The sequence below is a fragment of the Pinus tabuliformis genome, chromosome 2_2, assembly GCF_031772625.1.
Source record: "Pinus tabuliformis cultivar Carrire ecotype Pingquan chromosome 2_2, CPIR1, whole genome shotgun sequence".
In the NCBI taxonomy this organism is placed as follows: domain Eukaryota; kingdom Viridiplantae; phylum Streptophyta; class Pinopsida; order Pinales; family Pinaceae; genus Pinus; species Pinus tabuliformis.
In genome coordinates, this window is record NC_142300.1 from 1,009,836,262 (window position 1) to 1,009,980,440 (window position 144,179).

Sequence of the window (144,179 nt, forward strand, 5' to 3'; positions counted from 1 at the left end):
TTAAGTCTACAACAGAGGTGTTACGCTTAGAGATTGTCGTTGTGTTTCTTTAATAAAAAAGGTTATCGCCACTTCCAACTTTGAATTCCTCATTTCCTGAATGATTTTTCTTGCATGTTGTCCAATTTATTCATACCAGTTGAAGAAAATACTTGTATGACCTTGAAAAACTCAATCTCTTAGCTCGATGCATTTTCTTTGTTGTATCTGAAAAATATCTTGTGCTTTCACAAAGACGTTGTATTTTCTGTTTTTCTTGTGTCAAATATTCAAAACTTTCATTTCCACCTATATCATGGAGTCTTACAATTACATATTAATGGTATGGAGTTTCAACAACCTTGTGTTGGAGTTCTAAAGCATCAAGAAATTATTTTTCCTCATGCCCTTCTCTTTCTCACCGCAGCTGTGTATTTGAATTTCCACTACAGGTGAAAATAATTAGTTGTTGCATGTGGGTTTAAAAGTTTATTTTTGTTTTTTGAGTTTGTCAAAATAAGGATTTTGATTCTAAATTTGCCCTAAAACTCTTATCTAAAGCCCTATTTTCATAATTGCTACCCTATTGTTGTGCTCAATTGAAAAACATTGAAATTGCATTGAAAAATCCTAGAATTCGTCTATGTTGTGAAGTCATGATAGATCTAGATAGAAAGATGCACAAAGGAAGACATAGTTAGATTTGAGCCTCAATACCTTGCTTTGATAAACTTAGACTCAACAATTAGATTTTCATTAGTAGAATTCAGGCTTCTGTGATCCATATCAAGTTTACAAAAGCTTTTTTGGCGAAGATCACATGAGACATCATTTGTCGACGCGTTTCGAACCAACCAGTGTGGTTCATCGTAAGGACAAGTTGAAGAAACAGATCCAGCTTAGCAAGTTAAATAGACAGAGCAAAGCCTCCAATGGCTAAAAAGACCAACAACTACTTTGGACTAGGTGCCGGGATCAAAATCCTTTTTTTAATAATTTAAGGAAAAAGTTACCCTCGGGGGACCAATCCCTTAAAATAAAATAAATAAAAATAATATTATGATAATAGTTAAAAATATTAATAAATAATTAAAATAATATGTAAAAATTAATTCATGATAATAGTTAGTTAAAATAACTAATTAAAAATTATATTTAAGGGAGAAAATTACCCTAGGGGGACCAATCCCTAAAATGTTGAATGCATCAAGTTTTATTAGAAGATCCAGGGTTATCGTATGCAACTCACCAAAGAGTTTACCTTGAATTTCACCAGGGTAGATGTTAATATTGGAGAATTGAGTTTTCCAGTGTTATATGTCACCATTTCACCTACTATGGAGATTCCTCTACAAGGAGAACAATGGTTCAATGTCATGCCTCTAGACATAATCAACTGCAAAGATTTCTTAAAACCAAAGTACAGAAAAAAGGGATATCGAGTTATTGTACCAAGAGAATACCTACTTGAACCCTATAGCCAACTTCTGAAGGTAATTTTGAGATACTTCACTTGTGAAGGCAGATTTGGGAGAATATACTAGTATCATTTTAGGCTATTGATGCATTTCACAAGAAAAAGCCCTTTGAATACGCCTTTCTATTTGTTTAGAAGATTTAGTAAGATGGAAAATAAGGTTCAAGGTAAGAAAATTCAAGTGTAATCCATCCTCTTTAATTTTTCTTTAACTAAATTTTTAGTGGTGGAACAATTGAACAAGGAAAATCAGACATGGAAGGCATTCTTAGATTCATGAAAGTTAACAATTGAGTTAGAAACTGAATTAGCAGCAAGCCCTTGGAGTAAAAAAGATACACCTTTATCTATGGTAACAGATGTTAAATTACTAGTTGAAATTTTGATAAAAATGCCACCAACTTTTGTTGATTCATTAGAAAATAAGAAGGGTGAAAAGTTGCACGTTTCTCTTGAGGTAGTGGAGGTTCCCAAAAATCCACTCACTAGATCTACTACAAATATATTGCCTTTCGAACAAAAACTTGAGCAGTCAAATGAAGTTTTAGATACCATACCAAAGAATATTATTCCAAATGATAAAGATAAGGAGATTTTAGAACTACAAGAATAACTAAAGAAGACACACTTGCTTATTCCCAGCTACAACATGACAATAGGGAGTTGAAAAGGACAAATTTAGAAAGGACACCTAATATTGGTGAAATAGAACCAGTGATGAAGAAAAATCCATCATTTACTAAGTCCAAAGGTAAAAATAAGGTAGTGACAAAGAGCATTAAAGAGTTAGAGGGTTAATCAGCAAGAGTTCCTATGACTAGGTCTTCAACAAGAAAGTTGCAGCTACAAAAGGAAGATTCAGTGCAAGAAGAGAAGAAAGTTAAGTTGGATAAAGGGAAACATACTGTTATCGGGAAAAGTGTCCATTCAGATCTACTCTATCCCACTAAGGTGTGATAGCTACCTTAGAAACAAACAGAGAAAAACTACTTTTGTATTCTTCTTTATGAACTATAAACAAAGAGGAATAGGATGAACCAACCTGTGTCTTGCGCTAGTCCTTTGATCCAATCTCTCTCCTCTTTGACAGCTCCTAGCTACCTGCTCTCTCACTTGCCCAGCTTCACCAAGTACCTGCAAGATCACAGAAGAAGGAAACTATACAAAGACATGGGTTTATATTCATAAATAACTTAGGATCAGATTTAAGTTAACCATACAAATGTAACAAGCATCAATGAAACACAAGCATGGAGAAGAAACTCAAATAGTTTTATTAATATACGAGAAGATCCAGGAGGAGTTACAACCGATGATTCCTGACCCAGCATCAACCTCCCAGCAAAGAAATCCCTTCTTCAACCCCAACAAAGCATAGATCACCCAATTCTCTGATATGTATCTCAAAACCAACAACAATTCCTTACAATGTGCAAAATTCAAGCCCCTTGGATCTCTGGGATGAGGGATCCATATATAGATGTATGCAAGGAGGATGAGTCAGCTCATGAATTGATTAGTGGCTTCTCTCTATCAGTTCTTGCTTCCACTTGGAGACTGAGAGCCTCTTACTCATCCTTGGTCAAATTCAGTGAGGCAAGTGTCATTGGAGAAGATTCTGGAAACTTCCATTGTCTCTCCACCTTGTGGAATGACTCTGCCACTTGTCTTTTCCCGCTCAATGCACCCTGGTAGTGCATTTAGGTGCGTTGCAATGCACCTAGCTAGTGGACTTAGGTGCTATGCAACGCACTTGGCTAGTGGAGTAGCTGAAATGATCTTGATTTGACTTATTCTAAGCAGTTTCTGTTTTTCTTGTGTCAAATATTCAAAACTTTCATTTCCACCTATATCATGGAGTCTTACAATTACATATTAATGGTATGGAGTTTCAACAACCTTGTGTTGGAGTTCTAAAGCATCAAGAAAGTATTTTTCCTCATGCCCTTCTCTTTCTCACCGCAGCTGTGTATTTGAATTTCCACTACAGGTGAAAATAATTAGTTGTTGCATGTGGGTTTAAAAGTTTATTTTTGTTTTTTGAGTCTGTCAAAATAAGGATTTTGATTCTAAATTTGCCCTAAAACTCTTATCTAAAGCCCTATTTTCATAATTGCTACCCTATTGCTGTGCTCAATTGAAAAACATTGAAATTGCATTGAAAAATCCTAGAATTCGTCTATGTTGTGAAGTCATGATAGCTCTAGATAGAAAGATGCACAAAGGAAGACATAGTTAGATTTGAGCCTCAATACCTTGCTTTGATAAACTTAGACTCAACAATTAGATTTTCATTAGTAGAATTCAGGCTTCTGTGATCCATATCAAGTTTACAAAAGCTTTTTTGGCGAAGATCACATGAGACATCATTTGTCGACGCGTTTCGAACCAACCAGTGTGGTTCATCGTAAGGACAAGTTGAAGAAACAGATCCAGCTTAGCAAGTTAAATAGACAGAGCAAAGCCTCCAATGGCTAAAAAGACCAACAACTACTTTGGACTAGGTGCCGGGATCAAAATCCTTTTTTTAATAATTTAAGGAAAAAGTTACCCTCGGGGGACCAATCCCTTAAAATAAAATAAATAAAAATAATATTATGATAATAGTTAAAAATATTAATAAATAATTAAAATAATATGTAAAAATTAATTCATGATAATAGTTAGTTAAAATAACTAATTAAAAATTATATTTAAGGGAGAAAATTACCCTAGGGGGACCAATCCCTAAAATGTTGAATGCATCAAGTTTTATTAGAAGATCCAGGGTTATCGTATGCAACTCACCAAAGAGTTTACCTTGAATTTCACCAGGGTAGATGTTAATATTGGAGAATTGAGTTTTCCAGTGTTATATGTCACCATTTCACCTACTATGGAGATTCCTCTACAAGGAGAACAATGGTTCAATGTCATGCCTCTAGACATAATCAACTGCAAAGATTTCTTAAAACCAAAGTACAGAAAAAAGGGATATCGAGTTATTGTACCAAGAGAATACCTACTTCAACCCTATAGCCAACTTCTGAAGGTAATTTTGAGATACTTCACTTGTGAAGGCAGATTTGGGAGAATATACTAGTATCATTTTAGGCTATTGATGCATTTCACAAGAAAAAGCCCTTTGAATACACCTTTCTATTTGTTTAGAAGATTTAGTAAGATGGAAAATAAGGTTCAAGGTAAGAAAATTCAAGTGTAATCCATCCTCTTTAATTTTTCTTTAACTAAATTTTTAGTGGTGGAACAATTGAACAAGGAAAATCAGACATGGAAGGCATTCTTAGATTCATGAAAGTTAACAATTGAGTTAGAAACTGAATTAGCAGCAAGCCCTTGGAGTAAAAAAGATACACCTTTATCTATGGTAACAGATGTTAAATTACTAGTTGAAATTTTGATAAAAATGCCACCAACTTTTGTTGATTCATTAGAAAATAAAAAGGGTGAAAAGTTGCACTTTTCTCTTGAGGTAGTGGAGGTTCCCAAAAATCCACTCACTAGATCTACTACAAATATATTGCCTTTCGAACAAAAACTTGAGCAGTCAAATGAAGTTTTAGATACCATACCAAAGAATATTATTCCAAATGATAAAGATAAGGAGAATTTAGAACTACAAGAATAACTAAAGAAGACACACTTGCTTATTCCCAGCTACAACATGACAATAGGGAGTTGAAAAGGACAAATTTCGAAAGGACACCTAATATTGGTGAAATAGAACCAGTGATGAAGAAAAATCCATCATTTACTAAGTCCAAAGGTAAAAATAAGGTAGTCACAAAGAGCATTAAAGAGTTAGAGCGTTAATCAACAAGAGTTCCTATGACTAGGTCTTCAACAAGAAAGTTGCAGCTACAAAAGGAAGATTCAGTGCAAGAAGAGAAGAAAGTTAAGTTGGATAAAGGGAAACATACTGTTATCGGGAAAAGTGTCCATTTAGATCTACTCTATCCCACTAAGGTGTGACAGCTACCTTAGAAATAAACAGAGAAAAACTACTTTTGTATTCTTCTTTATGAACTATAAACAAAGAGGAATAGGATGAACCAACCTGTGTCTTGCGCTAGTCCTTTGATCCAATCTCTCTTCTCTTTGACAGCTCCCAGCTACCTGCTCTCTCACTTGCCTAGCTTCACCAAGTACATGCAAGATCACAGAAGAAGGAAACTATACAAAGACATGGGTTTATATTCATAAATAACTTAGGATCAGATTTAAGTTAACCATACAAATGTAACAAGCATCAATGAAACACAAGCATGGAGAAGAAACTCAAATAGTTTTATTGATATACGAGAAGATCCAGGAGGAGTTACAACCGATGATTCCTGACCCAACATCAACCTCCCAGCAAAGAAATCCCTTCTTCAACCCCAACAAAGCATAGATCACCCAATTCTCTGATATGTATCTCAAAACCAACAACAATTCCTTACAATGTGCAAAATTCCAGCCCCCTGGATCTCCAGGATGAGGGATCCATATATTGATGTATGCAAGGAGGATGAGTCAGCTCATGAATTGATTAGTGGCTTCTCTCTGTTAGTTCTTGCTTCCACTTGGAGACTGAGAGCCTCTTACTCATCCTTGGTCAAATTCAGTGAGGCAAGTGTCATTGGAGAAGATTCTGGAAGCTTCCATTGTCTCTCCACCTCGTGGAATGACTCTGCCACTTGTCTTTTCCCGCTCAACGCACCCTGGTAGTGCATTTAGGTGCATTACAATGCACCTAGCTAGTGGACTTAGGTGCTATGCAACGCACTTGGCTAGTGGAGTAGCTGAAATGATCCTGATTTGACTTATTCTAAGCAGTTTCTGTTTTTCTTGTGTCAAATATTCAAAACTTTCATTTCCACCTATATCATGAAGTCTTACAATTACATATTAATGGTATGGAGTTTCAACAACCTTTTGTTGGAGTTCTAAAGCATCAAGAAAGTATTTTTCCTCATGCCCTTCTCTTTCTCACCGCAGCTGTGTATTTGAATTTCCACTACAGGTGAAAATAATTAGTTGTTGCATGTGGGTTTAAAAGTTTATTTTTGTTTTTTGAGTCTGTCAAAATAAGGATTTTGATTCTAAATTTGCCCTAAAACTCTTATCTAAAGCCCTATTTTCATAATTGCTACCCTATTGCTGTGCTCAATTGAAAAACATTGAAATTGCATTGAAAAATCCTAGAATTCGTCTATGTTGTGAAGTCATGATAGCTCTAGATAGAAAGATGCACAAAGGAAGACATAGTTAGATTTGAGCCTCAATACCTTGCCTTGATAAACTTAGACTCAACAATTAGATTTTCATTAGTAGAGTTCAGGCTTCTGTGATCCATATCAAGTTTACAAAAGCTTTTTTGGCGAAGATCACATGAGACATCATTTGTCAACGCGTTTCGAACCAACCAGTGTGGTTCATCGTAAGGACAAGTTGAAGAAACAGATCCAGCTTAGCAAGTTAAATAGACAGAGCAAAGCCTCCAATGGCTAAAAAGACCAACAACTACTTTGGACTAGGTGCCGGGATCAAAACCCTTTTTTTAATAATTTAAGGAAAAAGTTACCCTCGGGGGACCAATCCCTTAAAATAAAATAAATAAAAATAATATTATGATAATAGTTAAAAATATTAATAAATAATTAAAATAATATGTAAAAATTAATTCTTGATAATAGTTAATTAAAATAACTAATTAAAAATTATATTTAAGGGAGAAAATTACCCTAGGGGGACCAATCCCTAAAATGTTGGATGCATCAAGTTTTATGAGAAGATCCAGGGTTATCGTATGTAACTCACCAAAGAGTTTACCTTGAATTTCACCAGGGTAGATGTTAATATTGGAGAATTGAGTTTTCCAGTGTTATATGTCACCATTTCACCTACTATGGAGATTCCTCTACAAGGAGAACAATGGTTCAATGTCATGCCTCTAGACATAATCAACTGCAAAGATTTCTTAAAACCAAAGTACAAAAAAAGGGATATCGAGTTATTGTACCAAGAGAATACCTACTTGAACCCTATAGCCAACTTCTGAAGGTAATTTTGAGATACTTCACTTGTGAAGGCAGATTTGGGAGAATATACTAGTATCATTTTAGGCTATTGATGCATTTCACAAGAAAAAGCCCTTTGAATATGCCTTTCTATTTGTTTAGAAGATTTAGTAAGATGGAAAATAAGGTTCAAGGTAAGAAAATTCAAGTGTAATCCATCCTCTTTAATTTTTCTTTAACTAAATTTTTAGTGGTGGAACAATTGAACAAGAAAAATCAGACATGGAAGGCATTCTTAGATTCATGAAAGTTAACAATTGAGTTAGAAACTGAATTAGCAACAAGCCCTTGTAGTAAAAAAGATACACCTTTATCTATGGTAACAGATGTTAAATTACTAGTTGAAATTTTGATAAAAATGCCACCAACTTTTGTTGATTCATTAGAAAATAAAAAGGGTGAAAAGTTGCACTTTTCTCTTGAGGTAGTGGAGGTTCCCAAAAATCCACTCACTAGATCTACTACAAATATATTGCCTTTCGAACAAAAACTTGAGCAGTCAAATGAAGTTTTAGATACCATACCAAATAATATTATTCCAAATGATAAAGATAAGGAGATTTTAGAACTACAAGAATAACTAAAGAAGACACACTTGCTTATTCCCAGCTACAACATGACAATAGGGAGTTGAAAAGGACAAATTTCGAAAGGACACCTAATATTGGTGAAATAGAACCAGTGATGAAGAAAAATCCATCATTTACTAAGTCCAAAGGTGAAAATAAGGTAGTGACAAAGAGCATTAAAGAGTTAGAGGGTTAATCAGCAAGAGTTCCTATGACTAGGTCTTCAACAAGAAAGTTGCAGCTACAGAAGGAAGATTTAGTGCAAGAAGAGAAGAAAGTTAAGTTGGATAAAGGGAAACATATTGTTATCGGGAAAAGTGTCCATTCAGATCTACTCTATCCCACTAAGGTGTGACAGCTACCTTAGAAACAAACAGAGAAAAACTACTTTTGTATTCTTCTTTATGAACTATAAACAAAGAGGAATAGGATGAACCAACCTGTGTCTTGCGCTAGTCCTTTGATCCAATCTCTCTCCTCTTTGATAGCTCCCAGCTACCTGCTCTCTCACTTGCCCAGCTTCACCAAGTACCTGCAAGATCACAGAAGAAGGAAACTATACAAAGACATGGGTTTATATTCATAAATAACTTAGGATCAGATTTAAGTTAACCATACAAATGTAACAAGCATCAATGAAACACAAGCATGGAGAAGAAACTCAAATAGTTTTATTGATATACGAGAAGATCTAGGAGGAGTTACAACCGATGATTCCTGACCCAACATCAACCTCCCAGCAAAGAAATCCCTTCTTCAACCCCAACAAAGCATAGATCACCCAATTCTCTGATATGTATCTCAAAACCAACAACAATTCCTTAAAATGTGCAAAATTCCAGCCCTCTAGATCTCTGGGATGAGGGATCAATATATTGATGTACGCAAGGAGGATGAGTCGGGTCATGAATTGATTAGTGGCTTCTCTCTGTCAGTTCTTGCTTCCACTTGGAGACTGAGAGCCTCTTACTCATCCTTGGTCAAATTCAGTGAGGCAAGTGTCATTGGAGAAGATTCTGGAAGTTTCCATTGTCTCTCCACCTCCTGGAATGACTCTGCCACTTGTATTTTCCCGCTCAATGCACCCTGGTAGTGCATTTAGGTGCATTACAACGCACCTAGATAGTGGACTTAGGTGCTATGCAACGCACTTGGCTAGTGGAGCAGCTGAAATGATCCTGATTTGACTTATTCTAAGCAGTTTCTGGTGGAGAACTTCTGGGAGAAGCTGTATTTTGTTGACCTTGTTCCTTTAGGAGTTAGAACAACACTTTTAGGGACTTAGGAGCCCTTGTTTTATGGACATTTCATGCTTAGAGCTGTAAGGCACAAAAATGTCTATAACAGTTGCCCCCTAAAGTATGAGGCCATTTATCGGGTGAAATGATTTATTAGGAGGATCCGAAGTTCTTTCAATGATGGGAGGAGACCTGTAATAAGAAACAATACAATAAATTATCTTCATACTGTTTTCATGATCTAGCTGAGGGAGGCATTCCCATGCTCAGCTTTATAGATTCACTTTCATGTGCATAGGACAGACAATCGTCTGATGGTAGACTGATGATTCTGATAAAGCCATCATCCTTTTGGTAGGATGATTATCTGTGCTGCAATGCTGTACATTTCAATGTCTTTATTTTCCTGAATATATATCGCAGCCCAGATGGATGAAACTAGATCCGGGGTCTTCAATCTCGTCTGATCTTCACTCGAAGTACAAGTCGATCCATGTGAGAAATGTTTTGAAGTCGAACATGGAAAGACATCGCTTGATTACCAGTCAATGATGTAAATTGTTAACAAGCGCGAGAGGAATCACCGATAATGATAATGACCCTCAAGGTACTGCAATACAATTCACGTGGTGTGAATAAAGGACTTGGCATCGAACACCACGCAAAATCTTTCGGTCGAAGGTCATTGATGTATACCTGTCACCGGAAGTGAGAAACTTGCCATTGAGGCATGCAAGCTTCAAAGTACTGAATGGGGTGTTCCTAGACCAACTTCTTGGATAATGAGCTAATGTCGATAAGAAGTGATCCGTCATAGGAGGGCCTTAATGAATCCCACATCAATGACACAGAACGGAGCAAATGATTTTGATGGAGGTGAAAACGATCTGATGATATATGGTTCAGGGTGGCGGTCATGAAAGAATGGAGTATAATGTATGGTAGTGGGCAGGACACAGGTGGCCTTTCTGGATGACTTCTCTTGAACATGTCGGCGACACTTATGTGATGGATTGGTAGCATTAACCCCAAATGTGGATGGTATGGCGAGACCATGGCGATGTGACCGGTGAATGGAACAACCCAACCCGACTCGGGCACGTAGTGGAAGTGTCATGTTCAAGAGCGACTTGCTACCAATAAAGTTTCTTTGAGTTTTCTTCCCAATTTTTCCCCAGTCATTGCTGACCAGTACCTCTTTATTTTTGTCAAGCTTGAGGAGGATAACATATGCTTGTTCTATAATTTTCCCTTCGGGCAAACCCATCGCTATGTTTTAACGAGCCTAGCGATAGTGAAACTCGTTCTCGTCTAAAGACAACTTTGTCGCTATTAATCTTTTTAACGAGTCTAACGACAAAGATAACTCGGTCCTTTTCATTTTTAGAGAGTCTGAAAAGGTACGTAAAGGTAACTCCAAAATTCCTTTTTCGTCATCTAATCCCTTAAGTCCGAAAAAGTATAAAAAAATACAGAAGGGATGAATTTTTGATTAGCTTTAATGAGCCGAACAAAACAAGCGCTCGATCTTTTTGTGCAATAATCCCTCAGGTCCAAAAGATTAAAATCTAGAGGAGGGATAGCACTTTCGGTTGCTTTAATGAGCTGGAAGGCCAAAACTCGGCAATCTTTTCATATTTTACGAGTCAGTTGAAAAGAGCTTAAAGAAGACTCATCTTTTGAGGAACGAGTGATAAAATGGATAGCAGCTGATTCCAGGTAAGGTTTGGAATTTTCCAATCACGGCAGTGTTACAAGGATGGCTAGTGAAATCACTCTTCGCAGCTGTTCCTCAAAATGGGTAAACAATCAAATGGAGGTGAATGATCGGCCAATGGAAAAGTGGAGGTGACGGTGCAAACACGACCAAGGCTTTAATGGCTGAAATGCTTCATTCACAGTGGTTATTTACCGGGGAATAGTTCATTTTTTAATGAGCTTAAACCCGGGTGGAAACATTTGCTCATGTCTTATGTTTATTTTTTAACGAGCTTGAACTATGTGCTAAAACTGCTCGATAATCTAGTCATATGATAAGAAAGTCTCATATAGAAATGGCAATTTTTAGAGTTTTTCCCCACATCCTTTCTTTATGCAAGTTAGGTGACGACTAATCCTACGAGTTTAAAGGGTTAGCCTACGGGTTTAAAGGGAGGACCTAAAAATTTAAAAAATAAATAGTCGCCCTTCGCTTGCACGCCAAAAGGTTTGCATGCCCCCAGGTATAAAATAGAGTTTCAAAGTTACCTCTACTTCACTTCCGCCAAAACATTTGTTTTACCGAGAGAGGCCTACCTCTTACAGGTTACCCAAAGATTGTTCTATTCACACAGCAAACAAAACACTTCTTCGGCAATGTCTACCGAGATAAACAAAGGTGAGCGACGATGCCCGCCAACTCACATAACTTTGACAAGAGAATCTTATTCTAGAATAACCCCTCTTCCACCGCCGGATGGGGTACAGACTAGTCATATTCTCCTGCGGAAACCTACCCTATACCCGAAGTTTTCCTGCCGAAGCAGACCAAGACGCATGCCCCTTGGGTTTCAGTCATATCCCTCCGAATTACTCGCGCTCATCGGGAGGACGGACTGGGGATGGAGACATTTCTTGCGTGAAGAGACCATTTAGGGACGATATATGACTATTTGCTATGCGTGATCCGGGAAATGAAAGCTGGTCCACGAGCTTGACCACTCTTCCTTCGTGCGGAAAACACATTACTCTAAAGAGTGAGGAGACAATGGCTCCCATGCAATAAATATAGTCTCGTCCAAGGAGTAGGTTATAATCCAAGGGTCCTTGAACTACCATGACGTTCATGCGAACTGTCTTCCCTCTCAATGTTATGGGCACATCGGGAAGGATCCCTAAAGGTCAACTGGTTCCTTTATCAAAGCCTGTCAGATTTCTCATCTCAGGCAAAAGCGATGGCGAACCAAGTGCTTTCCAAGCAGTAGAGGAAAGGATACTCACAGAAGCCCCCTCATCTATGATGGTACCAACCATGACCATTCTATATATTTGAACGACAATTCGGAATGGTACACTTGCTGGTAGGTGGGGTCTGCCTAGTTGATTCCAGTCAAAGGAGACAACTAGGTTGCTTAGAGGTCGGACCGAGTAGATGGCCGGGTATGGCTCTGACGAACTTCCTTCCTGCGGTAAAGGAACGGGTGGATTGCCCCCATGTTCGTCAGAGTCTGTGTTGATGAAGAGAATTTGGACGGTGTCATCCTTGTTCTCTTCAGTGACTGTATCATCCGAAGATAAAACCTCTGAAGGCAAGACCGGGTCAACTGCCGCCTTGACCTTTTGACTTTCTTCTGGTATGGATTCAGTTGGTTTATCTTCAACGATAGGCGCTTCAGCCGACCACCTGAGCGGGCCAGCTGGATTCTCAATTAGTGACGGACTCGGCAAGATTTTTTTATATCCAGGAGGGAGTCGTAATGGTGAAACCGGATGATCATCCAAAACTCTTTTAGCTTCGTCTAAGAAGGGACAACGGTGGAGGGCATGATTCCCTTCGCACTGTTTACAAGGAAATCTAGCTTTCCCTTTTTGTCCTGGGGCTTCACTTTCACTAGTTGACGGTGTGCTTTCAACATGATCACCAGAGGTTGATGACACTGGATTGTGCAAACGAGGAGACCAGTCCCTTAGTATCCGGGGATGCAAGGAATATCTCTATGAAAGTGGTCTCCTTTTGCAAATGACACATGGTGATTTAGGCCTGGTCGGTGCAGTGTGTGAATTTTCGTTAGACGACACTCATTTTCCCCCATTCGCCTTCGGCTCCTTCTTCTTCTTCTCTTTCTTCTTCTTTTCCTTTTTCTCCTTAGGAACATGGCTTTTAGCTTTACTAGTTCCGTCAAGCGAAGAGGAAGGAGGAGAGGAAGAATTATAGGAAGTAGAAGGCTGGTGGGCAACTCTGGACTCGTCTAATTGCTGATTCGATTGTTCAGGAATGGTGGTGTTCTGAACGACATTGGTTGAGAAGAGCCATACTGGCAAGCCAATTGTCAGTCCTGGAAGCGACAATGTGGCCATATGGGGCGCACCAACATCTCCCCAAGAGGAGAAGGGACTAGGATTTCCACCAAGGGGAATTCCTTGGTTGGTGGACTCCATTTTCTCAACCCAAGATCAACGTAGGAAAAGGGTATGAATATTCCGTTTAAAATAAATTTTAACACGCTTTGACACAACTTGTTTTTTCATTTTTTAAGAGTCGAGAAAAAACAAAAGATGACTCTAGTCTCCTTCGATTTTTAATGAGCCTGAAGTGACAAGTGCTCAGATGGACCTTTTCCGTTAAGGAGTATGAAAAGGAACGAAAGGGACTGCTCTGGAGGTCTAGGTATAGGGAGTACCAAACCAATCGCAAAACTGCAAAATACTTTTTATGGTACGGCAGTCAATCTTCTCGAATGTTGTGTTCGGTGCATTGCGATCAGTAGGGCGGCTGACACGGCTTCCTATGGATAAAGGTTTTAAGCCTATAGGGGTCTCCCAATATATACTCGACGGTACGTGGGAGCACAAGTCCATACTGGCACTTATCATCTCAAAGTGGAGGAATCACCCAACCATCAGTGAGGACAACAGTTACCAGGCTTTACGACGCCGGAATACGTCTCTAGCCTAGACCTCTAAATGTTGTGCGTTAAGTTCCAAAGCGTTGTTAATTTCATTGAATTTATTTTAAGTTGATCTTTCTTATGAAGTTTGCCTTTTGGGATCACCACGAGATGTAGATGTAATTCCTAAAATGCAATCTAAATATGATAAACAAACTTTTATCTCTTTTCAGCAATGAAAATCCTAGCTACTAAGGGAAAAGAAAGACACAATATTTTCACAAAGAGCAAAGAGCACACTGTAAATGCACTTTTCCTAAATCAAGCCAAACAGACTGCCAATATGCAAATGCACATGCATGTGTTTTGTTTTTCACTTTCTTAATATTGATGCCTAAAAAGAAAGTTGTTGTACAAATCTGAATTTGCTTTCAAGTGACAAACACAAACAAGCTTCTTTTCGAAATCAAAAGGTAGAGATGATTACGACACTTTATGATTTTGAAATAAATACTCGTTTCGACACTAGAAAATCACAAATTCAAGCGAAAGGCAAAAGTAAAAGCATAATCAACTATCAACAGCAAATAAACTTTCTCCTATGATCAAAATCGACACTTGCGACAGATCTAAATCAAAGAACGACAATACGACTATTATACTTTTGCAATGGAAAACTGTAAATGACGTAACAAACACACAAAAAACGTCTACAGTTTCTTTTGTACAACTGAGGTGGAATATCAGTAAGGAAAAGGGGTTTGAAACAGTGAAATACTGATCACAAGCTGCAAAAATCAGAGACAAAACTGGAAAAAATGAAGCAAAGAACCTCAGCTGCACAAGGCTAGGCTGATCAACGCACCTATAACACGGAGGAACTGCGTTGCAGCGCAGGTAGCCCTCTCGGGAAGTGCGTTGAAATGCAGAACCTCTTCACAGAGCCTGCGCTGGGGCAGAAACGAGAGTTCTATCCGGGTTCTAGGTCACGGTTTGCAGTTTAATCTATGGTTTTTGGCTGAGCAAAAGCAATCAGTAATACACTATTAGAGTTAGATCTAAGGGGGGTTCTAAGAGCTATCACAAGGGCAATCAGTTGGTCTATGAATCAGCTATTCAAGTCATAAACAGATCCAATGAATGGACTGAAGCAGCAGATGTCTACTTTGCATTTGTTAATGGCAAATGCAGTTCGATTGCTGCTTCTAAGTTTATGAAACAAACAACAAGAGAAACACAAACAAACTAACTAGACACGATCCCCAGTGGAGTCGCCATTTTGTTATCGGGAAAAGTGTCCATTCAGATCTACTCTATCCCACTAAGGTGTGACAGCTACCTTAGAAACAAATAGAGAAAAACTACTTTTGTATTCTTCTTTATGAACTATAAACAAAGAGGAATAGGATGAACCAACCTGTGTCTTGCGCTAATCCTTTGATCCAATCTCTCTCCTCTTTGACAGCTCCCAGCTACCTGCTCTCTCACTTGCCCAGCTTCACCAAGTACCTGCAAGATCACAGAAGAAGGAAACTATACAAAGACATGGGTTTATATTCATAAATAACTTAGGATCAGATTTAAGTTAACCATACAAATGTAACAAGCATCAATGGAACACAAGCATGGAGAAGAAACTCAAATAGTTTTATTGATATACGAGAAGATCCAGGAGGAGTTACAACCGATGATTCCTGACCCAGCATCAACCTCCCAGCAAAGAAATCCCTTCTTCAACCCCAACAAATCATAGATCACCCAATTCTCTGATATGTATCTCAAAACCAACAACAATTCCTTACAATGTGCAAAATTCCAGCCCCCTAGATCTCTGGGATGAGGGATCCATATATAGATGTATGCAAGGAGGATGAGTCAGCTCATGAATTGATTAGTGGCTTCTCTCTGTCAGTTCTTGCTTCCACTTGGAGACTGAGAGCCTCTTACTCATCCTTGGTCGAATTCAGTGAGGCAAGTATCAATGGAGAAGATTCTGGAAGCTTCCATTGTCTCTCCACCTCGTGGAATGACTCTGCCACTTGTCATTTCCCGCTCAACGCACCCTGGTAATGCATTTAGGTGCGTTGCAACGCACCTAGCTAGTGGACTTAGGTGCTATGCAACGCACTTGGCTAGTGGAGCAGCTGAAATGATCCCGATTTGACTTATTCTGAGCAGTTTCTGGTGGAGAACTTTTGGGAGAAGCTGTATTTTGTTGACCTTGTTCCTTTAGGAGTTAGAACAACACTTTTAGGGACTTAGGAGCCCTTGGTTTATGGACATTTCATGCTTAGAGCTGTAAGGCACAAAAATGTCTATAACACATACTTTTCATAGGTTGAGAAAGTAGTTGAAGAAATCCTAAAATGAGATCACTAGACTTAAGAAACAAGATGAAAGGGCTAAGAAAAAGATACATGACAATTTGAACATGTGTGAGCCAACATTGTCAAATGTTAAGTATATGTCGAAAAGAAATTTGCCTTTGCATAAGCATCTCAATAACATCTATAGATAAAACCTCACCTTGAGGAAGGAGTTAAGGGATTCTAAACAACATTTGAAGGAAATACAAAAGAAGGAAAAAGGAAAGCTTGATTTGTTGGGTGAGGTAGCCAAAGTCTGAGTCTTGAAACAGGTAATTGAAAATTTTTTGTTTTTTCCATTTTGCCCTAGTATACTAGTTGAATGAAGTTGGATAAGGAGGTTGAGAGTTTTATATTTTGTATGAATTCCTTTTGGAACCGCAGTCAGTCAAATTTTCAAGCTTATGAAACTTTTTTCAAAGGGAACAGTTGAGAGAGTAATGTTATATTTTTGACAAGCCATTAGGGTTTGATGGAAATGTGAAGTTTTGACATATTTTTTGTGAGTGGGAACTTGAAAATGGCTTTCAGGATTTTCAACATCATAAATAGGTTGTTGATTTTATTCAGAGACCTCAAGACTAGTCAGAATTGTGAAGGAAAAATTTTGTTTCACTTTCACATAGGCATTGCTCTCTTACTATAGGTGGAGTTTTGGAAAGATGGAAGATTTGAAAAATTAAAGGATGTTTCTAAAGGGGAATTTGATGATGTTTGTGTTATTTTCTATATGCACGGCTCATTCAGAAGCTCACAAAGTGGTCATAACAAGTCAAACCATTGATTAATTGTACTTCTATGTTGCGTTTCTACTGGAGTAGTAAGTAGCATAGCGGCAGTGTTGGGCTTCCACACAGTCATCCTTTTGACCGTAAAATTTTTGTCTAAATAATATGTAATTATTTTTTTATGGTCATTGTTAATGTTATGAGGTTTCTAAAGAGCTTCAAGACTTGTTTTAGGCATTGCATTCAATGTAACTTTTTTGAGAAATTTTCTGGTCAAAACAGTTTCCTAGTTTTTAGAGAAGTAGTTTTATATTCGCTATAGTAGGGAGAAACATAAATATTTTTGGGAAATATAGTTCCTAAAGGAAGAAACAACTTGTTTTTGATCTATTTATGATTTAATTTTGATGAAGAAAAGGGTTGGTAAAGGTTAGAAGAAGAAGAATTATGCATTATACCTTTTTGATATTTTTCAGTGAATGAAGAAGATTAATATTTGATTTTGCAAGGACTCATGTGCTAGTTCCTAATGGTGATGTGCTTTCTTGTGATGTAATTTTTCTCTCTTGTCATTATCATGCTTCAATGTATGTCTTCATGTTTTTTTAAGCAAGGATTTATCTTAGAACTCACTATAAAAGTGATTTGTTATAGATTTTTGAACAATTAATGTTTCTCTTCTTTAATGACATTTAGAACTCATCCTTGAGTTAGATGATTTATATGTCATTTTTACACCATTCCTATGCTCATCCTTCTACAATGAATTTAATTGGAAATTCCAGAAGGACTATCTACCTTGCCCATGTCAAAATATACCTCATTTCTTCATCCTCTCACTCGAAAATCAATCAACTTTATATGACTGTATACCCAATGGATTTTCCCTCTTCCCTATGAGCAAATTGTTAAATCTTATTCCCATATGATCTTAAAACCTAGCCTAAAAACCTAAGGAAATCAATCATCTAGGCGAGTGAAGATTCACACAGAGAGAGCCCTCTCTGAACCTAGAAGGGATAGATTCCAGTTTCAAAGTGGTTTTTGGTTACCTTTGGGTTCCTCTCCTCAGCTTGGAGGAATTACGAAGTGTTAACATAGTGGCATTGTTTTAGGGGAACGCAAAGCTTGAAAACTTCCCTTGAAAAATCTGTTATTAGAGGAAACTTTGGTTCCTGAGGGTGACATTGACCTAGAAACTAATAGGATGAATATTTACCAAATTGTTAGTGATACTAAAACTAGCTACAATAATTTTCTGTATGAAAATTTGGTCTCAACAAGAGTACATACTAGACATCATCCATATCCTAATCCACCTGACATCTTGACTAGTCCAGAGAAGTTATTTATGAAAAACAGGACTACAAAGGGAATAATTACGAGTTTTTCCAGAAGATCTGTGTCTCTAACTGAAAGAGTCAAATCAATGGACTGCACTTAATTTGATTTGAAGTTTGAATTGATTTTATTCATATCTAAATAACAAAATAATCTAACAAAAATAGTTTTTGATCAAGCTAAGTTAGAATCCTCTATTCCTTTTCAGAAAGAGTGTATTAGAAATAGACAAAGATATTTGGACACTGTTTCATAAGTTAGAACATCTTGTCTATCAGTTGCAAGAAGTTTATTCTAAGTCCTCCAAATTTCAGCACTTCATTCCAATTGTTTTTTGCCCCAACATTTTCTGCTCCACTGATTATTCCATTGTGTTCTTCTCCTACTATTTCCATTGTTTTTCCCCTACTTCTTCACTAGTTGGTCAAACAACAATCTCCTTATCTCCCTCATCCTTATTTTAGATCCCAAAATTTAGTACAATTCCATTTCATATAGTCATGGCTGCCCATTATGCTCCATTATATCTACAAGATACACTACATGAGTTTCCACAAAAGTATGGTCAGATATTGCTTCTGTTAGATGGAACGGGAGTTCTTACAGCACATCAACACCTTAGTATTTTGAATGATTTCATAGACCTAGAAGAGGTAGACCATGCAGATGTTAAATTGAGATTTTTTGCTCAGATGTTTTAGGAGAGGTTGAGCAACGTTTTAGAAGTCTACTAGTTGTGAGTATTGGAAATTTCTAGCAGTTTGAACAAATTTTCCTTGCTAGATGGGAAGTCAGGAAGAACCCTCTGCAGATAGTAGTTGATATGACAACTTGAAGAGAGATCCAATAGAATCAGTTGATAATTTTTTAGCAAGATTTAATAAAGTGTATAATTCAATATTGGCTTAAATGAAACCCCCTCTAGGGCTGGATTTACTTCATTACCCATATGATTTTGATGCCAATCTTGTCTATCATCTCAAAGAAAGGAATCCATCCACCTTGGAGGATATGAAAAAGAATGTTGTTGGAGTGGAAGTAAACCTGTTGAACAAAAATTCCAAGATGAAAGTTGAAAAAATAGGAGTTAAAGAGGAGGCTTCATCTTCATCAGATAGCATGTTGGATGTCATGGTGAAAACAATAGAAAATTTGGTGGAAATATTGACTTTAGAGAACAAAGTTGTTGGTAAAGAACAAAAAGCCCATCCCCAAGTGAGAAATCCAAATTTTTGGAGGCCTCAATTTTAAATAAAGCAAACAAAACAAAGAAATCAAGGAGATCAGCAGCAAATCAGACCTCCTTTCCAATAGAATTTTGTAGAAGATGAAGAGACAACAAAATATCAAGATCAGATTTAATATTTTGGTGAAGAAGAGGACAATATCTTTTTGATGAAAGAAAAGAAAGACTTGTTCCTTTAGCAACAAGAATATATCATGCATATGGAATTAGAATATTACAAGAAGGAGTACAAAAATGCAATCATGGAGGCACAAACACAATATAAATTGAGAAACATAAAGGTTCCAGTAAATCCTCCAAAGAAAGACCAAATCGATGCACCTACTTCTAACCATAAGAATGTTGATCCTCTAAAAGAGATTCCTAAAAATAAATACACAACCATCAAAGAGGTAGAGGAAGGTCAATATTCTTTTAGCTTATAAAATGAAATATCTAAAATCAAAATATCTATTCCATTTAATGAACTGGTCATGAATGAGACATACAAGAGTCAAATTGTCAAAGAACTAAATGTAGAATATGTTTCAGATACTATTAACTTGATTGATGATCATCCTGAACTTCAGTTTGGTCCAAAAGTTGATGGAGATTCTCAAGATGGAGATGTCCCACCTTTCTATGTCAGCTTCAATGTGCATGATTTGATTCTACATAATGTAATGCTAGACTCAGGTGCATCATATAATTTAATGCCAAAGGTTATTTTGGATAAGCTTGGTTTGGACATAACAATTCCATATAAGGATGTTTTTTCCTTTGATTCAATTAAGGTGAAATGTTTAGGTTTAATCAAGGGTTTTGTTGTCTCTCTCACTTAAATTCCAACAAAATTCCTTGTGATGGATATAGTTGTTGTTGATATTCCTCCAAAGTTTGGTATGATTTTATCAAGGTCATGGTCTACAAAATTGAAAGGTACTTTACAAATGGATATGTTATATCCCACGATTCCTATTTTTGGACTACCAAGGAGATTGTGTAGAGAAACCTTGATGAAATTCATGGTAAGTGGCAAGGAAAGCCCTAGTAACCAATGTACTTGTTTAGTTCATTCCAATATGGATTCATTGATATTGTATAATTATTTTTGTTTGAAGGAAAACAGATAAAACATGGAAAGCATATCAGAGGAGGAATAAGGTGAATTATAGGGAACAAATTCGAACTTAAAAAAGATGATGATGGCCTTGGGAACATGGGTTTTGATGGAGAAATCAGTAAAGAAGGGATTGGAGCCAATGTGTGGATAATGAGACCAAAGGTGGAAATTTCAAGGTTAAGTTCTTACAAGCTATCCTTTGAATGTACAAATTATGTGCCCAAGTATGAAGCACTAATTTTTGGATTGCATACTTCGAAATACTTGAGGGAAAAAAGGATTTCAATCCATGGAAATTCAGAGTTGATTTTCAATCATATTAAAGGTGTGCATCAAACTAAACACCATAGGATGATAGCCTATAGGAATTTTGTCCTAGAAAAGTTGCAATTGTTTTCAGAATATGATTTATCTTTGATTCCTAGAGAGCATAATATGATAGTTGATGCATTGGCCACATTACACAGTTTTTTTAATATTCCTATCTATCACAATAGGAAGTATGAAATAGAAGTCAAACATAGATTAGCAGTCCCATACATTGTAAAGTATTACAAAGTGTTCAACGGTGACAAACAACTTGATAATTTTTGCAAACAACTGAGGAAATTTCTAGTTTGTGCATAGATGAGAAAAATGTTTTGATGAGGATGAACAATAGGTTTTGGTTTCAAATTTAGATGATTTTAAAAATCAAACAATAGATATGGAGGTTATAGAACTGAAAAATAATACAATTTTGAAAGGGTTGGTTCCTCTTCGGAAGTTATTTGATCAGAATGATGTAGTAAAGAATCACAAAGTAGTTCCCACTAAAATTGAAGTAGAAGACTACAATATAGAGACAAACCAACAACCTAAGAGTGTCAAGATTTCAATATCTTTAACTCATGAAGATAGAAAGAAATACCTCAATCTGATGAAGGAATACTAAGATATTTTTGCTTGGGGATATGAGGACCTCAAAGTGTATGATAAGAACATCATTCAACATATAATTCAAATCAAATAAGATCAAAATACTTTCAAACAAAATTTGAAAAGAACCAATACCGTGTTGCTTGATGTTATTGAAAAAGAAGTGAGAAAATTGTTTGGTGCAAAAATTATTTTTCATTTAAGGTTTTCAAAATGGCTTTCTAATTCGGTGCATGTAAGAAAGAAGACAGGTGAGATAAGGTGTTGTATTGATTTCAGAAACATCAACAAGGTGTCTCTAAAATATAATTATCCCTTACCTAAGATGGACCATATTCTACAAAATGTAGTTGGCTCTAAGAGGATATCTATGCTTGATGGTTTCTCAGGTTACAATTAGATTTTGGTGCACCCTGATGACCAGGAAAAGATAGGTTTCTTCACACCATGGGGAATATTTATGTATGCCAAAATGCCCTTTGGGCTAATAAATTCAAGGGCCATATTTCAAAGGGACATGGATATTGAATTCGTTGATGAAAAGGATAAGTTCATTGTATTTTATCTTGATGATATCATTGTATTTTCAAAATCCGATTTTGATCATTTTGCAGCATTTAAGAAAGGTTTTTGAGAAGTGAAGAGGGTTTATCATATCCCTAAATCCAAAGAAGTCACATTTTTCAATGGAGGAAGGAAAATTGTTGGGGCATATAATCTCAAAGGACGGCAATAAAATTGATCCAAATAAGGTTGTTGTAATTTAAAAAATTGACATTCCAAGAAATAAGGAGGAGGTTCATTAATTTTTTGAGAAGGTTTATTCCTAACTTAGTAGAAACTATAATTTTTTTGACTAACATGCTGAGAAAGGAAAGTGAAATTAGATGGACTATTAAAAAAATATGTCTTTTGATGAGGTAAAATAGGCCTTGGCTAGTGCTCCAATTTTAGCTAGTCTAGATTATCCAAGATATTTTATCATTTTCTCTTTCGCATCAAAACACACAATTCTAACAGTCCTTATGCAGAAAAATCAACAACATATTGTAGATCCAATAGCCTTATTTAGCAAAGTTTTTGAGAGATTCTTCTCTTAAATACAATATTATGGAGGAACGGGATTATGCATTGGTTAAAGATTTTAAAGATTTTAAATTTTATGTGCTTCATTTACATGTGATTTCTTATGTCCCAAATGTTGTTGTGAAGGACATTCTAACCCAACCTAACACTGAAGGTAGAAGAGTTAGACGGATAGAAGTTATTCTCGAGTATGATGTGGAGATAAAGCCTACCAAGCTAATAAAGGGTCAAGGATTGGAAAAACTAATGGTTGATTCAATCTGAGTGTATTGGGCATAAAATTCATAGCTTGTTTGTGAGATGGAAATGATTCAAAACCCTATCAATAGGTATTGTTGACGTGGTTAAAACCCTCAAAGAAGGAAACAGTCCATGGCCTCAGCCAACACAGCCACTTCAGGCAATTTATTAATAAAATAATCAAAATTTACATAAGCTTCTCTCATGAACGTTTACCCTACCAATGACCCTCCATGCTCTTTAACTAGAGATCATGGACCAATCAGGTGTTAAGACATGGATCAAGTGTCGGTAATACTGAGGAGAGAATGAACCATCATATCACTACATATTGTGACCGTCAGATTGTAAGTTACAAAAATACATAGTAAAGAAACACACTTTACCTAACTCTACACTAAACCAAGTTATACTTAACTATTTCTTATGTGTCGGAATATCCTAACATCCCCCCTTAAGAACAACTTGGGATAGGATTGAAGGATGTACAAATATGACACAATAGGAGAAGGAAGGAGGCACTAGAGCCTATCCCCCCATAGTGACAACTTCCTAAACTCCAACCATAAATCGAAGTTTAGTAAACTTCGCCTTTGTGAGAGCCTTTGTAAAGATGTCTGCAACTTGATCATCTATTAAACAATATTGCACTTCAAGAACATGGTCATGAATGAGGTTTTCGATGAAGTGCATGTGCAGTTCAATGTGTTTGTTGCGCTAATGTTGGATTGGATCTTTGCATAGTTGAATGGCACTTTGATTATCACACCAAAGTGTAGTCGAATGCTGCTGCTGAAAGCCAAACTCTGACAGGATCTGACGAAGCCACAAGGCCTGCTTACTAGCTTCTACAGCACCACGATATTTTGTTTTTGTTGAAGAAAGAGAAATGGAAATTTGTTTCTTGAAAGCCCATGTAATAGGTCCTGAACCAAGAGTGAACACAAAATCTGCAGTAGACTTCCAATCATCAGGGTCACCAGCCCAATCGGAATCAGTGAAACTAACCAATAGAGGAGATGCTTCTGCACTGTAATGAATCCCGAACTGAATTGTACCTCGAACATAATGAAGTATTCTTTTAGCTACTTTCCAATGACTTTCATGTGGGTTTTGCATAAACTAAGCAATAAGGCCAACAATAAAGGAAAGGTTAGGATGAGTATGGGTCAGATACAAAAGTTTCCCTACAAGTTGATGATATAAGGTAGCATCAACTTCAAGGGGAGTAGAAGTGACTGAAAGTTTGGCTCCAGACTGAAAGGGAGAAGGGGCTGGCTTACAATCTTCCATGTGAAAATGGCGTAGAAGATCACATGCATACTTGGACTAGGAAAGGGAAATACCTTCCTTGTATTGCAAGACTTGAAGACTAAGAAAATAATGCAAGTGTCCTAAGTATGTCATTTCAAACTTCTTTTTAAGGCTGTATTTCACATGGTTTATAAGGTTGGGATCACTACCAATAAGGATAAGATCATCAACATAAAGAACAAGAATCATAAGAGACTTGCCCACTTTCTTGGTGTAGATAGTATTGTCAGAATGACACCTAGAAAAGCTAGTTTCTAAAAGAAAGCTATCCATTTTGGCATACCAAGCTCGAGGGGCTTGCTTGAGACCATAAATGGATTTCTTAAGCCGACATACAAGGTTGGAGTCTGTTTGTGTAGGTTGTTCCATATAGATTTCTTCATGCAAGTCTCCATGCAAGAAGGCAAATTTAACATCCATTTGATGGACTTCCCATTTGAAAGAGCTAGCAAGGGAAAAAACAAGGCGGATAGAGTTCATTTTGGCAACAGGGGAGAAGGTTTCAGTATAGTCAATGCCTTCAACTTGTGAAAACCCCTTAGCAACAAGATGAGCTTTATGTTTATCAACTTTTACATCTGGGCCATACTTGGTTCTGTAAACCCATTTGCATCTAACAAGTTTTCATCCCTTTGGAAGACGAACAAGATCCCATTTATCATTTGCCAATAATGAATGATGTTCTTCATTCATAGCTATGTCCCAATCTGTATGGCCTGAAACTTCTGCAAAGGTGACAGGATCATAATTTGTTGAAGCTTGAGCCAGTAAAGAAGAGGCTCTATCGAACTGAGAACATGTACGACACTGATCTATAGGATCACTGGCAAGAACACCTACTGCATCCCAGTAGCACAAACCCATTTTCGAAGTTGAGGAGCTGAAGGAGGATCCTAAGAAGGTGGGGGAGGATTGTCATCCTCGTTGTCATCATTTAAAGAAGAAATATTTTCAGAAGTAGAAGGGATAGAGAGAGGTGGCACATCCGTCGAACTAGGCTCATAGGCCGATATATTTTCAGCAAAGTTTACATCTCTTCTAATAATAACATTTTTGGACTTAAGTGGAATAAGTTTGTATCCTTTGACATCTTCAAAATATCCAACAAAATTCCATTTTTCACTCTTAAGTTCTAAAGCTTTATGTTTCTCATCCAGAATATGGGCCCATGCTTCACTTCCAAAAACACAAAAGTGACTTACATCTGGTTTAATTGAGCTCCATGATTATTCTGGATTGATATGCTTTAAAACCTTAGTAGGAGTGTGATTTATTATGTTATTTTCACTGTTAATTACTTCTTCCCAAAAATTAAGACTAAGTCCTTTAGATTGAAGCATACAATTATCCATTTCCTTTAAGGTGCGATTCTTCCTTTCAGCTACACCATTTTGTTGTGGATTATATGGAAGAGTATGTTGCATTTGAATTCCATTCTCAATGCAAAAGTTGATAAATTTGTTGTTAACATATTCTCCAACATTATTAGATCTTAGCTTAAGAATTTGATGTCCATATTGTTTTTCAACAGAGGCCTTAAAGGAAAAGAACATGTTAAATACTTCACTCTTGAGTTTTAAGAAGTATACCCAAGTGTGTCTCGAGAAATCATCAATGAAAGTTAAGAAATACTTGTAGCCAGAGAATGAAAAAAATGGAACTGGACCTCATAAATCACTATGCGCAAGCTATAAAGGGGCTGAGATGTGCCAAGAGGCACGTTTTTCAAAACTATCCCGATGATATTTTCCGAGTACACATCCAGAACAAACACCATCTCTGCAAGATACAATTGGAAGACTTGTCGCCATATTTTCTTTACATAGATTCTAAAGGGAGTGATAATTTAAGTGACCAAATCACTCATGCCAAAGTTTGCTCACTTCATCGTTATGAGCAACAAATACTGAGGGAAGATTTGATGACCCAAAGTTCTTAAAATTATACAACCTTGTAGAATCATCAGCAATGCCAGTAGCTAACATCTATATAGGATCTCTTAGGTCCTTAATTACAACATCGTGAGGTGAAAATGCAACGATTTTACCTTCACCTAAATGAGTTATCTGATATGCAGATAGAAGGTTGTAGGATAAGGTTGGAACACATAATACATCATTAAATTGACCATTTTCTATATGAACAGTTCCAATCCCTACAACATTAAGAGATCTATCATCACCAACATATATATTTTTGGTGTTACAATCATTTAAAGAAGAAAACATGGCTTTGTTTTTGGCCATGTGATAAGAAGCTCCAAAATCAATGAGCCACTCATGAGAACGAGAAGAAGAAGATACATTTAGTGTGTAGCTAGACTGAGATGCTTGACAACCACATGTAGAAAGTGTTATTCTTGAAGATGAAGTTGAAGTTGAAGACTGCTCCAAATGGATATTAAGCTTCTTCATTGCTGCTTCCAAGGCTTCCATCTTCTAAAAGCATTTGGATTCTAAGTGGTCATCTCGATTACAAAAGTGGCAATTTCTATCAGTCTTCTTCCCTTTGTTTTTATTTTCCTTATCATTTTTTTGAAATGATTTTTCATTTTGAGATTGTAATTGCTTAGGACCCTTGTTTGGTTTAGGACCATTCCTTTTAGGATACAGATTCTTAGGATTCTTTGAATTTGGTTGTTGTTGAGCAGCTAAGGCTTTCTTAGAAGGGTTTCCAAGATCAAGAAGACCAAGATGTAAGAGTTTTTCTTATCCTCTTATTAAAGAATCACAAAAGGCATATAAGGAAAGGGACTTGTAGTCTTGTCCTTGAGAAATGAAGGCTTCTCTTGTAGAATGGAAGGTGGAAACGAACAGAGAGTAGGCTAGTCCCAACTTAGTAGGAATGGAATAGATAAGGTTACCATATTCTTTCTTAACCTTAACACCTTCCAAGAGAAGTCTAAGGGTATTGAACTTGGACAAAAAATCTTCAATGGAAGAAAAATTATTGGGGTCCAATGTAAGCAACTCATTTTCGAGTTGATGTGCTCTAATTTCATTTTTAATTCCAAAAACTTTAGAGATCTATTTCATTGCTTCATTAGGAGTATCAATTTCTATGATATGGAATCTAAGGTCTGGAGAAATAGACATCCCTATCAACCCACGTGCTTGATCTTTCCTATTTTCCCATTTGGCTGCCTTATCTTCATCTTTTGGTTTGGTTTCTTGGCCTGAGGCTATTCTATAAAAACCTTTACTTCTAAGTAAATCCACAATGTAGGACCACCATTGGAAGTAGTTGGTGCTATCAAGAATAACTTGGCATGGACCTTCCAATTTAATAGAAGCTGAAGCTAGATATGTTGAAAATAAGTGTTCCAATGGAAATATCTTGAAAAATTTGGCCGAAAAAAAAATGGCTTTGAAAATGGCTTCCGGATGAAGAAGTTATGGATTTCTGAAGAAAAGTTGTTGAAGATTCCGACGAAGTGCGAGAATGTGAGGAAATGAATGATAATGTTATACTTAAAAAAAAAAAACCGTCCCCTCTCCAAACTTAATCTAGTTAGCTCAATAAAGAGAAAGACTTGAACTCAAGACCTCTACTCTCATAAAGTAACTTTGGACCAAGTGAACTAGATTAAAAGGTTAGTAATTTTTGGAAAAGAGGAAGGGTTTTTTTTTTTTAAGTCATTGAAGCTTTGGGGTGTGTGCTTACTTGAGAAAGATCTTTTTTGCCTAAAAAGAAAAACACAAAACCCAACACTGACATACAAAAAAACAAACCTTACGGCTTGAAGTTAGCTTTAGCCGAAAACTAAATATTTTCCTCAATGTTTCTGATTTTCTGAGATCACACTAAGGCGCGGCGGAAAAGAGCATACGCATGAGAAAAATCCTTCCTTTCTGTTTCTGGTTTGCCCAGATTGCACAGAGTCACGGGACAAAGAGCATACACAAAAATGAAAGGTATAGATCCGATAATAATAAAAAAAGAGATAAACAAACCGAAATAAACAGAGAGAAAATAACTAAAAGCTGCAAATAAACATTGTATACCTCTAGACCTTAAAAATGATGTAGCTAGGGCTACCGGAAACCTTTTCGCGCCAAACGAAAGGGGTTCCTCACTGGAACAGATTCTCCTAACACAATAGAGTAGTCCTCTCGACCTGAAAGTAGCCAGTAACAGTAGATCTAGGAAACGACAGTTGGATGCAGTTCTACCGGTTTCAGATTTCGATCACCAATAGATGCGGCCCTCAAATAGCTCTGATACCATGTAGGAATTTATAGGGTAAGTTCCTCAGAAAAAACATCAAAGGACACTGCTCACAAATAGATCAAAGATCAATACACCAGTATTGTTGACGTGGTTAAAACCCTCAAAGAGGGAAATAGTCCACGGCCTAAGCCAACGCGGCCACTTCAAGCAATTTATTAATAAAAGAATGAAAATTTACATAATATTCTCTCATGAATGGTAATCCTACAAATCACCCTCCATGCTATTTAAATAGAGATCATGGAGCAATCATGTGTTAACCCACAGATCAAGTGTCGGTAATACCGAGGAGAGAATGAACCATCAAATCAGTACAGATCATGACTGTTGGATTATAAGTTACAAAAGTACATAGTAAAGAAACACACTTTACCTAACTCTACATTAGACCAAGTTATACTTAACGATTTCCTATGTATCGGAATATCCTAACATCCCCCCTTAAGAACAACTTGGGATAGGATTCAAGGATGTACAAATATGACACAATAGGAGAAGGAAGGAGGCACTAAAGCCTTTGGAAAACACTGAAATTGCATTAAAAACCCTAGAATTCATCTATGTTGTGAAGTCATGACAACTCCAAACAGAAGGAAGCACAAAGGAGGAGACATAGTTCTATTTTAGCCTCAAGACCATGCCTTGATCAACTCAGACCTAACAATTAGAGTTGCATTTGAAGAGATTGGCTACTTCAGGTTTTGTGAGAAGATCCAGGGTTATAGTGTGTAGCTCACCAATGAGGTTTCCTTGAATTTAACCAGGGTAGATGTTAATATTGGAGAGTTGAGTTTTCCAGTGTCAGATGTCACCATTTCAATTGCTACGGAGATTCCTCTAGAAGGGTAACAATGGTTCAAGGGCATGCCTCTAAACATAATCAACTACAAATATTTCTTAAAACCAAACTATAGAAGAAAGCGATATGGAGCTATTGTACCAAGATAATACATGCTTGAACCCTAAAACAAAATTATGAAGGTAATTCAAAGATACTTCACTTTTGAAGGTAGATTTCAGAGAATCTTTTAGTATCATTTTAGGTTATTGATGCATTTCACAGGAAAAATCCCTTTGAATATACATTTATATTTGTTCAGAAGCATTAGTAATATGGAAGATAAGGTTCAAGGTAAAAAAATTCAAGTGGAGCCCATCCTGTTTCATTTTTCTTTAACTAATGTTTTAGTGGTGGAAGAATTGAACAAGAAAAATCAGACATGGCAGGCATTCTTAGATTCATCAAAGTTGGAAAATGTGTTACGAACTAGCCCTTGGAGTAAAAAAATATACACCTTCATCTGTAGAAAGAGATGTGCAATCACCAATTGAGAGTTTAGTAAAAGGCCCATAAGCTTCAGTTGATCCATAAGAAAAGAAAAGGGTAAAAAGCTGCACTTTTCTCCTAGCATAGTGGAGATTCCCAAAAATCCACTCACTAGAGCTACTATAAAGAAATTTCCTTTAAAAAAACACTTTAGTAGTCAACTGAAGTTTTAGATACCATACCAAATGATATTGTTCCAAATGATAAAGATAAGGATATTTTAGAACTACAAGAATAGTTGAAGAAGACACACTTGGTTCTTTCCCAACTAAAACATGAAAATAGGGAGTTGAAGAGGACTGCCTTAAAAAGGACATCTAATATTGGTGAAATTGAACCAATGATGAAGACAAATCCATCGATCACTAAGTCCAAAGGTAAAAGGAAGGTAGTGAAAGGTAGCATTCAAGAGTTAGAGGTTTCATCAACAACATTTCCTATGACCGAGTCCTCAGCAAGAAAGTGGTAGCTACAAAACGAAGAGTCAGTGCAAGAAGAGAAGAAAGTTGAGTTGGATGAAGGGAAACATACTTTTCATAGGTTGTTGAATAAATCCCAAAATGAGATCACTACACTTAAGAAACAATATTAACGGGTCATCAAAAAGATATATGACCTTTTGAACATGTGTGAGCCATCATTGTCAAATGCTAAGTATATGCCAAAAACAACTCTGCCTTTGCATAGGAAACTCAATAACATCTACAGACAAAAAATCACCTTGAGGAAGGAGTTAAGGGCTGCTAAAAAATAGTTGCAAGAAATACAAGAAAAGAACAAAGGAGAGCTTGATTTGTTGGCCAAGGCAGCCAAAGTTTGAGTCTTCAGGAAATTGAAACAATTTTATTTTTTCCCTTTTCCCCAAGCATACTAGTTGAATGAAGTTGCATAAGGAGGCTAAGAGGTTTATATTTTTCGTGAAGTCCTTTTGGGAGCACAGTTAGTTATATTTTTTAAGCTTATGAAACTTTTTCCAAAAGGATTAGTTCACATAGTAATACTGTATTTTTGATCAGGCATTAGGGTTTGATGGAAATGTGAAGTTTTGACATCTTTTTTGTGAGTGGGAACTTGAAAAAGGATTTCAATATTGTCAACATCGTAATCAAGTTGTTTATTTTATTCAGAGACCTCAACACTAGTCAAAGTATCGAAGGAAAAATTCCATTGTGCTTTCCCACATGCGTTGCACTTTTACTGTAGGTGGAGTTTCAGAAAGATGAAAATTTTCCAAAATAAAAGGAGGTTTCTTAAGGGGAAGTTGATGATTTCCATGTTCTTTTCTATATACGTGACCCATTCAGAGGCTCAAAAAGTGGTTAGATCAAGTCAAACCATCGACTCAATGTGCTTTTGTAATGTGTTTCTGCTGGAGTATGAAGTAGTGCAGCGTTGACATTGTGCTGCCACCTAGTCAACCCTTTGACTGTAAAATTTGTGTCTAAATATTATGTTATTGTTTTTTTTGTCATGTTTAATGTTTTGAGGTGTCTAAAGAGATTCGAGACTTCTTGTAGGCATTTCATTCAATGTAATTTGTTTGAGAAATTGTTTGGTCAAAACAGTTTCCTAGTTTTTAGAGAATTAGTTATATATTCAATGTAGTAGGTAGATGTTGGCTTCAGGGGTCTTAGACCCATGTTTAGAGTTAGCTACACTAACCAAAAAAAACCTAAACTATTAGCCCTTTCAGAAATATTTTTCTTAGTGTAGACCGGAATCTCAGCCAAGGTAGTATTAGGGGATGTTAGAACGAGGTTCTGCATCTAAAAGGCTATGTGATGTAGCAGCAAGGAATTTATTTAATTCAGGGCCTGATCTAACATTCACAAACCCTTATCTTAAGAATAAAAAACTTAAAGTGATTTCTACTTAAATAGATCTATAAGATTCACCTAATTGTTCTAAAATGCATAAGTTATCATACAAAAGTAGATCTGGACCTTCACGATTAAATTAAAACAATATTACAGAGAATCAAATCATAATTGCTCATAAACATAGAAACATTTAATTATATAGAAAACGAATGAATTTGCTTCAAATAGGCTTTATTACTTCAGATATTCAATGAATACACTTATTCTAACCCTGCACACAAAACTACAGGGGAACGCACACTCAGCTGCAGACTTGCCAAGGTTTCTATGCACTTAGCTGCAGGAGCCTTCCCCTTCATTGGAATATAGAATTAGAGAAAAAATAGACTCAAAATCCCATTCATGAATTATTTAATGACTCCTAGATGATTTCCTTTTATATCTTTGACATTACATTACCATGGTCTGTGAACCATGGGAAAAGCTCATTATTAATCAAAATAGCCCATCCCTTTAGAAAATAAGGGGCTGTGACTGACCTAAAATCCCCTTTGACTCTTAACATTCTGCATTATTCGTGCTCCGCTCCTTTAAATGGTGAGACTTTACAATATTAGATCAAAATTGATTCAAAATTTAGACAAAACTTAGACCTAGGGAACCCCATCCCAATGCGACTCCAACACAAAGACATGAATCATCCTGAGTCACTCTGCTGGTACATCCTTGATGCATACTTTAGGGCTGCTGAACTCTATCTTCATTGCTCGAAGCTCTATTTTTCACTGTGAAGTGGCCCATTGAACCTCCTCGGCCAATTTATCGGTAGTTGGTCCCTCTACTACTAAGCCAATGGTCCTCTACGTCTATTGCATACCTTTCATTTTACTCTCTAAAAACTAAGAGATTCGACTAGCTTCATCAACCCAAGCCTACATTCTTACTTAAATGATTGATTCTTTATGTTGCAGCACATCTCTCTGAGTCTGAATAGCCTTCCCTTCCTGGAGTCTGGTGAACCGTTGCATAGGTGCTAAGGTCTATGTTTTTGCCCTGATTTCATCAAACTGCAACGGTTTTTCTCTTATGCCAGCTTCAATCTTTTGTACATGTGGGTCCTCTTGCATGGAGGCCCACATCTCCATGGTGTTATAAAAAATATGGCTGTGGTCTTGAACTGTAGCTGCTAGTACATCCATGTCTTCTCTAATAGTAGCCTCGCGCTGATCTCGAACTTCTAGAGGTGTTTTTGGATGTAGCTTCATCTGCAGCTCTACGACCTACATATGCATCTCAAACTTTACTTGTTTCACCTCCTCTTTATACTTTTTCACCGCAGTTTCCAGCGTGTGGATCCTCTCTTCGAAAGGTGCTTCAGTTTGTATGAGGATCTTTGGAAACTGCTTCCTGTTCATAACAACTACATCCCTATCCTAGATCATCTTAGAAACATCCTCAATTAGCTTTTCATTATGGCTCTTGATGACTTTGATCATGAAGAGTGCCCACTCTTCCTAGATTTTCAATTCGCTAGATACTCCCTGGTGGAGTTCATGCAATGCTTGAATGGGTAGTGTCACTAATTTTAGCGTTGAATTCCTCCCATATGGCATTGTTTCCTAATCTGCATTAGTAGTAAAAAGCAATGACCCTCATGGAATGGGCACTACATGGACCTTTGTGGTTACCACCAACATCGAAGGTAATGTGGGTTTTTCAGTTGATGTTCCCACACTTTCTTGATTCTCGCTCCTTTGAATCACACTCATTGATTCTCGCTCACCTGAGTCAGGCTCGCTTGAATTGCAATCACTTGTACCTGTAGCTATTTGAGGCCCTACTGGACTTGTATTGGTCCTCTATATTTACCCACATGTTAGTTATGACTAATCACACATTGTCATTGATCTCATCGATGTCCCCCTCAGTGAGGACCATCAGGTCAATTTTGGAGGTCTTGTTAGACTTCTGCTTCTTTCGCACACCTTCAATGGTGGGTTTCCTCCTCTTATTTATGATGAAAGGAAACTCAATATATTTTGTCTCCTTAAAAGGCTCTACTCCACCCTGCTCTAGTTCCTTTGTTTCTGGCTCATATTCTTCTACACACTTTGGCTCCTGCGTAGTATTCTTCTCAAGGTCCACAGTGACCTTTTGAGGCACCTTGTTTGTGTCTTCTTTTAGCTTAACTCGTGTGGCCTTCGTTTTTTTACTGGTATCTGCCTAGTATCCTTCGACTTCCTTACTTGGATCTAGCCACACGCTTGACCAGTTAGATATTATCGAAAAATATCCTACTCTGTGACAAAATAGGGAAACTCATACCATATGCCCTTTTTATATTTCTTCACATGTATGTATATGTTGTGGAAGTCTACTTTGAAGTTCACAACTCTGCGATATTCGTTAAGCAACACCATTGAGAGTCATGGCTTCTAGCTGATTAGGGTGCGTAGATCTATATCAAATAACACCCAAAATTATTTATTCTCTACCACCAGACTTGAATCCTTTGAAGCCCATAGCGAAGCATACCCCGCAACTTCACACAAGTCTGGGTCGACAGTAGGGAACTGCGACTTGTTAGGGGTTTTCTAAGTTATCAAAGATATCAAAAGTAACATCCATGCATAGCGGAAGGGTTTCCCATCTTCTTGGGCCTCATGACAATCATCCAAAAACTCTCAGCAGATGTATCCTACCCAATTAAAATGCACCCCTTAGCTACACTGTGTAGCTAACTGAATTATTGGGTCTGGAATCTAATCTACACTGCACCTCCGCATAATCTTACTAGCTAAAATGGACGCAGAAAAGGTCATCGCATTATCAGAAATCGAGCTTACAGTGTAGCCTTGTGACTTCTTGATGACATTGAAATATTTCTTTACTTGGTCTATGAGCTTCTTTTCTGGAGACTTCCCAACAAAAGTGTTGGCAGGGTCTTCCCCTGCACATGGCAGCGCAGTGATCCTCCTGATCAACATATCATCAATTGGTATCCTCTCCCCAAACCATAAGGCTCTGTCATGCACCAAAGCCAACAACTGGTGCACACATATTTTATTGATGTTCTTACACCCAAAATGAGGCACATACAACATATTCAATAAATTGGTGTGTTGAATCCCAGCCACCCACTTCATTTGTTCTACTCTCCTTACACCGAACTCCTCATAGTATACCATCTTTAGATATTTATTGAGCACAAAATGACGGAATTGGGCCCTATTTGCCAAATCCCAATCCTCCATGTGTAATTGCAACACCATTGCCAACAATGCTCCCTCAAAGGGCACATCTTCTAGCAACAAAGGTGTAAAACTAGTAAATTTTATTGCATCAGGGTCCTTTGTCACCTTAGCATACAACTTTCATAGTGGCATATCTGAAGGTAACCATGAAATTGGCTCGGCCTCATCGACACTTATGTACTCAATTCTTGCCTCAAATTCTTCTTCCTATAATTCGACCAAGTCCATTGGTTGCTTCTTTTTCCCTTTTTCCATCTTTTCCTTGCTCCTCTGCTCAGCAGGCACCTTTTAAGTGATTTTCTTAGTTATCGCTTCTGCGATTTCTTCTACTTCTTGACTATTGTTGTTTCTACTGGTTCTACTATTATTGCTTCCACTGCTACAATTGTGGGCTTCAGCCATGGCAATCTAATAGTTTTGGTGTATGTAGGAGGTGTATTATTCATGATGTTTGTTAATCCTCATTCTAGAAATTCCCAATAGACACCCTACCTATCCTCACCAGACATGCAACACTTCTCTTGGCTCAGACTTAGGTGCAAAAGCTCACAATATTTCTTCAAGAGGCAAATTTTTTGAATGTAGAGCGGGATGCCATATTTATAGATAAATTCAAATTTTAATACCTTGAATGCTTTCAGATCCTCTTCATAAATGTGAATTTGGTGGCATATTTCTAGAGATATCTTCCTTAAATGCACTTCCCTTGCTCCCTTTAATGAAACAATCATTGGCAAATAAATTGTAGCTTTTCCAACGCTCACATTTTGGGTAGGCTTCTCTGGATCCTCTCTTATGGTGCAACTAAATTGTCACATCTTTCTCCACCTATGCCTCTCCCTAAACATCGCGCAGTCTTACTTCTTCGACAGAATCCTTCCTCGACAGAGTAGTTTATAGTCCTGTGCTTCCTTCCAACTGCCTAAAGCACTAAGTCTTTCCTGATGTCATATATTTATTTCATCCTTGCAGGACCAAGTTAGTCCCTTTAAACCTTCAATCTACTCCCATTAATCCTTCTAGGAAACAAATCCCCATTCAACTTTGTGAGCTGAACTATGCCACCATATGAAATATCCTTGATCACATAGGGTCCCAGCCAATGCATCTAAAACTTCCTAGGAAACTTTGTGAATTTTCTATCGTACATCAAGACCAAATCTCCATTCTTAAAATTTTGCTTCTTAATTTGGTGATCATGCCACGCCTTTTACCTAGCTTTCTACACCTGTTGATGAAAACCAGCTAGAAAACAATCCTCCTCCAACACAAGCAGCTGTGCTAAACGTTCCTCCATGAATTCATGATCTGCCATCTCAGTTACTGTTGTGGTCCTTAGGATGGGCACTATATACTCCATTGGCATAATTTCTTCTTGTCCATATACCAGCCTTAACGTGTTTTCCCTGTCAATTTCTTACAAGTCGTCCTATATTCCCATAGAACCACTAGTATGTGCACATCTAGTCATTCCTATTAACATTGCATATCTTCATTAAGGCATTCTCCAATATTTTGTTAAAATATTTGAGAGTTCCATTCACATCGAGAAGATATGGGGTACTCTTCTGGTGGTGCATTTGGAACTCTTCTATCAATGCCTCAATTGTTTCATTCAAGAAGTGTGAACCTCGGTGACTTGTCAGGGTCTTTGGGCATCCAAACCATGATAGAATAGACTCGAATTTAAACTTCATAGCAGTTTACATGTTGCAATCCTTCACGAGTTGTGCCTCAAGCCATCTGGTCAATGAATCTATCGTAGTGATAATATAACATGGACTTGTCTTCATCCCCGGTGGATTAATTGGTCCAATGAATTCAATTTCCCATTTATCAAATTCTTTCAACATGACCTATGGATTTAAGGGAAATTCATCCGTTCATGATGGTCTTCTAGTCCTCTTCCACACATTGCATGCACTGCAGTACTCCTTAGAATCTTTATGTACCGTAGGCCACAATAATCCTGCTCGCAAAATCTTCTGTGTAGTTTCATTACCTACATAATGTCCTATTTCAAAACCACCATGCGATTTAGCCAATATACTTGTTGTTCATACTCAGAAAAATATCGGTGCAAAACTTCATCCGATCCCATCTTATATAAGTGTCCTACAATCACTAAAAAATTTGCAGCCCTAACTAATAGTTCCTTCTTTTGCTACATTGTGTATCCTTTAGGAGATATGCTAGTAGAAAGAAAATAAATAAAGTCCACAAAATGTTCATCAGAAACTCTAACAACAAATTTTTGTGCATCAGGTAACCCTTCATCAATATTAGTGGGTTCTTCACCGTTCTCAATCCTAGAGAGGTGATCTGGTCCAACATTCAATCTCCATGGCTTAACTATCACTTCAATATCATACTCCTGAAAGAGAAACAACCATCTATAGATCTTCCCTCCCTACACAGGCTTATTGACCAGGTATTTCAATGTAGAATGATACATGTACATTTTAAAGTGTACACCTGGTAGATAATGCCTAAATTTTTGTAGTGTATATACTATGGTGAATCCTTCTCGTTCTGTGGTTGAATAGTTTCTCTCCACCTTAGATAGTTTCTTACTGTTATAGCACCATTTACCAATCTTGGTAGATTTGACGCTCTGATTATGGCCTAGGGCAATGCTTCCTTCCAAACATGGTCCAAAATCTAAAAAATAGTGTTTTATTCCATATAAACTACTTTTCCCTATGATAAAAGCATGTACACGCGGGTCAGTATATACCCAACCTATGTATGTATGTCAAAACACTTTAAAATAATAAATTTCCTTGATTTCGAGTGGATTTCACGAGTTTTACCTGCTACTCACCTCCTATAGCTTGTGGCCCAACTATTTCCCAAATGAAAACACTAATTTGGAGAAGTATAAATAAACCTCCATGGGAAGGCCTTAAAGGAAAAGATATGAGATATTGATACTATAGTGAGATTATCCCTGATCGAGACTAATGAAATCCCTGTACCTCCTACACTCCCCAAAGCTTTAGGAAACCCTTGTTTCCTTGTTGGATATATCCTTCATCTTTCTTGAGATATCCTTCTATTGGTGATGGAGGAAGATTTCCGAGGCCGGGAAAGGACGGATCCAGAGGATGGTTCTGCTTGGAGCCGAAGAAAGACTCGTGTCGTATTTCTCCACTTGTAGCTTACTTCAATAAAGAAATGTTTTTTTGTTCTAGATATTAAACGTGTTTATGCATTGATTTATATTGTAATTTGTTTATGAATCTTATATTGATGCGTAATTGTTCATTCATTTATATGATCTAAAGTTAATATCATGAACATGCTTTATGTTTCTACTGCTATATATGTTTCATGTGAATAATTTTCAGGTTTCAAAGACATCACGAGAAGTTGAGGGTTTGCTGTTGGCATTATGATGCATGTGTTGTACTGGATGGAAACCCACTTGTAGCAGAACAACTCACACAGATGACAGATCATAGTGCAGCAGGTCAGTAGCAAAGAATTGATTATCAGAGTACAAAGAATGAAGAAAGAAAAGTGTATACGCAGGTTCACTATATACCAAGTCACGTACATACGCAGGTTCACTATATACCAAGTCGTGTACACACTTAGGTTCACTATATACCAAGTCACATATATACGCAGGTTCACTATATACCAAGTAGTGTATACATGCAGTTTCACTATAGACAAAGGCGCGTATATTGTACATAGCACTTTCACGCAAGGAAATGCACATACATGTCAGAAAACTAAGTTTTGGGTCTGTGGTATTAGGACCTATGGTTTTTGACCTTGGTATTACATCCGAAGTATTGAACCTAGGTATTGGGTCCCTAGTATTGGTTCTAAATGGTTTTGGACCATGGTATTAAGTAAGGCCCGATACTATAAAAGGGGAAGGAGATCATTGGGCAAAGGTATTGACTCAAGCATTGAATATCTGATGAAGAGAAAGATCTAGAATTGGGTTATGGTGCCTTGCTGCGTCTGAACCAAGGAGGAACCTAAGCACTAAAAGATGGATAAGTTCTATTGATGGGTCAAGATCTTAAGGCTTGAATAATAGTATCTTTGTGTTATTTTGATCTGTTATATTTGGTGCATGACTTGATCTATAAATATGATAATCTGGGTTTAACTGATGTCTAAATAAGTAAAAAGGGTAAATTGTCTTTTATAGATATGTACGCAGGTTCGGCACAGTAGAGACGCGTATACACATAGGTTCATTAATTCAAAATAGCGTATACACAGGTTGGCCTTAATACATCAATGTATACATGCAGGTTTTGCATATTGAAGTAGCGTACATCTCATGAAATATGTTTTAGCTACTTCTATTTATTGTTACAGTGTTCTGGGTTCAAGATTGGTTCTGGTTGCTGTATTCTGGTTACAGCTTTCTGAGAAGTGATTGGTTGATTTAGTATTGGTTTGTACAAAATGGATTCGTTGATGCAGATATACTTGATGTTTGATTGATTTTATTCATGGATCCAGTCTGAAAATTTATGAAACGTGGTCCCTGGAAGAAAAGAGAAGGTTGTAGCCTTCTGTAGGTCAGCACCTACATACTAGTACCTCAGCTAGTACAAGAGCTAAGGGGTTTGTAGCTCCCTTCCAAGAGAAGCTAGAGAATGAGAGAAGGTTGTAGCCCTCTGCAGGTAGCAACCTGCATACTGGTATAAGACTGAACCAATATAGAAACATTGTAAAAAGAAGTTTCTAATTAAAAAAAGATGGAGACGAATTGCAGCAGGTGGTTTTCACCCACATTGGGTCTCCACCTTATATCTTGTGTCCTTATGTGTGACTGCTTGTTCTATTTTACTGTTCCTAGTTACTGTTTATATGCTTTGATGCACAGATTAATGATCAACATCTGAAGAATAATTTAAATTACAAATCTGCTGGTTATATGTTGATTTCATTATCTGTAGTTGTGTACATACATGGTTTCACTAACTGAAGTAGCATATACAAATCTGATTATGAAATGAAAAATAATTGACCTGATAATATTGATTCACCCCCCCTCTCAGTATTATTTCCAACAATTGGTATCAGATAAGGTCCTTCAAAAGAAGCTTGATTGCTTGAAGGAAGATCTATCATCATGAGAAACTACGAAAAGGAGGCATCTATCAGGCCACCAATTTTTGATGGGAGCAACTTCATTTATTGGAAGGTAAGAATCACAGCCTATCTTCAATCTCTTGGTACAGAAGTTTGGGATATCGTGGAAACAGGATACACATTTCCATCACCAACTCCTACAGATATTGCTGGTAAGACGCAGTATGAAACAAATGCAAAGGCTGTCAATACTCTATTAGGGAGTTTATCTCAATCAAAATTCGTCAATGTTATGCAACTCAAAACTGCAAAATAAATATGGGACAAGATTGTTCTGAGCTATGAAGGAGATGATCAGGTAAAACGGGAAAAACTACAAACTCTCATAATTCAGTATGAAAATCTCAGAATGCACAATTATGAAAGTGTGTCTAACTATTTCTTACGTATAGATGAGATTGTTAATTGTGTAAAAAACTTGGGTGAAGAAATAAAATAAGTTACTTTGGTTGAAAAGGTTCTAAGATCTTTGTCTTCTAAGTTTGAATCAAAAGTTTCTGCCATAGAAGAAAAGCAGAATCTACAGAGCATTACCATGTCACAGCTGCATGGAATCTTAACTGCTTTCCAAATGAGAAAAGGGGGACCATCAGACAAGAGAGAAGCGACATTCAAAGCCTCAGGAAAAGGAGATTACAATGTGTCAGGACATATGTCAGAAGGAGAGGAAGAATCAAACTTTTTCAAGAACCTTCAATGGGGTTTTGGAAGATTCATAGGTAAGCTACCTTTCAAATGTTTTTCTTGTGGAAGAGTCAGTCACTATGCTGCCAGGTGTCCTCATAAAGATAAGCTTGACAAAGGTAAGGAACCAGTTAGATGGAACAAAAAACAGAATGTAAGTAAGAAGAGCTATTATACTTATGAAGACAGTGATGGATTTTCAAATAGTGATGAAGATGAAAACTGTAATGATTATAGACTTTTGATCGCTTTTGAAGATGATGATTTCTTGGATGCTATAGATGAAGAAGGTCTTTATGAAGAAATTTCTAAACTTAAAATTTGTTTAGAAGAAAAGAATATGATTATAGATACTCTGAAATTCCAACTTGCTGAAAGGGAAAAACACAATGAAAATATAGAATGTGAAATTGTGGGACTTAGAAAAGATATTGGGAAATCAAAAGCTCTTAGTATTAGATTTGCTAAAGGATATGAAACTTTAGATGAGATTATCAAAGTGCAGTGTTCTCCTCTAATCAAGATAGGTCTTGGATATACTGAAGAAGCGTCTCAAGCACAGAAGCTATCCACCTCCAAAAGTTATCTTGATGCAGCAAGGAGAAGTGAATAGGTTGACAATCGACAGTAAAGGCATAATGCAGATCACCGGGTAAATCAGGGAAAACTTACTTCAAGAATGAACAGAGATCACCAAGTAAATCAGAGGCAATCTACTTCAAGGATGAACAAAAGCTACAACCAACTGCAGCTAAATCATTCTCAATTTGCCTCAAGAATGGATGTCAATGGAGACTATAATCATTTGGTCGGTAGGTTTGATAATCGCAGGAATTTCTTCAATGGCAAATGTTTCTCTTGTCATAACATTGGACACAAAGCTGCTCTATGTGTTGCCTACAAGACCATCGTGACTAGAGAAGCTCAAAAACAAAGGAGTATGACTGGGATCATGAAAAGGACCTACAATAACTTTTCAGCTCTTAAGAATGAAATAGAATGTTCTATTTGTAACAACTTCAGTCATGAAGATTCTGAATGCAGGAGTAGGTTTCACAAAACAACTCAGAAGGAGCAAGCTTCATTGAGTCCCAAAACATGGAGAAAGAAAGAACCGCAACCAGAAAGATGTGGTATAGCCTTATATGCAGAAGGACAAGAAAATCAGTGGTACATCGATAGTGGATGGTCGAAACATATGACAAGTGATAAAGAAAAACTTCAGTCATATAGTGCCTTAGAAAAGGAAAGGAAGGTCTCATTTGCAAATGACACCCCTGCACTCATAAAAGGTAAAGGTTCTGTTCTTTCGAAAGAAAAGGTCAAAGCTGGAAATGTTATGTATGTCGATGGCTTAAAGCATAATCTATTGAGTTTCAGTCAAATGTGTGATCAAGGAAATGAGGTAATATTTCGATCAAATGGATGTATTGTTCGTGTGCTTGATACAGGAGAAACAGTGATCAAAGGCATAAGAACTCCAAATAATTTATACATACTTAAGGGAGGACAACAACAATGCTATCTAAGCAAGAATGATGAACATTGGCTATGGCACAGAAGATTGGGGCATCTATGCTTCTCTCAGATAAGGAAAGCATGCAAATATCAGGCGATTCGTGATCTCCCTGACATCAGAATTCCAGACAATACAATATGTAAATCATGTCAATTTGGTAAGCAAACCAGAACTAATTTCCCTAAGAGGGAAGGATCAGCTAGTAGGCCACTTAAACTTGTCCATACTGATGTATGTGGTCCATCTAGGAAAAGTTCACCTCGAGGAGAATAATACTTTATATTATTCATTGATGACTTTTCCAAGATGTGTTGGATAGGACTTCTGAAGCATAAAGACGAAGCTTTCAAAAAGTTCAAAGCATTCAAAGCCTTGGTTGAAAACAAACCAGATCACAAAATCAAATGCCTCAGGTCTGATCGAGGAGGGGAATTTACCTCGGATGAATTTTTTGATTTTTGTGGAGAACATGGAATAAGAAGGGAATTCTCTACTGCAAGGACTCCCCAGCAAAATGGAGTAGTGGAAAGGATGAACAGAATGGTTCAACAAATGGCTCGTGCTATGCTTGATGAGTTTGGAACTCCCGCAACCTTCTAGGGTGAAGTTTCATTTGCTGCAGTTACTATTCTCAACAAAAAAGACATCCAAGTGAATAGCACTCAAACTCCTCACAAACTTTGGTATGGTAAGACTCCCACAGTAAAATACTTCAAAATTTTTGGGAGCAAATGTTACATCAAAAGGACTGATGAAAACCTTGGCAAGTTTGAACCTAGAGCAGATGAAGGCATTATCCTTGGTTACTCTCCCCATAGCAAAGCATATAAGTGTTACAATAAAAGACTTGGAAAATTTGTTGAAAGGATTGATGTAGTGGTTGATGAAGAAGGAAACATTCCTAGGTAGGTAAAATTCGAAGATTTCAAAGATGATGAGGACTATCCTTCAACATCAAATCAGACTTATGATGAAGAAGAAACCCATGAGGCTCCAAAAGAACAGATAAGGTTAGAAGAAAAGACTCCTTCCAAGTACATTCAAAAGAATCATCCAGAAACTTAAATTTTGGGGCAGAAAGAGGTAGGTGTACAAACAAGAAGAACTATTTTAGAAGCTTCAAGCTATCTAGCATTGCTCTCATCGACTGAACCACAAAATGTAAGTGAAGCATGCAAAGATGAATGTTGGGTCAAGGACATGAATGAAGAACTTGAGCAGATTGAAAATAATAACACTTGGGAGTTGGTTCCTAGACCAAATGATAAGAATGTCATAGGGACAAAATGGATATTCAAAAACAAGCTGAATGTAAATGGAGATGTTATTAGAAACAAGGCTAGACTTGTTTGTAAAGGGTATGCTCAACAAAAGGTATAGACTTTGAAGAAACTTTTGCACCGGTTGCTAGACTTGAAGCCATAAGAATGTTTCTTTCTCTTTCTATCTTTCAGAAGTTCAAAGTATTTCAAATGGATGTGAAATCAGCCTTTTTAAAGGGAGACTTTGAAGAAGAAGTGTATATTGAGCAACCAGATGGATTCATCCTTGGAAATGATCCAAAACTTGTATGCAAACTTAAGAAGGAACTTTATGGTCTTAAACAGGCTCCAAGGACTTGGTATTATCGTCTGGACAAATACCTCCATCAACAAGGTTTTTCAAAAGGATCAGCAGATAACAATCTATATATAAAAATTGATAACGATAAATTGCTAATACTTGTTGTGTATGTTGATGATATCATCTTTGGTAGAAACGAAGAAGCCATGAGTCAAAACTTTGCCTTGGTGATGCAAAAAGAATTCGAAATGTCCTTGCTTGGTGAGTTGACATATTTTCTTGGCTTACAAGTCCAAAAAAATAAAGACGGTATCTTTTTATCTCAAACCAAGTACATCAAGCAGATCTTGAAGAAATATGGCATGGAAGATTTGAAACCAGTATGTACCCCTATGGTAACAAGATGCAGCCTCAGCGCAAATGATGAATCAACAGCAGTACATCAACCAACCTACAAATCCATGATTGGTAGTCTGCTCTATCTGACAGGTACCCGACCAGACATCATGTATGCAGTGGGAATAGTTGGAAGATTCCAGGAAAATCCAAAAGAAGCACATCTTCAGGCAGTTAAAAGGATTTTCAAATATCTTCAAGGAACACAAAACTATGGCTTATGGTATCTTAGAGATACATATCTCACACTTCATGCATATACAGATGCATATTGGGTAGGAAGCGTGGATGATTTTAGAGTCGGTCTGGTCAACCCTCCGTTAGAGATCAAAACTCTTTGTGCATTTCAATTTTAGGTGTCCCGCTCCATTCACTCAACTGCATTTCGCTAGGGGCATGCCATGATTTCACGGAGAAAGTTATGCTAATCATTTTCCCTCATGTCTGGCTCCTGCTGGCTCAGGTCTTTTGTCAACAATCACCAAAGTCCATGACAGTCAAGGTCTGGTCCGTTACAGGACAGAGTCATTTTCTATGTTTAGGTCTAGGAATTCATCAATTTGGTCTTTGAAACATGTCCAGTAAAGCCATGCAGGCCAGAGGGAGGCCTTACACAGCTATGGTTCAGAAAGCTTCATCGTCACCTGGATAGAATTTGACTCTTCTTAAAAACCCTATTTTGAAGAAAAGTCAAACAATGTCATTTATGAAAAAATTTCCAAAAAAAAAAAATCACCAGTTGACTTTTCAGATGCAGTTATGATTTCCGTAGCCAGATGCTCTGTCATACAGTCCCTACAAAGATGTGCCGAAAATTTCATCTTTTGAGCCAAAATGTCAAAGGGAAAGTGAAAATCAATGTGTTCTAAAGTCAATGAAAAAGTGCAAAACACAACATTAGAAAAAAGGGTTTTCAAGGAAGAAAAAATTAAACCCATCTCTTCCAAGCCTATATATACTTGTTTTTGCCCAAATCAAAGGCATTGTGTTGTTGCAAGACTTGGAGAAGGCATTGCAAAGGTGTGAGTGTGAGGTTGGAGAGTTTGAGTGAGCGGAAGCAGGTTTTGGAGGGCGCGGCGCATATACCCAGGGGTGCGGCGCACCCACCGGGCGCGACACACACGCAGCCAACCCGCCATTGAAGGATTACACAGGCATGGTGCATATAAACCGCATGGTGCACTGGGAATTGTGTGCGGCGCACACAGTCCAGCGTCCAAGAAACAGTGCCAAACCACTTCAAACTTTGATGAACGCTATCAATTTGAGAGGTAAGCCTTATGACATCACCTGCTCATCAAATTTTGTCAAGGATATGGTGTTTGTGAAGAGGTTTGAATGTCACCCAAAATGCATAATGTCAACCATGAGAAAATCACTAAGAAAATGATGGTTGGGATTGTAAATTTGTGTTGATATAGCCAAGGCTGCATTCCACTCACTTATTCCCCTCACCTATCATTTTTCCCATCCTCCCTTATCATATTTCCTAAACCCCTGCCCTAAGTCACTACCAAACCCTCTCCCTATTCCTCCACTATTTGGTTAACTCAAAGTCACCACAAAATTAGCTCATTGTGTAAGCCAAGCTGTGGGAGAGGGGTGCATGGTCAAAGAGTCGAAGAGTCAAAAGATTAGGAGAAAATTTGGGTGATTTCATAGCACGCACACACCAAAGAGCGCGGTGCACACATGGCCCATCCACTGTGTAAATCCGCCACTGGCGCGGCGCATACCCAACACGCGGTGCACTAGGCAGTGCGCGCGGCGCAGAGAGATGTAAAGCCCAAAAACTATTCAAATGGCCTAAAACTTTTTGGATGCTCACCAATTTTGAAAGGTAGGCCACCTACTTCCATTCTTGCATCAAAATTGAAAGGGATAACATGGTTTTATGAGTATAAATCTAATGCAAAATTTTTTATAAAGCCAACAAAAGAAGACACAAAGAAGACATAATCTTAGGGTTTATACTACAGTGACAATGCTGCCAATATGTTTCAAACCCTACCCCATCAACCCTATACCCAAACTACTTTAAAATCCCTGATAAATCTCTACCTTTAAACCCCTATTCCTATTTCATCATTCCCCTCCTAATACTCCCTGTTTTATTGTCCCCTTGGTGGCAGATTTTCAGAGCAGCTACCAGTTTCATTGGAATTCAAGGGCAGCATAAAACTCAGGGTACAAACAACAGTAATGGCATCCGAAGTTTCATCAGAATATGAGGAGGATACCCACAGTGACATAGCTTGAGGAGAAAGGGCCCAAAGGAGACATCACTGGAGTGGCAGACATCTTAGAGACGAGCCAAACACCCTCACCGAGTTGCAGGCATGCCCTCTTCCTATGTCTTGTTTCCAGCACTTAGCATGTTTCGAATTTTGTCAGAGGGTGGCCAATGTGAGAGTTCATCATGAGTTGGCCCATCTTTTTTCACTTCACCTACATGGAGGATAGTCTATCTTGGCTGGGGTCACTTTCACATTGACACTCGAGACCATAGTGGCAACAGGCATACCAAACATTGGAGAGCAGTGGCATAAGAAAAAGAAGGTAGAGATGCATCATTATGAGCCTTACATCAAAGACAGCTATTTGAGCCACCTCACAAGAGTTTTTCCATTCAGATTTCTAAAAGATGAGTATGCCTCGCTCATGAAATTGATCATGAAGTACTTCAGTTGTGAGGGGAGGTTTTCTCACCTTTATGCCTATCACATCAGGTTTCTCATGCACTTTACCAGGGTGCGGATGATGAACTTCCCATTTTTCATTTGTGGGAACATAGAGAGGATGAGAAATTTCATGCAGCACAAGACTTCCCGACAACAGCTCAATAGTGTGTATCACTTTGCCCTTATCCGGATTTTGGTAGACCATCAGTTGGGATTGTAGGGTATTTCTTGGGAGGACTTCATCTCCCGTGACTTCTTTAGCACTCCACAGGTGTTTTTAGAGGTAGAGCATGAGGTAGGGGGCCTATCTCATCAGTATGAGCGACATGAGACTGCCAATATACATCACCTATCAGAAAGGTAGTAGACCCTTATTTGCAACAGCAAAGTGAGTGTTATCTCCACCCGGGGTGGAAGCGGCCTCACTTCCCACATCAGCATCACAGGAGCAGGGTAAGGCTAAGGAGCTAGTGCAGGAGGAAGGGCCATCAGGTGAGCGAGAGATCGAGTTTGTTCTCCTCTAAGATGATGAGACAGATGTAGAACCAACAAACGAGGAGCTCACAGAGATCATCCAGGAGCAGCAGTCAGTGATTGACTCCTTGTCCCTTGACTTGGAGAGGGCCAAATGGAACATGAACTACCTGGAGCAGAGAAACAAACAGCTGGAGGACCAAGAGACGATCATGGAGCTGCAAAACATCCGTGAGCATCGCCAAGCTGCTCAAAGAAGAAGGGTTGCGCTCACATCTTTGGAGCAAGCAATCAATGAGGATCGGGAGGCCAACCTTGAGAGGGTCAACATGCATTTGGAGAGGCTGCTGGAAAAATCTGACCAGGACCTTGCTCTATTGAGACATATGGCTTTCCGTTACAGGGTGCGAAACATGAGTGCACAGGCCCAGATAAGGAACTTGAGAGCAAAATTTAGGAAAGCAACAAGAAGGGAAAAATGGGCAACAGAACAAGATCAGCTTCGAATCTTCACTGAGGCTTCCTTGGCCCATCATAGCACCCCATAGAGATCCTCCAGCCCAAATTTCAAAAAATTTGGGGAAATTTTGGTCACTTGGTAATTTTTTGGGTAAAAAACAGGGATTTTCTCCCTGTGCGCCACGCCACTGGTGCGACGCTAAAATTCTAGGGCTCCAATTGAGAAATGGATTGAAGATTTGGATACAGCATGGAAAATTATGACTACTGGTGTCCGGGCAAGAGATTTTTCAAGATCTGGGTCTCCTAAAGGTCAAAAAACACCCAAAAATGGCCTCTCTACCACTTTTTTGACACACAGAAAGCAGTCTTGGGAGAATGGAGATTTGGAGGGGAAAATGAGCACCAAATTTGAAAATTCTAGTTGGGTTAGAAAGTAGCTAGGACAAGCTTTCTAGCAAGCCCACTTGGGCACATTTTGGACACCTTCAAGTGCCCCAAAACAGGTCCCAAAGTAGCACAACGCACAAAAAAAATGGCGCGGCGCACAGAGGAAAAAATTTCCAATTTGCTTCTGTTTCGCGAAATTTCGGTTCGTGACTTCTCCAACTGGGCCTGCTCATCTACACTTCGGTTTTTTGGCACCAAAGTTGGAATTTAAAGAGTTTTTTCTCCATATTGGCTTCTATCCAAGTGGCGAAGGAAGGCAAACGGTCACCCCAAGCCAAATGTCATGTTTGCAACGCCGCTCCTGTAGCTGATGGTTGGCTCTCCATCTCCATTTTGTAATGATTCGAGTAACTCCCCAACCCTTGGGCATTCTATCTCTTCCTCAAACATTCTATATATTGTATGCAAGTTATTTGCAAATGTTTGGTTGGCTTGTAACTTCTAGGAGACTGTGGGAAAGAAACTTTGTTTCTTCACTGTGTATTTTTTACAGAGAATTAATGAAAGGCAGTAGCTATGTTTCATGAGATTCTTGTAGTTGTGAGTGTAGCAAATGTGTCTCTTATTTTTTCATATGTATTTCCTTATGTTTCATAACTCTATTCATGTTCATTTCCAGTGAAATTTTCTAAGTGAGATTAGGTAGAATTCAATTTTATTGCTCTGCATGTGGGAAAATTTCATGTTCAGCGTTATTCTTCTATTAAAAAGGATTCATGTCACTATGCCCTTTTCACTTTCTTCAGCAATCTATTCATGCCGCGGTACCTCAAACTAAATTGTTGCATTTTCTGCCTACCTTGCCTCATGGAATAATCTGTGCCTTTGTATTAAATTCTCTGTTCTTTGTTTGAGCGTCAGTCCCATAACATCCCAGAAGCTCGGTCATTCACGAAAATTGTTTCTCGAATCCCTATTCACTTACTAGCCTAAGGTAAATATTTCATTGTAAGTCATCTCAGACCATTTTAGATTATCTATTCACTGAGCATGACTCGGAGAGAGCCCTCTCCTGCTCTGGTAGGGCTAGCTACCAGACTGAGCGTGGTTTGTGGTTACCCTAATTTTTGCCTTCCTTCAGCCTAAGGCAGATTTAGGTGCTAACATAGTGGCGACCATACTAGGGACTAAGTTGAAATCAAATCCCCTTGTTTCATAATAATTCTAAGCTTCTGGATGATGAGCTTAGGATTGGAAAGGCTGAGTAAGTTTGTTGTGTCCTGTGATTTTTCTCAATAGCACGCTGGCTTCGAGACGATATACCAAAGCCAATCCAAACCCGAATCCTCCTCATATTTACGAAAACCCCAATTTGATCCCAAGACTACTTCGTCAAGAAATCACCCTAAATCCCGTGTTCAAATCCCATTCATGTCCCGACATTTTTGAGTATCTTGAAGAGCTTGAGTTTGACAAATGGTTTGAAATATCATTGTTTGAGTCTAATTCCAAAAGGGCTGTTGATTATACTGTCCCCCATCCACAATTTCTTGTAGACCTCGAAACCAAAAGAGCTAATATATTAATTGATAATTACATTGCAACGCAGCCCCAAACTCCAATTGCAAGCCCCTTGCAAACCGTGCACACTCCTCCAACACCTCCAAGGCCAAATCCACCGAGAATGATGGCTGCCCATTTTGCACCCCTTGTTCTACCCCAATTTCTAGATGATATGCCAATGGATTATCAAAGTAAAATCTCGTTTTTTGATGGCGCTCCTAACAGCATTACTGCTCAGCAACATGTAGACAAAATGGCAGACTTCTATGAACTTCATGAGATTGATGCAGAGAACGTGGCAATGAGGCTCTTTGTACAGACATTTGCAGGTGATGTGAGGAAATGGTTCATAGGTTTTCCAGCAGCAAGTATCACTACCTTGGCTGAACTACAAAGACAATTTTTGAACCGGTGGGAAGTGAAAAAGAATCCCCTTCAAATCCTGGCCGAATATGAACAAATCAAATGGAACACTGGTGAGTCGGTCCAAGACTATTGTGTTAGATTTAATGCAGTCTATAACGAAATTCCAGATCATCTAAAGCCGCCTGTGGGACTGGCAATGATGAAGTTTCCAGATGGTTTTGATGCTGACATGGTGTACCAACTAAGAGAAAGAGAACCAACCACAATGGAAGACATGCAGAAAATTGCGGTCAGCGTCGAGGCAAATCTGCTGTTCAAAAGAGCTAGAGCGAAAGCAGAGAAGAAAACCACGGTGAAAGAAGAATCTTCTTCAATGGATCAACTTCTCAAAAAGGTAGAGCAAATGCTTGAAAGGGTAAAACTTGACAAGCTAGAGCCACAAGTTAGGAATCCTAACTTTCGTGGCCAGCAGCAACCACAATATAGAATACGACAGAGAGATCAGCGAACTCAAAAGCAGACAGCACAACAGCCAGTACAAACACCTTTGCACTAGAATTTTGTGCATGGACCGGAGTTAGATGAGGATGGGAATGTAATAGTCAAAGAAAACCATCTCTTTACTCCAGATGAGCTACCTACTTACATTACCAAAGAGGAAGAATGTGCAGTGAATTCAGCTGCACACCAAGACACTAATTTTATTCTAGCTAGCGACACTGTGTTGGAAGAAGAATCAGAAGAATATCAAAGGGGATATATGAATGCTCTATCCACACAACAGCAGCGATATTCACTTAGAAACAGAGATGTGCCGGCCAAACCAATTTAGAAAAAGAAGGAGGGTGAAACAACAAAAAATGATTCATCAGCTACATAAAGAAAAGGAAAGGAGGCGGTTGGTCCAGAGAGCAGCAAATCAAAATCAGCAGAACAATCACAGCAACCAGCCACATCAAAAGAAAAGGAAAGGAAAGAGATCCTAGTTAAAGAGGTAGAAAAAACTCCCGCTTTTAGCCTAGAGAATGAGATTTCTAAGTTAAAGGTATCCATCCCCTTGACTAAAATAATGAAGAACAGCAGTTATAGAGGACAGATTTCTAAAATGTTGAATTTGGACCTAATGTCCGACATGGTAAATGTAGAAGATGATTAGCCTGAAATGATTTTTGGACCAGCATCGAATGGTGAGTCTCCTAATAGCGATGTGCCACCCTTCTATATCCATTTACGATTGCATGATTTTCTGTTACACAATTCCATGTTTGATTCTAGAGCTTCTCACAATCTCATGCCCACGGCTGTCATGGATAAGCTTGGTCTGGACATCACTTGGCAATATCATGATCTCTATTCATTCGATTCCAGCAGAGTAAGGTGTATAGGACTCATCAAAGACTTAGTTGTGAGTTTGGATCAGCTTCCTATGAAAAATGTTTTGATGGATGTGGTGGTAGCAGATATTCCTCCAAGGTTTGGCATGCTTCTTTCCAGGTCTTGGGTAGCGAAATTGAAAGGGACACTACAACTGGATTTCTCCTATGCAACAATCCCGGTGTTTGGACAAATGAGGAAGTTATATCGGGAACAAAAAATGAAATATATGATCACAAGCAAGGAGAAACCTATAAATCATCCTATTAATTATGTACATACAAATTTAGAGTCTTTTGTTTTATTTTCAGATAGTTTAAATGAGATAGATAGTCAGATAGTAGAAGCAGATGACATTCCGGAAATAACAGAAAATTTCAGAGAAATTTTAAAGAAAGAAAGACAAGAAAAGCATGAAAATGTTGGGCAATCAGCTGAAAGAGATGTACAGCAAGCAGACAAGGCACGACAAACAGATTTCCAGCACTTACAAGAGGAGGAAGAAGGCTTGTGGACCATGGATTTCGATGGAGTAGTAGGAAATGATGGTGCTGGAATTGGAATTTGGGTACGCAATCCTTTCTCCACCCCAAACAAAGTGCCTGGCAGCGTGAGGGTTTGCTCTTACAAGCTGCCCTTTGAATGTTCAAACAACGAAGCTGAGTATGAAGCTCTGATTGCTGGCCTGAAGATTCTTAGAAAGCTGAATGCAAAAAGGATTTCGGTATATGGCGACTCCGAGTTGGTAATAAAATAGGTCATAGGTGAGTATCAAGCAAAACATCCTAGGATGCAGGCCTATCGTAATGCAGTTTTAGACATCTTGAAATTATTTTCAGAATACACCTTGACATGTGTGCCTCATATACAAAATAGTATTGTTGATTCTCTTGCCAAGGCAGTGAGCAGCTTGAAGATCCCCATGAACTCCAGCAATAAATTCGAAATCCATGTCAAGCATCGTCCAACCATTCTAGAAAATTAGTGATATTGGAAAGTGTTTCAAGATGATGAGGAGATTAAGGATTTTCTACTAAACAAAGGCAAGTTCAAAGAAACCTCAATTGATGTAGAAAACGATGAGGGCAAAGGGAATGGTACAGATGAAGTGCAGATCAATCAAATGGACGTATTGCAGCTAAAGAATAACATCATTCCTAAAGGCTTGATACCTCTAGAGGAACCTTTTTGATCAGGATGATGTAGCCCGCAAGCCAACATTGCAGCTGACAGAGAAGGGTGTAGAAGAAGTCAACATCGGTATAGCTGCTAATCCAAAGTTGGTGAAATTGTCCAAGGCATTACCGCCAAAGATCAAGGACAAATACAATAGTTTGATGGCTTCATTTGTAGATGTGTTTGCTTGGGATTATTCTGATTTAAAGACCTATGATACAAATATTATTCAGCACACAATACCCATCAAGCCCAACCAAAAACCATTTAGACAGAAGCTGAGAAGGATAAATCCAAAGTTGTTGCCATCTATTGAAAAGGAGTTAAATAGGTTGTACAAGTCAGGTATCATTGTGCCCATCAGATTTTTAGATTGGATATCTAACTTAGTGCCTGTACGCAAGAAGACCAATGAGATCTGCCTATGCATTGATTTCAGAAATCTAAATAAGGTCTCATTGAAGGACAACTATCCACTGCCCAAGATGGACCATATACTTTAGCGAGTAGTGGGGGCATCTCGTATGTCACTGCTTGATGGTTATTCCGAATATAACCAAATTTCTCTCCATGAAGATGATAGAGACAAGACAGCATTCACCACTCCATGGGGAACCTTTAACTATGCCAAAATGCCCTTCGGTTTAAAGAATGCAGGTGCCACATTTCAATGGGCAATGGAATTGGCTTTTGCAAATGAGAAGGATGTGTTTTTGGTGGTGTACTTGGATGATTTGATGGTATTTTCCAAATCTGATGAAGACCACATGCATCACCTAAAAATTGTCTTTCAAAAGTGCAAGAAATATGGTCTATCGCTGAATCCTAAGAAGAGCTTGTTCGCCATGGAGGAAGGCAAATTACTTGGGCACATCATTTCAAAGGATGGCATTCATATAGACCCAGCACGTGTGCAAGCAATTCAGCAAATCAATCTGCCTAGGAACAAAAAGGAGATACAATCATTCAATGGTAAGATGAATTTTTTGCGTCGCTTTGTGCCTAATCTTGCAGAACACTTAAGAGAAATGACCAACATGCTTAAGAAGGACAGCCAGGTGAAATGGACAGAGGAGGCTGTAAAATCTTTCAACTTGGTCAAATTGGCCCTTTCTTCAGCTCCAGTTCTAGTCAGCCCGGACTACACTCAGGATTTCATATTGTTTTCATTTGCTTCTGAGCACACTATGGCAACGGTATTATTACAGAAGAGAGATAATCATGAAATACCCATTGCATTCTTCAACAGGGCTATAAGGGATGCAGCTTTAAAGTACAACATCATTGAGAAGCAAGCCCTGGCATTGGTGAAGGCATTGAAGGATTTCCAGGTATATATCCTACATTCTCACATTCTGGCCTATGTTCCTAATACTGCTGTAAAGGATGTTTTAGTGCAGACCGATCCAGAAGGGAGAAGAGGCAAATGGATTGCAGCCTTGCTGGAATATGATGTGGAAATAAAGCCTACAAAGCTGGTCAAAGGACAGGGGTTGGCGAAGCTAATGGCCGAATCAAACTTGCATGCCTTGGACATAAATCTGATCGTTGCCATGTCCGATGAGAATGAGGAAGGAACGTCAATTCAGGTATCCGAAATGTTTGCTTTGTCCCCATGGTATTCAGATATAATATATGTGCTGAAAAATCTATCACCACCACCCAACATGACTAGAAACAAAGCGAGAACACTCAAGTTGAAGGCTGCCAGGTTTTGTATCTTGAATTCTGCACTGAATTGGAAAGATCTTGGTGGCATTTTGTTAAATTGTTTGGTGGAAGAGGAGGCAAAGAAGGTCATGGAGGATTTCCACGGACGAGAGTGTGGTGGTCACCTTTTTTGGAAGTCAACAGCGAACAAAATTTTGAGAGCAGGCTACTACTGGCCTACTTTGTTTGCTGATGTGTATAAGATGGTCAAGCACTATCATAAATGTCAGATTTTTGAAGGAAAACAGAAATTACAGCCTTTGCCACTTAAGCCTATTGAGGTGAGCGCTCCCTTCCAGCAGTGGGGGTTGGATTTCATTGGGGAAATTCATCCCGCCTCTTCCGGAGAGCATAGATGGATCCTTACAGCGACGGACTATTTCACAAAATGGATCGAGGTAGTTCCCACTAGACAAGCCACAGACATGGTAATCATTTCATTTCTCAAAAATAACATCTTGTCTCGCTTTGGTTGTCCAAACAAATTAATCACTGATAATGCAAAATCTTTCAAATAAAAAAGGATGGTAGAATTTTGTCATAAGTATCACATAATTTTTGGTCATTCAACTGCCTATCATCCGCAAGGCAATGGATTGGTGGAATATTCAAATAAATCATTGGTCAACATCATCAAGAAGCTGCTGGAAATAAATAAAAAGGGCTGGAATAAGAGGTTGGTCCATGCACTTTGGGCAGATCAGATCAGTCAGAAAAAGTCTATTCGTATGTCACCATTTGAGCTTGTTTATGGAGTTGACACAGTATTCCCTGCCTCTCTTGCTGCCCCGGTGGTTAGAATTCTTTAGGAGGCCGGCAGTGAAGAAGATCCCATGCAAAGAAGGCAGAATCAAATGATCCACTTGCAACAAACAAGAGAAGAATTTTTCAAGAACACATCCAAGTTGCAGGAGAAGATAAAGAAAATCTATGACAGAAAAGAAAAAGCAGATAAATTTCAGTTGGATGATGTGGTGCTAAAGTGGGATGCAAGGAATGAGGAGAAAGGCAAGCACGGAAAGTTCGAAAATCTTTGGAAAGGTCCTTTCAAGATTGCATCATATAGGGGTCAGAATTCCTTTCTTCTGAAGGAAATGAATGGGGAAGATTGTCCTGGAGGGCCGATCAATGGTCGGCTACTCAAGCGGTATCACTGCTGATCTATTAACGCTTCTTCCACTGTCATTTTAAATACCATTTTTATTTCATTTTGGTTTCAGTCTGTAAAGTTAGTTTTTGAGTTATTTCAATGTCAAGTAGAGCCAATTTCTTGGTCATTTCAGTTTCATAAATAAGTCAGAGTCCTGTGCTGTTTATCGAAATGATGACTCCATAGCCCAATGGACAAAAGGCATTGTCTAGCTCCTGCAGAGATCTGTTGTTCTTGGCACCTCCAAAGAGCTACCATCCCCCATTGGAGCCAATGTTAGAGTCGATCTGGTCAGCCCTCTGTCAGAGATCAAAACTCTTTGTGCATTTCAATTTTAGGTGTCCCGCTCCATTCACTCATCTGCATTTCACTAGGGGCATGCCATGATCTGATGGAGAAAGTTATGCTAACAATTTTTCCTCATGTCTGGCTCCTGCTGGCTCAGGTATTTTGTCAACAATCACCAAATTCCATGACAGTCAAGGTCTGGTCCTTTACAGGACAGAGTCATTTTCTATGTTTGGGTCTAGGAATTCATCAATTTGGTCTTTGAAACATGTCCATTAAATCCATGCAGGCTAGAGGGAGGCCTTGCACAGCTATGGTTTAGAAAGCTTCATTGTCACCTGGATAGACTTCGACTCTTCTTCAAAACCATGTTTTGAAGATAAGTCAAACAAGGTCATTTATGACAAAATTTTCCAAAAAAAAAAAATCACCAGTTGACTTTTCAGATGCAGTTATGATTTCCGTGGCCAAATGCTCTGTCATACAGTCCCTACAAATATGTGCTGAGAATTTCATCTTTTGAGTCAAAATGTCAAAGGGAAAGTGAAAATCAGTGTGTTCTAAAGTCAATGAAAAAGTGCAAAACACAACATTAGAAAAATGGGTTTTCAAGGAAGAAAAAATTAAACCCATCTCTTCCAAGCCTATATATACTTGTTTTTGCCCAAATCAAAGGCATTGTGCTCTTGCAAGACTTGGAGAAGGCATTACAAAGGTGTGAGTGTGAGGTTGGAGAGTTTGAGTGAGCGGAAGCAGGTTTTGGAGGGTGCGACACATATACCCAGGGGCGCGGCGCACTCAACAGGCGTGATGCACACACAGCCAGCCCGCCGTTGAAGGATTACACAGGCGCGACGCATACAAAGTGCGCGGCGCACTGGATCCAGCGGCCAAGAAATAGTGCCAAACCACTTCAAACTTTGGTGAAGGCTATCAATTTGAGAGGCAAGCCTTATGACATCACCTGCTCATCAAATTTTGTCAAGGATATGGTGTTTGTGAAGAGGTTTGAATGTCACCCAAAATGCATAATGTCAACCATGAGAAAATTACCAAGAAAATGATGGTTGGGGTTGTAAATTTGTGTTGATATTGGCAAGGCTGCACTCCACTCACCTATTCCCCTCACCTATCATTTTTCCCATCCTCCCTTATCATTTTTCCTAAACCCCTGCCCTAAGTCACTACCAAACCCTCTCCCTATTCCTCCACTATTTGGTTAACTCAAAGTCACCACGAAATCAGCTCATTGTGCAAGCCAAGCTGTGGGAGAGGGGTGCATGGTCAAAGAGTCGAAGAGTCAAAAGATTAGGAGAAAATTTGGGTGATTTCATAGCGCGCGGCGCACACACCAAGGAGTGCGGTGCACTCATTGGGCGTGATGCACACAGGGCCCATCCACTGTGTAAATCCGCCACTGGCGCGGCGCATACCCGGCAGGTGACGCACTGGGTAGTGCGCGTGGCACACATAGATATAAAGCCTAGAAACTATTCAATCTGCCTAAAAATTTTTGGATGCTCACCAATTTTGAAAGGTAGGCCACCGACCTCCATTCTTGCATCAAAATTGAAAGGGATAGCATGGTTGTAGGGGTATAAATCTAATGCAAAATTTTTTATAAAGCCAACAAAAGAAGACACAAAGAAGACATAATCCTAGGGTTTATGCTACAGTGACAGTGCTGCCAATATGTTTCAAACCCTACCCCATCAACCCTATACCCAAACTACTCCCAAATCCCTGATAAATCTCTCCCTTTAAACCCCTATTCCTATTTCATCATTCCCCTCCTAATACTCCCTGTTTTATTGTCCCCTTGGCAGCAGATTTTCAGAGCAGCTACCAGCTTCATTGGAATTCAAGGGCAGAATAAAACTCAGGGTACAAACAACAGTAATGGCATCCAAAGTTTCATCAGAATATGAGGAGGAGACCCACAGTGACACAGCTTGAGGAGAAATGGCCCAAAGGAGACATCACCGGAGTGGCAGACATCTTAGAGACGAGCCAAACACCCTCACCGAGTTGCAGGCATGCCCTCTTGCTATGTCTTGTTTCCAGCACTTAGCATGTTTCGAATTTTGTCATAGGGTGGCCAATGTCAGATTTCATCATAAGTTGACCCGTCTTTTTGCACTTCACTTACGTGGAGGTCAGTCTATCTTGGTTGGGGTCACTTTCACATTGACACCTGAGACCATATCGATGGAAACAGGCATACCAAACATTGGAGATTAGTGGCATAAGAAAAAGAAGGTAGAGAGGCATCATTATGAGCCTTACATCAAAGACAGCTATTTGAGCCACCTCACGAGAGTTTTTCCATTCAGATTTCTGAAAGATGAGTATGCCCCACTCATGAAATTGATCATGAAGTACTTCAGTTGCGAGGGGAGGTTTTCTCGCCTTTATGCCTATCACATCAGGTTGCTCATGCACTTTACCAGGGTGCGGACGATGAACCTCCCATTTTTCATCTGCGGGAACATAGAGAGGATGAGAAATTTCATGCAGCACAAGACCCCCTGACAGTAGCTCAACAGTGTGTATCACTTTGCCCTTATCAGGATTTTGGTAGACCATCAGTTGGGATTGCAGGGTATTTCTTGAGAGGACTTCATCTCCCGTGACTTCTTCAGCACTCCACAGGTGGTTTCAGTGGCAGAGCATGAGGTAGGGGGCCCATCTCATCAGTATGAGTGACATAAGACTGCCATTATGCCAGTATACATCACCTATCAGAAAGGAATAGACCCTTATTTGCAGCAGCAAAGTGAGTGTTATCTCCACCCGGGGTGGAAGGGACCTCGCTTCTGAAATTAGCATCATAGGAGTAGGGTAAGGGTAAGGAGCTAGTGTAGGAGGAAGGTCCATCAGGTGAGCGAGAGACCGAGTTTCTTCTCCTCCAGGATGATGAGATAGATGCAGAACCAACAAACGAGGAGCTCACAAAGATCATCCAGGAGTAGCAGTCATTGATTGACTCCTTGTCCCTTGACTTGGAGAGGGCCAAATGGAACATGAACTACCTGGAGCGAAGAAAAAAATAGCTTAAGGACCAATAGACGATCATGGAGCTGCAGAACATCCGTGAGCATCGCCAAGCTGCTCAAAGAAGAAGGGTTGCGCTCACATATTTGGAGCAAGCAATCAATGAGGATCGGGAGGCCAACCTTGAGAGGGTCAACATGAATTTGGAGAGGTACTGCATAAAGTTTACTAGGACCTTGCTCTATTGATACATATGGCTTTCCGTTACAGGGTGCGAAACATGAGTGCACAGGCCCGGATAAGGAACTTGAAAGCAAAATTGAGGAAAGCAACAAGAAGGGCAAAACGGGCAAAAGAGCAAGATCGGCTTTGAATCTTAGCTGAGGCTTCCTTGGCCCATCATAGCACCCCATAGAGATCCTCCAGCCCAAATTTCAAAAAATTTGGGGAAATTTTGGTCACTTGGTAATTTTATGGGTAAAAAACATTGATTTTCTCCCTATGCGCCGCGCCACTGGCGCGACGCTAAAATTCGAGGGCTCCAATTGAGAAATGGCTCACAGATTTGGATTCAACATGGAAAATTACGACTACTGGTGTTCGGGCAAGAGATTTGGGCAAGATCTGGGTCTCCTAAAGGTCAAAAAACATCCAAAAATGGCCTCTCTACCACTTTTTTGACACACAGAAAGCCGTCTTGGGAGAATGGAGATTTGGAGGGGAAAATGAGCACCAAATTTGAAAATTTCAGTTGGGTTAGAAAGTAGACAGGACAGGGTTTCCGGCAAGCCGACTTGGGCACATTTTGGAAACCTGAAAGTGCCCCAAAACAGGTCCCAAATTAGCGAGATGCACAAAAAAATGGCACGGCGCACAAAGGAAAAAATTTCCAATTTGCTTCCGTTTCGCGAAATTTCGGTTCACGACTTCTCCAAGTGGGCCTGCTCATCTACACTTCAGTTTTTTGGCACCAAAGGTGGCATTTAAAGATTTTTTTCTCCAGATTGACTTCTATCCAAGTGGCGAAGGAAGGCAAACGGTCACCCCAAGCCAAATGTCATGTTTGCAGCGCTGCACCTGTAGCTGATGGTTGGCTCTCCATCTCCATTTTGTAATGATTCAAGTAACTCCCCAACCAATGGGCGTTCTATATCTTCCTCAAACATTCTATATATTGTATGCAAGTTATTTGCAAAGGGTTGGTTGGCTTGTAACTTCTGGGAGACTGTGGGAAAGAAACTTTGTTTCTTCACTGTGTATTTTTGACAGAGAATTAATGAAAGGCAGCGGCTCTGTTTCATGAGATTCTTGTGGTTGTGAGTGTAAAAAATGTGTCTCTTATGTTTTCATACGTATTTCGTTATGTTTCATAATTCAATTCATGTCCATTTCCAGTGAAATTTTCTGAGTGAGATTAGGTAGAATTCAATTTTATTGCTCTGCCTGTGGGAAAACTTCATGTTCAACGTTATTCTTCTATTGAAAAGGATTCATGTCACTATGCCCTTTTCACTTTTATTCAGCAATCTATTCATGCCGCAGTACCTCAAACTAAATTGTTATATTTTCCGCCTACCTTGCCTCACGGAATAATTTGTGCCTTTGTATGAAATTCTTTGTTCTTTGTTTGAGCGTTGTTCCCATAACATCCCAGAAGCTTGGTCATTCATGAAAATTGTTTCCCGAATCCCTATTCACTTACTAGCCTAAGGTAAATATTTCATTGTAAGTCATCTCAGACCATTTTCGATTATCTATTCAATGGGCGTGACTCGGAGAGAGCCCTCTCATGATCTGGTAGGGCTAGTGTCACACGGAATGAGTCGATCTTGCAGACAAGATAGACCTTCCTAGAATCTAAAGAAGACCTAATGACAAGCAAACCAATCACAAAATATCTTTCTCTAAATATGCATTTACAAAAAAAGGCAAACATGTGTTTTAGGCCTACCTTGGGTCCAATGCAAGTTTGTGGAAGCCTCGTTCCTTCGATCCAAATGAGCTCCCTTGTTGCGAATCTGCAAACAAAAACAAGCAAACAAATTAAATAGCACCTGAAAAACCAATATCATAAAACATATTTAACATGAAGATCAAGGAATTCATGAAACAAATGACATAAGACAATTTGTTGAGAAAAATGAATCTGATTGTATTAATTCAAATCAAAAGAAGAACTTTACAACCTATGCCTTGACGCTGTACAAGCTCCTCCCAGGGTCCAGCAAGAAGTATCCTCTACTTTGACAAGTTTCACTCTCTTCCCAATGAAGCCAAAAAGATATGTGATCTCTCCTCTCAAGCTTAACTAGGAAATCTTAATTCCACCAGCATTTACCCTCAAAAATGTTTAGCTTCTAACCTCTCTAGCAACCAGCCCAATGCCTTAATTTATAGTGCAATGGAGGGAAGTTACTAGGTCCTCCTTCAAAGGGATAAAGCCCTCCTTCAAAGGGATAGCTCCTCTCATCAAGGGATTAGCTCCTTCTCTTTTGGGATGCATGAACCACCTAAGAGCGACCAATCCACGTCAAAACTCCTTCTAGAATCATCTAGAATTAACCCAAAGTGAATTTTTTTAGAATAAACTTGCGCCTTTTTGACTTTCACAGGGGTCCGCACCCACTCCTTTAGGGACAGAGCGGGAAGGTCCGCAGTTTTTGTGAACAGGAGGTGCGGGACCGCAGGAAACAGTGAGAGAAAGTGCGGAACCAGAGCTTTGTTGATTTTTAATGTCTTTCTCCCATTTTCAAAGCTTGACTTGAAGAGCTGAGGTCTAGGACCTGCTTAGGAGGACAGTACAAGTGATGATAGACACATACTGACTGCAAATAATCATGGTGACGATATTTTTGTGTAACATATTGCCCCCTAAAGTGCGAAGTCTATAGTAGATGAGGATTTCATTTATCATTTAGGAAGAGTGAAGTACTTTATCATTTCGAGGATCATCTTGTGGAGAGCCCGGTTGGAACCTGTAAAAACATTCAATGCAAGATATATATATGAGATCATATCATCACTGAGGTAGGCATTCCCATACTCAGATCAAAACTGACTTAGAAAACTAACTACTGCTCTGATATAGGAATGATCTTGTAAGACATCACAAGTATAGACTCATGTGGACATAGTATGGACGCAGCCATCTGTTTATGAATAGTCCATTATTTAATGAATACAAAATTCCTCACAGCCTGGATTGTGGAAACTAGATCCAGGGTCTTCATTTCTACTTCCCGAAACAGTACGATTCTATCCATGCAAATGAATGTGTTGAAGTCGAACATGGTAGAAACCACTTGATTACCAGTCAATGATGTAAATTGTTAACAAGTGTGAGAGAAACCACCAGTGATGTAAATGGCTCTCAAAGTACCCAGTACAATCCATGAGATGTGAATAAATGTGTTGATGTCGAACGTGTCACGGAATCCTTTGATCGAAGGTCAATGATGCAACCTGTCATCAAAGGCGAGAAACCTGCCATTGAGGCATGCAGATCCCAAGGTACTGATGATTTCTAGATCATCTTTCTAGATAATGAGCTGAAGTCGATAGAAAGCGATCTGTCGCAGGCAGGCCCACAACGCGAAATCATAGATCAAGTTGAAGAAATTTAGTTGCAAGGACTGACTCAGGGATGGTCAAGATAGATGACAGATATTTTGCAGATGAATGGCTTATTGGCAGTGACCTCTTGAACACATAATGACACAACAGATGGCTTGGTGACAATTGACCCAAAGTTAATACCCAGAAACCGGCTGAAGACTTTCAATGTGGTTTGATCAACTGTTAGGCAAAGGATTTCCCAACCCAAGTGAATAAAAGTGTCGTGTTCAAGAGCGGTTACAAAGTATGACAAACAGACTCATTTTTCTCTCTTTTCCCCCACCATTTCTGGCAAGTACCTCTTTATTTTTGACAAGATTGAGGAGGATAACATTTGCTTGATTATAAGCTCATCCTTCGGATGAGTCCAACTTAGTTTAAATTCGAACCCTAAGAAGGAGTGGTTCGTTCATGTTTGTAATTGAACAGGTCCTTTACTGTGAAATTTTAACGAGTCCAGTATAGGAGAAACTTGACATTTTTCAATTTTAGAGAGTCTGAAAAAGCTTAAGAAGACTCCAGGGTTGACCTTTTTCGTAAATTTGTGTCTCCCAAGCCCGAAAAAGTATAAAATAATACTTGAGAGAACCGCTTGATCTTTACGACCAAGGAGTACTTTTTGTAATTAGTGCCCCTGATCCGAAAAAGTAAAAAAGCGATCAAGGACACGTCCTTTTATAACCAATATCGAATTTGAAACAACAAAAATCGGCAATATTTTCATGTTTTTACGGTCAGAAAAAGAGTTGTAAGTGGACCGTCTTTTTAGTTCCGTTTTAACGAGTTTAAAAAGAAAAACTCGACGATCTTTTCATGTTTTAGGAGTCAGAAAAGAGCTTAAAGGTGACTCTAAGGTTTCACTTTTTCATAAGTTTTAATGAGTTCGAAAAAGTGATAAAAATGTACTCATGCTTTTCATTTTTTCGTAATTTTTAATGAGTTCGAAAAAATGATAAAAGTGTACTCATATGGCCGACTATCAATTTAATTTACGAGCAGGAAAAGACGGAAAGAACTCGGCATTTTCATTTGTTTTACGAGAATGAAAGATAGAAAAATAATCTCGAGATTTTCATGAGTTTAACGAGTCTTAAAAATAACTAAAATTGACTCAAGATAGGCTTCATTTTTACAAAAGCTTGAAACAGAGAAAAACTATGCTTCAAAGTAGTTTCATTTTTACACAAGCTTGAAACAGAGAGAAAACTGTGCTTGATGCCCCCTAAGCATAACTGCTAGAGCGCATGCCCCCCCAGCTTCATTTCATTCAACTAAGTACACTGCTGGTAATTAATATCTGGATGGAATGAAGGTTAATTTACGAGATCATTTGAAAGACTCGACCTAAAACTGTAAGAAAATTATGCAAAAAACTGAAATAACTAACCTAAATATACAACTTAACATTTATGAGATCTAGTCAAACTCTCGACTCAATTAGAGGAGGATTTGTTTCATTTTTTAACGAGCTTGACACAGGAAAAGAACTATGCTCGGATTCAGTTTCATGTTTGCACAAGCTTGAAACGAAAAACAAAGCTTGTTGCATGCCCCCAGCATAATGATGCAAATCGAGGTACATGCCCCCCAAGCTTCATTGCATTCAACTAGGTGGATGAAATGAAGGTTTACTTTCGAAATCTTGGAAAGACTCGTGGGAGTTGTTTCATTTTTTAAGGAGGTTGACACAAGAAAAGAACTATCCTCATACCTGATTCATTTTTTAACGAGGTTGACACAGGGAAAGAACTGTCCTCAGACCTGATTCGTTTTTTAATGAGGTTGACTCAGTAACAAGAACTATCCTCGCGACAGCCTGTTTCATTTTTTAACAAGGTTGATACAAGAAAAAACTATCCTCGTGACAGCCTGTTTCATTTTTTAACGAGGTTGATACAGGAAAAAACTATCCTCGCACTTGATTCATTTTTTAACGAGGTTGACTCAGTAAAAGGAACTTTCCTCGAACCATCTGATTATGGCTTCCAACTGGAAGAAAGACATGTCAATGGACACACCTTGATCATGGCTTCCAAAAGGTCTTCATCAGAAGGAAGAATAGTTCTTTGGAAGGAACACATGTCAAGGGACTCAAAAGGGATAAGAACATCGTGTTCAAGTAATCCCATAGAGTTTTCCATGTCAATTACTGGATCTAAATCAAAGGAAGATGAGCAAATAGTGAGAGGCTCACTTATGAAAACAGGGGACCAGTTGCCACATAATTAACCTGTGGTGGGGTAGATACCACTTGAGAATTAGGAACATTTAGGGTTGTCATATTATTGGTAGTTGAAACAAGACTAGGGAACAAAAGCTGGTCTACAGTCACAATATTTCCATTTTGAGGGAAAGACATCACGCGAAAGAGTGTCGATACGACAGCTTTCATTGCATAAACATAGTCTCGCCCAAGGAGTAAATTGAAATCCAAGGGACCTTGAACTACCATAAGATCAATACAGACAGTTTTACCTTCCAAAGTAATGGAAAAATTAGGAAGGATCCCTAAAGGTTCACTAATGGTTCTGTTAAAAGCTTTCAGATTCTGCGTAATAGGCGCAAGCTGAGGGGAACCCAAATCTTTCCAAGAAATTGAGGATAAAATACTAATAGAAGCACCTTCATCTACCTGCGTGCGATGCATGTCCCTACCACCAACCTTGACAATGATTTGGAAAGGGATGGAGGAAGGAAGACGAGGTTTTGTCAATCTATTCCAATCAAAGGAAAAGACCTCAGTACTTGGAGGGGGTTCTGTAGAAACAGGTGAAATGCCCCTCGGCGTAGAAGAATCTGATGTAACAAAAAGAACCTGAGCGGTATGAAGTCCACTCTCTAAAGGGAAAGTGGGATCGACCGAACGTGAAATTGAATCGACCACTTGATCAACTAATGGATCATCAACCTGAGTGACATGAATTTCACTCTCCAATGGAAGAGTGTGATTGACTGTACTTGAAATTAGATCAATCACTCTGTCAGTTGACGGTAGGTTGGGAGAAATTTTATGGTAACCAGTTGGAAATTCTTGCTGTGGAACAGTAAGGTTTTCCAACAATTTTGAGGCTTCATCCATGTGAGGGAAAATGTGATTTTGATGACTCCCTTTGCATAACTTACAAGGAAACCTAACTTTACCCTTTTTCTCAGGAACCTGACTATCACTGGTTGATGGATCAATGGAAAGTTGATGAGATTTTTCTGACCATACTTCCAAGACCTTTGGAATACTAGGACAATTGATAAGGAAGTGGTCACCCTTACAAAGCCTGCGAGGGTATTTGGGTTTACGATGCATGTCGGAGTTTTCCTCAACACAACTAACACTTACAGCCATGGTTGGTTGGTTGACTTCTTTCTTATCTTGCTTCTTCTTCTTCTTCTTCTTCCTTTCTTCTTCTACTTCTTAGACACCTGGTTACTAGCATCAAGGCTTTTACCAAGCGAAGAGGAAGAAATGGAGGAAGAAAAATTAGGTGAAGAAGGTAAAGGGTCAACAGAAGGTTGGTGATGTTGAGATGGTGAACTCTGTTGAGGTGAAGCATTCGGTTGAGGTGGAACAATTGGAGTATTTGGGGCCAACGAAGCTGAAAATAACCATATCGGTAAACCTATTGTAAATCCAGGTAATGACAAAGTAGCCATATAAGGAGGACCAACATTTCCAAAGAAAGGAAAAGTACTAGGATCCTCGTTAAGAGGGGTTCCTTGGTCGGTAAATTCTGGAACATTTTCCATTATATTCAACTTCAGTGAATTTTATTAACAATTTAAAACTAAAATTAACAATTCACAATTCACACCTATGGTCTCTAAAAGTAAAACAAACAAATTAACACGCGCTATCAAATCTAGGAGTCAAACCACACACAAACAGTAACTTTCCATACCAAAAACACTAGTTGGTGATGAAATCCAACGTCGCAGAATTCAATATAGAAATGGCGGTTGGAATAGCTACCCCGACAACCTACTTAATGAATATACTGGCACAAGTTTCTCCAATAAATCGACTCGAGTGAAGAGAACCCCCCAAAAAATCCAAGTGAGTCTAGTCGACATTTGCTCCAGGTATAGTAGGATCTTCCCTCCATTGTCACCTTAGTAAAGAATCCTATGGATTATGGCCACTAAGGTTACCAACTAAAACAAATATACCTGGGGGAACAGTCTATGATCCAATATGCATGCAAGGGCAGAGTAACAAGCTCAATCCCCTTGAAGTCTCCTTGACCTAATCCAAGGTTTACCAACAAGTGACCCCAGGCTCCTCGACAATGGTTAATCCGAGGTTTACCGTTTTTAATACGTGAATATCTGGCATCGTTCCTAATGAGGAAGGATTGATTCCCACACTGGTTCGGACATGATCTCATGCTTCTCCTTTAAGAGGAGCTTTCCCAGAGCATAAATGTAACAATTGGATTTCTCTCCTACCGTAAGATACAGCTACTTGTTTGTTTTACTGTCTTGGAGAGTTAACTAAAACCTATTCCAAGACACTAGCCTAAGCTAGATTGGTGGAAAGAGCCCTAAAAATGTAAAAATTACTAGATGAATTTTAATTAAACGTTGTGTTATTTAGGCTGTTATTAATCAAAAGGGTAAATGGATATGAAACCAATGGTGTTATGACCCTACCCAAAACTTAATGCAATCGAATATGATAATGTAATCTTTTCAATTCGATGAATCCTAACTAAAGTAAGGATAGAGTTTCCATTCACTTCCAACAATGCAAAAAATTGATCACTAAGAGAAAATATAACAAATTCTCTAATGCACTAATTTCATCAAGAAAAACTAATGCAAATCAATTTCAAAACATTTTTTATTTTTCTTTTTATGTGTTAAAAACAAGCATAAAAATATGTAAGTTCAAATCAAAGAAAACTAATCTAAATCTACGATTGATTTTTCAGAATGTAAACTATGCAATTGTAATCTATGCACAATTCACTTGAATAGTATGCAAATGTAATCTATGCACATTTTTCATTCATATTCTGAAAATGAGAATTCTAATTATGAAAATGTGATCTATGCAAGAGAATTCTCAAACATAAGATGATTCTAATGTAATCTAAGAACCAATCAAGTGCAAGTCAAGAAAATTGGGTGAGAGTTCCAAAGATCAAAAAATAAAAACACTCAAAGTAATGACCAAAGGAAATCAAATTAAGAATTTATCAAAAAAGAGACTCAAAACACCCAATTGATAAAAGCTTAAAACAAGAATGCCAATGGAATGATCCTAAGAAAAGTTCCTGACAAGTCACGTGCAGATCTGGGCAGAGGCTACAAACACGTAAACAAATCCTAAGCTGACTGAGCATATACTTCTAATAATGCATTGTTGGCATTATCTTAGAAGATCTTGGTTCAATTTCATAGTTGTTTTCGGTTTCAGGTGGAACAGGTGTTGAGGAAGAACATGGTTGTAGTCTGAATGATGATTGAAACACGCTGCTAATGATAGTTGTAGATGACTATCATAGTCTTGTTGTAGATATTTCGTTTCTATGTCATGTATTCCTTTTTTTTATCAAGGTCATGTAACGGCCTACTTTCGTTTCCCCACTATGCCTGGGATGGATGATGTAATGTTCTGGTTTTATCATGTGTAAACCTTGGATTATCCCGACTTGGTTGGGAGATGGATGTATGTATGAGTCTTTGGTGATAGGAAGGTCATTTATGATGTATAGAGTCATGTTTTTGTAGATCTTACTTACAGTCAGGGGGAGCATGAACAACACACTTCAGCAGAGCAGAGATTTCAGCATGTACTCAGAGGGAGCATGGACAGATTGGTGCACCTTGGCATATACAAAGGGGGAGCTCGATCAGAGATTTCAGTAGGTACTCAGGGGGAGTATGGACAACGAAGTATCATGGAAGAGAATATCTTGGTCCGCCCTTTGCCCTTGATGTCGAAGGGGGAGAGTGACTTGGTATGGTTGTTTCCATCAAGTCAAAAGGGGGAGATTGTTGGCATTATGATGCATGTGTTGTACTTGATGGCAACCCACTTGTAGCAGAACAACTCACGCAGATGACAGATCATAGTGCAGCAAGTCGGTAGCAAAGAATTAATGATCAGACTACAAAGAATGAAGAAAGAAAAGTGTATACGCAGGTTCACTATATACCAAGTCGCATACATACGCAAGTTCACTATATACCAAGTCGTGTACACACGCAGGTCACTATATACCAAGTCGCGTATATACGTAGGTTCACTATATACCAAGTAATGTATACACACAGTTTCACTATATACAAAGGCGCGTACATGTCGGAAAACTAAGTTTTCGGTCCATGGTATTAGGACCTATGGTTTTGGACCTTGGTATTGTGTCCGAAGTATTGAACCCAGGTATTGGGTCCATAGTATTGGTTCTAAATGGTTTTTGACCATGGTGTGGAGTAAGGCCTAAGACTATAAAAGGGGAAGGAGATCATTGGGAAAAGGTATTGACTCAAGCATTGAATATCTGATGAATAACAAGATCTAGAATTGGGTTATGGTGCATTGCAGGATCTGAACCAAGGAGGAACCTAAGCGCTAAAAGATGGATAAGTTCTATTGATGGGTCAAGATGTTAAGGCTTGAATAGTAGTATCTTTGTGTTATTTTGATATGTTATATTTGGTGCATGACTTGATCTATAAATATGATAATCTGGGTTTAACGGATGTCTGAATAAGTGAAAAGGATAAATTATCTTTTATAGATCTGTACGCAGGTTCAGCACAGAAGAGGCGCGTATACACGTAGGTTCATTAATTCAAAATAGTGTATACACAGGTTAACCTTAATACATCATCATATTCACATAGGTTCTGCATATTGAAGTAGCATACATCTCATAAAATATGTTTTAGCTACTTCTGTTTATTGTTGCAGTGTTCTAGGTTCAGGATTGGTTTTGGTTATTGTTACTGTATTCTGGTTACAGCGTTCTGAGAAGTGATTGGTTGATTCAGTATTGGTTTGTACAAAAGGGATTGGTTGATACAAATATAATTGATGTTATTCATGGATCCAATCTGAAAATTTATGAAATGTGGTCCTTGGAAGAAAAGAGAAGGTTGTAGCCTTCTGTAGGTCAGCACCTACATACTAGTACCTCAGCTAGTACAAGAGCTAAGGGGGTTGTAGCTCCCTTCCAGGAGAAGCTGGAGAATGAGAGAAGGTTGTAGCCTTCTGCAGTAGCAGCCTGCGTACTAGTATAAGACTGAACCAGTACAGAAACATTGTAAAAAGAAGTTTCTAATTAAAAGAAGATAGAGACGAATTGCAGCAGGTGGTTTTCATCCACATTGGGTTTCCACCTTATATCTTGTGTTCTTATGTGAGACTTCCTATTCTATTTTACTATTCCTGGTTACTGTTTATATGGTTTAATGCACAGATTAATGATCAACATCTAAAGAATAATTTAAATTACAAGTCTGCTGGTTCTACGTTGATTTTCTTAACTATAGTTGCATACATACGCGGTTTTCACTAACTAAAGTAGCGTATACAAATATGATTGTGAAATGAAAAATAATTGACCTGATAATACTGATTCACTCCCCCTCTCAGTATTATTTCCAACATTTGCACCCTGCGGGATCTACCCAAACGTAGGACCTCCAGGTAAGGACACTCCTGTATAGTTTAGTAGAATAAGTGTTTAGGTTGTTTTCCTCAGAATTTCTTGTTGATTTTTACCATTCGCTCTGTTGGGGTTTTCAACCCAAGACCCTAGGGTGATCTCACCTACAACAAAATTGGTGAGTCCACTAGGGATAATATTCTTTTTATTCCTGGTTTGGGTTGTTTGTTCTCAATCAGGGTTTGTTTTCTTGATTGCTTGCTTCTACAGTATTATTTGACTCATTAGCTTCCCAGGTATCAAGTCTGATCTTCTGGATCAGAGCTTGATTTTTGTTTTTCTTCTAATTGAGATTTGTATACACTATTTTCTTGGGTTATAGTCACATGTACATGTAGGTTTCCTCAAGAAAACTCGCATATATACGAGTTTCTTGTATTAGAAACGCGTGTGCATGCTTCTGTGTCTTTACACGATTGCGTATACAATCTTTTGAAAAAAAATCCAAATATTTTTACCCAGTTAGGTCTACTACTTGGTCATTTCTGTTATTTTATGGTCATCTACTATCTAAAGAACTCAGTTTTCCAACAAGCATTCTTTTTCAAAATATCCTTCTCACTGAAAAGCCTAGTGGGCCTAGGGTTTGTTTTTAAGCAAGTTTGTGGTTTGTGTCTAGCATTCACGGCTTCTGTATGAAGTTCTTGGATGTTCTAGTTTTCCAAAACAAGAAATTGATTTCGATTTCATTTGCAACCCAGATTTCAAGTTGCCTTGCTTTTCTTTTCCTTGTTTGATTGGCATTGTTGATTTTCAAGCCTTTTTCAGAGTATTTTCAGCAATTTTGAAATTTTTTCTTTCTTGACATTTTGTTGGTTTGTTGAAATCTTTTGCTACAGTTCAAACCAATTTGTGCAAGTTTGTAGTCTTTCTTGTTTCAAGTTTCATTTAGTAATGAGCTTTATAACTTGCAAGATTCAAAGACTCCTTGTGCTTATTTCTTGATCTTTCGAATTTAGTAGTTATTTTTGTGACCTCAAAAGTTTCTTTCGTTTCCTTAAAAGAAAAACACAAAAACATAGCTTTTCCTTTCTTTTTCTTTCCAAGCTTTTGGTTTTTTGGTTTCTTTTGGTTTTTGAGCAATTGCGATATTTTTTCAATTTGTTTTACTTGGTTTTGATGGAAATTTGTTATTAAATTTTTTCCCTCTTTATTATCAAGTGGGCTTATTGATTTTATAAAGAAACACTTTTTCTTCTTGTATGAGCATCCATGCACTGTCATTATAGTTTTCATTGCAGACATTTTAGTCTTTTTGTTAGCTTTTGAGTGTGTGGAGTGTGTTTTCTAGAAAAAGAAAAATTTTCTTATACAAGTTTATTCGTAGAACTCTATAGAAATCCCTTTTCATTGAATAAAATAACAGCATGCATGTAGCTAAGTTTCTATTGATTTCTTGTGCACCAAAACATCATAAGCTTCACTGTCGTTTTACCCATGACTTAAAGAACAACCTCTTTAAAATAAAGCAATTTAATAAAATGAACTAGAACTTTTATTTTTGTCATTAACAAACACCAATAAGTTTAGGTCCATTAGGGCTTTGGAATAGGTGAGTAGAGAGTTAACTCTCCAAGGCCTCTCTAATTATCAAACATAGAAGTTGAATAACAAGAAATATCCAATATCGTTAGAAAGACTAGGAAAACTCTATGACTAGGAGTTAAGTACAAGGGAGAGTAAAGACAAGGAAGAGAGATACGCCCTCTCCTACTTGTTAGATCTCACCTCACGACTGTTCCACTCGACCTTTGATACGAGTTGGTTCCCATAGTAGCTTTTCCTCGAGATCTCATAGGTGGTTGCAGAGGAAAATCTCGTGGCACCTAAGGCAGATGTTGCCTCACATTCATCAGTAATTCTAGAGGGTACCCTTGCAAAGCTTGGGGGATTGCATCGACAAAGGCTTTTGTCTGGAGGTCAGTGTAATTGCTTCTCTTACCTTCACCAGTAGGCTTGGTTCGTTATTATCCCAAACTATCTTCAGAAGGTCCCTTACTTCACTCTCTTATATTTTGGTGTCTGGTCCACATCACCTAGAGCAGAAATACTTGGAAGTTGCTTGATTGGTTGCATCTTCAGGGACTTCATAGTCGAGTGCTCTTTTCTCTTTGTATTTAGTTGGCTTTAGGTGGACTTTTCTTGTTACTTTTCGACTTTAGACTCTCAGTGACTGACCTATCACTCTGCCAATCTTGAATGACTTTTGACATTTCTTTTGAAAGTTGTGGAGTTGCCTCCTCAAGGGCATAGATTTTGATTGTGAATCTCTCTTCCTTGGAAATCCATTTGTACATTCCCACAAGGGAAGGATCTGCGAATAAGTTTGGTATGGCCAATATTCATGTAGAGAACAACCAAGGTACCCTTCCAAAAGGGGATCGTTATGCTTTTCCTCTCTTCGAAAACATTGGTACCCCCTTGATGGCCACTTTGAATATTCCTAGATTGAATGTTGGACTACCGGTTTGGCTGTGGTCCACTCCGAATATTCCTGATGTTCTTGAATCTTCTCAAATGAACACTTTATTTCAAGGGCATCAAATGGATGTTAATTGTTCATCTTCTTTCAAAGAGAAATTTTGGATTCCTCTTCCTCTTCCCTCTTGTAATAAGAGATCTAAAAAAAGGAAAAAAAGGAAGACGAAGAAGAATAATAATTCTATCCATGCATCACCAACCTCTGCTAGTTATGTTGGAGATGAGATTTCAGCCACTGCAAGTCATGCTGGGGGCATAAGTCTAGTCACTGCAAGTCATACTAGCAATGAATCATCATCAACCTCTGCTAGTCATGTTGGAAATGAGCATTCAATAGCTGCAAGTCATGCTAGGGGCATAGGTCTAGTTACTACGAGTCATACTAGTAATGGGTCACCTACCTCTATGAGTCATGTTGGGGAATCTCTGCAAACCACTGCTAGCCATGTTGGAGGAATGGAGGTTGATAAGAAACCTAGACGTGGAAGTTGTAAACCTAAGTTCCCTTGTAAGATATGCAAGGGAGATCATCTTACTCATTTGTGCCCTAGTATTCCAGAGGTACAAAGGATATGGTCCGAGTCTGAAAGTTCTTCTACTCCTGAATCTGATATGGTTTCTCAATAGTCTCATCAACCATTGGTTGATAATGTGGTCGAGCCAGTGCAATCTCTGGTTGATTACACTCCTCTTTTGGGAGGTGAAGTTCCTAACAACAGAGTCTGTTTGATTTCTAGCACAGAGTCTTCTGGTATAGGGGGCATTCCAGTTTCTTTGAATCTGCCCCCTCCAAGTTCTAGGAGTGTCTCCATTGATTGGGATAGTCTTGTCGATCCTCGTCTTCCTTTAGCTGCACCTTTCCAAATAAAGGTTTGATCCTCTATTGATGTATAGTGGATGAAGGATCCTCTACAAGTATTATATCCTCCTCGTCTTAGAAATCTTTGGGCTCTCCAAAGTTATCGACAATCGATAGTTAGTTATTAGCCTATGATAGAAGACCTGGTGAATCTATGGGTGTTCTTCCTCAATTTCCTATTACTTTAGGTGGGAAGACTACTTTTATCGATATAATGTTGGTTTATCGCTCTTTGGATTTTAATATGCTACTTGGGAGTGATTATGTCTATGCTATCAATGTTGTGGTGTCTTCACTCTTTCAAGTGACGTGTTTTCCTCATAATGGGAATATTGTCACTATTGATCAGCTTGCATCTGATAATCACCATCCTAATTTGAATTTACTGCAGAATACCCCTTGGTTTATTCCAAGCGTTCAAGTAGACTCTACCTTGCCACGAGTGAACTATCTGGCATTGAATCTCTAATGTTAAATTGCTTCTGAGAAGGATTCGTTGAGCTATTATTTTCCTTCTTTGGACTTGGTCCCGACAATTGACCGAGTTATTTATCCCATGGGGACATGGGACCCCTTAATCCCCTCTTTTGATTCTTGTAGTTCTCATGATTTCTTGGAGTTTGATTTTCCTTCACATGAGGAACTTCTTGAAACCATGAGTTTTGACTACCAAAGGAGTCCTTGGCCTGAGCACTACAAGGGGTTTGTCCTGAAGAACTATTATGCATAAGTCGCAAGGTTCTGTGGTTCCCTATACCATATTGTATATATAAGGTACGCATTTTCAAGTTTTGTATTCTATAACACAAGCTTTTATGAAGTTTATATATGGGATGTATTAACTTCTTTTGTAGTGTTCCTATTTCTGTATACAGAACTTGGAAGATTTCTCCTTTGGACATTTTTATGGTTGATCCGCTCTGATAGGTATTGGTTTTCGAAACTGGCATATAGGTTAGGTTTTTCACCTTCATTGTGCATTTATCAGTTCCTTTCCCATTTTGGCCTTAGGATCGACCCCACCAAGATATGACGCAAAACCTTCTCATTGCTTAGAAGTGTCATGACTTGTGTGGTAGAACCTACCTTATCATGGGTGCCCTAGATAGTACCTTGTTGTCACTTGGAACCCATGACAATTTTTGTTCTTAGGCTTAGGAGTCCTCTTTAGTCCCATGATGACTTGTGCATTAAATCCTCATTCCTCTACTTCTTTGTTATTTTTCTGGCTTTATACCCTAGAGTCTTCTTTGTGTTGAGTTGTACTGATGCATTGCATATTGACTATTTTCACCTTTTGGCCTTAAGATGGCTTCACATGGACTTGTGTTTAAGCCACCTTTTGACTATTCCTTCTACAAAATAAACCTTGAAATCACTTAGCCTCTGCAACTTGACGCACCCTTTTATTCATGGAAAGAACATTCCTTTGAGTTTCATTGACTAGTTTCGCCACTTTGCATTGAGCATAGGAATGTTCCCCTCCCATGAGCTAAAGCATCTGCTTTTTCGACACTCATTATTTCCATTGAATTATAGCATTCTTTTATTCTTTTTCAAGCTTCACATAAATGAAAAAGACAAAAAAAATTATATATCCCAAAAAGAGTGGGAACGGGACATTATTTCCATAATTGATGGCAGTTAGAGTCAGTGGTGTCGCTCTTGAACAAAGTACTCAAAAAATAAGTCTTTCCTCCATTGGGATGGGCTTTAGTTTGACTTGGGAGAGCCTTAACCTTGTTATTGAGTTAGTACTCCTCTGATTGGTTATCTCTTCCAATCATATGGGTAGTTTTCTTATGCCTCCTGCATGATGAACTTATACAAAGTTATCATATGATGTCATGTAGTCATAGTTTAGTCGTGCTTTTGTTCAAGGGAAGTAAACCTGAGTCAGCCTGTCTGCGGTATCTCTTAACCTATTTTTTAGTTGGTCATGCCTAGTTATCGGCTTCTTGTTTGGTATCACATCATCTATGTTGGTCCTTTTCTCATGTCAGTTTGAAAAGGTCTCCATTGACTTCTTGCTAGCGGGTCTTCCTCTTATCGACTACGAAAAATTGCTCTGAGGGCAGATCTAAAGTTGTACACTGGCCCTATTTTCATTATTTATAGGTTACATTGTTCTCAACATCGATCAGTATCATGGGTCTTTGACTGAGTGGTTTCCCTTGTGTTCAACATCATCTTTCATTATCACACATTGGGATTCATGTAGTGCCTTGGTTTCCATTTGACCCTATTGGTGGATTCCTCGCTTCTATCTCAACTTTCATTATTGGTGCTATGGGGTAAAATGCACGGTGTATGTAGGATGAAAACTAACCTCAAAGGCCTTCCGGGGACCTTTGACAAATTGTAAGATTATCTGTAGAAGCTACCAAGTTATGCACATGTTCATCTATCAAACATAAATTGACAAGGTATGGAAAGAGGATCACCTTTAGTTCCTTCTAGATTTGTTTGGAGATGTCTATGCAATAAGAAGAACTCCTTCAAGGTCGGCTCCAAGACAATTCCTGCACAAAGGAAAAGGTAAAACAATCACAACATACGCTCTTGAAAACTAATATAAGAATGCACAATAAACATATATTAGTGTATAACTTAACTAATCATATCGACAAGCATCAGAATGAACAATCAATGAACAACATTACCAACACTATGGAGTAGGTAACACAAATGCAGTTATGTATTCATAGTGGAAGAGTGATTACAACCATCCGCTATATTAGCCTTCCTTTGTCCCTTCTTCCTCTCTCTCTCTCTCCCTCTTTCAGCTCACTTCTTCAAGTGTATGACAAATTCACAACAGCTTAATGGGCTATCCTTCCAAATGCTCTAACCTCTTTCACAATAACCCTCACCTTGCTTATATAGAAATTGAGTTAGGTTTGCCAAGCTCCTCCTAGAGTTTATTAGGGCAAAATAAATGAACTTGCCTCGCTTTTTAGCTCTTTCCCATTTGCCTTATTTTCTCAGATTAGAAATCCTCTAAATATATTGCTTTTAGATGTTTCCTTGCTTTTCTTGAGAAAATCTAGGGATAAATATCTAGATATTTGTGAGGGAATTCGTTGGCTTATCCATTTTAACATCTCTTAGTTTCACTAACGCTCCCCCTTTTCTAACAACTTGAGTTAGCAGGGTGACTAACGCTCCTCTATGCTTGGAAACAAGCTTTACAAAGCAGATTAGCAGTGAAAAAACCAGAGTTAGTGTGGATTCAAGGCCTACAATTGTGGTCTTTGCTTCAGTCATGCTATCTTCCACCTCTGAGTTGATGAGGAGGTCATTTTGTTGTATAATAGATGCCCCCTAAAGTATGAGATCAGAGGCAGAGACGATGGCCGAAATACTTTACTAAAACTATAATTTTCTATCAAAATTTTTAGAGAAAGAGAAGCTTCGGGCGATAAGGGAAAACTTGATACAACAACATACATATGTATAAAATGCTAAAATCATGTCCTGAGTCAAGCATTCCCATGCTCAGTTGCTATTTTAGAGTAATTTTCTCTTATGAGATATAACAATGCTCACCGCCAATAGCACAGAGCAGATACAGTGTCATAATAGAATCATCTTGAAACAACTTTCTCCAAAAAACAATATCCTTAGCTTGGGAGAGGAAACAAGGCTGAATGATGCAAGCCTATGCCCAAGGTCTTGATTTACACTTCACCAAACAACATAGATCGGTACATGTGATAAGATGTGTTGATGTCGAACATGCAGGAAATCCGTTAACAGATGCGAGGAAGGCCACCGATAATGGTGATGGTCTCCAAGATGCACAGTACAAACTAGCGAGTGTGAAAGATTTCATTGTCGTCGAACACCCATAGAATCACCTAACTAGGAGCCAATAATGAAAACCCTTGATCAAACACAAGGTAACCTGCCACTAATGTTTGCAAGTAACAAGGCACTGAATGTGTCTCTGGGTTATCTTCCTAGATAGAGTGTTGAAGTCGATAGAAAGAAACCTGTTGAAAGGTAGGCAATGATGTGTCCTACATCAATCGACACGAAACGGGACAAGAATGATTTTGTTTTTTGAGGAATCTTTTGAGCATTTGGGTCTAAAGGATGGAGGGCGTAATGAAAGGATATGTATGATCGGTTGATAGAGGAAACAAATGGGAACCCTTGAACAATAGAAGGCAAGACAATGGTTTTAACTAGACAGCACTACACTCATGAACACTACAGAGTGTTAGGATACGGAGATGCAATTACATCAGGGTATATAGGCTAAAACTCATAGGTTGGTAGGGTTCATATTGAGAGGCCATAAAAAATGAAGGTTTATCTAAGGGAGTGCCATGTTCAAGGGAACGATTGCTGCCAAACCATGCTTTCTAATATGGAATACAGTTGTATTGTCCATTGTCCCCGTCTGATTAATTTAATGAGTCCAAATGGGTAAACTCATCGATCTTTTCATGTTTAAATATTTTGAAAATGATCGAAAAAAAGAACGGCTCTTTGCCCTATCTGATTAGTTTAATGAGTCCAGACAGGCAAACTCGTCGATTTTTTCACGTTTTAAGAGTCTGAAAAGTATCGTAAAAAGAACAACTCTATATCTTGTCTGTGTAATTTAAAGAGTCTAGACTAGACAACTCAGTGGTCTTTTCATATTTAGAGAGTCTGAAAAGATTGTAAAGAAATATTCCATGGTGGTCCCTTTGTCATAGTTGTTAACCGAGTGCTACAAAAGGTTAATAGTATACCCAGATCGATTACTTTTCCATAAGTTAATCTATTGAACCCGGATTAAAAGAAAACTATTTTCAACAGATGTCAACCTCATTTTGTTACGAGTACGAGGTGATGGACTAAACTCATTTTTCGTTGTGAATTTTTTAGTGAGTCACGCGATGACAAACTCAATACCTTCATCAAAAATTTTAATGAGTCAAATGAAGAAAACTCAGGGTATGTTTTTCAGTTTAATGAGCGATAAAAAGAGGGAAAAGAATAGCTCATCCCTTCTTCATAGTTTTACGAGCTCAAAGGAGGGAAAAACTCGGGGATTTTTCGATTTAAGAGCGAGAAATTGTCCCAAAAAAAGAAAGTGCTCTTGCTACTGCTGTCTATTTTTAATGAACCCAGTAACAAAAACTCGGGATTTTTTAGTTTTAACGAGCAAGAAAACTACCTAAAATAATGCTCGGGTCATCTTTATCGAGTTTAACAAGCCAAAAGACATAGCTTGGGATTTTTTCAATTTAAAGAGCGAGAAAAAAGCGCCTAAAAAGAATGCCCCTTTGGTATTTTTCAGTTTATGAGCTGGAAAAAGATCAAAAAAGAGTTGCTCAGGGCATCGTTGCATGTATTTAACTAGCGTAATGATGAAAAATTGAAGATGTTTATATTTTTTAAAGAGTAATAAAATATCACAAAAAGTTCTCTAACTATCATTGAATAGATTTAACGAGCTCAATGATAAAAACTCGAAGATGTTTATATTTTTTAAAAAACAATAAAATATTGTAAAAAGTGTTGTGACCATCGTCGCAAAGATTTAACGAGCTTAACGATGAAAACTTGGAGATGTTTATATTTTTTAAAGAGCTAAAATATCTCTAAAAGTGCTCTAATTATCGTTGCATAAATGTTTCCTTGCTTTTCTTGAGCAAATCTAGGGATAAATATCTAGATATTTGTGAGTGAATTCATTGGCTTGTCCCTTTCAACATCTCTTAGTTTCACTAACACTCCCCTTGGTCTAACAACTTGAGTTAGCAGGGTGACTAACGCTCCTCTATGCTTGGTAACAAGCTTTATAAAGCAGGTTAGTAGTGCAAAAACTAGCATTAGTGTGGATTCAAGGCCTGCAATCGTGGTCTTTGTTTCAGTCATGCTGTCTTTCACCTCTGATTTGATGAGGAGGTCATTTTATTATATAACAATTGGTTGGTTCAGAGGGTTTCTATCATGCGCTAGATACATCTTGTGTACGCCGAAAATGTGCTTCGATTGGGTTACTACATCTTTGCTCATCTCATTCCTTCCACATTATTGGCCTACGGGTTACACTTGCACTAGATTGATGAAAGATGCCTTAATTCCTTCCTTTAGTGGATCTTTTCCCATCAACTTCAGCTCATTGCTCTAGGAAAGAGATCTAGATTCCATTTGGAAGTACCTTAGGCTTTGCCGTCATTAGTGGTAGATTCCTTCATTATCGATAGTGGGAAAACATCATTGTCTCCTGATGGATAGATTCTTCCAATTGTTTGACTAAAGCTCATTTATTCACACTTGTTATATTGTACTCAGTACCTTGACTCTCATCATCACTATTGGTGGTAGTCTCACGTTTTTTAACATATACATCAATGACTGGTAATCAAATGATTTCTCACATGGTCGACTTCAGATCATTTATTCCCATTGTGTAGAAATGTACCACGACAGTTGGTGAAGACCACGGGTTTGCATTAGCATGTCTTGGTTCACTTGTCAGTTACTCCTATTTCTACTAGTTGACACCATCCACATTATATGTCGCAGTTCCTTATAGTGACATCCTATATGTTGGAATCCGAGTTGCAGTGTAGTACCATTTATTCCACCATTTTGACTTGGTACTATTTGGATAAGTTTTATGACTTCAGTGATCAGCTTCATACTTCAACATCATTGATCAGCTCTTTATATGTGATATTCAGACATGTACTTTCTTGTTTATGATCAGATGATCCATTATGTATTTTCAGTTCCTTTATATTTGTATGCATATTGGATACGATTTTGTACTTGACATGCGAACATGCATTACTATTTCTGAGCATGGGGTATGCCCACCTCAGATAGCATTTTCTTTTTGATCCCCTTTCCTGGCTTGGGAGGCTAAATTCTGGTGAACTCCTCGGTATCGGCATGATTCCTTCTATATGCTTAATACATTTCAGCCATAATGTACCCCTTCTGACTTCATATATTAGGGGCCATCTGTTATAACACCATTTACCACTCTTAGTAGATCTGATGCTCTGATTATGGCCTAGGGAAACCCTTCCTTCCAGACCTGGTCCAAAATCTAAAAAACATTGTTTTATTCCCTATACACTACTTTGCCATGTGATAAAAGTGTGTACACGCGGGTTAGAATATACCCAACCCACATACATATGTTAAACCACTTAAAAATAGTAAATTTTCTTATTTTCGGATAGATTTCACGGGTTTTACCTGTTACTCACCTCCTGTAGCCCACGGCCTAACCATTTCCCAACTGAAAAAACTAATTTGGAGAAGTATAAATAAACCTACATGGGAAGGCCTTAAAAGAGAAGATATGAGATATTCATACTATAGTGAGATTATCCATGATCGAGTCTGATGAAATTTGTGTGCCTTCTACACTCCCCAAAGCTTCAGGAAACCCTTGTTTCCTTGTTGGAGATATCCTTCATATTTCTTGAGATATCCTTGTGTTTATGATGGAGGAAGATTGTTGAGGCCGAGAAAGGATGGATCCAGAGGACAGTTCTACTTAGAGCCGGAGAAATACTCAAGTCTTATTTCTCCACTTTATTTGTAGCTTACTTCAATAAATAAATGTTGTTATGTTCTCGATATTAAAAATTCTTATGCATTGATTTATAATGTAATTTTTTTATGAATCTTATATTGATGCATAATTTTTCATTCATTTATATGATCTAAAGTTAATATCATGAACATGCTTTATGTTTCTACTGTTGTATATGTTTCATTTGAATAATTTTTAGGTTTCACAGACATTAGGAGAAGCTGAGGTTTGCACCTTGCGGGATCTACCCAAACATATGACCTCCAAGTAAGGACACTCCTATACAGTTTAGTAGAATAATAATTTAGGTTGTTTGCATGAGCATTTCTTGCTATTGTTTTCCATCAAGCAAAAGCCTTACCACCTCAATCCAATGTATAAATAAAAGGTTCACTTAGAGTTGGATAAAATTCTTGCAACAGGTATTATTTGAACCAGTGAAAAATTTTGATTGGGTGAGCTCAATAGTAGTCCAGGAAAATAAGCAGAAGGATGAAATAAGGATATGCATAGATCTTAGAAAGGTTAATGAAGCTTGTGTGCATGATCCTTTTCCGACTTCTTTCACTGCTGAAGTGTTGGATAATGTAGGTGGACACGAAGCATATTCATTCACTGATGGGTTCTCAGGGTACAATCAGATTAGGATCGCACCAGAGGATAGAATTAAGATGACTTTCACAATAGAATGGGGATGCTTCTAGTATACTTTAATGACTTTTGGATAGAAGAACGCGTGGGTGAACTTTTTGTATGAAGTCATCGCGGCGTTCAAGGACTTTATTCACAAGTTTTTGGAGGTATACTTTTATGATTGGATGGTGTTTGGGCTGGTGAAATGCCATGTATCCAACCTACACTTGATGCTCGATACATGTTGAAGGTATCATATCACACTCAATTTGAAGAAATGCTTGTTTTTTGTTCCTTTCAAAATTTTGTTGGGCCACGTGGTGTGTAGACAAGGATTAACGGTTGACCCAGCTAAGTTAGTAGTTATAATTAATTTAGAGGTGCCAAGAAGTGTAAAACAGTTGCACGCAAAGTTGGCGCGTACGAGATACTATAGAAAGTTCATCAAGAGTTATGCCCAAATTACTATGTTGATGGAGACATTGTTAAAGAAGGATGCTACATTCTATTGGAATGAAGAATGTTAGCAAAGCTTAGATGTGTTAAAGGAAAAGATGCTCACCGCGCCGATCCTAGTCTTCCTGGATTGGAAGAAGGAATTTCATGTGCATGTGGACACATCATGTATTGCGCTCGGGGTAGTACTGACACGAGTCAATGAGGGAGAATTGGATCACCCTATAGCATTTGCAAGTAGGAAGTTAAAGATGATAAGAACTATTCAACGACAGAGCACGAAGGTTTGGCTATGGTGTACGTGCTCCAGAAGTTCAGAAACTACTTGCTAGGCGAACACTTTAAGATGTATACAGAAAATTCGGCATTGAAGTACTTGGTTAACAAGCATATGTTGGGTGGGAAGATATGCAGATGGTTGCTATTGTTTCAAGAATATGATTTCGAAGTCATTGTGAATCCAAGACGATTGGATGTAGGACCAGATCATCTGTTGCGCATTGAAACAGGAGAGGAGCCTACTAATTTGGAGGATGGTTTTCCTAATGCACAACTCTTTCTAGTGTGCGTAGATGACAATCACTTTGCAGATATCATACACTTCCTGACAACGGGGATAGCTCCAGAAGGGTATACCAGTTAACAAAAGAAGGAGTTGGTGGTGTGCGTGACAGAATTTTCTGTCATTGCAGGACATTTATATAAAATGGGTTTGGATGAAATATTACAGTGTTATGTTCCTACATTTGAACGAAAAAACATCCTTGCTAAATCTCATAGAGGAGTGTGGGAGGACATTATGCAAGAAAAGCAATAGTGAAAAATATTTTACGCGCTAGGTTGTGGTGGGCGACACTGCATAAGGATTCCAAGGCTTACTGTAAGGCATGCAATGTATGTCAAAGGACAGGAAAGCCATCATGGAGGGATGAGCTACCTCTGAATCTGCAAGTGTTGTTACAACCATTCAAGAAATGGGCCATTGATGTTGTATGCCGGATTCAGCCTCGAAGAAAGAAGACGGGTGCACGATATATCATCACTGCGACGGAGTACTTAACCAGATGGGCAGAGGTGAAGCCTATGAAGGATTGTATAGGGGAAAAAACAACGAAGTTCCTCTTTGAGTATGTGCTGACTAGATTCGGTTGCCTGAAGATTTTGATGAATGATCAGGGTACACATTTCCTTAATGAAACGATCAGCGCGTTGACGGAGGAATTCCAAGTTTATCATCAAAAGAGCACGCCATATCACTCGCAGGATAATGGGATGGTCGAATCATTTAATAATATATTGGATAACACGCTAACGAAGGTTTGCAATGCACAAAGGAATTATTGGGATGTGCGCGAAACCGCGGTGTTGTGGGCTTACAGAACTCTTTGCAAGAAACTAACTGGACAGACACCCTTCAGGCTGGTCTATGGCATAGAAGATGTGATGCCAATGGAGTATATTGTACCTAGCTTATGCATAGAAAAATTCATAAGAATGGCAGATCGCAGACCCATGGAGGAGTGGCACGCACAGCTGAGCGAACTTGAAGAGGACATATTTTTTTATGGATTCCATCAGCAAGTTCAGAAGGAGTGTGAAAAATCATGGCACGATCAACAAATCAAATTGTGCACCTTCAAGGTAAATGATTTGGTTTTATTATATGACAACAAGTTTGAAAAATTTCCAGGAAAATTTCAGATGCATTGCCTAGGGCCCTATGTCATCAAAGAGATTATCGATCATGGAGCATTTCAGTTGGTGAAATTAAATGGAGATCAATTTCACGGGAAGGTAAATGGCAGTGGATTGAACCCATACACTGGGGATCTGACCAGATGACTATATGATGGAAGGATAGTCTTAGTGCTCTAGATAGTTGAAAGGAGGTGCGAGACTATAAACTATAATGTCTGGGTTGTAGGGTTGCGCGACTATGGGACTTAGTGGGTGTTGGGTCAAGAAAAAGGTATATTTTCTCCTCAGTAATTGCTTTATTTCATATTTATCTTTACATGATTATCTTTGTTTATGACCAGAAATAAAGGAAATTACAATTAAAGTTGGATGAAAGCACTTGGTAACAATTTAGATAAATCTGGCACTAGAAACTGACTTTTTACTATCCTTGTGTGTAGAAGACGTGGATTGGTCAATTGTCGTTCAGTTGACAGAGCAGCACCAAGCTGTAAAAGGGAAAGACAACGTCCAACACAAGCAAGGCAGTGAGAGACTAGGCATACCAATTCTATTTCATAATGGAATCATATTATGTATTGCGAAATCCTTGGGATCTCCTAATCCTAAGAATTCACTTTTATCTAGTTTTCTCTCTTACTGTTATATAAGGCCGAAAGGAAAACGAAGTTCAGTTTAAACTTATGTAATGTATAATCATTTTGAGACATATTCAACTGTTATTTCAGTGATGTTGTAATCTAGTTACTCATATTAATGAAAGACTGCATTTGATCTTCACTTATATTCTGAGTATTCTTTAGCGGAGGCTTTTGGCAACTTTGGGCCCAGTCAAAAGAAGTTCTACTTCACCTTTGTGTTATAATCTTCCATTTGGATGTTTATTGATTGTTAATATTTAGTTAATATTATTTTTCTTATTGTGAGGATTGATGATTCCCATTTATATTGTTGATCATCTTGATTTATATTTAGCCGTTGACGTATCTAAATAATGATTTGATTTGATTGGTTACATTAGTTTCAGAATAGATTGTTGTTCCTTCTGAATTACAATCCTGTAGATCTTAAAGGTAGTGTTAATTAATTTCCATGATCTGCTGATAGAAGCAGTTGTTGTTTGGAAGTCATTTACCGTATTTAATTGATTTCCATTCAATTGAGAAGTGTCATTCAATCGAGATTGTTGTTAGTTAGGATTTGTTGTTCAATTCTGCTTTGCTATAGATTAACATTGTTGTTTAGTTGTTATAGTTCTCATTCTTAATCAAAGGAGTTATCTTTAATTCCATTTGAATATTTCCAAGCACGATTCTTTGTATTCGCATTCAGATTCATTTAGTTTTGGAATAAGTAGACGAGATTGCAAAGTGCGTTAAGAGTTATTTTTCCTCAGTTATTTCTTTAAGATTTGCATGACTTAAGTTGAAGAGATAGTTATGAGTGATTGCAATGATTTTCCTTTAGCTAACCTTTGAATTCATTGGATAGACTGTGCTGACACTCTTGATATAAAAGGATGTACCTAGGGTAGAAAATTAATGTAGGAATTAATATTTCTTAAAAAGAGGCATCTTAATGAGCCAACATTTTGGTGTCGTTGTCAGGGAGAGTGTTTCAAGTGATTTACTTTTATCTTGCTGTGAAAGAATTGGGTTTTAAAATGGAAGGTAAGAACCTACGTACCTAGCAAGTAAAGTGCTTGCTTACCAGCCCGCTTTCCAGTGAAGGCTTAGAGGTTAAATAAGAATTGGTTTTTACGAATGAATAGGAATAAAAAAATAAAAAAAGAGTAGAATCGCCCACCAAAACCCAAAGCCCAAAGGATCGGTGAACCTTGGGAGAACAACTTTTATAGACAAAATTGTAAGAAAAGCAGATTCCAAAGCATCGGTAGGATTCCAGGCAATACTTGGAAAAATTTCTATTGTAATCCCTCAAGTAGTAGGCTCACCATCTGCAGCTTACGCTGAGATTCAAAGCCAAGTTGGAGGATCAGAATAGAGTCTTCAAGCTACAATAAGTTTACATTCTGATCCTCTACAAGAGGGAAAATCTTGTAATTTAAGAGAAGGAAAAGGAGAAACCAGTGGGACTGCTAAGGCAGAACCACAACTATCTGAACAAAGATCTCCTAAGATCTTAGATCTAGGTAGTTCTACAAAGCCAGCTTGGGTTGCTAATTCTCTGCCTACTCAAGAAGCACCCCTTGAAGTCCCTGAATATTATTGGCACATCTTTGACCAAATGGCAGATTAGCCACCTCAAGGTCAAACCTCGACATTAGAGTACCCCATAGTCGACCAAGTGGCCAATGCCCCCATGAAGGCTATTCCTTTGCAGAGCATCCCAACTTTCCATGGGATGATCACAAAGGATCTTGATTCTTTCCTATTTGAGTTTGATGTCCTCTGTAGAGGGTATGACTACACCACTGACCCCCAAAAGATAAAATTGTTCCCTTCCACTCTGAAAGGAGCAACCTTAAGATGGTTTATGGGTCTAGGTGGGAAAACTGTTAATTCTTGGCATGAGATGAAAACCTCCTTCCTCAAAAGATACCAGGACTTTTGTAAAACTAGGGAACTAAAAGATGTGATTTTTAAGATTACTGCAAAAGATAATGAAACACTAGAAGAATATGTAGAACAATTTAGTTATAATTTGCAAAGGTCTCCACACACTGCCTTACCAAAAGAAGTCCTAAGAGCTATCTTAATTAAAGGAATGAAAGAAGAATGTGTAGAAACTCTAAACTTAATTAGAAAAGGATATATTTCTCAAGAAGAATATGACGAAATTATTCGCTTGTGTATCAGGTGTTTGCAAGGAAGCAAACATACAAGAGTAGGAAGTCAAGATCCCATGAGAAAGGGAAGCAAACCACACAGTGGAAGCATAACATGGATGGAAACCGGTAACCTCTTGGAAGATTGTAAGAAGGTCAACCTAGGCACTCTCACAATGCAGCTGGACATCTTACATGCTAAACAAAAGCAAGCCTTAGCAGAACAAAACTTGGCTATCTTCTATCCACATTGTCGAAAGAAGAACAACGAGTGGGAATTCCCATTAGACATGGTACAGACATGCGCTATATGTACTAAAGAGCACGCCACTAAACAATGTCCATCATTACCAGGGGTGAAAGTAGTATTCAAGGAAGTAGAAGAAGAAATAGAGTTGGTATATCAAATGAACCAGCGCCGACAGTGGCAAGATAAACCTACAAGTATGACACAAGACACATCCCAGTTCTTTCCTTCTTCGCAGTTTAATCAGCAAGAGAACCTTGGGACAGCATGGCAGGGCCAATCACCCTACCCAAGTTGGAAAAGCCCGCTATTCCCTATTGCATACTAGCCAGTGCAATCTTTTATGGGAAATGGCTAGCAAAATTCTCCTTTTGCTCCTGTTTGGCAGGGAAATCCCTATCAATACCAGTGGCCTACCTCTACCTCTCAAAATCTGAATTTTTCTACAAATTGGCAGTGACCTGTGGGGATATCTAACACACATATGGGGGAAGGCGCTTAGCCTCAACCTACACTATCAGCACCTTATACATTACAGAAAAATCCCTAGCCTCTTCTGTGACCTCAATTACCATCTCAACCGAATCCAAATCCTAATAACAGACAGGTTTGGTTGGTGCAGATTATTGAAAGATCAAATTATGAGGTTGAGCAGAAAGAATGTAATAAACTCAGATTGAGTTCAGGCTACATATCATCACCCCTGAGGAAAAAAAGGATCAACCTTCAATCGAAAGTGAAACACCACCTATACATATACCACCACCTGTAATTAATACCGAACTAAAACAAGGAGAAGAGACAGATCAGCATGAAGATCCTAAAAAATTACAGTCACTTCTCCCTGGGTTCCCCGAAAGGTTAACAATACCCAAATCTATTGTTTATCTAGATTTCAATCTTGTGGGGGAACTAAGAAATATTTGTATTAAATCCCTCTCCTCCAAGCCATTCAAGACATACCCATTTATGCCAAAACAATTAAAGAGCTATGTGTAAAGAAGCCTGCGAGGAAAGAAAAAAGCTCACCTACCATCCACGTTGTAGGAAATTTGTCTAATTTAGTCGTGGGAGGGGAAACTCCAATAAAGCATGAAGATCCTGGAAACCCCATAGTGACAGTTTAGATATATGACCACTCTTTTCCCAATACTTTAGTTGATCTGGGTGCAACCATTAATATTTTAACAGCAGAAACATGTCAAGCACTTGGTATTACAACCCTAGAACCCACCACCACTCTATTAGAACTTGTTGATCGTTCAGTGGTAAGGCCAGAAGGAACCTTCTAAGATATAAAAGTTTCTATTGATTTGTGGGAATATCTAGTATATTTTCTTGTCATAAACCCAAATCGTAGACTAGATGGGCACCCTCTGATTCTTAGCCAACCTTGGCTTGCGATAGTTGATGCTTACATTGGCTACCAAGAAGGTAGCATGACTATTGCAAAGGGGGATGCTATAAATAATCTTGTGTTATATCCTCCTACCAAGCCAAGTCTTCCCATTGTAAAAATATGTAAACAACCACCAACATACCTGGAGGAAAGCATCCGTTCACCACTCATAGTAGTAGAGGCACCAAAATTTAAAGATCAGACTAAAGACAACATTATTAATAATTTTATGAGTCAAATTGCTAATGTGAGCAATGTCAAATGTCAAATGCTGAAAGCAATCCTGGATAATGAAGCCGTGGAGGATCCTCTGAAGGATACCAACAATCAACATATTCAGACGACTGTTGTTCATAACAGCAAACCGGTAGAGATCGAACCTGGTAAAATTCTAAATATTAATGATGGTCTGGATAGTGAGCAACAACAAAAGCTCATACACATCCTATAGAAATACAAAGGGGATTTTGCATGGGATTATCTTGATATGAAGGGAATAGACCCATAGCTATATATACACCACATCTATACTGAGAAGGATTCTTGACCCATCCAGTAGCATCAACGGAGATTGAATCTGCATCTCAAGGACATTGTGAAAGAAGAGATACAGAAGTTGTTGGATGTAAAATTTATTTATCCTATCTCAGATAGGAAATGGGTCTCTCCATTTGTGGTCAACCCTAAGAAAAATTGGAAGTGGCGTATCTATGTAGACTATAGGGAGCTGAAAAAGGCAACACAGAAAGATCATTTCCCCCTCCCATTCATCGATCAAGTCCTTGATGCTTTGGCAGGGAAGCAGTTATTTTCTTTTTTAGATGGTTTTAGCGGCTCCAATCATATTCAGATCGCCCCTAAAGACCAAGACAAAACAACCTTCACCTGTCTATGGGGTATATTCACATACAGAGTATTACCATTTGGCTTGTGTAATGCCCTAGCTACATTCCAGAGAGCTATACTCAACATCTTTACTGATTCAATAAATGAAGGAGTTGAGGTGTATATGGACAATTTTACTCCATATGGGGATGACTTCGACCAAGCATTGAAAAGATTAGAAAAAGTCTTAGAACGATGCATTGCTACCAAGTTATGTTTAAGCAATTTCAAGTGCCACATGATGATGACCGATGGTGTAATCTTGGGACACTACATCTCTGCAGTAGGAATACAAGTAGACCCAACAAAAATTTAGGTAATTCTTTTACTACCTACCCGCTGCACTCAAACAGAGGTACATAGCTTCCTAGGATATGAAGGCTATTATCGTAGGTTTATTAGAAACTTTTCACAAATTGCTACGCCTCTATATGCTTTGACTGGAAATGTAGATTTTAGTTGGTCTAGAAAATGTGACACAACTTTTATAGGTTTAAAGAAACTAGTCTCAACAGCACTAGTATTGCGTGGGCCAAACTGGGAGTTGCCTTATCACATATCCACAAACGCATCAGAGGTAGCTATAGGCACTGTCCTTGGCCAAGAAGAGGACAAGAAACCTTATGCTCTATATTATATTAGAAAAAACCTCACTTCTGTAGAAATTAATTATATAGTGACAGAAAAAAGAATTTTTCATTGTTATTTATGTAATAAACAAATTTAGACACTATATAACTGGCTACCAAGTCTTTTTGTACACCGATCACTCTGCCATTCGGTATTTAGCTAATAAACCTATCACAAATGGGCGAGTAACACAATGGCTATTGCTTTTGCAGGAGTTAGATATTACTATTAAGGATCGTCCAGGGAAAGAAAACCCAGTTGCTAACTTTCTATCATGAATTCCGAAGGTGAATGATCCACTGGCGGTAGACGATCAATTTTCGAATGAACATCTATTTGTCGTGGTAGTCAAAATTCCATGGGATGCAGATGTCGTGAATTATCTAGCAGTTGGAAAGATACCCAAGCATTTGACAACAAGAGAGAAGAAGTTAGTCGTTCAGCGCAGTGCCCGATTCTCTTGGATAGGCGGATATCTTTTTCATACAGGGGCTGACATGTGTATACGTAGATGCATCTGCGAGGATGAAATTCATGATATACTGAAATCTTGCCATGACGAGCCCTGCGGAGGACATTTTGCAGATCAAAGGACAGGGCATAAGGTATTACAGATGGGCTATTATTGGCCCACTATTTTTAAGGATGCTAAGAAATATGCCCAGGCTTGCGATAACTGTCAAAGGATGGGCAGGCCTGGCCAATCTGATGAAATTCCTCTACAACCTCTATTAGTCATAGAACCCTTCGAAAGGTGGGCTTTAGACTTCGTTGGCCCATTCCATCCACCATCCAATCAGAAGGCCTACATATTGGTTGCCACATATTATGTGACAAAATGGGTGGAAACAATAGATTTACCAAGAGCCATAGAGGAAGCTGTGATTAACTTTCTCTTTAGGTTGTTCATACGATATGGGTTACCATGTGAAGTGATCATAGATGGGGGAGGGAAATTCACAGGACATAAGATTACTGCCACTCTCAAGAATCATCATATTACACATAGGATCATTTCCCCATATCACCCGCGAGTGAACAAGAATCTCAAAAGCACCAATAAGGTCATTGAAGCAATTCTGACCAAGACATTCTCAACACACCGACAAGACTGGGTTGTTAGGCTACCAGAGGCCTTGTGGGCCTATCGCACGACTTGGAGGAATACTACTGGATACTCTCCATACCAGCTCGTGTTCGACAAAGAACCTATTTTTCCAATCGAATTCGAAATAAAGACTCTAAGGATGACCCAGGAAGTAGGGTTGGATCTAACAGAATCCCAGACCAAGTGACTCCAACAAATTAATGAAGTAGATAAGGCTCGACTGCTTGCTTTGCAACGAACTCAACAACAAAGGGAAAAATGGCATGGCAGCCTTATCAAGAAGAAAATATTTCAAAAAGGGGATTGGGCACTGCTTTATGATTCCAAATTCTAAGATTTCCCGAGCAAGTTCCAAACAAGATGGATCGGCCCTTATGAGATTCAAGAAGTGCATAATAATGGTACTCTTACCTTGGCTACCATTGACGGATCTAACCATTATTTTAAGGTGAATGAACACTGAGTATGCCTCTACCACAAACTGCTCACCAAGGGGTCTTTCTGCGAGCAGGTACATGAGGACCCCTCCATGCAAAATTTTAACTGCGGGAAGTGATGACCCAACAACTTTTCTTTCAAAAAATGGAGATCTCGTTAAAAGTTGTAAATAATGTATATACTCTTTTCGATTGATTACACTTAAGAGTATACATTACCATGTAAATATGAGAATTTTTATTGATTAATAAGTGATGTTCAAATGATTGAACGATTGTCGTTCAATCAATTGAACAACACATTTTTTTGTTTCTTTGATTTTTCCATTCAAACGATTGAACGAATTTCGTTCAATCGATTGAACCACACATTTTTTTTGTTTCTTTGATTTTGTCGTTCAAATGATTAAACGATTGTCATTCAATTAATTGAACATCACATTCTTTGTTTCTTTGATTTTGTTGTTCAAACGATTGAACAATTGTTGTTTAATCAATTGAACATCACATTTTTTTTGTTTCGTTGATTTTTTCATTCAAACAATTGAATGATTGCCATTCAATCGATTGAACAACACATTTTTTTGTTTCTTTGATTTTGCCATTCAAACGATTGAACGATTTCCATTCAATCGATTGAACAACATGTTTTTGTCTTTTTGATTTTGTCATTCAAACGATTGAACAATTTCCATTCAATTGATTGAATAACACTTTTTTGTTTCTTTGAATTTGTCATTCAAACGATTGAACGATTGTTGTTCAATCGATTGAACAACACATTTTTTGTTTTTTTTTTTTTTTTTTTTTTTTTTTGTCGTTCAAATGATTAAATGACAATGAACAACACATTTTCTGTTCCATTGATTTTGTTGTTCAATCGATTAAATGATTACCGTTCAATCGATTGAACAACACATTTTTGTTTATTTGATTTTTCCATTCAAATGATTGAACAATTGTTATTCAATCGATTGAATAATACATTCAAACGATCAAACGATTGTCGTTCAATTGAATGAACAACACTTTTGAGATTTTCTTTCTCTTCAATCAAGTGAACAACACTTCTATCTGCAATTTTTGAGGTTCAATCCATTGAAAAGTCCTTCTTTTTGTCTTTTTAATAGAATAAATTGTGAGTTTTTCTTAATGATCATGACGACACCTTTTCTTTCTTTCTCCTTTATATTGTGAATAAACACCAAGTGAATGAATTTGTGCTTGATGTATGAAAAAAATAGTAATAACAATATCATTATGACTCATGTAGTTGTTTGATGGTTATCCTTGTTCCAACACTGATACAGTGTATCTTTATAATGACTAACTAAATATCTCTTCTTTGGACACATTATAAAATTATTCATTATTTTTAAACGATGCTCGCTTATGCTTTTACACTGTCAATTGGATAAATATTATTAATATGATGATATGGGGATGAGAGTATAAACTTTCATTGGAATCTTTTTACTTCTTACACCATCCCTGACTCTTAAGGAGCGAATGGGCCTCCCTCTCTTTAATAAATAAAAATTCCAAAAAAATGGACATAATGAGATGAGAAAAAGAATCAAACATTGTCTTAAAAAGGATAGGGGGTCTCATCACGAGCCAACCTACCATGATCATCAGGATCTAACAAGTGACATTCCAATTTGGCTACCAAACCAAGGTAATGACCTTCTTGATGCTTAAAACTATCAGAAGGGCAGGGGGTCTCATCACGAGCTAGCTTGATCACTTCACTATATCTTGGTGAATGACACTATTGTTATCTGGTCACCATGCCAGCATAGTGGTCTCTTTATGACAAAGGAAAGAAGAACCATCTACATTCTAATATGAGGACTTAAGCTCATTTGTGGGGTCAAAAAGCAACCCTATCAAAGCTATGAACTCCTGTTGGCAGTAATGGCTCTGCTTATGGTATTGAGGTATTATCTTACACTTTCAAATGTTCTCAAATAAGTATTTGCCATTATTAAGGAATGATACTTTTAAGCATTTATCAACCATTAATTTATATCAGTGCTAATTATCACAATTCATTTATTGTGACCATAAAAGTGTTTGTATCTTTCTAGAAACCTCTTGCAAATCAATGTAAAAAACTTTACAAATAAACATCATTATTGCAATGACATTTGTTAATTTATATAGTATCTATGTATAAATAACGCAACAAAATAGCTCCACGACACTTTTTTTTTGTTGGAATCCATAAAAAAATCACAAAATTAGGTAGTTGGAGTGTTTGAATCTATTTTTTTTGTGGTGGAAATGGATTCAACACCATCAAAAATAAAAAATCGTGAAGTTTAATAGTTATAATCAAGATTTTCAAAAATTCTCCCAAAAATTTTCATAATCTTAAAGAAGTTAATTTTTTACCATTTAATATATATATATATATATATATATATATATATATATATATATAGATATATAACCAAAATGTAATCAAAATTTATTGGAATTAAAAATTAAAAATATATAATATAAATAATTTAAATATCTTGACTCAAAAAAAATTAAATTATATATATACAAGTTGTCTTTAGTGCGACTTTTTGGAAGCTTTTCAATGGGTTTTTTCTTGTCTAATTTCTCTAAAATCTGGTAAGAGTTTATTGAAATCACAAACTTGATGGATAATCTTTGCACAATTAAAGTGCCGTAGCGCTTTTTCAGGGTACTGAACCTATTTATAATAAAAAAACCAATGTAAATAATACAAATCAAGATTTCAGGTCAACTTTTTCCATAAATTCAGTCACCAAAAAATTTAAAAAATAACACAAAGACAACTAATATATATCCCAACATTTATAATTTCACAAATAAATTGAAAATATTTAAATAATAAGCATTTATAATTTCAAAAAAAATATTGTAGATTCCAAAATGGCCACATATAAAATAACCCAACAAACATCTAAACATAAATTTTATTCCTACATTTTTCGGAGTATATATATATATATATATATATATATATATATATTCATTTCGCTTGACTCGCTGAAGAGACACCGTTAAATCTCGTATTAAATTTTTACGGCGGCCAGGATTTGGTCACGATTAATATATCTTTTTAGTGGATTATCACATACATATATATGTGAACATAAATCTCACTCTTAATTTTCCTTTACTTGCTCAAGAGATGCCGTTGACTATCGTATTAAATTTTTGTGGAGGCCACGTTTTGGTCACGACTAATATATTTTTTCGTGGCCGGCCACGATTTAGTCACCCCCGATATAATTTATTCTGGAGGCCACGATGCCGCCACTACGACTCGTATATTTAAACAATCATCATAAGCTACGGGTTGTCCACTGAGTCCTCGCGTTTTACAGCTCCACTTCGCTTTAATGGCGTTTCTGCTGGTCCATACTGCTCACGAATTCTCCTGAAACACGTCTAAAGTCAATTCGCAGCTCCCTTCCCCAATACATTTGTTTGTTACTAGAGATCCGCAATGGCAGGTCATCGCTTCCATTAACCTTCCTCTATCTGTCTACATTCATTGATTCCCTTATTCTTCAATAAAGATCTGGGTGTCGTCTTTACCGGCTACAAAACATGATGAGATGCCGAATTTCGTTATCTGTTCTGGCGTTCATATTGGTATCTCTGCTTCTTTTGTTTCTCAATGATTGGGTGAGTATTCAGGTATATTTTTGGTTTTCAATAAAATTTATTGAGTCTTTTTTGTTGAGATAGTTTTGTGGTTTTAGCTGAGAGAGGATTTGAATCTTGAATCCTGTTATCTATATATATTGATGTGAATTTTTCAATCTTTTTTATTCAATTTCATGTAAATTTCTTTATTCAATTTTATTTTTTGAGATTGTTTTATAACTAAATCTAAAATTGAATCTCATTATTTATACTCTGGCCATTATATATTCGGCTTCTTCCTCTTATCATTTTGAGTATTTGAACCTTAAATCTCATTATTATACCCTACTTGAGCTGCACCATGTGCTTCTTTGTCCTTTGAAATACAGGCAAATTTGAATTATTGATATCATTGAGTTCCCTGTATACAGACGGGAGAGTTATGGGAGGAGAAGGCGGTTGCAGCCAGCCGTTCGTTTCCGCCGCCGGCGAGTCCGAACGAGATAACGAACGCCACCATCAGGCAGAACATAGCGAAGACAACGAAGAGCAAGAAAGCGACAAGGTGTTCAGCCGCCACTCTGTGTTCCACACCGTCAGAGTTACAGGCTCTCGTTCCTGGAACCAAGGCGGTGTCCTGCCCGTCTTACTTCAACTGGATTCATCACGACCTGAAGCCTTGGGAAATTTCTGGAATTACTGTTGATATTGTTGAGGCTGCCAGGGTATCGGCTACGTTTAGGCTGATGATTGTTCAGGGAAGACTTTTTATCGAATTTTATGGGCGATCTTTCCAGACGAGAGCTTTGTTCACCATATGGGGGTTTGCACAGTTACTAAAATTCTTTCCCGGCATGGTTCCTGACGTTGACTTGATGTTTGCTACCAACGATACTCCTCGGATACGTCGCTTTCACCCAAAGAATCAAACTTCCAAGGCTCCTCCTCCTCTCTTTCGTTATTGTGGTAGCCAGGATACATACGACATAGCTTTTCCCGACTGGTCCTTCTGGGGATGGTAAGTTCTGACCTCGAATTCTTCTGAAAAAAAAGTTCTGATATCGAATTCCTTGAAATTGGGAGTTTCAGTTTTTTTCCATCCGCATTTATTTAGACTAATCATATTCTCAAGAGGTTGGGGATGGGAAGTTCTGGTATCGAATTCCTGGAAATTGGGAGATACATATCCGAAAGTTAAGTGTGCATTAATGTTGGGATAGTGATAATTATTTATGGTAATTAGCTGCATTCTAGATACAAGTGGTTTTTTCTTCCTTTAAAATGGTATAGCTTTCCCTTCTTAAACTTTCTAAGAATTTTTTTTTTCCATTAATGTTGGGGATAGTGATAAATTTGGATGGTAAGTAGCTGCATTCTAGATACAACTTGTTTTTTCTTCGTTAAAATATAGCCTTTTTTTTTTTAACTTTCTAAAGAATATTGTTTTTTCATTAATGTTGGAATAGTGATAATTTTGCATGGTAATTAGCTGCATTCTAGATACAAGTTGGTTTTCCTTCCTTTAAAATGGTATTGCTTTCCCTTTTTAAACATTCTAAAAAATCTCTTTTTTCATGAATGCTAAATATTAATTATTAATATTATACTTTCAAATAAAAAGAAGATATCAAAAGAGGTTGATATCATTTTTATAGATATGTTTTAATGATTAAAAAAACAAATAAAAATAGGAAATTCTTAATTTTAAAACTAAAAAATTTAGCCCAGTTATTTTCCATAATTTGATTTTATTAAACTTATGAAATTCTTATTTTCAATTGATTTTATTAAAATTATGAAATTCTTATTTTCAAAGGTAAAAAATTAGTTTGGTTATTTTTAATAATTTATTTTTATTCCATTAACAATATATGTTTAAATTTTTTTACAATATTATTTAAATGTTTTATGTTTTTTATATTAATTAAATTTATGTAAAATTTTATAAAGATATATTGAAATTAATTTTTTCATAAGTGTCTTAAATATTTTTTTAAACAGAGTAAATGTATTCATATTTTTATTTATTTTAAATATTTTTTTAAACATAGTAAATGTAGTAGAGTTTAGGCTTCTGTGATCCATATCAAGTTTACAATTTTTTTTTTTGGCGAAGATCACATGAGACATCATTTGTCGACGCGTTTAGAACCAACCAGAGTAAATGTATTCATATTTGAAATTTATTTTTAATAGTTTTATATAGTTTAACTGTTTTATGTGTTTTTTTTCTTTGTTTAAATAATTTTGTTTAAAATTTCACTAGAATTTATGGATTTAAAAATTGAATTTATTTATATTTTATTTTAATAACAAAAATTTACAATCTCAATAAAACTTATAGGAAATGGTTTATGAGGTGTATAATATATGGTTATGGGGTGTATAATTAAGATATTTTTTTATTATGTGAATGTTACTGTTTAGAAATTTTATGGGAAAAAAACTCATTTATGTTAATGGCTGCATTGGCCTAAACATGGTGCTAAAAAATACAGTTATGTTAAAGATTGATGTAGTACTGTGAATAACAATTTATCAAGCCACAAGTCAAAATGTAATCTAACAACGGAAATGTAATGTCTAATGAACTCAACAACGGAATAAATGAAAAAAATAAATATAAAAAATTCAAAAAAAAAAACATATTTATAATCATATAAGTTTAATCTGACAACTTCGCCTATCAACATAAAATTGTAATTTTAACGTAAGATGTAAACAAAAACTGACCATATAAAATTTGATTTTGTTTTTACAGGCCGGAGATCCAGGTACCGCCATGGGAAAGGCTGGTTCGAGAGATACTGATCGGCAGCCGAAAAGTCAAGTGGGAAAAAAGAGATCCAACGGCCTACTGGAAAGGCAACCCCCTTTCACGAGGGAGGCGGCAACTGCTCAAGTGTAGCAACAGACCCCATTGGAATGGTCGTCTTTATATTCAGGTAACTTAAATGTAATATTATTTTCCGATCAGATCAGAGCAGGGACACCCATTATATCGACTTTGTGACGACTGTAAATGCATGCAGAACTGGGTTAATGAGTCGAAACACGGATTTCGGGACTCCAAAATATCAAACCAGTGTAAAAACAGGTAAAAACTATCTTCCATTGCCTGAAGCTTAATTACCTCAGAGGGATCTATCAGTTTTTGTTCTTTGCTTTATGCTTTGCGCCGAATATGTTAGTGTCATGAATAATAGTTGTTGGTCAGATATAAAATATACATTGAAGGCAGGGCGTGGTCAGTGAGCCTCAAGTATATTCTGGCTTGTGATTCCACATCACTTCTGGTTAAACCAAAATTCCATGACTTCTTTAGCCGAGGGCTTGTTCCCAAACGACATTACTGGCCTGTAAGAGACGATAAAATCTGCGAGTCCATAGATTTTGCTGTTGACTGGGGAAACAATCACACAAAAAAGGTGGGTTTTCAATTCCTGCTAGTACCGGATCCCGTATAGTCGATTCAATTCTTTTGAATTGCAGATTTATGCTGTTAATTTTTGCGCAGGCAATGGAAATTGGAAAGGCAGGGAGAGATTTTATTGTTAATGAGCTGAAAATGTCGAATGTGTACGATTACATGTTGCATTTACTGAAGGAGTATGCGAAGCTGTTGAAATACAAGCCGTCTGTTACCAGAAATGCTGTGGAGTACTGTTCGGAGACAATTACTTGTTCTGGTAAACGAGCGGAGAAAGCGTATCTGAAGGATTCGATGGTCAAAACTGCGAGCCGATCGCCGCCGTGTAAGCTGAATCAGGTCGAAGAATCTGGTCATTCCAAAGCACCCAAGCAATTCGTAGAAAGGAAGGGCAAGTCGATAGAACGAGTCAAAAATCTCAACCAGCGTAATTAAATGGGGATAAATTCATCTTAAATCTCCATGTCCATAAACGGTAAATACGATGTTATGGGAAAATGTAGTGAGAAATGTGGGAGGACATAAAGCTGAAACTCTGTACATGTTCTAGTTATTCTGGGTAATTAAAAAAGTTTATTATTTTATATTTGTTATTATAATTAATTATTTTTAAATTTGTGAATATATGTTGTTTTTTTGTTGGAATATATTTTATAGAAACCAATTATAGCTATAATTTCTTTTAAATTGAATTTTTTATTTCGATATTAATTTTAAATCGCATGATATTGAATGGATAATACTTTTTAAAATAAAATTTAGTAACCAATTTAGTTTTTTAAATAAAACGATCATATTTTTTACAAATTTAAAAATAAAATGATTTAAGGAAAAAAATTTACAAAATTACACTCGTTAAAAATGGAGCAATTTAATCATTTTAAGTTTTGGTTTAAATTGGATAATACATTTTTTATTAAATTTTCGTGACACTTGCAAAATATAAAATAATTAAATTATGTTTTCCAAATTAAAATCAAATAATTAAATAAATAAAATAATATTTATTTAAATTAGCATAGATTTGGATTTATGCCAAGAGATTTGAACATCAAAGTATGATTCTTCCTAAATCTATCTATGTTTTTTCTACATAAGATTTATGTTTTTTCTACATAGGGGATTTACGTTTTTTCTACATAAGATTTATATTTTTTCTACATAGGGGATCTACCTGTGGTGGACATCAAAGTATGATTCCTCCTAAATTGATCTATGTTTTTCTACATAAGGGATCTACCTGTCGTGGACATCAAAGTATGATTCCTCCTAAATCGATCTATGTTTTTTCTACATAAGGGATGTTTTTTCTACATAAGATCTATGTTTTTTCTACATCAGGGTACTGTTGTGGACATCAAAGTATGGTTCCTCCTAAATCGATCTATGTTTTCTTCTATATAAGAGATCTACCCGTCATGGAGATCAAAGTATGATTCCTCCTAAATTGACCTATGTTTTTTCTACATAAGGGATCTATTCTACATAAGGGATCTACCCATCAGGTTGTCGGGACCCAAAGGGCATCAAGGAGAATTGAATCTGTGACCTCTTAATTGGCAAGGTACTTAGCAACGAGAACTCAACCAATTGTGCTATGTCTTGGGGCTAATATGAATCTATGTTGAATTTGAACTACACACTAATAATATGTGTGTGTGTGTGTGTGTGTGTGTGTGTGTGTGTGTTTCTTATATTTTATATAGTATATACATAGTTGACATTAAAATACTTGATTTATAATCCATACTTTTCACATTATAACATTAATAAATGAACATATCTCCATAGGTCTCGCTTTTTATATAATCATTTTTGTTATAAATTATTTTCTAAAATGTTATATATATAATGTAAATTTCATATTAAAAAATAAATGAATTATAAATCTCTTTAGAAAAAACTATTAATGAAATAAGAATTCTCTCCTTACATAAAATCTATATTAAAATTTTTTAACTAATAAAATGTTTATATGGTTCAAGTTGGGTTTTGTGAATCTTGTTTAGAGTGAATTATTGGGGTCTTGTCATTTTCAATTGTTTCCTTGGCAGGATAAGCATTGGTTGGATGAATTTAGTGTCTGGTTGCGCACTCCTAAGCATTTAGGTCTTCTAGCTCTGGTGTTTTTTCTTCTCTTATTTAATGGTCAATCGAAAAATGGTCTTGGTCGAAGAAGTTTCATTGTCTCTCTCAATTGGTGGGTCTTCTGTAAATTTTGGGGCATACGTCTGGAGCTTTAGTGATGATTTGGTCTACTGGTATCCCAGTCTTGTAAGAGGTGGGTGTTGTGCTCTACAACAACCCCCCATTTCATATCATTTATATTCACAAAATTATTATATGAAATGGGTCCCTTTAGAAATTAATTGGTATCAATAGCGTATTCTTTTTAAGAGGTCCGCAAACTAAATGAAGACATTATTTAAAACCTTTTGAAAAACCCGTTTTCGATCAAATAAAACAATCTTTTATTATTGCGATAAAGCGATCGCAAGATCGCATATCGCAATAACATAGAAAACACAATTAGGTGGCACATTGGTCTTTGCCGATGCGATTTCGCTATCGGCTATCGACAATACTTCATACACATTTTAAAACGCACATGACATAAGCCCCGATGCGATGCGCAATCGGCGATCGGCTATCGGCGATACTTTATATGCAGTCAAAGCACCTTAAGCCATTTACCCCGATCCGATGCGATTTCACAATCGGCAATCGGCAATATCCCATGTATAATAATAAGGTGCCCAGGTTTTTCCCCCGATGCGATGCGATATCGGCAATCGGCAACACACTCTCTATGCACATTGTTATGCCTTTTCATGCTGACCCGATGCGATTTCGCTATCGGCAGTCGGGGGTATGCTATTCATATGTTTATATAACACCTATTCTCCCGATGCGATGCGATATCGCTATCGGTGATCGGCGGTTCAAAATTATCAGCATAAAGGTTTAAAGTGTTCCCGATACCCAATCGTGATATAGCACGGATTTCGAAAAAGTCGTTAAATGGAGGGATATGGTGATTCATTTGTATTTAAAGTTTTATCTCTTAAATAAACGATCACCTGCGCTCAACCGCCAAAATATCCATAGCACGCTTAAGCGAGCCATTCAGCCGAATAATGGTGTAATGAGCATTTAAGGGGTGACAGGCCTTAAACGGCCATTTAATGTATCTGTAAGATCTTCCCATCGATTGGATCCGCAGCCATTTTTAAGAGTTAATCTCTCAGCACGCTTTGATCAATATATCTTTCCCGTATTGGATTTTCATTAGCATATTTCTGTGTTACGGTTATTTTTTCCTTTGTGCAGAATTCATCCATAGAGGGAAGCTTGAGCAAGATGGGCAAGAAATCCAAGAAGACCGCAGGCTCTTCCGCTACACCAGTTGCAGGACAAGCTACCGTGGACAAAAAGAAGGGCTTAATTTCTGATACTACGTGTACGGGTCTCACCAGAGTTACTTGGCAAGGCACTTACAATCTGATTGAAGCCGAACAACCAGTGAAGACAGTAACAGAAGCTAGTGTGGATTTACTTCGGAAGTCTGAGAGCACCCTCAAAGATTTGGCCGACTCTTTCCTTCACAGGATAGCGGCTAGAGAGCAAATTCTCCCATACACAGACGTCGTGCGATGGGCGATTGAAGAAATTCCAATCTTGGATAGAACTTTTAGCACCAGAGATGGGAGGATTTTCGGATCATTCAAGGCAGATGATCTAAGGCAAATGTATCATTTGCCCGAGCCAGAGAAGGTATACAACAAGGCATTCCTGGAGAAGTTTGCAAGCGATAATGAAGTTGAATCCGAACCCATCCGGGATTGGAGACAGAATCCAGCCAAACACAAACACGAGTCTTCCAGTAAGTACTCGGTTGATTCTCTGGCTTCTCCTTATTGCTATGCGGGGACAATGATGTGTAGATTATGGGGATTGCATGACTCTGCTAATTTTACCATAGAAATGGTTCCTCTAATGGAGGTAGCAGTAAACAGTATAATTATGGACTGGGCCACTATCCTTTCTGACAAACTAGCACAAGCTGTGCTCGAGTTTAGAAGCAAGACCCGGATTTCTGAAAGTATAATTCCCCCATTTTACTACAATGCCTATATTCTAGACACCCTCTGTTATAATTCTAAATTCCCCATACTCGGCTAGAGGTGGACTGCGCAAGACCCCTCACCCATTCATATATATCACCAGAAATTGTGGAAGTCTTCTTATAAACATCATCTATACCAAGTTTGTAATGGCTTTATGTTGCCTATTCATTATTCCATTTTTGATAGACCTGCTCCCAAGATTTCTTATCAAGCCGGATTTGATTTAACCAGAATAGCTAGTTGGTTTGGAGAGGAAAGGTTTACCTACATAAGAGTTTTCGGCGGCCAAGCCAGACCCCATGTCCTCCCTCTGTACATACCAGATAAACTTCTAGCGAGGGAAATTTCTTACCAAATCATTTCCGAGAGTGTTACACAAACACTCAAGAAGAATAAAAAGCAAGGCTGGCCCTCTTTTCCTTTGAGGTGTGGTGTATATACCCTGCATGACCTCAAACATGCAGAAAAGGAAGCCACAAAAATTCAATCCTTGACTCTAGCGACTCTCCCAAATAGGCATTTCGATCCAAGAAAAGTTGCCTATAATGCATTAGAACAGGCCAAACTGACAAGATTTGATCATCAGGAAGATCTCTTTGATGACCTGTTCTCCTCAGCCGAGTCAATAAGCCAAGTTAGGCAATTCGCCCTACAAAAATATAATGATGAAGGGTTGACCGAATTTAATAAACTTAGAGAACAGAGGTTGGAAACTCTGCCTCTAGATTTACTAGCAACAACCCCAGCAACATCATCAAGTGAGCCTGGTCGGCAACAGTCGAGTGAACCTCCTGTTATAACAAAAGATCATAAAAAAGAACAGGAGGAAAAGCAGAGGAAAGAACAGGCAGAAAGGCAGAGGAAAGAACAGGCAGAAAAGCAGCGGAGAGCACAAGAAGAACAAAAGAGGAAAGAGATAGAGGAGCAACAGAAGAAAGAACAAGAGGAAAGAACAAGAAGAGCAACAGAAGAAACAGCAGGAAGAAGTGCAGAAGGAGTCTAAAGCCGAAAAGCAGAAACAAACCACCATTGATGTCAATATAGATACTCGTATTGACCCCAAATTGCTCCAGGAATGGAAGCAATTTGACTCTATCATCAGTGGGTTGGAATGTTCCAAAGATACAGACACTTCCAAGACAAATGATACTCAGGACATCACTTCACCTCAGGTTCTAAGTGGAACTAGCGGCCCACCCATTTCTAAGGATGTTGAAGTAATACCAAAAGACCCCTCCGACCAAATCGTTCTACAGGTGGAAGATATTCCTCCCCTGGATGTTTTCTACAGCCCGAGGCATAGAGCAGTGGTAAAACGACAAAGGAAAAGAAGGAAGATTGATCAACCTTCCCTTTTCCCGGAACAAACTGTTACGGGCAGCGTGGTTTGGAAAGAGGAATTCGACCCCTCCGATGATCTAACAAAACTGTCGCAGTATGCAGGAGCCTATTCGGCAGCGACAATCGACAAAGCATCGGAGGTGAGTCTTCTACTGAAGACTAAAGACCAAGAAATTTTTGCATTACAGGCAGAGTTGGCTGAATCAAAGCAGAAGGCAGAGCAGGCGGAACAACAATTGTTGACACAGCAACAAATGAACGATCAATTGACTCAGCAATTGCAGGCAGAGAAGCAAAGGATCGACCAAAGCGCGATCCAGAAACAGAAGGAGTTATCGGAGGCATTGGCACAATTGAGAGCAGCAAATGAGCAAATGATGAAAACGAAAGATGAGCAAATCGCTCAATTATCATCACAACTTGAAATAATAAAAGGCGCTCCACAAGTGGATGAGTTCAGAGCAGAAGCATTGCAAATAAATACTGCATTAATATCACAAATTAGGCTCCTGTGTCAACAACTCACTGAGGCAAAGCCATTGTGTGAGCTAACTACATCCATAAATCAGCAGGTAGAGAAGGCCAGGAATGAGTTAGACTAAGCCGAAGAGATTATAACTGCATATCTTGACTGGCAAGATTCTGATCAAGGGAAAGCAGCAAATTTGCCCAGGATTCTAGAGACATACAAGGATATACTCTTCACAGAATGGCAAACTCAGGTGATGAAAGCAGAGAGGGCGGCTTCAAGATGTAAATCAACTTCCAGCAACCTAGTTGATCTGGTTAACAACACTCTCTACTTAGCAAATATGATTTCCCAATGTACACCAGGAAAAATGACAACAACAAATATGTTGGAGCAATCATGTTGTCCTGATTAAGCCGCACACACAGAGAGCCGCCCTTAAGTGTTTGACAGATGCAATCAGGTGTATAATTCCCGATATTCAGGATGCCACCTATGCCGCCCAGCTCAGTTCGTGCCTCAACAAACCGCCTGAAGTAGAGCCAATGCTTGCAATAAGTCAGCTCAGATTTAAAGGCAAGCAGCCTACTTGATGAATCATGCCGCCAATTGCCAGATCGCCGAAAGAAATAGGATCAATATTTATTGATACCAGTTTAGTAGGATTTTCAGTTTAATAGATATTTAGATTAATTTAGTATTTATAGACCCTTTCATGTTTTTAGAAAAGGTCGTAAAGTTTTGTATCAGACTTAATAGACTGAAGTTTGCACTTTTGTGCTTTAGTCAATATTCTTTTATAAAACTGGACCAGTTGTTCTTAATTCAACAAGAAAGCTTTTATGCAATTGTGCACTATTGTCTTTGTTGGAATGTTTTTGCGTTGAAGGAAGAACTACAAATAGCGATTGATATTGGGAGTGTTGCGCAGCTCATATGGTATTTCTATCTATGTCTGAATTCATTCCTTTCATATGAATTGCTATGTGATTATTCATGCTATTATTGATTATATGCATGCGCCATAACAGCAGATCTGTATTCGTTCCACTATTGGATGTTTTATGATGTGTTTCTTTTTAATCATGTATATGTCAATGATAAAAATGATGAGTGTGGTAATATAGCTTTAATCGCTTTGCTTAACTATTTAGGCACAGTAATCTTGAATGAACTAATATCTATGTCTGATAGATGGAGTCATCTATATGCCTGTCTTTAGACGCAGACCATCAAACGCTACACTTTAAAGCTCAATAGATTCCCGGGATAGATTATAGTTTATATATTCTTGTTGATAGTTTAGTTATTCGCCTCGCTAGCTTAGATTATAAATCATCCATTCATCCCGTTTATCCACTTTTGGGAAACTGGTTCCATTATCCCCAGTCAGAGCCACTATTCCAAACGGAAAAGGAGCTGTACTAAGGTCCGGACCGGGTGGTTATCCCCAATGTTGTTGCAGCGATTTTCGAGGCTTCAACATTTTTGGCGCTAGAAGGAGGGCCGACTGTGAATGGCAAACAAACCCAAATCTGCAAGCCATTCTAAGAGTAATTCTCCCTCCAAATCCCCTCGAACTTCTCATTCGAATGCTGGTTCGCCAGTATCTGATCAAGAAGAAGAGGAATCAACTACCACTGCTCAAACCTAGCATACTCCAGAACAATTAAGTCTTGAATCACCTGAAGTTCAGTCTCTTATCCATAAACTTCAGAGCTTCTCGATTTCGCCACAGAAATCTGAGGTATCACAAAGCAGTGCGACTTCGCAGTTCAATTTACCTCACCCTCTCACCAGACTTCAGAGCGAAAAGCTCGGTATTGAACCCACTGAGTTTCCTTTACCTAAAAGGAAAAAGGCAAAGAAAAATACTGAAGGATCTGACAGTGAAGAGCTTTCATCCACATCCTCCATTTCAACTTCTCATCTGCAAAGTCAACCACCCACTCCCCCATTACATATTGTCATTCACCAGGGATTAGAAGCTTCAACATCCCAACCTGCACATTCCTCAACATTATTTCCTTCCCAAACATCTGGAGTTCCAGCGGTAGTATCAACCACTACTGCTATTATAATGGCAGATCCATGGACTAGACCTGGTGCAGTCAATATGCCTGCACCATTACATCCATTACCTGATCTTCCTGAAAAATGGCTACCCAAGTTTAATCCAGATAATGGGACCCAGGCTGAGGAACACATCAATAATTTCATGTTGGAAATCAACTTGAAAGGAGTAACAGAAGAAGATGTTGTTGTTAGGCTTTTCCCTTATACTTTGCAAGGATCAGCAGGATCCTGGTATTTTTCCTTACCACCTGGTTCCATTACCAGTTGGAACACTTGCCAAGAGCAGTTTCTTACCAAATATGGAGATGATAGGTCTTTGGCTACCCTAATAAATGACCTCTCCAATTTGAGAATAGAGCATAGGGAGCCAATTAAGGAATTTAATGCCCGTTTCAATAAACTCCTAAATAAAATCCCCACAGCCTCCAAACCAAGTGAACAAATTCGGAGCGAATGGTATATAACAGCTCTGCCTGCCAATATAGCCATCTTTGTAGACAGGGCTGGGAAACCTACCTTAGCCGAAAACATGAAAGAAGCACTTGCTGTGGAGAAACGCATCAATGCCCTGGAAAAGAAAGCTGCCTTGGAAGACAGAAAAGCCAAAAAGGTCTCTTTTAAAGATGACTCAAGAAAGAAAACCTCTAAAGACCCCTATGACATGGAAGGTTTGCAAAAGGTTCTAAAAACTTTATCAAATGAAATGGTTGAAATAAAGAAACAGGTAGCTGAAACATCAACCAAAAGGCCCTTTAGAACCTTTAAGAAAAATGAATCAAAGCCACCAAATGTCATATCTAATGCTGATTCGGAACAAGAAGAAGAGGAAGAGGAATCGATTTCACAAACTAGCGATGAAGAAGAAGTAGTAGAATGTCACGGAATGTGGGATTTTATACTCCCCAACTCTGATACCGAAAACGAAGAAGAAGCATTTCCGGTCACTACTAGAAGCAAAAGTATTTCTGAACCTGTTCAGATAACGTCAAAGAAAAGGAGTGCAGGTGCTGCTACAACCAAAGAAAGAACACCTGCAAAGAAATCACCTGTGGCAGTTCCCCAAAACCAGCCTTCAACATCTAATACTCCTTCAACAACTAAAACATTAGTGGTATCAGATTCAATGGAGTATAATATTGTTGATGATATGAAGAAAACTAAAGCAAACACTACTATGTTTGAACTTAGTAAACTAAAGCATCAGCAGAAATTACTTCTTAAAGAATTGAATGCTGTTCCTTCTACACCTCTTTCCAGTGCAAAAGCTGCTAATGATTCAGGCCAACCTCCTTCAGGAATGGTTGAAGCTACCGATTCAGTTCTGATTGGAGATAGGTCAAATTCTCACACCCCACCCTTCCTTTTAACCTATGAGATTTACAATAGAAACTTGCACAACTGTTTAATTGACTCAGGGGCATCATCTAACATAATGCTAGCTTCAGTTTGCTCTAAACTGAACATAGAACCCCAAAAGTCTACTATTCATATTGTACAGTTGGACAGGACCAAAGTACAGGTGTTAGGAGAAATTAACTCTGTAACCATTAGGTTATTAGCTGATCCAAGAATAGTGCAGAGGATTGATATCCTAATAGCTGATATACCTGAGTTTTACGGTTTAATTTTGAGTAGGGACTGGTCTGAGAAATTGCATGGGTATATTTCCACTGATTGGTCACATATGTGGCTTCCCTATAAGGGCAAGCCAAATCAAATAAAGATCGATCGAGAGAAACATATGACCCATACGGTTACTGAATTTGAGCAAGAAAACCAGCCGGTAGTATTCAACAACAACATTTTGGGGAATTATTCATCAGAGTCGTTCTTTGGTAACTTTGTTGCCCAACCATCACCTTTCTCTGTTAATCATTTTACATCTCAGATTGAGAATTTTTCACAAACAGATAGGTCTAGATGTTTCAATGATGCTGAGAAAACTGTAAATACATTTGTTAATACCTCTTTATTTTGGTCTTTATATTTCGATGGGTCCAAGTCTAGCGAGGGCTCAGGAGCAGGGTGTATTTTGGTTAGCCCACAAGGAGAAAAGACAATGCTGTCCTGTAGGCTAGAATTTGAATGCACTAATAATACAGCCGAATATGAAGCTTTAGTTCAGGGATTATATAAAGCAATCGGCCTTAAAGTGCAATATCTAAAAGTATTTGGCGATTCTGAAATTATTGTGAAACAGGTAAGAAATGCAATTCATTGTCTTTCGAATCACCTCAAACATTATCAATCGCTAGTACAGGAACTTACCTCGCACTTTGCTGCATTCAACATTTCTTCTATTCCCAGGTCTCAAAACTCGGCAGCCGATCTCCTAGCTAATGTAGCATCCAAGCTCCTACCTTCTGAAGACTACAACCCAGATAGATTTTCTGTAGAATTGCTTTTTAGGCCTTCAGTGCCTGACAATGTCACTAATTGGAGAGTATTCAATCATGATGAGGATGTTTTACAATTCTTAATTTCTGAAAAGTCCTATGATAATCAAATCATTGAGGAGGATGAACATGACTCCCAAATGAGAGAAACACCTCAGGAAAATGCAATTCCTAAGCCTGTGGTAAAGCTGGAAGATCTTTATGATATTAAAGACAGGTTTAAACCTGTAACTAATGCAAAGCTCCAAAGCTCTACCCTTAGGTTTGAATTGATCAATCTAGGTACTGAACAAGCTCCTCAAAATATTAATTTAGGATTAGGACTCTCTTTTGAAGAAAAAGAGGCATTCATTAGATTGTTAAAGAAAAATAAACAGGTCTTTGCTTGGAAGTATGATGATTTGAAGACTTATGATACATCCATTATCCAGCACACCATTCCAATGCTGCCCGACCAGAAACCGATTCAGCAGAAGTTAAGAAAAATACATCCAAACTTAGAGAGCCAGATAAAATCAGAACTTAATAAACTCTTGAAAGCCAAGATTATTTTTCCTGTCCGACACTCAAACTGGGTCTCTAATATGGTACCAGTCAGAAAGAAAAATGGCGACATTCGGATTTGTATTGATTTCAGAAACTTGAACAAAGCGAGCCTGAAAGACAATTTCCCATTACCTACTATGGAGCAAATACTTCAATCGGTAGCTGGCTCCGAATTAATGTCCTTTCTAGATGGTTTCTCAGGATATAACCAAGTACTGGTTCATCCTGATGACCAGCTTAAAACTACATTCAGAACAAAATGGGGAACATATGCTTATCAGAAAATGCCTTTCGGACTTATAAATGCAGGAGCGACATTTCAAAGAGCTATGGATATAGCTTTTAGAGGGTTGATTAATAGAATAGTAGTCGTCTATTTGGATGATATTACTGTATTCTCTAAAGAAAGATATAATCATTTGCATGATTTAAATCAAATTTTTCAGCGCTGCAAAAGATATGGTATTTCTCTTAACCCTAAAAAGTCTTTCTTCGCCCTTGATCAAGGAAAGCTCTTGGGATTTATTGTGTCTAAAGATGGCATTTATATTGATCCTGATCGGATCAAAGAAATCTCTGAAATCCCTTTCCCACACAGTAAAAAGTCAATGCAGTCATTTTTAGGCCAGATCAATTTTGTTAAAAGATTTGTTCCAGATTTTTCTCAAATTATATTGCCTCTTCAAACAATGATTAAGAAAAATTCGGTCTTTAAATGGGGATCAGCAGAAAAGGAAGCTTTTGATCTAATCAAGCAATCAATAATCAATGCCCCAGCCTTGAATACTCCAAATTTTTCTAATCATTTTACATTGTACACCATTGCATCTGACTTCTCTTATGCTGCAGTACTCACGCAACTAAATGATCACAATTTGGAAGCACCCATTTCATTTTTTAGCTCTAATCTTCAGGGTGCTGAATTAAATTACTCCGATGTAGAAAAACAAGCCTTTGTTGTATTTAAAACAGTCAAGCATTATAGACCCTTCCTTTTGAAAACCCACACGAAAGTTATAGTTCCTTTCCCCGTAGTTAGGCAACTATTAATCCAAAAAGAACTGGGTGAAAAAAGGGCAAATTGGGTCACAGCACTTCAAGAATATGACTTAGAAATTAAACCAGCAAAGATTGTTAGGGGTCAAGGTTTTTGCAGGATATTGGCAGGAGCATCCAACATTCCAGAATCAGGCGATACAAGTCAAACTGAAGAAATCAATCAGATAAGTGCCACTGATTCTCAATCTCAATATGCATATTTAATCTTTTACTTAAAAAATGGTTATGCCCCTCCACACCTGTCTTATAAAAACTAAAGGGCCCTTAGGTTAAAAGCAAATAATTTCACACTTATTGATGATGTGCTTTTTAAGCAGAATTATGATTCTATCTTGTTAAGATGCCTTGAGAAACCTGAAGCCCAAAAGGTTTTGCAGGAGTTACATGATGGACCAGCAGGAGGACATTTTGGAGCTGACACAACAGCTCACAAAGTTATTCATGCTAGGTACTATTGGCCTACGCTGTTTAGAGATGCCCACGAATATGTAAGGAAATGCTTCAATTGCCAGACTTCTAGTGGAAGACAACGTAAATCAGCTTTCCCTCTGCAACCAGTCAACATTGAACAACCATTTGAGCAATGGGGATTGGATATCATTGGGGAGATTACTCCACCATCTTCCAAACAACATAGGTATATCCTTACTGCTACTGATTATTTTACTAAGTGGGTGGAGGCCATTCCTTTGAAGACAGCAAATTCCGAAGCAATCATTGAGTTCATAGACCAATTCATCATTACCAGGTTTGGTGTCCCGAATGCTCTTGTATTTGATAATGCATCTTATTTCTCAGGCAATGCTATGTTTGATTTCGCTATTAAAAGAGGGTTTAAATTGAAGTATTCTGCTAATTACTATCCCCAGGGTAATGGCTTAGCCGAATCTACTAATAAGAATCTGATCAAAATCATTAAGCGAACTATAGAGCAAAATCATAGAAATTGGCACAAATCTTTAATGTTTGCATTATGGGCTGATAGAATAACACAAAAGGCTTCTATAGGATCTTCCCCATTCAATCTTGTGTATGGAAAAGAAGCAGTATTGCCTACAAATCTTGTTCTTCCTTCTTTAGCCCTAGTACAGTACATTGAGGAAACTCCTTCTTCTTCTATTCAGCTTAGACATGATCAAATTCTAAAATTAGAAGAGGAAAGAGAAAAAGCTAGAGTTACTCATGCCAAACATCAGCAAATCATCAAAGCAGCTTTTGATTCAGTCTCATCCGGTTCAAAACAATTTCAAGTCGGTGACTTAGTTCTGAAATGGGACAAAGCCCATGAAGATAAGGGAAAACACACCAAGTTCCAGAAGATGTGGCTTGGACCATTTCAGATCTGTGAAAAGGTGGGCCATTCGACCTTTATATTGCAAAACTTATCAGGGTTGAGAGATTCTCTCCCTGTTAATGGCCTTATCTTGAAGAAATTCTTTAATTGAGGAGGTATCCCCTTCTCCTTTTAGTTTGATAAATTTTTATAGTTTGTAGGATTTGTAAAAAATAATGTTGTAAGGTATCTACCATTGACCTTTGCTGTGTTTGAAAGTTTGATCTACAGAAGTACTCTGATATTTGCTTTTAGAATAATGGAACTCATAACCAAAAGGGATAATTTCTAGGAAATTAGGTATCATTGTATTCTGAAACCACATTTCAAGTTTTGTGAACTCCTCTCAGAAGTTTAAAAGTATTGTAAATCATTTTCTGTTTTCAAATCAGTCCCAAAAGGTTATCAATATTAAGATAGAAGCTAATCCAATTTCAGCATCTTCAACTCTTAACCTGTCATCCATTTGCTCTTAAGGAGAAGATTGTTCATCCCATTCACTAAAGTTTATGATTACTCAGAGTGTAATTCTAAAATATTTGATATTAAAGATAAGAGGTCTTATTACAAGCCTGCTTACCATGTTCATAGGGAAATAGTTTAACCGACATTACCAATACTGCATACCAAAACAGGTTAATGGCTTCAAATTAAAAGACAAGGGGTCTCATCACGAGCCAGCTTGTTCAGTTAGATTACTACCAGTGAATGGCATTGTCAATAGCTGGCCACCAAACCAGGACAATGGCTTTTTATCTTATCAACAACAGAAAAAGGAAATGAAATACAAAATATGAAAACATGTTTTGAATTCATTCTGTTAATCGCACTCTTAATTGAATGGAACAATGGACAATAGCATGGTTAAAAGGTATCCCTGTCGAAACTACAAATGTTTGCTGGCAGCAGAGGCTCTACCTATGACAGAGGAGTTCATTTTAAAAGCTGATTTGGAAAAGTATTCTGTTTTATCATTATAAACCCATAGAGACCTATTTAAAACTTAGAATGTATCTATTTTCTTAAAAAAGAGAGGAAATTAGCAAAAATAGATTCATTTTGGAATGCATATATACCTAGTTATATTAAAATTTTCCCCTTTGATTAGAATTCTATTTTGCGAAAGTTTAAGTATTTCCTTACTTTTCAGAGATAACTGGTTCTTCCTGCGAATCGCCAATTGTTGTGCCCTACAACAACCCCCCATTTCATATCATTTATATTCACAAAATTATTATATGAAATGGGTCCCTTTAGAAATTAATTGGTGTCAATAGCGCATTCTTTTTAAGAGGTCCGCAAACTAAATGAAGACATTATTTAAAACCTTTTGAAAAACCCATTTTTGATCAAATAAAACAATCTTTTATTATTGCGATAAAGCGATCGCAAGATCGCATATCGCAATAACATAGAAAACACAAATAGGTGGCACATTGGTCTCCGCCGATGCGATTTCGCTATCGGCTATCGGCAATACTCCATACACATTTTAAAACGCTCATGACATAAGCCCCGATGCGATGCGCAATCGGCGATCGGCTATCGGCGATACTTTATATGCAGTCAAAGCACCTTAAGCCATTTACCCCGATCCGATGCGATTTCGCAATCGGCAATCGGCAATATCCCATGTATAATAATAAGGCGCCCAGGTTTTTCACCCGATGCGATGCGATATTGGCAATCGTCAATACACTCTCTATGCACATTGTTATGCCTTTTCACGCTGACCCGATGCGATTTCGCTATCGGCAGTCAGGGGTATGCTATTCATATGTTTATATAACACCTATTCTCCCGATGCGATGCGATATCGCTATTGGCGATCGATGGTTCAAAATTATCAGCATAAAGGTTTAAAGTGTTCCCGATACCCAATCGTGATATAGCACAGATTTCGAAAAAGCCGTTAAATGGAGGGATATGGTGATTCATTCGTATTTAAAGTTTTATCTCTTAAATAAACGATCACCTGCGCTCAACCGCCAAAATATCCATAGCACGCTTAAGTGAGCCGTTCATCCGAATAATGGTGTAATGAGCATTTAAGGGGTGACAGGCCTTAAACAGCCATTTAATGTATCTGTAAGATCTTCCCATAGATTGGATCCGCAGCCATTTTTAAGAGTTAATCTCTCAGCACGCTTTGATCAATATATCTTTCCCGTATTGGATTTTCATTAGCATATTTCTGTGTTACGGTTATTTTTGCCTTTGTGCAGAATTCATCCATAGAGGGAAGCTTGAGCAAGATGGGCAAGAAATCCAAGAAGACCGCAGGCTCTTCCGCTACACCAGTTGCAGGACAAGCTGCCGTGGACAAAAAGAAGGGCTTAATTTCTGATACTACGTGTACGGGTCTCACCAGAGTTACTTGGCAAGGCACTTACAATCTGATTGAAGCCGAACAACCAGTGAAGACAGTAACAGAAGCTAGTGTGGATTTACTTCGGAAGTCTGAGAGCACCCTCAAAGATTTGGCCGACTCTTTCCTTCACAGGATAGCGGCCAGAGAGAAAATTCTCCCATACACAGACGTCGTGCGATGGGCGATTGAAGAAATTCCAATCTTGGACAGAACTTTTAGCACCAGAGATGGGAGGATTTTCAGATCATTCAAGGCAGATGATCTAAGGCAAATGTATCATTTGCTCGAGCCAGAGAAGGTATACAACAAGGCATTCCTGGAGAAGTTTGCAAGCGATAATGAAGTTGAATCTGAACCCATTCGGGATTGGAGACAGAATCCAGCCAAACACAAAGACGAGCCTTCCGGTAAGTACTCGGTTCATTCTCTGGCTTCTCCTTATTGCTATGCGGGGATAATGATGTGTAGATTATGGGGATTGCATGACTCTGCTAATTTTACCATAGAAATGGTTCCTCTAATGGAGGCAGCAATAAACTGTATAATTATGGACTGGGCCACTATCCTTTCTGACAAACTAGCACAAGCTGTGCTCGAGTTTAGAAGCAAGACCCGGATTTCTGAAAGGATAATTCCCCCATTTTACTACAGTGCCTATATTCTAGACACCCTCTGTTATAATTCTGAATTCCCCGTACTCGGCTGGAGGTGGACTGCGCAAGACCCCTCACCCATTCATATATATCACCAGAAATTGTGGAAGTCTTCTTATAAACATCATCTATACCAAGTTTGTAATGGCTTTATGTTGCCTATTCATTATTCCATTTTTGATAGACCTGCTCCCAAGATTTCTTATCAAGCCGGATTTGATTTAACCGGAATAGCTAGTTGGTTTGGAGAGGAAAGGTTTACCTACATAAGAGTTTTCGGCAGCCAAGCCAGACCCCATGTCCTCCCTCTGTACATACCAGATAAACTTCTAGCGAGGGAAATCTCTTACCAAATCATTTCCGAGAGTGTTACACAAACACTCAAGAAGAATAAAAAGCAAGGCTGGCCCTCTTTTCCTTTGAGGTGTGGTGTATATACCCTGCATGACCTCAAACATGCAGAAAAGGAAGCCACAAAAATTCAATCCTTGACTCTAGCGACTCTCCCAAATAGGCATTTCGATCCAAGAAAAGTTGCCTATAATGCATTAGAACAGGCCAAACTGACAAGATTTGATCATCAGGAAGATCTCTTTGATGACCTGTTCTCCTCAGCCAAGTCAATAAGCCAAGTTAGGCAATTTTCCCTACAAAAATATAATGATGAAGGGTTGACCGAATTTAATAAACTTAGAGAACAAAGATTGGAAACTCTGCCTCTAGATTTACTAGCAACAACCCCAGCAACATCATCAAGCGAGCCTGGTCGGCAACAGTCGAGCGAACCTCCTATTATAACAAAAGATCATAAAAAAGAACAGGAGGAAAAGTAGAGGAAAGAACAGGCAGAAAGGCAGAGGAAAGAACAGGTAGAAAAGCAGCGGAGAGCACAAGAAGAACAAAAGAGGAAAGAGATAGAGGAGAAATAGAAGAAAGAACAAGAGGAAAGAACAAGAAGAGCAACAGAAGAAACAACAGGAAGAAGTGCAGAAGGAGTCTGAAGCCGAAAAGCAGAAACAAACCACCATTGATGTCAATATAGATACTCGTATTGACCCCAAATTGCTCCAGGAATGGAAGCAATTTGACTCTATCATCAGTGGGTTGGAATGTTCCAAAGATACAGACACTTCCAAGACAAATGATACTCAGGACATCACTTCACCTCAGGTTCTAAGTGGACCTAGCGGCCCACCCATTTCTAAGGATGTTGAAGTAATACCAAAAGACCCCTCCGACCAAATCATTCTATAGGTGGAAGATATTCCTCCCCTGGATGTTTTCTACAGCCCGAGGCATAGAGCAGTGGTAAAACGACAAAGGAAAAGAAGGAAGATTGATCAACCTTCCCTTTTCCCGGAACAAACTGTTACGGGCAGCGTGGTTTGGAAAGAGGAATTCGACCCCTCCGATGATCTAACAAAACTGTCACAGTATGCAGGAGCCTATTCGGCAGCGACAATCGACAAAGCATCAGAGGTAAGTCTTCTACTGAAGACTAAAGACCAAGAAATTTTCGCATTACAGGCAGAGTTGGCTGAATCAAAGCAGAAGGCAGAGCAGGCGGAACAACAATTGTTGACACAACAACAAATGAACGATCAATTGACTCAGCAATTGCAGGCAAAGAAGCAAAGGATCGACCAAAGCGCGATCCAAAAACAGAAGGAGTTATCGGAGGCATTGGCACAATTGAGAGCAGAAAATGAGCAAATGATGAAAACAAAAGATGAGCAAATCGCTCAATTATCATCGCAGCTCGAAATAATAAAAGGTGCTCCACAAGTGGATGAGTTCAGAGCAGAAGCATTGCAAATAAATACTGCATTAATATCACCAAATAGGCTCCTGTGTCAACAACTCACTGAGGCAGAGCCATTGTGTGAGCTAACTACATCCATAAATCAACAGGTAGAGAAGGCCAGGAATGAGTTAGACCAAGCCGAAGAGATTATAACTGCATATCTTGACTGGCAAGATTCTGATCAAGGGAAAGCAGCAAATTTGCCCAGGATCCTAGAGACATATAAGGATATACTCTTCACAGAATGGCAAACTCAGGCGATGAAAGCAGAGAGGGCGGCTTCAAGATGTAAATCAACTTCTAGCAACCTAGTTGATCTGGTTAACAACACTCTCTACTTAGCAAATATGATTTGCCAATGTACACCAGGAAAAATGACAACAACAAATATGTTGGAGCAATCATGTTATCCTGACTTGGAGGAAAAGGGGAGATTAATCGCCGGGGTTAACAGTTTAACCTTCGATGCATATTGGCTCTTCCTGATTAAGCCGCACACACAGAGAGCCGCCCTTAAGTGTTTGACAGATGCAATCGGGTGTATAATTCCCGATATTCAGGATGCCACCTATGCCGCCTAGCTCAGTTCGCGCCTCAACAAACCGCCAGAAGTAGAGCCAATGCTTGCGATAAGTCAGCTCAGATTTAAAGGCAAGCAGCCTACTTGATGAATCATGCCGCCAATTGCCAGATCGCCGAGGGAAATAGGATCAATATTTATTGATACCAATTTAGTAGGATTTTCAGTTTAATAGATATTTAGATTAATTTAGTATTTATAGACCCTTTCATGTTTTTAGAAAAGGTCGTAAAGTTTTGTATCAGACTTAATAGACTGAAGTTTGCACTTTTGTGCTTCAGTCAATATTCTTTTATAAAACTGGACCAATTGTTCTTAATTCAACAAGAAAGCTTTTATGCAATTATGCACTATTGTCTTTGTTGGAATTTTTTTGCGTTGAAGGAAGAACTACAAATAGCGATTGATATTGGGAGTGTTGCGCAGCTCATATGGTATTTCTATCTATGTCTGAATTCATTCCTTTCATATGAATTGCTATGTGATTATTCCTGCTATTATTGGTTATATGCATGCGCCATAACAACAGATCTGTATTCGTTCCACTATTGGATGTTTTATGATGTGTTTCTTTTTAATCATGTATATGTCAATGATATAAATGATGAGTGTGGTAATATAGCTTTAATCGCTTTGCTTAACTATTTAGGCACAGTAATCTTGAATGAACTAATATCTATGTCTGATAGATGGAGTCATCTATATGCCTGTCTTTAGACGCAGACCATCAAACGCTACACTTTAAAGCTCAATAGATTCCCGGGATAGATTATAGTTTATATATTCTTGTTGATAGTTTAGTTATTCGCCCCACTAGCTTAGATTATAAATCATCCATTCATCCCGTTTATCCACTTTTGGGAAACTGGTCCCATTATCCCCAGTCAGAGCCACTATTCCAAACGGAAAAGGAGCTGTACTAAGGTCCAGACCGGGTGGTTATCCCCAATGTTGTTGCAGCGATTTTCGAGGCTTCAACAGTGGGTCACGTCTGTTATCTTGTTCTTTTGTAGGTAGAGCCATTCATAGAAATTGCAATAAGTGTGTCCCCAAGTCTCAACTACCTTGCCAAGACAGTGAACGAGGTGTCATTAAAGAAATTTTTAGCCTCACTCTCACATTAAAAACAATTATAAGTCCAAAAATATTAAATTAATTAAAATCATGAAAGTTGGATTTAATTTCTAACTTTATAGATTGGGTTTGTTCCTCAAAGTTAGGAGTCAGTTTATGTCTAGTTGATTGAGAGATTCTCTCCAACTAGTTAGACTCCTAGATTAGTTTATGATTGAGATATTTGCTCAACCAAAGTTTCCAAGATAGATGCACTACCTTGAGATAAATATCCTCTCGTATTTATATTTATATTATACACATTATTTTATAATGAGAATGAGAGGAATGCAATGAGGCTCTCAGCCCTTTTCTGCCATGTTTATGTCTCTGGTAATTTAGTGTGTTTATTTTGTTTAAATCCTTCATGTGGTATTAGAGCCATGGTGATATTTGTGAGAACCATAGCATGAGATCGTAGAGTGGTGGTGTTTGAAGTTGAACTAATTGTTGGGAATTTCTGATAATTCCAAAACAAAAAATGATTAGAGAATAATGTTGTGTTTCTTAACACAGAGGAACAAAAAAAAATTGTTTCCTGAAGACAGAGTTTCACACACACACAAAAGGAAACTTGTATTCATTAACAATACTGACTGTTACAAAAAAAAAAATTCTTCCTCCAACAGAGGGATTACACCAAGACTGCTTCAGAGGCAGTTTATAACTTTACTCTGTCTCTCCTGGAAAATACACTGCTCTGTTCCTTCTTACTTTGCACTGTTGTGCATTACATTATCTGCGTTGCTTATTTTTTGGCCTGTGTATTACATTACTTTTCAACAAAAACGTATGATGTTACATGTACCGTAAAAAAAAACTACTTAAAAAAAAAAAAACTAGACATACATTCTTTTTATTAAAATTTTTATGACAAGACTAGAAATTAAAACAAGATATGGAGGGGCAGACAAATAAATTTAATTCCTGAGATTTCTGGATGTTGCGGTACATTATCCATGTCCGCAGTAAAACCTGGTGTTTACTTTTTACCAACTCTGCCATGATTTTTGTGTTCTTAAATGTTTGATGTCCTTGATCCCGAAAAACAAAAAAATGTGCCACCGCTACCATATCGAATGGTCAAACCATACGAACTTTATGTGCCAGGGAAAGTTGTTTTGCAAAACCACTCAGGGCACGTGTCAGCAGGTGAATGTCTTCGCTGCCCACGGAGAATTAGCACTGTTCAGCAAAAAGCGGTTCGGGGAACTTTGGTGGTTTTGACGCTGCAATTGAAAGTACCATTTCAACACTCCCCTTTAATTTCAACTGCTGGGTTCTCAGTCATACCCAGACATTTCCTCAAAAACTCGAAACTTTTCTGCCCCAATGGTTTGGTCAGAATATCAGCAACCTGTTCCTGAGTTCTGCAGTGTTCTAAAACAATTTCTCCATTGTTTACCAATTCCTTGATGTAATGAAACTTTGTGTCAATTTGTTTCGTTCTCTTATGAAACACATCATTCTTGGATAATGCAATAGCTGAGCTATTGTCACAAAAAATCACAGTTCCTTTTGCTTGCTCTTGGCATAAACTCCTTAACATCCTTCTCATCCAAATTGCTTGACACGCTGCTGCTGTAGCTTCCACATATTCTTCCTTTGTTGTAGACAACGCTACAATAGGCTGTTTTTTAGAAGCCCATTAAATGGCCCCTGAACCCAAGTGAAAAACATAACCGGATGTGCTTTATCGATCATCTACACTTCCAGCCTAATCACTATCAGTGTATCCAATTAAATCTGAACATTCTGAAATAGTATATAAAATGCCAAACCTTTTAGTACCTTTAACATACCTCAGAATCCTTTTTGTTGCCTGCCAATGTGCTTCTTTTGGCCTCTCCATGAATTTGGAAATCAAACTAACAGCATGCATTATATCCGGCCTAGTTGCAGTCAAATACATGAGGCTACCAACTATGCTCTTGTACAAACTAGGATCAAATTCCTTGTTGTTGTCCTCTTTGCTGAGTTTTAATCCCATCGTTGTGGGAGTGATTACTGCTTTGCTCTCCTGCTTATTAAATCTTTCCAACACTTCATTATCCTATTTCGCTTGTGAGATAAAAATCTCATTTCCATTTTGTTCTACTTCTATTCCTAAGAAGTATCTCAGCAAACCCATGTCAGTCATTTCAAATTCTTCTTTCATGACTGTTTTGAAATTTTCAATAAGATAATCATCATTACCTGTGAAAATAACATCATAAACATATAACACAACAATTAGTATTTTACCATCCTTTTCTTCGATGTAGAGAGTGGGTTCTCCCTCACACTTTTCAAATCCATTTTCCTGTAGATAGGAATCTATCCTACTATACCACGCTCTTGGTGCTTGCTTCAGCGCATAAAGAGCTTTTTTCAATCTGCACACTTTCTGCTCTTGGCCTTTCTTTTCATAGCCTAGAGGTTGTTCAATGTAAACCTCTTCCTTTAACACTCCATTTAGGAATACTGACTTCATTTCCATTTGGTAAACTTTCCACTTGTTTTGTGCTGTTATGGACAGCACTGCTCTCACGGTTTCCATTCTAGCAACCAGTGCAAAAGTTTACTCATAGTCTCTCCCATGCTGCTACTTATATCCTTTGACAACAAGTCTTGCCTTTTGTCTTTCTATTTTGCCTTCAGCATTACTCTTGGTCTTGTAGACCCATTTAACTCCAATGATTTCTTTTCCTTTTGGTAGTTCAACTAAATCCCATGTCTTGTTTCTTTCTATGGCATTGATCTCCTCATCCATAGCTTCTATCAATTTCCTATCCTTAATTACTTCTTTGAAATGAACAGGGTCATCAACATGACAATATAAAGCAAACAAAGAGTTCATACCTTCATTTGTTGCCTCTTGTTCATAAATGTCACTTAAATTTCTGAACTTCTTACCTCTTTCATTTGGTGTACAAGTGCTTGAAGAAGCACTTGAATTTCCTCCTTGTGGTGTGCTTGGAGAAGCACTTTCATTTCTCCTCAAGGGTGTCCCTTTCTGCCCTTGTGTTGGTGTTGCTGTTTGAGGATGTATTTCAGCCATCTCCTCATCATCTTCATCATGAGACAAAGAGTTTTTAACATTCACTGTTTTCTCTATGCTTCCATCCCAAGCTTCCTCCTCAATGAACTGAACATCTCTACTCACAATAAACTTCTTGGTGAATGGGTTATACAACCTATAAGCTTTGGATTCCTCACTGTATCCAATGAAAATAAATTTCTCCCCTTTGTTGTCCAACTTTTTCCTTAGTTGATCTGGAATGTGTGCATAAGCCACACATCCAAAAACTTTCATGTGGGTGACTCCTTGCTTTGTCCCACTCCATGCTTCTTCTGGCACTTTTTTCATGACTGCTTTTGTAGGGCATCTATTCAAAATGTACGTTGCACAGTGTATAGCTTCAGTTCAATAATCATTTGGCAAATGCTTTGCCTTTAACATACTCCTCGCCATATCCATGATTGTCCTATTCTTCCTTTCGGCAACTCCATTTTGTTGCGGAGTGTACCTAGTGGTAAACTGCTTATGAATTCCATTTTCTCTACAAAAACGTAGAAATTTTTTGGAGATATACTCACCTCCTCTATCAGTTCTTAGAAATTTGATATGAAACCCACTTTGGTTTTCTACAAGTGCTTTGAAATTGCAAAATCTTTCAAACACTTCACTTTTGTTCTTCAGGAAATAAACCCAAGTTTTTCTAGTAAAATCATCAATAAATGTTAGTATATAGTGGCTGCCTGCAAGTGATGGAGTTTGCATCGGTCCACATAAATCTAAGTGGACAATCTCTAAGGGTGCTTTTGCCCTTATGCTTTTTCCAGATGGAAAACTCTCTCTGTGTTGTTTCCCTAAGATACAACCTTCACAAAGGATGTCTGGTTTCTCTATCAATGGTAATCCTTTTATCATTCCTTTTCTATTCAACAAGTTAAGACCTCCAAAGTTGAGATGTCCAAATCTCAAGTGCCACAACCAATTTTCATCTTTTGGTTCGCTTTGGAAAGCCTCTTGTGTCACTGCTGCTATTTCTTCTCCATTTTTTAAATCTGCTTTCATTCTGAGAGGGAACATCCTGTTCCTTGTCATCTTCACTTCAGCAATACATTGTTTGCTGGGTGTTTTATCCATGATGGTGCATACATCATCCACAAAGAAAACATTGTACCCCTTTTGAATAAGCTATCCAATACTTATGAGGTTACATTTCATTCCAGGAACATAATAAACATCTGATATGGTTTTCTTTTCACCTTTCTTTGTTAAGACATTTACTTCTCCTTTTCCCATAACAGAAAATTTATTATCAGTTCCTAGTGTGACTTGTGACTTCACACTCTGATTTAACATAGAAAAAAGGGCTATGTTTCTTGTCATACGGTTACTGCAACCAGAGTCTAGAAACAGAACATCTTCACTCTTTTCTTCAGCCATATTATAGGCTAAAAACAAATTATCTTAGCTGATATTTTCTCTAGTGAAATTTGCACTAGTTCTATTACTCATATCATGCTGTTTATTCCTACATTCATTTGCATAATGCCCATATTTTTTACAATAGTGACTATTTTTTACAATAGTGACATTGGACATTGGATTTATCATACCTTTGTCCTTAAGCATGATGTTGTCCACTTTGTTGGCTGCTGCCTTGGCCTTGCTTCTGGTTTGGATTGTTGCCTCTTCCTTGAGCATTTGCTGGACTATTTCTTCCACCTCTATTTTGGCTTCTGCCTCTTCCTCTCTTGTTTCCTCTGCCTCGACCTCTTCCTCTCTTGTTTCCTCTACCTTGACCTCTTCCTCTTCCAAAGAACATCTAGGTCTTAAAGGTGATACATGTAGTTCATCAACTAAGAAGTTTGTGAGATCCTTTGTCTCTTCTATGGTGGTGACAATCACATCAAACCTTGAGGGTAGGATCCTCAATAGTTTCTCCACAATCCTCCTTTCTTCAAGAATCTCTCCATGAGACCTTATCTGTGTGACCAAACCAATCACATGTGTGAAGAATGAGTCAATATTATCTGACTCCTTCATGCAGAGAGTCTCAAAATCTCTCCTCAGCAACTGTAGTTTTGTTGTCTTCACTTTCTCCATGCCTTGATAGGCTACCTTGAGAGTTTGCCATGCTTCTTTGGATCTCTTGGCTGCTGTTATCCTTGGAAACACACTCCCATGCACTGCTTGATACAAAAAATAGAGGGCCTTAGAATCCTTCTTCTTATTGCTCTTCAACAGATCATTCTCTACCCGAGTTAAATTATTAATCTCATTTTCATCTACTGGTTCTTCAAAACCATCCTCAACAAATTCCCATAAGTCTTGGGAAGCAAGCAAAGCTCTCATAGTTATTGCCCAATAGTCATAGTTTTTTCCATTAAATTGTGGGAGCTGAGTATTACAGATACCCATGCTAGTGCTGGCTCCATCCATTCTTGCACTCTTAACTATGCTTCAAAATACTTGACTATGTATTTAAAATAACAAACTGTCCTCAGCAGTAACACAAAAAACTAACTTGAGAAATACCTTGGATTCTTTCTTGACTGAGTCTTCACTCTGCTGGAGAAGCTGCTGCAGCAAGAAATCCTTCCTTCAGCTTCTTTGACACCTTCAAAGAGTCTGGACACGCTCTAATACCATGTTGGGAATTTCTGATAATTCCAGAACAAAAAATGAACAGAGAATAATGCTTTGTTTCTTAACACAGAGGAACAAAAAAAAATTGTTTCCTGAAGACAGAGTTTCACACGCACACAAAAGGAAACTTGTATTCATTAAAAATACTGACTGTTACAAAAAAAAATTCTTCCTCCAACAGAGGGATTACACCAAGACTGCTTCAGAGGCAGTTTATAACTTTACTCTATCTCTCCTGGAAAATCCACTTCTCTATTCCTTCTTACTTTGCATTGTTTTGCATTACATTATCTGCGTTGCTTATTTTTTGGCCTGCGTATTACATTACTTTTCAACAAAAATGTATGACGTTACATGTACTGTAAAAACAAAAAAAAAACTACTTAAAGAAAAAAAAAAACTAGACATACATTCCTTTTATTAAAATTTTTATGACAAGGCTAGAAATTAAAACAAGATATGGAGGGGCAGACAAATAAATTTAATTCCTAAAATTTCTAGATGTTGCGGTACATTCTCCATGTCCGCAGTAAAACCTGGTGTTTACCTTTTACCAACTTTGCCATGATTTTTGTGTTCTTAAATGTTTGATGTCCTTGATCCCAAAAAACAAAAAAAATGTGCCGCCGCTACCATATCGCATGGCAATATTGCATGGTCAAACCATACGAACTTTATGCGTCGGGGAAAGTTGTTTTGTAAAACCACTCAGTGCACATGTCAGCAAGTGAATGTGTTCGCTGCCCTCGGAGAATTACCATTGTTCAGCAAAAAGTGGTGTGGGGAACTTTGGCGGTTTTGTTGCTGCAGTTGAAAGTACCATTTCAACACTAATGTGTGTGGCATTGATAGCATCGACTATTTTTTCCCCCGACAACTGCAAGCTTCCTAGGTCGGACTAGCTGCTTCAGAGTAATCAAAAGTTCTGGAATTCTCGGACGAATTTTGCGACAAAAATTTTGTGTTTAGAGACCGATATTATACGTTAGTTTTAATAAGGGTTCTCGATCATTTAAATATATGTGGCGTTGAGAGTTTAAATCTAAGCATTGGAGTATCCAGTGTGACTTGTTTTGGAAAACTGCATTTGAAGTTGTGGTTGCGTGTCAGAGAAAGGCTAGAACTTGACTGATCAATCTCTTATCATTTCAAATGTTGCGTAAGCCTATTTGTGTGATATTTCATTTGTGATTATACTTTAGATTGAGCAAAGAGGAAATTCATTTTGTATTTCCTAGAAATATTTACTCTCTGTCAATAGTTTAAATCGAGCACTAGTTTGCAGAGATCATGCAATAGATTTATGAGATACGATGTCATCAATTGTATTAAAACTTGTGTGGTTCGAAAAAATATCTGAGCATGGAACATCAACCAAAATGAAAGTTTATCATTATGACAATTCCCTTTGGAGAGGAACAATGTATTTGGGTCGAAAGAGTTTTTTTCGAGCCTTCGACAAAGCCTTCGACAAAGCCTTCGACAAAGCTTTTGAATTTGTCACCCTCAGATACCCAGATACAAAGGTTTGAGTGGATTTCAAATCATTTGGAGTGGGACTTCTACAGGTGACATGTCTGTTAGGATATTCCGACACATAGGAAATAGTTAAGTACAACTTGGTCTAGTATAGAGTTAGGTAAAGTGTGTTTCTTTACCGTTGTACATTTTGTAACTTACAATCCGACGGTTCATTCTCTCCTCGGTATTACCGACACTTGATCCGTGGCTTGACACCCGATTGGTCCATGAATTCTATTTAAAGTGCATGGAGGGTCATTTGTAGGGTAATCCGTGCATGAGAGAAGCTTATGTAAATTTTCATTCTTTGATTAATAAATTGCGTGAAGTGGCCGCGTTGGCTCAGGCCGTGGACTGTTTCCCTCTTTGAGGGTTTTAACCACGTCAAAAATACTGGTGTATTGATCTGTGATCTGGTTGTGAGCGGTGTCCTTTTGGTGTTCTTTCTTAGGAACTTACCTTGTAAATTCCTACATGGTATCAGAGCTATTTGAGGGTCGCGTCCGTTGGTGATCCAAATCTGAAGCCAGTAGAACTGCATCTGACTGTCGTTTCCTAGATCTGCTGTTTCTGACTGCTTTCGGGTTGAGAGGACTGCTCTGTTGTGTTTGGAGCATCTGTTCCAGTGAGGAACCCCTTTCGTTTCACGCGAAAAGGTTTCCGGTAGCCCTAGCTGTGTCATTTTTAAGATCTGGAGGGAAAAAGAGCTTTCTCAAGGCAAGCACGCAACCCAAAGACCCCCCCCCCCCCCCCCCCCCCTCTCTCTCTCTCTCTCTATTTTTTTTTGTATAGATCAATTGGTTCAAAGCTATTTTAAGAGAGTAGAGGTCTTGGGTTCAAGTCTCCATTTTGTGGGGGCGGACTTTTTCATTTCCGCACATTCCCGCACTTCGTCGGCAACTTCAACAACGTTTTTTCAAAAAGCCATAACTTCTTCATCCGGAAGCCTTTTTGAGAGCCGTTTTTTTTAAACCAGCCTAATTTTTCGAGATCTATCAATTGGAACACTTTATTTTAGCATCTTCAGCTTCAATTTCTGTTGAAATGGAAAGTCAATACCAAGTTACCCTTGACAGCACCAACTACTTCCAATGGTTGTCCTACACGGAGGATTTACTTAGAAGTAAAGGTCTCTACCGAATAGCCACAGGCCAAGAAAAGAAACCGAAAGATGAAGACAAGGCTGCTAAATGGGAAAATAGACAAGATCAAGCACGTGGTTTGATAGGGATGTCTATTTCTCCAGATCTCAGATTCCATATTGCAGAACTTGAAACTCCTCATGAAGCAATGGAACAAATCAATAAAGTTTTTGGGATTAAAAATGAAATTAGAGCCCATCAACTTGAAAATGAGTTGCTTACATTGGACCCTAATAATTTTTCTTGCATTGAAGATTTCTTGTCTAAGTTCAAGACCCTTAGATATCTTTTGGAAGGTGTTAAGGTTAAGAAAGAAGATAGTAACCTTATTTATTCCATCCTTACTAAGTTGGGACCAGCCTACTCTGTATTTGTTTCCACCTTCCATTCTACAAGAGAAGCCTTCATTTCTTAAGGAAAAGACTACAAGTCCCCTTCCTTTGACTCTTTTTGTGATTCTTTAATAAGAGAACAAGAAAAACTCTTACACCTTGGTCTTCTTAATCTTGGAAACTCTTCCAAGAAAGCGTTAGCCGCCCAGCAGCAACCAAATTCAAAGAATCCTAAAAAGTCATATCCTAAAAAGAATGGTCCTAAACCAAACAAGGGTCCTAAGCAATTTCAGCCCCAAAATGAAAAATCAGTTCAACAAAATGATAAGACAAATAAAAACAAAGGGAAGAAGACTGATAGACATTGCAATTTTTGTAATCGAGATGGGCACTTAGAATCAAAATGCTTTAAGAAGATGGAAGCCTTGGAAGCAGCAATGAAGAAGCATAACATCCATTTGGGGCAATCTTCAACTTCAACTTCATCTTCAGGAATGGCACTTTTTGCATGTGGTTGTCAAGCATCTCGGTCTGACTATGCATTAAATGTATCTTCTTCTTCTCATTCTCATGAGTGGCTCATTGATTCTGGAGCTTCTTATCACATGGCAAAAAACAAAGCCATGTTTTCTTCTTTAAATGATTGTAACACCAAAAATATATATGTTGGTGATGATAGATCTCTTAATGTTGTAGGGACTGGAACTGTTCATCTAGACAATGGTCAGTTTAATGATGTATTATGTGTTCCAACCTTATCCTGCAACCTTCTATCTGTATATCAGATAACTCATTCAGGTGAAGGTAAAATCGTTGAATTTTCACCTCATGATGTTGTAATCAAGGACTTAAAAGATCCTAAACAGATTTTGGCTACTGGCATTGCTGATGATTCTACAAGGTTGTATAAGTTTCACAACTTTGGGTCATCAAATATTCCCTCAGTATTTGTTTCTCATAACAATGAAGTGAGCAAACTTTGGCATGAGCGATTTGGTCACTTAAACTATCGCTCCCTTCAGCATCTATGTAAAGAAAATATGGTGATAGGTCTTCCTATGGTATCTTGCAGAGATGGTGTTTGTTCTGGATGTGTACTCGGAAAACATCATCGGGACAGTTTTGAAAAACGTGCCTCTTGGCACGCCTCAGCCCCTTTACAGCTTGTGCATAGTGATTTATGTGGTCCACTTCCAATTGTGTCATTCTCTGGTTGCAAGTATTTCTTAACCTTCATTGATGATTTCTCCAGATGCACTTGGGTATACTTCTTAAAACTCAAGAGTGAAGTATTTAACACTTTTTTGGCCTTCAAGGCCTTTGTTGAAAAACAATCTGGACATCAAATTCTTAAGTTAAGATCTGATAATGGCGGAGAATATGTTAAAAACACATTCATCAACTATTGCACTGAGAATGGAATTCAAATGCAACATACTGTTCCATATACTCCACAACAAAATGGTGTAGCTGAAAGGAAGAATCGCACCTTAAAGGAAATGGCTAATTGTATGCTACAATCTAAAGGACTTGGTCTTAGTTTTTGGGCAGAAGCAATTATCTGTGCAAATTACATAATAAATCGCACTCCTACTAAGGCTTTAAAGAATATCACTCCAGAAGAAGCATGGAGCTCAATCAAACCAGATGTAAGTCACTTTTGTGTTTTTGGAAGTGAAGCGTGGGCCCATATTCCAGATGAAAAGCATAAAGCTTTAGAACCTAAGAGTGAAAAATGTACTTTTGTTGGATATTCTGAAGATGTCAAAGGCTATAGACTTATTCCATTTAAGTCCAAAATTGTTATCATTAGAAGAGATGTAAAATTTGATGAAAATATATCGACCTGCGAGCCTAGTCCAGCAGATGTGCTACCTCTCCCTATCTCTTCTACCTTTGAAAACATTTCTCTTCAGATGATGAAAGTGAGGATGACAATCCTCCCCCACCATCTCAGGATCCTCCTTCAGCTCCTGAGCTTCCAAAATGGGTTCGCGCTACTCGAGATGCAGCAGGTGATCTTGCCGGTGATCCTACAGATCAGCGACGCACACGTTCTCAGTTCGAGAGAGCCTCTTCTTTACTAGCTCAAGCTCCAGTAAATTATGATCCTGAAACCTTTGCAGAAGCTTCAGGCCGTCCAGATTGGGAAGCAGCTATGAATGAAGAATATCATTCATTATTGGCAAATGATACATGGGATCTTGTTCCTTTACCAAAGGGACGAAAACTTGTTAGATGCAAATGGGTTTACAAAACCAAGTATGGACCAGATGGGAAAGTTGATAAACATAAAGCTCGTCTTGTTGCTAAGGGCTTTTCACAGGTTGAAGGCATTGACTACACTGAAACCTTCTCCCCTGTTGCCAAAATGAACTCTATCCGCCTTGTTCTTTCCCTTGCTGCCTCTTTCAAATGGGAAGTCCTTGAGATGGATGTAAATCTGCCTTCTTGCATGGGGAACTTGCATGAAGAAATCTATATGGAACAACCCATTGGCTTCATCTAAACAGACTCCAGCCTTGTTTGTCGACTTAAGAAATCCCTTTATGGTCTCAAGCAAGCTCCTCGGGCTTGGTATGCCAAAATGGATAGCTTTCTTTTAGAATCTGGCTTTTCTAGGTGTCATTCTGACAATACTGTCTACACCAAGAAAGTGGGCAACTCTCTTATCATCCTTGTTCTTTATGTTGATGGTCTTATCCTTACAGGTAGTGATACCAACCTTATAAAGCATGTGAAGTCTAGCCTCAAAAGGAAATTTGAAATGACAGACTTAGGACACTTACACTATTTTCTCGGTCTTCAAGTCTTGCAATCCAAGGAGGATATTTCCCTTTCCCAGTCCAAGTATGCTTGTGATATTCTACGTCATTTTCACATGGAAGACTGTAAGCCAACCCCTTCTCCCTTTCAGTCTGGAGTCAAACTTTCAGTCACTTGTAATTCTCCTGAAGTTGATGCTACCTTATACCGTCAACTTGTAGGAAAACTTTTGTATCTAACCCATACTCGTCCTGACCTTTCCTTTGCTGTTGGCCTTGTTGCTTGGTTCATGCAAAACCCTCGTGAAAGTCATTGGAAAACAGCTAAAAGAATATTTCGTTATGTTCGAGGTACAGTTCAGTTTGGGATTCATTACAGTGCCAAAGCATCTCCTCTATTGGTTGGTTTCACTGATTCCGATTGGGCTGGTGACCCTGATGATCGGAAGTCTACTGCCGGTTATGTGTTCACTCTTGGTTCAGGACCTATTACATGGGCTTGCAAGAAACAAGGTGCCATTTCTCTTTCATCAGCAGAAGCAGAGTATCGTGGTGCCGTAGAAGCTAGTAAGGAAGCCTTGTGGCTTCGTCAGATCCTGTCAGAGTTTGGCTTTGAGCAGCAGCATCCGACTACACTTTGGTGTGATAATCAAAGTGCCATTGAGCTATGCAAAGATCCAGTCCAACATCAGCGCAGCAAACACATTGAACTGCACATGCACTTCATCAGAAAGCTCATTCACGACCATGTTCTTGAAGTGCAATATTGTTCAACAGATGATCAAGTTGCAGACATCTTCACAAAGGCTCTCACAGAGGCGAAGTTCACTAAACTTCGATTTATGGTTGGAGTTCAGGAAGTTGTCACTAAGGGGGGATAGGCTCTAGTGCCTCCTTCCTTCTCCTATTGTGTCATATTTGTAAATCCTTCAATCCTATCCCAAGTTGTTCTTAAGGGGGGATGTTAGGATATTCCGACACATAGGAAATAATTAAGTACAACTTGGTCTAGTATAGAGTTAGGTAAAGTGTGTTTCTTTACCGTTGTACATTTTGTAACTTACAATCCGACGGTCATGATATGTAGTGATCCAACAGTTCATTCTCTCCTCGGTATTACCAACACTTGATCCATGGCTTGACACCCGATTGGTCCATGAATTCTATTTAAAGCGCATGGAGGGTCATTTGTAGGGTAATCCGTGCATGAGAGAAGCTTATGTAAATTTTCATTCTTTGATTAATAAATTGCCTAAAGTGGCCGCGTTGGCTCAGGCCGTGGACTGTTTCCCTCTTTGAGGGTTTTAACCACGTCAAAAATACTGGTGTATTGATCTGTGATCTGGTTGTGAGCGGTGTCCTTTTGGTGTTCTTTCTGAGGAACTTACCCTGTAAATTCCTACAATGTCTGGTCCCTGATATATCTGGGTTGTCGTAATTACAAGAGTTGTCTCTGACCGAAAGTTTCAAACATGAGAGTTATCCGAGTCATGGGATATTTGAACCCACTGATCAAAATGTCAACAAAAATAATCCCTATCTGGATCAAAGTATGAACATACAATTATTAAGATTTGGGTGGACCTGCCAGTTGCAACACAGATTGAGTTTAAAAAAGAAGACATATCTGGGTTGACCAAAAGCCATTTCCAATCCAGTCTCATAATGTTGAGGAGGTCTGTATGCTGCAAAGTTATTTTTAGGAGATTTTTCACCCATTGTGGTGGCATCTTCCAAATCATCCTCAGCATTATCATTAAGGGTCGTGTGCTTATCAACTGATGATCTCGGGACACTCCCTCAAGGATTTGTAACTTCATCACGGGTTTCTTGTTGATTGGAAACAGTGGTTGAACAGTGACCGTCATTTCAGGTTGTAATGCCTCTTCAACAATTTGTTTCTCTTGTGTATGGGTATCATTTCGACTCTCACATTGAAAGTCATGGTTAGCATTTTGAATGTTGCCGAGTGAAGCTGGAAAAAGCTTCACAACCTCAATGTATTGTAATAGCCTTTTAAATCAGTGATTTTTGGGAGAGATGAGTGGATAAAATATTTTATTTTGGGAGTCATAAGGATGAAGATTGGGATTAATTTTGTATTAAGGTTGATGTTTTAAAGTTTTTGGAGGGGTAAGATGCATTACAATTTCTACTTTGGGGTGATAAAGAGTCATTGTCCAAGTGAAAACAAATTTAGAAATCCTTGATGTATAAGTGGTTGTGTATGAAAATGAGAGTAATGCATGTATCATGACAAAGGATATTGAAAAGAGAATCAAACATTGTATAAATCATAATAAAGATATCATTTTTTTTTTGGTGTTTGTGTCCTAAATCTGCCTGAAATTGAATAAGGGGATCTTAGGTACCCCAGGAGTACATTTGTGATGGCGCATGCTTTTCTGGATTCTTGATGTTTCTTATTTTTTGTGTCTAGTTTTGACACTATCTTTGTCAAAAGATACACATGGAGTACACAACAAATTAAACAAATGCATGCACATAATAAATTCTCTTCAAGCTCATGTAATCAAGAATACAAGCAAAGGACAAGCACTCAAGAAGCTGCAACACAATCAAAGATATCACGTTTTCAACATCAACATTCAAAAAAAGATTCTATATCAACATGCAATTCAACATCATTCAATCAAGGCAATCAATTTAATAAAGAGGTCATCCACATCAATATTCAATGACATCAAAAACAATTGGTCTTTGTGTAACTTGTAAATAATCTTATTTTTTTTGTAGGTTAATTTGTAATCAAAGTCAAATAAAGTTGAGTTGAATTGTAAGGGTGCATTTTCAGTTGAACCCAACACCTAAGCTTTGAATTGATAAGGGGTCAAGAGAGTCAATTATTTTCAACTAAGTCATCAAATTCACTTAAAGTAGTCATTAAATCATTGTAAGCATTCTCTTGGGTGCATTTTTTGATAGTATTCGACACCCTTCTTTTGCAAATAAGCTCAATCAAGTGAGTGAGTTCAAGCAAGTGCAAAGTGCAAGTGAACAAGTTCAAGACAACAAGAAAGCATGACATTCGTGCAACAACCAACCAAACATCAAGAGAGCGAATTCGACTCTAAGGCAATAAAATGTTATATTCAAACAACAATCAAGCAAGTTCAAATATACAACAAGCGAGCATGAGTTGCATCATTCAATTGTTCAAAGCGAGCGTGAAATTCAAAGTGACGATCAAGCAAACAAGTTTAAACCAAGCAAGTTCGAAAAATCCAACAAGTGTTAAAAGCAAGTGAGCGTGAGTTCAAGAGAGCAAGTTCACATGGAGAAAAACATTCAGTTGTTACAGGTTCTTAACAATCTGATCCTATCAACTATTGAAGACATGGTGAAAATCAACAAAGCAACTCTTGTTGATATTCAAATGCATCTACAACAGGCACATGAGACAATTGAGTTTCTTCAACTGGAGTCACAATTAAAACGAGATGAGTTGCAATGGAAGAGTGATGCTTCATTCAACCATACATATGAAGATAAAAATGATGATTCCAAATCACTCATCCAAACAAATTCAAGTGTAGAAGTTGTCCATGATCAAGTTCAACTTTCTTTTTCCAAGTCAATCATCAAGTCATGGGAAGAAATCAAATGCAACAAAAATCGATGTGGCTTAGGATATGACAAAAATGATAACAACTTGCATATCTCAAATTATTCAAAGTTGATCAAGGTCATCAGTGCAAGATTTCTTGATCAAGTAACATCAACAAGCCATGCAAAAGTTGAAGACAAACCCACATATAAACATTTTCAAAGAACATGTCACATGGAACATCATTGCTTTGATCTCCACCCTTGTCACCATTTTGGAAAGCACAATCACTCATCAGAAAGATGTTGCAAACAAAACCAACTAGTGAGATTGAAGATCAATTATGTATGGATTGATCCTTGGGAATGGTCGTCAACAGTAAAATGATTATATAAGTTTTACCACAAAATTCAATCTCACCTATTGCAGCCAACAGTCAAATGAAGATGGTACTCTCTTGCACCTGAAAGTGGGAGTACAACAATGACACTCTCCTACACCTGAAGGGGGGGGAGTTCAGAAATAAAATGCAGATGATTGTCTCTCCTTTCATCTGACAAAGGGGGGAAATAATAATGGAATTGAAGGTGGTTTCCCGACTAAAAGTTTCGACAACATCAACAAAATCAGCAATGGGCATCTTCAACAAATCAACCAGTGGGGATCGTCAAATGAGCCAATGGGAAGTAAACATTAGAGCAACTAGTGGACGGTCATCATTAACAAATTCGCCAGTGGGCGATCAATATCAAAGTAGTCAGTGGCCAATTTTGACATCATCAAATTCGCCAGTGGGAATTATGAACATTTTGTTAGTGGACAAGCAATTGGGATGCTGATTGAAAGAAAAGGACAGATGGATCCTTTTGCAGCTTGGCACCTGATGGATTTGTCAAGCAATTTTCAGGTATGTATCAAACTTGTAGTTGATTCATGTTCTCTTTAGATTGGATTTTTTTCGGCATCCATCTTTTGCGGTTTTCTAGGAAGTTTTTCATTGAGGATTAACAATTTCAACATGAGGACTTGGAGATGGTACAAGTTCTTACTTTGGACTTATCATTGGGGGGGGGAATGTTAGCCTCACTCTCACATTAAAAACAATTATAAGTCCAAAAATATTAAATTAATTAAAATCATGAAAGTTGGATTTAATTCCTAACTTTCTAGATTGAGTTTGTTCCTCAAAGTTAGGAGTCAGTTTAGGTCTAGTTGGTTGAGAGATTCTCTCCAACTAGTTAGGCTCCTAGATTAGTGTATGGTTGAGATATTTTCTCAACCAAAGTGTCCAAGATAGACGCACTATCTTGAGACAAATATCCTCTTGTATTTATATTTGTATTATACACATTATTTTATAATGAGAATGAGAGGAATGCAGTGAGGCTCTTAGGCCTTTTCTGCCATGTTTATGTCTCTGATAATTTAGTGTGTTTATTTTGTTTAAATCCTTCAGAAATTTTGAGGTAAAAAAATGGACCTCAAAAAAAAAACTTTTTAAAATAAAATCTAGTAACTAATTTATTTTTTTAAATAAAATGATTTAAGAAAAATAAATTAAAAATTATAAGTGTTAAAAATGGTGCAATTTAACCATTTAATGTTTTGGTTTAAATTTGATAATAAAATTTTTAGTGAAATTATATATATTTTTAATTAAATTGTGTTTTTGAATGAATAAACAAATTCAATATGTTAAAAAATCTTGAAATATTCAAATTGTATAGATTATACAATTCAAATTTACCATTTCAAAAAAAAAATCCCTATTAATTTTTTGTGAGAATTGCAAAGTATAAAATAATTAAACTGTGTTTTTAAAATTAAAATCAAATAAATAAATAAATAAAATAATCCCTATTTAAATTACCACAAATCCATCCTAACTCTGGATTTAATGCCAAGAGATTTAGACATCAAAACATGATTCCTCCTCATTCTTGGTAGATTCGAAATTAATATGGATCTATGGTTTTTTCAACCGTGGTTCACATTCACTTAGCGACCACTACATCCACGGGTAATAATCCAGGAAGGTCCACCCAAAGGTAATCTAGGTAGAGCCACCCGAAGGGATCTACCCGTTGTCATAATAATCCAGGAAGATCCACCTGAGGGTAATCCAGGTAGATCCACTCGAAGGGATCTACCCTTTGGCTTATCTAATGGACCTAACCCCAAGGGCATCGAGGAGATATGACATCGTGACCTCCAAGTTGGCAAGGTACTTAGAAACGAGAACTCGACCAATTATATATATAATATATACATAGTTGACATTAAAATATTTGATTTATGATTCATACTCTACACATTATATATATATATATATATATATATATATAGGACTCTCTTTCTATATGATTATTTTTCTTATAAATAATTTTTTAAATGTTACACGTGTATATATGTTTGTGTGTGTGTGTGTGTCAATTTCATGTTAAAAAATAAATGAATTATATATCTCCTTAGAAAAATTTAGTAATGAAATAAGAATTCTCTTTCTTTATATAAAATCTATATTAAACTTTTTAAACTAATAAAATATTTATATGGTTCAAATCGGGTTTTGTGAATCCTGTTTAGAGTGAATTATCGGGGTCTTGTAGTGCTTTGTCATTTCGTTGGCAAGATAAGCATTGGTTGACCAAATTTGGTGTCTGGTTGCGCACTCCCAGGCGTTGAGGTCTTCTAGTCTTGGTGTTGTTTTTCTCTTGTTTAATGGTTAATGGAAAAAGGGTCTTGGTCGAGGAAGTTTCATCTTCTATCTCAATTGGTGGGTCTTCTATAAAGTTTGGGTCATATGTCTAGAGCTTTTGTGATGATTTGGTCTATTGGTATCATGGTCTTGTAGGAGGTGGCTCACATCCATTCTCTTGTTCTTTTGTAGGTAGAGGCATTCATAGAAGTTGCAATAAGTGTGCCCCCAAGTCTCAGCTACCTCACCAAGACAGAGAATGAGGTGTCATTAGAGAAATTTTGAGGTCAAAAATAGACCTCAAAAAAAAATGTACAACAAAAATCAACTTTATAAGAATCAATAGTGTTGGGATGGGGTCCGTTGGGTAAGTCTTCAGGTTAAAAACCCAAAGTTTTGATGTAATTGCTGTAAATGATGTAAAGCCTCCGCGAATTGTTGATGCAGAGCATGTATATGATTAGGAGTAAAAGCGGTTTTAGCCCCTTGTCTATGTAAAGTTGAGTCAGTTTGGAGATCCACCCATGGTCCGCGAACCATGGGATTGTATAAATAGGCGCGTCTTATAGGGTCTAAGGTAGATCATGTAGTAATGGGTGAATAGAAGAGAATTATTACCACAGAGAAGTGGGCCAGATAGGAGAGAAAGGCTCTATAGCTAAGTGCGCATGGGCCTAGGTAGAGTTCGTAGCTGAGTGCGCAGACCCCTGCAGCTAAGTGCACAGGGTAGTTTTGACTCTGTAAATCCTAACTAAAGATCAATAAAGAATATTACCGAAGAATTCCTGTGTTTATCTGTTTGGCTATGTTTATTTATGATTGCGATACACGTTGTGACTGAATAATGTATTTATAAAATATTGATCTAATGATGCGCAACTCTATGGAATAAGTCTTAATAACTATACGCACTACATGTTAAGTACTTTCACGAAGATTGTGATACATTCTGTTATGTTTATTAAAATAATTAAGTAGATATGCGTGAGCTCAGATCTAGGGTTATTATCTCATGTGCATAAGTGGATGATGCGACTGTTAAGGGTCTGCAAAGACCAATCGTAGACCTTCACGAAGGTCTATAGGCTGTTTAAAGGGAGTTACAGTATTGAGCCCTAAGGGCTTATAGATCTATGCGAAGGAAGATCTAGGGCAATAAAAGACATCACACTCATCTTTGGATGCAGAAACTTGGTTCTTGCATCCCCACATACTACTTCGGGTGAGACTACATCCTGCACTACGCGGGTTGTTTTTGAAAGGTCCAGTAGTGTAGGGATTTGTTGGTTGGTGCAATTAACTCTGAACCTAGGTCAGAACCCCCTAAGCCAATAAATGGTTCCCTTGTTGGGACCGAGATCTGCTTGAAGGAGATGTGTGATGTCGCATCACTGGAATCCGACCAACAAGGAGATTGAGAAGTGGTTGGATAGAAATATTCACAAATTCATGGCGTAGGACTGAGCATGGGGGTCGCACTATGGTGTGCTATTTCTCAGGTGGCTAGAAAGGACGTAACAGGTAATTGTCATTTGCTTCAAAAATTTCGTTCAGGCACCACAACATTTGTTCTGTGAATTCTGCAAATTAGTGGGCCATGATGAGCGCCATTGTCGTAGCTATGAATTAATGATGGAAAGAACGCCTACCTACCGAATGCAAGCAGAAACTAGGCCTCCAGAGCTGGGCGTCAGAGGTGTGCGTCGAGGATATCAGGGATGAGGCCGAGGCCGAGGATGCGGAGTGATGCAAGAGCATTCAGATTAGAAATATCATTGTATTTTAGTGGACATGGGGGGTCTTGTGTTTTAAGGATGTTGGTTTCCTGAGTATTAAATTAATGTAATTATTAAGGTTTTGAGTAATAGGATTTAATCAAGTATTGTGAGGCATATTTGTAAATGTTCTCGAATGTTGGAGAACATGAGAGAATTAGGATATTTGAGAGATTGAGAGATTTGGGAAATCAATTATAAAGCTTAGATTAGGAATTAGTTCATGATTTTGTGGATTAGAGAGGATCCTTAGAGATAAAGAAGAGAGTTTAGGATTTTGTTGAGAAGGTTATGGATCTAAACCATGAGTTGGTTATAGAATATTTTGTATAAATGTAAGCCTAAAAGGCATAGAAAGGGGTTAGCTAGCTCGGAATTAGTTCGAGAGTTAGATAGGTTTGATTGTAAGCCTACAGGCAGGAAAGGGAAAAGGCCACTGATAAGGAAATCAGGCTAGAGAGAGACAGAGACTCATGATGTAATTATTTCTTTATATATACACAGAGATTTTGATTCCTAAGTGTGTGATGTGTGTTGATTGATGCAATTATAGATTGTGTGTGAGTTAGAAGTAATCCTGTGTAACATAGGGTTACAGGTTTGCAGAACCAGAGATCAAGTGCAGGGAAGGGTGTATCATGTTTACACGCAAACAATGTTGGAGGAAACTTTAACGTTACAATGAAGGTATACTGTAAGGTTCTTTAAACCTAAGGAGTTACGCAGCGAAATTGTAAAAGAGCAAAGGAATAGAGAACGAAGCTGAAGATTAGATCAGAATAATTGAAGGCCGGAAGGTGAGAACAAGATACAGGCAGAAACCCGAACAAAGGGACTATTACACAGTAAAGAACAGAAGAGCGTAGAAACAAAGTGGAGTCATTGGATCAGACAGATGAACAAATGAGAGTGATGTAGATAGACGGCCAAGATTAAGTCGCGTAGAATAAAGTTAACAAGTTGAGCGATGGAGACTAAGCCACGTGTTAGCAGAAGGACAGAGTAGTTTTCGTAAGCGGGAAGTTGTTTCTCGCGCGGCCTCAAAGCCGTAAGCAGTAATATAAAAACGAACTCGAGAAAGTTATGAACTGTGACTAAATCCAGTTGAAGTCCGGATAGATCATAGTTGTCTGTTGGTTGATTGATCGGACGGATATCACATGCAAACAAGTGTGAACCTTAATTCAGAAAATGGACGTGATGAGGGTTTATACAACAAGGTTAAAACCTTGTTGAGTTTCGGCCATCCGGACCGTTCGTCATGGAATTGATCGGATGGTAGTCGTGCTCGAAAGTGCGCATAGGTTAACATTTCGAGCGGACCCGATGAATTATTAAAAGAAGTTTAACTTCTTTGAGTTCCAGTGGAGGATGGGTTAAAGATTGGAGATCGCATGATAGCCATTGATCTGAAGGAGTGAAATCGACGGTGAAGGTTGAACGCGATAAAGGTTGAGCATCAGGAAATGTGTAAAGTCATGTGAATCAACAAAAAGGTAAGGTTAAGTGCGGTTTATGTGTATTTCTATTATATGATATTTATAATAGAAATGAGTGGGTTTAATGTATTATGGGTTAAGTTTGGGTTTTAACAAAAGGGTAGGGTTGATAAGTGCCGAGTTGAAGAATAACCCAAATTCGTAACCTGTGGATAGTTAAATGAAATATTTCCTCTTAAAGAATTAACCTTTGATAAAGTGGGTTTTCATCCGATGTTATGTTTCCGCATAAGAGGTTAATTAAGAGCTTAAACCTAGAATTGTAAAGGCTTCCCTAATATGGAATTTTAGAATTCCTGGGACATGTATATGACATGCAATTGAATCTGTATAATGTGGGTATTTTCGTCTTAGGCTGGCATCATTTGGTTGTGAAGCAACAATTGAGATTGTTGAACCTTGCAATTTTCAAACTGATAATTTGTGTATAAATGCAAGAATTTTAACTAATGATGAAGTACTTATGAAGTGTCATAAAGAAATTGAATTGCTGGAGTATTTATTGGAGAACTCAGAGTATGACATTGTGATTGTAGAAGAAGGAATTCACTATAGTGGATAAGAGCAGAAAGACATCATTGAAGCAGATGGTGTGGAAAAGAGATTTGCTAACAGTTTCGGGAGTCCTTTGGAGGATTCTTTAGAGAGGTTGAATCAACATACTGATGTGCTGATAGAGGAGGAAAAATCAGAGCAGCATACTGAGATGTTTCCAAAGGAAGAAGAGGCACTGAGGCCTTATGTTTTTAATTTTAATAATTGTTTTGTGAGTGCAAGTTTTGTTGCAGATGCTAGAGAAAATTTGGCACATATGAGCAGCCAAGTAAAAATGGAAGAGGTAGATTCTGTGGAAGTATTTAATCCATGGAACAAAGATATTATGTTGCTGGAAAGAATGCTAGAGAATCAGGATTTGATGTAGAAATTAGATGTTGCAGAGGGAGATATCTTTAAGGATATTTAGGAAGTTTGGGTGGAAGAAATATCTACAACAGTACCTGGAGCAATCTCAAGAGTAATAGCAAAAGCTGAAGTAGAAAAAGCTGAAGAAAGTAATCAGCAGTTTGAAGATGAGTGGACAGAGAACAACAACAAATGGCAGAGTATGTACCCACTTAAGGATGTGCTAGAGATAGAGATTGAAGAATTATGGCAATTAATGATGAAGCAGTCCAAATGGAGGAGATTGACAGCCACAGGAAGAATGATCAATCAAAATTTGAAACTGATTAACAAAGAGAGGAAGATGAAATAGAAGATAGTAGACATACAACAACAACAAAGGTGCATAGCGTTTGGATAGTTACAAATTAAAGTTTGGGATGCTGGAGGTTTTCTATCAACATACGAGAACACATGATCAGGAGATCATGAATGTTTTCAACCTTGAGAGTTTGATGCAGGAGAATTCGGCTCAGAAATATCATTGTATTTTAGTAGACATAGGGGGTCTTGTGTTTTAAGGAAGTTGGTTGTCTGAGTATTAAATTAACGTAATTATTAAGGTTTTGAGTAATAGGATTTAATTAAGTATTCTGAGGCATATTTCCAAATGTTCTCGAATGTTGGAGAACATGAGAGAATTAGGATAGTTGAGAGATTGAGAGATTTGGGAAATCAATTGTAAAGCTTAGATTAGGAATCAGTTCATGATTTTGTGGATTAGAGAGGATCCTTAGAGATAAAGAAGAGATTTTAGGATTTTGTTGAGAAGGTTATGGATCTAAACTCGGAATTGCTTATAGAATCCTTTCATATAAATGTAAGCCTAAAAGGCATAGAAATGGGTTAGCTAGCTAGGAATTAGTTCGAGAGTTAGATAAGTTTGATTGTAAGCCTATGGGTAGGAAAGGGAAAAGGCCACTGATAAGAAAATGAAGCCAGAGAGAGACAAAGACTAATCATGTAATTATTTGTTTATATATACACAAATATTTTCATTCCTGAGTGTGTGCTGTGTGTTGATTGATGGAATTATAGATTGTGTGTGAATTAGAAGTAATCCTACATAAAATAGGGTTACAGGTTTACAGAACCAGAGATCAAGTGTAGGGAAGAGTGTATTAGGTTTACATGTGGACAGTGTTGGAGGAAACTTTAACGTTACAGTGAAGGTATACTGTAAGGTTCTTTAAGCCTAAGGAGTTACGCAGTGGAAGTGTAAAATAGCGAAGGAATAAAGAACGAAGCTGAATATTGGATCAGAATAATTGAAGGCTAGAAGGCGAGAACAAGATACAGGCAGAAACCTGAACAAAGGGACTATTACACAATAAAGAACAGAAGAGTGTAACAACAAAGCAAAGTCATTGGATTAGATAGATCAACGAATGAGAGTGATGGAGATAGATAACTAGGATTAAGTCACGTAGAATAAAGTTAAGAAGTTGAGCGACGGAGATTATGCCATGTGTTAGCAGAAGGACAGAGCAATTTTTGTAAGTAGGAGGTTGTTTCTCGCACGGCCTCAAAGTCGTAAGCGGTAATAAAAAAACAGACCCAAGAAAGTTATGAACTGTGAATAAATCCAGTTGAGTTCCAGATAGATCACAATCATCCATTGGTTGATCGATTAGACGGATATCACGTGCAAAAAAGCGTGGACCTTAATTCAAAAAACAATTGCAATGAGGGTTTATACAACAAGGTTAAAACCTTGTTGAGTTCTGTTCATCCAGACCGTTCATCACAGAATTGATCAAACGGTAATCACGCTTGGAAGTGTGCGCATGGTTAACATTTCAGGCGGATCTGATGAATTATTAAAATAAGTTTAACTTCTTTGAGTTCCAGTGGAGGATGGGTTAAAGATTGGAGATCACGCAATAACCGTTGATCTAAAGGAGTGAAATGGATAGTGAAGGTTGAATGTGAGAAAGGTTGAGCATCAGGAAATGTGTAAAGTCATGTGAATCAATGGAAAGGTAAGGTTAAGTGCAGTTTATGTGTATTTGTATTATATGAGGTTTATAATAGAAATGAGAGGGTTTAATGTATTATGGGTTAAGTTTGGGTTTAAACCAAAGGGTATGGTTGATAAGCGCAGAGTTGAAGAATAACCCAAGGTCGTAACTTGTGGAAGTTGAATGAAATATTTCCACTTAAAGAATTAACCTTTGATAGAGTGGGTTTTCGTCCGATGTTATGTTTTTGCATAAGAGGTTAATTAAGGGCTTAAACCTAGAATTGTAAAGGTTTCCCTTATATGGAATTTTAGAATTCCTGGGACATGTATATGACATGCAATTGAATTTGCATAATGTGGGTATTGTCAGCTTAGATTGGCATCAAGGAGGGCCTAGTAGAGGTCGGGGTTAGGTTATTTGTTACAACTGTGGAATGCCAGGGCACTATGCACAGCAGTGTCAAAATTAGATAGGCCCATCATGTCAATACTGTAGCCAGTTTGACCAAACTATAGAAGAATTTCCTGTTTTAATAACTAATATGAAGGAGAAGAAGGTGCAGCCTCAACAACCTATGCAGAACTTAAAAATGATGAGAGCTGATCCCCACAAGGAGGATCAGAATGTGAACATAGTGCTGAGCGGCGGAATAACGACTGGCGATGATAAGGGAAAATAGTTTGAAGATGATGGATGGGTCTGCAAGGCCCAAAAAAAAGAAGCTGGTTTTGATTTGGCGCACGCTAAGGAAACCTTTATTGAAGCCAAGAAAATCTTCGTTGAGGCCTCCACCTCAGGAAGTCAGAAAAAAGTATTAGAAACCAGCACGCCTACAGAGGTTGATCCCTTTGTGCTCACCACGTTCGTGGAGACTTGCATAAAACTATTGTGCGATATAAAAGCTATGAAATGACTGCAGGAGTTAATAAACAAATGCCCCGGCAAAGAAAATGCCTATTGGGTATTGAATCCACCCACAACAGGTTTTGAAGCTCAAAGCCCAAGTTTTGGTCAAAGGTTTTGTAAGACTCTGTGAATTGCGGGCGCGGACCGCATAGTAGAGGTTAAGTGATAGGATTGTCCGACCTAAAGTAATGTAACGTAATGTAAAGTCATGTCGGCCTACCCATGGTTCATGAACCATGAGAATGTATAAATAGAGCGAGGCTCTAAGTTGAAAAGATAGTTGAGGAGAGAGAGATAGTAGTGAAGGAACGGCTCTAGCTTAGAGTAGGATTCTAAGTGAATTGGTTCGTAGTAGTAGGGAGAGGCTCTGCAGCTGAGTGTGCAAAGGCCTAGTAGAGTCCACAGCTAAGTGTGCAGACCCCTATAGCTAAGTGCGCAGGGTGGTGTCGAGTTTGTAATCGAGATTGAAGATTAAAAAAGAGAAGTTGATTCTTATTTCTATGTATTTGTTGTGCATTATCTTATTTAAGTTTATATTAGGTTATGTATCATGCGCACTGATATGATTGCTGAATATGTTGTAATAACCATAAATCTTACACACACAAGTTAAGTAATTAGTTAATTAGCAATGAACCTAGGTAGTATACGGACCACGCCCTGAGTAGGTCTGCACGGAAACAACAACATGGGTTGTGAAGGAATAGCAAGTGCACGTAGTGACAGGTCAGACCGCAAACCTCCAGAAGCCCATCAGACATCCCCAGGGTGTGGAAACCTAGTTCTAGCACCTTCCCATACTACTGCGAGTGAGACCTCAATCTGCTCTTCGCGGACTGTTGCCAAAAGGGCCAGTAGTACCAGGATTTGCTTGGCTAAATCACCTCTGAACCTGGGTCAGGCCAATACAAGCCAACAAATGAATCTGTTGCCAAGACTAGGATCTGCATAAAGGATGTATGATGTTGTACCACTAGAACCCAACGAAGAAAGAAATTGAAGAGTGGTTGGACAAGAAGATTCACGAGTTCGTGGCATATGAGAATAGGAATCTGCAAGTAGCTAAGGAACAGTTGTTGGAACGCTACTTGTATATGGAAATCCACGAAATTTTCTTTGCATCCTTTCCATCTGAGCTATATGAGTGGATTGTGAAGTTTGCAGATAGTCAAGGAAGGTATAGGCTTGACACACCAATAGTGTGGATTCTGGAATTAGTGCACAGACTAGAAGCATA

General features: G+C 38.0%; 1 protein-coding gene across 1 annotated transcript; it reads left to right on the forward strand.

The window, feature by feature from the left end:
• The first annotated feature begins 20,065 nt into the window (after positions 1 to 20,065).
• Positions 20,066 to 98,756, forward strand: LOC149196794 (uncharacterized). Its single transcript, XM_089408432.1, has 6 exons — positions 20,066 to 20,365; positions 95,323 to 95,909; positions 97,653 to 97,836; positions 97,924 to 97,988; positions 98,109 to 98,319; positions 98,409 to 98,756. The coding sequence occupies exons 1-6, from the start codon at positions 20,066 to 20,068 to the stop codon at positions 98,754 to 98,756; spliced, it is 1,695 nt and encodes a 564-aa protein (XP_089264558.1).
• The last annotated feature ends 45,423 nt before the right edge of the window (positions 98,757 to 144,179 follow it).

Coding starts and splice junctions, on each gene's coding strand:
- LOC149196794 (XM_089408432.1), top strand. CDS start 20,066: ATGAATGAGACATACAAGAGTCAAATTGTCAAAGAACTAAATGTAGAA. Junction 20,366..95,322: donor TTTCCTTTGATTCAATTAAG/GTGAAATGTTTA, acceptor CCCTGTATACAG/ACGGGAGAGTTATGGGAGGA. Junction 98,320..98,408: donor GAAACAATCACACAAAAAAG/GTGGGTTTTCAA, acceptor ATTTTTGCGCAG/GCAATGGAAATTGGAAAGGC.